Source organism: Miniopterus schreibersii (genome assembly GCF_964146895.1).
Source record: "Miniopterus schreibersii genome assembly, chromosome: 20".
NCBI lineage: Eukaryota > Metazoa > Chordata > Mammalia > Chiroptera > Miniopteridae > Miniopterus > Miniopterus schreibersii.
The window spans coordinates 7474973-7619151 of record NC_138122.1 but is presented as its reverse complement, the minus strand read 5'-3'; the positions used below and the strand labels follow the sequence as shown (position 1 = coordinate 7619151).

At 45.1% G+C, this 144179-nt stretch overlaps 1 protein-coding gene and 1 pseudogene across 9 annotated transcripts; both read right to left on the bottom strand.

Moving 5' to 3' along the window:
* Positions 1-65965: 65965 nt before the first annotated feature.
* On the bottom strand, positions 65966-125114 carry SNX19 (sorting nexin 19). 8 transcript variants are annotated; one of them, XR_013997844.1, is made up of 16 exons: positions 122938-125102; positions 120644-120782; positions 119492-119592; positions 119255-119374; positions 117398-117528; positions 116117-116213; positions 115465-115645; positions 112868-112997; positions 90259-90443; positions 89308-89395; positions 87976-88258; positions 78244-78354; positions 77450-77561; positions 76559-76723; positions 75925-76033; positions 65966-69070 (listed from the first exon to the last, which is right to left on the bottom strand). XR_013997844.1 is itself a non-coding variant. In XM_081123594.1 (11 exons), exons 1-11 carry the CDS (start codon positions 124639-124641, stop codon positions 88126-88128), a joined length of 3009 nt encoding a protein of 1002 aa, XP_080979720.1. In that variant the 5' UTR covers positions 124642-125114; the 3' UTR covers positions 78604-88125. The 8 variants fall into 8 exon arrangements, 2 of the variants coding, with proteins under 2 accessions (XP_080979720.1, XP_080979721.1); XR_013997845.1 differs by having other exon boundaries at positions 78244-78351; XR_013997846.1 differs by lacking the exon at positions 78244-78354.
* Positions 125115-130413: 5299 nt separating this feature from the next.
* On the bottom strand, positions 130414-131095 carry LOC308549716 (large ribosomal subunit protein uL30 pseudogene; annotated as a pseudogene). The gene has a single exon. The product of its transcript is annotated as a large ribosomal subunit protein uL30 pseudogene (transcript).
* Positions 131096-144179: the final 13084 nt, after the last annotated feature.

Here is a 144179-nt window from a genome sequence, read left to right as displayed (position 1 = left end):
GTCCGGGTCCTCTTATATTCCGAACCCCATCCTGTCCCCTGAGCTGTGCTTTTCCTTTGTACATAGCTGTTCTCGGTGTCCTCTTTTCCTCTCTGAGGAAGTCTCACCCACCCAGATGCCCCCACCCTGCGAGCCTTTCTCTGAGCCTGTGCCCCAGAGCCGCATGGAGCTGCTCCTGCTTCACTAAAATCAGCCCTGTGGCCAGCGGGCTCCATCGGGCAGGAACATTCTTTCCTTCGTCTCTGTGCCATGGTCCCTGGCCCTGGGTTTGGCTCGCAGTAGTGATTGCTGGATCAGTGTGAGTGTGTTAGAGTTGCCGGCTCATAAATAACATTCCCCTTTCCCTCTTCTCCACTGAACTTGGAGTGCCGGGGACCAGTGCTGAAATCAAACGAAGGACGAGACCGACATGTCAGCTTTAGTGCTGATGAAGTTAGAGAGGGCGGCACCGGTGAGGGGTCAAACCAGGTTTCCTAGAACTTTGCTCCCAGATCGCTCGTTGGAATGTGCCAGGTGGGGCCTGTTGGGGTCTATAGTGCAGACCTGTTAATCCAGCTTTACCTCCCTGTGCTCCTCAAGGGAGAGACAAACCCAGGCTTTCCCTGCAAAGCGAGCTGGGCCCTGACCACGTGTGCTCAGCCCATGGGAGCCAGAGCTGGGTGGGATACAGCTGCTCTGCGGGCAAGCAGTTCTCCAGGGAGATGCTCAGGGCCTGAGCCACTCATCGCAGCCCCTTACTCCCAGTTCACCCATCGGATACGTCCCTCCTCCACAGAGGGACACGAGAGAGAGAGAGAGGTCATTCTTCTCAATACTTTCAGAGGGTGAAGCTTCTATTTTGAGGCCAAGACAGTAGAACCAAGGGAGAGAGTGCATTAGTCAGGGTCTTATACATGAGACAAACATTCCTTGCGGGTCTGATCACAAATTGTTATCGAGATGTACTGAGCAATACTATTGTTTTTGGGTGGAAAAAATGGCATAATGATTATAGTTATGTTAAAAAATAGTCTTTATCAGTGAGAAATGTACACCCTGAGATATGTGGGTGAAACGATATGATATCTTGGATTTACTTGAAAATATTTCAGCCAAAACAAAAACAAAACAAGAGCTGAGGGAAAAGGCAGAAACAGGTGAAACAATTTGCAAAATACTGATAACTATTGACCTGGATGACAGGTACACAGGGGTTCATTGTGTTATTCCCTTCCGTTTTCTGTATGTTTGAAAATTTCCATAATACATTTTTATATAAAGAGCTTAGGGAATCTCTGAGTTGTCTACAAAACCTGGCTGGGGGACAAAGGCAGCCAGGAGTGACAGGCCAAGCCATCCACAGAACTGAAGGTACTACTGCTACTCAGGGCTCACCGCAGCCGGGGTGAAAGAGGAAGTACCATCTCTGTATCCCCAACATTGCTGTGCCCAGAAACCAGGTGTAGCAGCCAGGTCCATCCTTCTAGCGCAGGGGCACCTGACTGGCTGTGTCTGGGTCACTGGGCCCTAGCCTCCTGCCATCAGGCAGCTGTGCGTCCCTGGTGGGAGGAGGTCGGCTCTGCCTCATTCAGTGGGGTGGGGGATTCCTCCAATTCAGGAAGGGGATTCAGATCATATTTTAAAAGAAGGATTTTCTCCTTGCAGGGAGAAAATGGTTTTCCCAACACTTTGAAGAATGTTTACATTTTATTGGGTTTTCCCTGTAGCCTTTACAGCTCTTAGCACAAAGAACCTATGCAGGTCTTTGCATTTTGGAAATGTTTCCACATACATTCTCATACTATCCTAACAAAATCTCGTGTCTAGAGTTTGCAAGGTGCTCTCACACTATTTTCCACAACAGCTTTGACTCACAATCATAGCATATTATGATCAGAAAATTTTGGAAAAGGGAGATGAAGTGACTCACCCAACCAAGTTCCCAGACCTCCAACTTCAGACCCCAGACTCCTGCTCTGAGACCAGCCTGGCTCCTTTCACTGTGATGCCACCAGACCATGAGTAACGATTTGTAAAGAATATAGTCAGATTGAGCATTGCATTCTTTATCTTGATTTACTCAAGGACCCAAAATGCATAGATCGTTGCCTCCTTTGGTAACTTTTCTGGGGAGCTTTTCTCAATCTTTTGAGGACTGTCACAAGCACACACAAGAATACCAAAAACTTATGAGCGGTTAGAGTTTCAGACAGAGCTGTAAACATGATATCCCATTACTTTTAGGCAACACTGCATACCTGTCTCAAGTTAATTGTCAGTGTGGTGGCGGCTCCAACAGAAGGCAGCTGAGTTAATGGTCAGAGAATCTGAGGTGTGAGATAGGTTTAGAGGCGAGTAAGCCTGGAAAGCAGGCTGGTGATACTGCTGAGCCCCAAATATCAGAGCCAGCTGAGCTAATTGCCTGGGATTCGCTGCAGCCTCCCCAATAAGTGTTTATACAATGGCACCTGGAAAAGGGCTGGGGATCTGCAAAGTGTCAAGGAGGAGCCGCTGTTCTGAATGCAAATTACTGACCTCAGCACATTCCAGGGGAGAAAGTGGAAAAAAAAAAGATGACGCTATGTCAGAAGAAGGCACAGGCCCAGCAAGCTCTCCCCTGCTGCTTAATACAGGAAATAGCTCCCAAACATCTCAGCTAATCCTCCACCGATACAATGAGGAATGAGCTCCTCTGGCAGCCAAGCAGTTATTAAGCCAGGACAAAAAATATTCCCGCCCATGGCAACAGAGCCAAAGATAACAGCAGGGACTAGGGCAGCTGCGGAGGCCAGGCGGACACTGAGCGCTGGATCCGCAGCCCCCCAAAGCGGCTGACGTGGGAGAGAAATAACGGGCCTCGTTTTGCCCAAGAAGCTAAGCAACGTCTTGTAAACTCCAGGACTCAGCAGATAGCTGGGGTCAAACTGAACTCGGATTCGTAAACCAGAGTCCTAGGCCGCACAAATGACAGGCGGAGCTGAAATGGGGCCGCATCTCGGGGCTCGCAGGCCTGCTAACTGGCCTGTTGGTGGAGCAAACCTGGGTGGCGGGAAGATGCGGGCTGCACTCCCATTTGCAAGGATGGATTTATGAAAATGATTATGCACAGGTAAAGATTTCATGTGCAGGGAGATTTGCTTGCCAATAAATATTCCTCCAAAACGCCCCTTTCTTATTAAGGTGCTCATGGCCCAATGTTCTGATTCTCTGTTCACCCTGGGAGGGAACCCATCCTAGAGAGACCATCTCTCACCAACATCTTGTAGCTACCAATTGCCTCCACCCAAGGGAGCTGTTGCATTTGTCTTTAATAAAGAAGCTGGGGTCCTGCTTTGGGCTTTTGTAGGTGGCAGCAGCAAGGAGGAAGCCAGGGAGCCAGGGCACAGAGCCTAGGGCAAGATGAACTAGAAAAAAGTCATTTTCTATGAACTTTTACTAAAAAGTATTTATTTTATTTGTTCTTTGCAACAAACTTGTTAGAGAGCCTTAGAATTTTGCCGCTGAATGGACTTCAGAGATCATCCGGCATGTTTATCTTATAGAAGGGAAACCGAGGCTGTTTAAAACTACTCGTTCAAGACAAGTCTAGACCCACTTCCTGCCTTCTGGATAAGAGCTTCGTTTATTAATTATCCTACGTAGTCCCCTCCTTGAATTTGGAAATACATAAACTGGACGATAGTTATTTTAGGGTTCCCTTAGGAAGAAAATGAAAAATATTTCCTACCGTGACAGTCTGTCTCAATTTGTTGGCTTCCTTGGTCCATAGCAAAGTTATCCAAGTTCCTTGAACTCATCCTTGTTGTTGCTGTTTTTTTAACTAAGAAAATTAGAAGCCACTGTAATTCCACATGGAGGTGAAATGTCTACTGGCTACAATTCCAAAGTCACCCACTCTCTCCCCTAGGAGCACACTGCCTTCCCCACCCCTCTCCTTCTCAGAGAGGGATTGGCCATCCGATGGCCAAATGATAGGCACAAAAGTACAAGGTTGTCCCAATTGTTGGTTGTCTGCCATGTACCACAAATGACTGCCCTCGACAATTTGACTACACCCCTGCCGTCCAAGACTGCGCCGATCTACTTTGGCGCCTCCTGAAGATCACGCTTGGGTCTTCCACCCATATGGTCAAGAATGCAGGCTGGAGTCAGATAGCTCTCAACTATGAGCAAATTACATACCCTTTCTGGGCCTCAGTTTCCTTATTTGTAAAACGGGGGTCAAAAGAGTGCCTATCCCAAGGATGATGAATTGCAAATGAAGATTTACTGTGATAATCCCTTTATAAGGTTTTGGGAGAGCACTTGGCACAGAGTAAATGCTAACTATCATTGTTTCAGTGACTATTGAATTAAAAAACGGGGAAATCAGATATTAAATTTCTGCCAACAGCCTGATCTACTCTTATCTGTAATTACATTGGCTTATCTCCGGATTTCAAATTGCTAGGGACAATTCTGCAAACTTTCAATCAGTTGCCTTCTCTCAAACTCCAATTTAAAAAAATAAATATCTTTATTGATTTCAGAGAGAGGAAGGGAGAGGGAGAGACATGTGCCTTGACTGGGGCTCGAACTGTGATCTCCTGGATCCTAGGTCAATGCTCAACCGCTGAGCCATGCCAGCTGGGTTCAAACTCCAATTTTAATCTTGCATGGGAAGGGGATGGTTGGGCAGGCAAGCTGAGAATATTGCTCTCCCTACCTAAGTGCTATGAGCAGCCAGATTTCTCCTCTCATCCGTATCAACGTGTAGAATATCCTGACCCTTCTTAAATATGTTTAACCAAGACCTCCACTAACATTTTCAAAAGGAAAACACACACACACATAATAATTGAGCAAAAGCAGTTTAGATTTCTTATAGTCACAATTATTGGCTGCCAGAGCTTAAAAAGTGCCCCAGCCTTACCTTGTTGGACTTGATACAACCTGGATAAATGACGGTCAACAACTTCTAACCCACGGCAGGTCTGGGTTGTGGGTAAGAATTCAGCTCTTCCAGGAACCTTCTCCAAGGCCCCTCTCTCACCCAGGACTGGCATCCACCTCCTCTGGGTCCCGCCTCTCAGGCCTACCCTGAGAGGTCCCTTAGGTGACTGGGACACTGTGTCTGTCTCTGGGCTTTTGAGCCGCTTGCCCTATCTCTCTGCTGGAGTTTTCCATGGCTTCAGAGTCTACCTTTCCTTTGGTCCTGTCCTCTCTGCCTGTTCTGTTCCTGTGTGGCTTTTGTTTGGCCGATTCGCTTACACCAGCCAGAAATTAACGCTGGCGCTACCCTTCTCTAAAACTACAGTCTTCATTCGTCATCTTAACATGGCAGTTGGGTCTGGCTGCTATGACAGCCACCTCTTTCTCTAGGGTCAGCCTGCCTTACATCGCCCCCTTTCAAACCTTGAGCTCCCTCTAGGACCACCCATTGGGTTCCCTTTCTTGTGATCTAATTTGTTAAGAGCTAATGTGCCGGGACCCAGTTTGCTGAACAGAAATGATTGACAACTCCTTTGCTCAATGACCAATGAAATCCCTTCTGTTTTAGTTCTTCAGCACTACCCCCTTCCTCAGATTCCATTTGTTGACTCATTGCTCCAGGGGTTTTAAGAATCTTCCGGAATTCTAACATCGGTTTACAGATTCAAATATATTATGCACATACTACATTTCCCATACATAATAGATGGAAAAAACCATCAATTCCACCTAAAGAATATGAGGCTCATTCCTTGTCGCATGGTCAAACACTTGGTTAAACCAGGGAGGTGATTTATTGGCTCCTTCTATGGTGGCCGAGGTGATGGATGGGAAACGTGACTGACTTAGGTAATGCCAATCAATTACTTGCTGCTAGCTGCAACCAGTTTGCAGAAGGAGCAATAGGCAAGGCTCCCAATACTGTTCAGCTCATGGGGTTTAGAAAGTAATAATTGTACAATGGTCAAAGAGATCCAAATATGTTAGCCCCCGGGGCTTCTGCCTTCTCCAAGCCCCACACAGTCGCCCTGATAGCTGGGGGATTTATTATCATCTCAGCAACTCCTCAGCACCCCTGCTCAGGCCCAGGAGTGGGGAAGCACTGCCTGAAGTTTCCAGCAGGAGAATTAACTTGGTATCTACACCATTGTCCATTAGACCCTCTTTATTCAAGCTCCCTTCTCCAAGTCCGGAGACAGTCTTGGCAGATCCCTTTGCTTCCCCAAGGACTTTCATGAAGAGCCTCCTTTCCCATATAATTTAAATGAAAATGCAATCTCTTATCCCTTTCAAAGCCCTTTCCTTCCCCACAGCTGGCACAGAGACCGGCGGGCTGTTTCTTTCCTGGTTCCACCTTTCCCTCCCTTCATTCCTGCTGCTGAGGGCACCTCCTGAGTTTAGGTAAAGGGAAGGAGAAGAGGCAGTCATGAGGGCACACTTGGCTGGTGCTGTTGATACTTGGGGCTGGGGCCTTCTGTGTGGCAGGCACCCCCATGTGGACTCTCTCTCGGGGCAGCAGTGCACCCCACACACTTTCCACTGGGGTCGCCTGACCCTGGCAGGCAGCCTCCTTTAAGTTGAGCCTTGACACCTCAGTGTGTTCCCCTCAGCCGAAGGCAGAGCTTAGCCATGTTGCCCCACCGCTGGTGGAAATGCAACTTGCTCCCTCAACGTGTCTGTCCCTTTGTTTTTCCAGCACCGGCCCACCTCGCATCTTCTGACTTTTCTACATGAGAGAGAGACACCAGTCTTTGGATCTAAGGACAGAAGACACATTTTTCCAAAATCACTCTGGACTCCACTCCAGCCCCTGGGAGCGTGCGTGTGTGTTTCCCATTGTCAAAGCCCCTTGGCGACTGGTGGCTCATCTCATCCATGTGTCAGGATGGAGAGGACATGTGGAATATGAAGGCAGGGTGTTGGTAAGACTCAGTGCAAGATTATTATTACTTTTCATTTTAAGAATTAAACTGAACTTTTACTTTTTTTAACTATCAGCAATATTTATTGGTAGGCTGATTTGATGTCCAGCGAAGCCTATCATTGAAGAAACTGCATTGCTGCTTCTGACATCACAGCCCAATTCTGTTTCCAACCCAGTGAGCCTCTCCGTGTGTCTCTGCAGCACCAAAGTCCTCACACAGAACCTTTGCCAGAGTCCAGCCTCAGCTTTTTACTGCTATTTGTGCCCTGGATGCTGTAACCTGTCTTGCAACACATCATCAGGGTCCCTCAAGATTCTCAAATGATTACATTTCAAATGCGAGAATTTTAATGCCTTCCAGGAAAGTGTAGATGTTTTTCTTAGGCATACTCAGCAAATCCCATGCAGTATATTGAATGATCTGCACAAAAATGTCTGGGCGGTACATTTCCTCAGAGGGCAGGCTGCCACATTCCTTACCTATGAGCAAAGCTTTCTAGGTGGCACAGAGAGGTAATGCCCAGCTTCCATCTCCTGATGCCAAATTTTCTTCTACCGATGCTCCCCTCACAGCTGCTAGTAACATGTAGAATGGGCACCAACTATTCCAAGGCAGAACTGGGGCCGAATCCAGGGCTTTAGAAGACTGACACTTTCACACTCTCCTTGGAGCTCCTGCAGTGGAACTATTTCGAAAATATTACAGAACCAGCCACCTAATATATACAGAGATGGGGAAAATAGAAAGTAAAAAAATAAAAACAAGCAGAAATAACAAACAAAAAAAGAAAGAAAAATCACAAACAAACCAACCAACCCCCTCCATCACAATATCCAGAATCAGGGGTAAATCTTTTCACCAAATTTTGTACCGTTGGTGATGTCAGAGAGGAATGTCCTACCAGAGGCTGTTAAAAGCATTTAGAACATCACATAAATGGAATCAGACTGTATGTAACCTTTTGATATTGGCTTCTTTCACACAGCATAATGTCTTTAAGACTCATTTAACTTGTTGCCTGTATCAATAAACTTTATTCCTTCTTATTTCAGATAATAACCATGTAATTCACCATATTAACAAGCAGAAAAGCACACATCACATAACCCATATGATCATTTCTAAACAATTTACGGAAAATTATACGAAAAATACAATATCCATTCCTGATTTAAAAAAAAATCCCAGCTAGAAATAGAAATAAACTAGAAATCGAAGGGAACTTCCTCAGTCTGAAAAAGAATATCGACAAGAAGCTTATGGCCAACATAACTGTTATTGCTGAAAGACCCTATGCTTTTATCATAAGGTCAGCAATAAGGAAAGGATGTCTAATCTTACCATTCGATATTGTACTAGAGGTTCTAGCCAATGCAGTAATTCAAGGAAAAGAATTAACAGGCATTCAGATTGGAAATGAAGGAGGCATCAACTTGTCTTTAATCAGATATGACACAGTCATATACACAGAAGGTCCTAAAGAATTTACAGAATACTACTAGAACCAATAAGTGAGTTAAGCAAGATTGAACACAAAGTTAATAAATATATATATATGTAATCTCCACATGCTAGCAACACACAATCAGACATTGATGGAATGATGGCATTTACAATAGCATCAAAAATATAAAATACTTCAAAATAATAAAAGATATGCAAGACTTGTACTATGAAACTATGCAACATCGCTGTGGGAAATGAAAGAAAAACTAAAAAATGAAGAGATGTGCCATGTTCGTGGATCAAAAACTCAATCTTTTAAAGATGTCAGTTCTTCCTTGTTTGATCTATACATTCAATGTAATGCCATTGGAAATCCTAGCAGGCTTATTTAGAAATTGACAAGCTGATTCTAAAGTTTATGGAAATGCCAAAGACCTGGGCTAGCCACAATGTCTTTGAAAAGGAATTTATGCTATGTAAAATCAAGGCTTATTATAAAGTCACAGTAATAAAGATAGTGTAGTGTTGGCAGAAAGATAGAGACTAATGGAATGGAAAGGAGGGTTCAGAAATGATTTCATGCATATTGTCATTGGTATTTGACAAAGGGGCCTGGGTAATTCAATGGTGAAAAGTTAATCTTTTCAACAGATGGTGCTGGAACAAATGACCATCTGTGGTAGGCAAATTCTAAAGATGTCTCTTCCAGATTCTGCATTCTGATTATTCAAATAGTATTATGGATACAGCTACTGTTAGCTAGTTATTGAAAGGATGAGAGCAAGGGAAGTCAGAAATTCCTGGGCATGGTCAGCTGGGAAGCAAGGGCCCATTTGCTTCACCAGGAAGCTACAGCTTCACACTCCCCCCAGGGAACTCCCAGTCTACTCCCTGAAGATCACTGAGGGAAGGGATAGAACACAGGGGGAGGTAAACACAAGCGCAATAAAGTCAAAATGGCTCAGGGGGAGGTGCTGAACCATAGAGGGTTGTAGGTCTAACGTGGGATAAAGATTGTTGGCTAGGGGGTAGACCCCAATGCAAGACCACAAAATCTTGGGAAGTTAATTGGTTATTTTGAAAAAGTTCCTGGTTAAAACCCCAAGAGAACAAAGCTCTTTCTCTCTTTTGCTCATGACCCATGGTGGCCCCATGTGCTCACTTGTTCTCTCCATGGTAGCCATGCGGCCTTAGCGGCTGAGTGGCCACTGGCCACGTGAACTCCACACACAGTCTCCAGGTAGTAGGCTGGGTACAGCAGCAAAGCAATGGATTGCAGCCGGGAGCACAAGCTAAGCTCGTCAAATGTTGGCCTGGTATTAGCTTTAATAATGGCAGACAGTCTCTGGACATTGACTCTATTTCTGGCCCTGATTTTCCATGGCAGGACAGATGGAGATGGGAGATCAGAGGGACATCTTTTTTATTTTGCATCACAAATAAATCTTGCCACCATAACTCACCCTCTCTTGTGGGTCCCTGGAAATGCTTTTTCTTGAAACACAGCAAGAACCCCACATCCACCAGCAACAGTACTACTGCTAAAGAAACTTTGCAGATGTAATTAAGGTTACAGACTTTAAGTAGGGAGATTATATAGGATTATCCACATGGGGCCAATCTAATCACTTGAGCCCTTAAAAATACAGAAATTTTCTGGTTGGAATCAGAGAGATATGGTGGAAGAAGGCAGTAATGAGAGGTCAGAGAGATTCACAGTATAAATAGCACCAAAAATGTTGACCCGCTTTTGCTAGCTTTCAAGGCAGCGATGACCCAGGACATTCAAGTGGCCTCTGGAAAGTGAGGACAGCCCCCAAAGCCAACAAGGAAATAGAGACCCAGCCCTGCAACTACACAGAGCTAAAGTCTGATAGACTTCAGCCTTGAACTGCAACATCAGCTCTTCCCTGGTGTGATGGTTGATTTTATGTGTCAACTTGACTGAACTGTGGGGTGCCCAGATACTTGGTTAAACATTATTCTGGGTGTGTCGGTGAGGGTATTCCTGGATGAAATTAACATTTGAATTGATAAACCAAGTTAAGCAGATTGCCCTCCCCAGTATAAGTGGGTTTGGTTCAATCCATGGAAGGCGCAAATAGAACAAAAGACTAAATAAGAGATAATTCACTCTCTCTGTCTGATGGCCTTGAGCTGGGGCATTGGCCTTCTTCTGCCTTTGGACCTAGACTGGAACTTACACCATTGGCTCTCCTGGTTCTCAGGTCTTCAGACTGTGGATCCTGATACTTCTCACCCTCCATAATCATGTGAGTTAATTCCTTATAAAAAAAAAATCTTTTTCTATGTCTCAATACAGTCTCAGTTCTCTTTCTCAATGCATGTTGAATGTCTAGACTCTCAGGGAATCTGTTAAAAAGGAGGGAATTAATCGGGAGAGGATGGGACCCTGTGAGTTGGTATAGGGGCATGTGGGAAGACCTGATGAAGCTGAAGCTATTGAGCCCCTAAATTCTGACAAGTACAGGAAGTCTCTCTAACCTCAGTGGAAGTAGCTTACCACCTCTAGTGCTAGCAGCCTCCCCAACCCCACTGGGAGTAGCCTCTGTACCCCCTTCTGAAGGGATTAACCCTACATTGCCTAAGAAAAGCATAATGGTCTCCCTTGAGACAGTTACATGCAAGACACTGTTGATTCTCCTCAGGACCCACCCCACCACCCCTCTTTGCTTCTCGACCTATAACTAGACTCAAGACCCAGCAGGCCCCTAAAGATAAGGTACAAAGTGCGACCCACGAGGAGGTGCACTGCATTCCAAAAGAACTGTATGATTTTTCCAATGTATATAAAAAGAAATGTAGGCAATATGTGCGAGAATGAATATTAAGGATGTGGGGTAATGGTGGAAGTTGGATTAAATTAGTCCCATTGGATCAGGTTTACAAAGCCGAGATTCTGCATTTGGTGTTGCAGTTTAAGGAGTTGGGAAGAGCTCTAACAGTTTGTATGACTGGTTGACTGAAACATGGATCAAAAGGTGGCCCGCAATGAATGAGTTGGAAATGCTGGACTTGCCGTAGTTTAGTGTACAGGAAAGGATTCCATGGCTTATGGAGATAGGAATGTGAGAGTAGACTTGTCACTTAAAACCTAATCACCCGCATTGGGAGGGTACAGCAGACATACCCTTCACATCACTGCAAGGAATACATTTTTGGGGAGCCCCAGCATCTTTGATGAGCTTTGGTCACTCTTCTCTACAGGGCAGGCCTCAGAGTGGGAACTGCAGTCACTGAGGTGACATGAGTATTCTGTTATAAATGTGTGTGTGTGTCTCACACACAGGTAACAGATAAGTTGATTTTATATCATGGTATTTAAGTTCTGTAATGTTACATCCTAGTATTTAAGGTATGAAATGTCTTCTTCTGGGGAAGGGTCAGTGCATTTGTGGTTGTATGCAGGACAGTTGTATCATGTTAGATGGAAGTATGACCTTGCTATGTCTTCATTTGGACATTAATTATGGTTTAAAGAGATTTGTATGAGTGTTAAGTTGACAAGGGGTGAGTTGGTGGTGTTTAATATTATGTGTTAACTTGACTGGGCCATGGTGCCCAAATATTTGATCAAGCATTATGCTGGATATTTCTGTGAATGTGTTTTTGAATAAAATTTACCTTTAAATTGGTAGACTTTGAGTAAAATGTGGTTGGGCCTTATCCAATTAGTTGAAGGCCTATTTTACAGACTGAATGTGTCCCCCCCATCCCTCCCCAAAAAGACATATGTTGAAGCCCCACCCCCCCATATGATGACATTAAGATATGGGGGCTTTGGGGTCATTAAGTTTAGCTAATTCCATGATGGGATTAGTGCCCTTATAAAAAGACAGAGACACTAAAGCTTTCTCTCTCCCATAGTGAGGACATAGCAAAAAGACAGTCATCTGAAAGCCAGAAAGCAGGTCCTCATCAGAACCCTACCATGCTAGTCCCCTGATTTCAGATTTCCTAGCCTCCAAAACCATGAAAAATAAATGTTATTTTTAAAGCCACCTTATGTATGGTATTTTGTTATAGTAGCCCGAGTTGACTAAGATGCCTGACTGGGACAAAATGCTGACCTCCGGGAGCAGGAAGAAGTTCTGCCAGCAGATAGTCTCCAGACTTGAACCCCAATATTGGCTTTGCCTGCATCTCCCTCTTGCTGGCCCACCCAGAAGGTTTTGGACTTGCCATCCTCCATAACTCCTCAAAATAAATCTCCCTATATATACACATCCTACTGATTCTGTTTCTCTGGAGAACTCTGACTAATGCAGTCACTTTGGAAAACAGATCAGCGGTTTCTTCAAAAAGTTAAACATCCACCTTTCACATGACTTAGCCATCCCATTTACCTGAGAAAAATAATGTATATATCAACACAAGGACTTATACATGGATGCTTAGAGCACCTTTATTTATAGTAGCTCCGCAATGGAAGCACCCCCAAATGTTCGTAAATAGGTTAATTGATAAATTATGGTATATCCATCTAGTGGAGACATATTTGGCAATAAGAAGGAAGAATACTGAAACAATATGATGAATCTCAAATGATTATGCTGAGTGAAAGGAGCCAGTAAAAAGAGTATTTACTGCATTACTTCTTTTATGTAAAATTCTAGACAGTGCAAACTTATCTATAGGGTCAAAAGTAGCTCAGTGATTGCCTAGAGGTGGGAGTAGAAGTGGAGATTCCAAAACAGCATGAGGAAACTTTTGGATATGGTCATTATTTTCATAGTGGCAATTGTTTTAAATATCTCAAAAATCATCATATGTGCAGTTTATTGCATGTCAGTCAGCCCTCAGTAAAGCTGTGATGCTCCCCAAACAAAAACGACAACACAGGCACAGACCATACTTTACGATGCTCACTGTTTGGTGGGATACTAATCACTGATGCTTACAGAGTGCTTACTTTGTGCCACGTGGTGTCTTTAGACTCTATGTGGCATTTCTTTTAACAAATGGCTGATATTATCATCTACATTTTATAGAGGAGGAAATAAAAAGTACACTCTAACCAGAAATAGGACTCTAACAAGAAATATGAGTCCATAGTCATTCTCATATAGAGCTTAGCACAGGAGAGAGCAAAGCATGAGGGGAGGCAGGAACATGAATGAGCTTGGGGACAGGAGCAGAGCCTTGAGTGCCGAGCTCAGGAGGGGACCTTCCATCCTGAAAGCCCATGGGTTTGTCAAGGGTTGTCTTGACAGCAAACAAAAATGGATCAAAATGAAGGGAAAGATAAAAGAATGGAGATAAGAAAGAGATGGAAAGAAAGAAGAAAGGAAGAGAGGGAGGAGCAAACCAGGTTGTGCTGTCAAGGATTTTAAATGATAATTTAAACACAAAAATACATAATTCTGATAGGGCTGGGGAGACGTGGGCAGAGAGCAAACAATCTCAAGGTCTAAGGCCTTGATGGATGCGGCTGACTGGGGAAGGGTTGGCTGTGGGTCTTACACGCTCCTACTTAGTGATCCTACCTCTTCAGTGTCTGTGTCTGAAACTCACTCTAATTACACGCAGAATCGGGAATGGCCTTTAATACTATGAGATGATGACTGGAGTGGGAGGCTAGTAGGGGAATCCAGACAATGTTTCTTGGAATTTCCTTGGAAATGCTGAATGATATGCTAGAAAGGAAACTCTGCTATAATGGAGGTCATAACTTAATTATCACTCGGGTTACAGATGCTTCCCCACATGGGTAATTCCAAAAACCTAGCTGGAAATTACATTGGGACAACACTGAGAGGGTATCTCAATCATAGCATTTTGTGACTATTATCAATTACAAATGTATTTAGCTTATTGGAAAAGTGATAGTTGGCTCCCCCAAAAGTAATTATTTACTTTCAAAACCATGAATATGCTATTTTCTGAAGAGGCCAAGAGATGCAATCTGAGTTATAGACTTAATACAGGTTGTTATGGACTGAATGTTTATATCCCCTCAAATACACATGCTGAAGCCCTAACTTCCAATATGATGGTATCTGGAGGTGGGACCTTTAGGAGGTAATTAGGTCATGAGGGTAGGTCCCTCATGAAGGGATTAGTGCCCTTATAAGAAGGTCTCTCCACCATGCAAGGACACAGCGAGAAGGTGGCCATCCACAAGCCAGGGAGAGAGTGTGCACCAGGAACCAAATTGGCCCGCACCTTGCCCTGGAATTTCTAACCTCTGAACTGTGAGAAAACAAATTCTTGTTTAAGCCTCACAGTCTATGGTATCTCATAGGGAAGTCCAAGCAGTCTAGAACACAGGACTACTAGAATTAATTCTGGGAAGAATGCACATGCATTCACCTTCAGTCACAGCTGCACCAAGCTCAGAGGAGACAAAGTGACAATGAGGATATCAGTGTCCTAGTTTTGACTCTCCAACTCACATAATGTGTGACTTTAAATGAGGCTTCACATTGTGAATTTTTATAGTAAAATCAGGGGTTGAATGTAAATGCCTCGAACCCCTTCTGGTTCCTAAGGATTCAGTCAGACCTCTCTTCTTTTAATTGTTGGTTGAGTTGTTATAACTTATACCTATTCTCAGCCTAGAGGGGTGACAAAGAAATGGAACGATTTCTGTTCTCTATTTCTGGAGGGTTCTCATCTAACTGCAACTTCATTGCAATTTCTTAACTTTAAGAACTTTTCCTATAGTCGGGGTTGATTGGAATAGGTTCCTGGTGCTTTGCAGCAATGAGTAGTTAATGTGTTAAGTGCCTCAGGGCTAAGCTTAGTTGCCAGACAACTAAGTTCTTGAAGGACTAGAACACTGGGGGGCTAGTTCAGCAACACCTGTCATCTCTTCTGCGATTTAGAGCTGTTTGTGGTGAGCTTGGGCCAGCAACAGGTGTTGAGGCCTCAACTGTCAGTATAGGTAGGTGGGCAAGACCAATTAGGCAGTGCAAAATCATTAGTGTGTGTAATTATTCAGCTCCCCCCAGAACAGCTGTCCATGGAGGGATAGATGAACACTAGAGGGGTCTGGCTGTCTGGGTGGGTGGAGGAAGGTGGGGGTGTTTCACGGAATTTCACAGTCCCCTTGGCAGGCATAACCGGAGCCATTAAACTGACCTCATACGTCTTGATGTTATTTCTCTCAACAAGCAATAACCTCAGCTTTCCATGACTGTGGTTTCTGTAAGCTGGGAATGAATTCCTTGACTCTGAGTGAAGGTGTCCAATTGGAAACAGGAAAAAAAATTATTCCATGAAGGTATTTTGTCATCAGGGAGTGCCCCAAATTTGGAAGAGTCCAGTGGGTAAAGGTCACTCTGGAAATCAGCATGGAGCCACAGGAGTAATTAGTCACTCAGACGTACTTATAACCAACATTCATCAAGCGTCTGGTGGGTACTAGGCCCTGTGCTCGATGTTTCAGATGGTGGACATGAACAATTATGGCTCTTATTTTCAAGGAATTCACATATTAGCAAGAGCGATGAAAACCTAAACTATGAGATTTAATCAAATGAAACTGTAGACATTCAACCACTTTGGCCTATTTAAAAAAATGGCAATTTCATATGGTTCGACCAGGTGTTACTATATCTTAGGTACAACATGCTACCAGAACAGAGAGGAACGTGTGATTGATTTAAATGTTGGCTAGTTGTCAGAGGGCTTTGCAGAAGAGATAACATTTAAGTCTGGCTTTAAAGAGAGAATAAAATTTTGAAAATAATTTAAAAGGCGAAGTGAAAAGGAAGTAAATTGAATTTACATATAAATATTTATTGAGCATCTATTACATGTAGGATGACATAATATGCCTGAGATACAGTGTTCAGCTTGTATAGTTGAAAAATCTCTGCCTTCCTGGAATGTGTATTCCAAAGAGAGAGGGAAATCCTAAAGAACAGCTGCTCAATTATTATTTAACTACACTTCTGATAGGTGCTAGAAGGAAGCAAAATTTGCCACGAGGAAAGGTAATGGGGACCTCACTTGGTCTGTGAGGCCAGAATAAGCTTAGCTGAATTCTCCAACATGAGACAGAATTAACCAGTCAGATTTGGGTTGTGGGGGGCATTCCAGACAGAGGAATCAGCATGAGCAAAGGCCCTGCAGCCGGCCTAGGGAGCAGCATTTCGCCTTCTCAGAGTTTAATAGTCCTAAGAGCACGCTGCTCTCTGATTTGACCACATTTCCCAGGTCTCTGGCACTTGCTAATCACACGCTAGGAGACCTGGGTTCAAGGAGGAAGCCAAATCACTAAATAGAGCACGGTGGCACAGCCTCTCAGACCAATGAGCGAATCAGGCTATTCCTGGGAGAAAAAGTCTGACTTCACTGAGGACTCAAGTTTCCTTGCATCCGTGTGACAGTGGTCTCACTCCTGAATCCTGATTCCTACATGGGCATAAATAGCCTTTGCCTAGATGAAGGAAGGTGCCTCCACCTCCAATGTTTTCTAAGGACATTTCCTTACGGCCCTGTCAGGGCGCTCTCCTTTAGGAGAGACGTTTTCTAGAACTGTCTTTGTATGTGTTGCCCCGGAGATTTTCACACCTAGTAAGCAATGCGCCCTAGTAAGCTTTAGGACAGGTGAGAGGCATGAAATTTTCTTATAAAATGAGAGAAAAGTAGTTGGGAAAAAAAAGGGGGAGGGTGAGAAATGTGAACTACAGAAGGCAGGCATACACCTAGGCAGAAAGAATACAAATTTAAGTTGACGATCTAAAAATTAATTTCCTTAAAACTGTCAATGCCTGTCCAAGCTGGCATGGCTCAGTGGTTGAGTGTTGACCTCTGAACGAGGTGATCACGGTTCGATTCCCGGTCAGGGCACATGCCCGGGTTGTGGGCTTGATCCCCAGCAGGGGGCGTGCAGGAGGCAGCTGATCAATGACTCTCATTGAAGTTTCTCTCTCTCTCTCTCTCTCTCTCTCTCTCTCTCTCTCTCCCCCTTCTACTCTCTGAAATCAATTAAAAACAAACAAACAAACAAACAAACAAACAAACCCTGCCAAGGCCTGAATGGCCCCTGGAAAAATTTTCTTGCGCCCCTGTTTAAAGAATACTGATTTAAAAATAACTCTTGTTTGCAAACTTAGCCACTAAGCACAGATTCAGTCTCTAGAATGAGGTATTCACCTCTCTTCAAGCTACTGAAATCGAGTCTCTCCTTAAGAGGCGCTGCTACTTTCAGCACAAGGCTGTCCTGGGGGCAGCGCCCTGAGGCCCACAGGCCGCCCTCTCGTCTCCCACGCAGATTCTCCTACCTGAACATCTGCAGAAGGCAACTGGCCTCAGGAAGTCCTTTGAGGGAGCTGGTGAGGTTAATTGAACTTCAGGGTGTTTCCATGACAACAAAACAAATGGCGTTTCATACCCCTGAAAGGATTTCGACCTGTCCAACAGTGATTTTATAGGTAGGAAGCTGGAGCCAGAGGGGTGGGTGATTGATGTTCCCTAAATTTCACAGTCAGTAAGCAGCAGAACTGGGGCTGGAAGTCAAGGTTCTCTAGTCCCCAAACCAGGGCTGTCCCCGGATGAAGGAAGCACTGATCTGGCATCACAGACATAAAACAAATGGGGGGATTGACCATGGTTTTTTGCTTTTTACTTACCCGCCCGGTGTGTCTTTTAGACACAGTTGTGATTTCTTCATCTGGGAAGCCGGCTGGTCTTGTACCTCCTGGGATTTTCAGAGGATTCCCGGCTAGAGATGACTGGGAGGTTTTGACTATGACTTTCCCAGGAGTAAGATTTTCGGAATCTGGATCATCTGTCAAGGGGCCTTGGGGTTGTCAGGGTTCCTACTGCGCTTGGGCTGGGCAGGAGTCTGAAACTGAAATGCTTCTCATTATTCCAAATTGCAGGTGCTTCCAAATAAGTTTAAGACCTGGAGCAAAGTTGGCTTCATCTCTGGGGCTATTCTCACTTAATTCAGACTTCACTGCTCATTCCCTGCTGGGACTTGCAGAGGATTGGAGCAGGCCGGCCTTGACCAGCTCTCAGTTAAAGACCCCAGGCAGCTGCACTTGACTCAGAGGCGAGACAGCCTGCCACAGTTCTGGGAGATCCAACACAATACCCATTCTGCGTGGGACTCCAGAGATGGGGAGACGTACAGTCCCACAGCCTGGTGGGTGCACGTCACCACCGCCCTGCTCTTCTGTGTGAAATGACCCAAAGACGTGTCTCTAGAAATCAGCGTCATGACACATCTGCAACTTGGTCTCTGGGGGGTGCAGATGAATCAAGTCTGCAGAGCTAGAAAAGCAAGGAAATGAATTATGGGTGAATTTATTAAGAACAGAGAGCTCATCAGTGTAATTAGCAACTCATCTTCTGAATCCATTGGGTAGTTCTCTTCATTTTGGAAATGCCTTTAATAAACCCTTTAAAAATAAATTCCTTTAAAGGGAAGGGGTGGGAGATGGGTAAAAAAGGTGGAGGGAAATATAGTCAATAATACTGTGATAAGTTTACACAGTGACAGATGATTACTAGGTCTAGAGGGGCAATCACACTGTAAGGTATAAAAATGTCGCATCACTATGCTGTACACCTGAAACTAATATAACTAATATAATATTGTACACCAACTATATTTAAATTGATAAGAATTTTTTATGTCTTTATACTAGTTATTTTTTTTTCTTTGTTTTTCCCACTACTGTCCTAGATTTAGAGAACATTCATTTGGGAGGATTGGAGAGGGAAGCTGAAAGTGTCCTTGTCAACCATGCTTATCCAATTGTGGACATTGATTCTTCAGGACATCCCATCCTCCTGATAGGTAGATGATGATAGCTAGCTAGCTAGCTAGATACAAAGTCTATGTCTGTGTATACAAATCTGTAATCTATCAGCTTTTTAAAAACATAAATAAATTGAGTGTATTTATGATTTTGCATTCTGCTTTTTTGTCAGCCAAGGCCTCCTTGCTTCTCTTGAGATTGGGCAAAAATCTCCAGAAACTTCCAGCCCAGTTGTCTATGGATTTCCAAAGTTCTCTGTGAAATTTCTCTGAGTTTCTGGGGAGGGCAGAGTGGAGTTTCTGTTCTTACGTCTCCTTCTGCTTCCTGGGCCACGCCTTTACTGTTCACAACTTTGCCCCATTTACAACCCATAAAACTGTTCTGTGAACTAAACAGACCAAAAAACCCCACTTATAAAAAATAAAGGCAAGCAGGAAAGATGCTTCTGAAGATGTTGCGGGGGTAGAGAGAAGTGGCACTAATTAGATGCATGATACAGAAACACAGCCCAGGGTGGAAGAGGGAACCTCACCAGTCTTGTGTGTTAGCTCCACTGTCCCCAGAAAATGTCACTGGCCTTTCACCCTGGTACAAACCTTTTACATTCTTCTTGTCTTCTTGGCTCCCCTCTTTCCCTTCCTTTTAAGAACAAAAAATACAAATTCCTCTCCTTATTTGATACAGAGCATCTTTCGAGTTTCTCTGGTATGTTAGCACTTAACCCAAGCAGCCTTATAAAGGCTTTTGTCCTCAAAGACAATTCTCTACCCAGTGGGAATTCTGGTGCTGCCCCTGTGAAGGTAGCTTTGCTAAAACTAATACTATTTTTATATTTATATCATGTTTTATATTATATTTGTATCATGCTCGGCCCACATATTGGCTATTTTATGTAGCTTTATATAACTTTATATAAAAACTAAACACTGTCTCTATGCAGAATGGCAGAAGTTATTTGTACTGCGAGCTCACTGGGACTCATGGTTCTTCCTTGGATTATCTGGCAGGTATTCTTGAAGAACTGACAGCCTTCTCGCTCTGAATCCCCACAGGAAAACAGGGAAGGCACCTGGGAGTGTGTGGTAAGCAGGGAAGTGGCAGGATTCAGGCCCAGTGAATTAGAAGTGAGGATTTTCCTCAAGGGATCAAGAACAGAGCCAAATAGTGAGTCCAAGTCAATAGTTCTTACAGAGCTCCAAGGGTCATGCTGCGGAAACCAAGATTAGTTGAAAAATCCAAAGATTGGGGATAAAGTAAAAAACCAAGAAAGTGTGTGTTTGTGTGTGTGAGGTTGGGGGTGGGAGACAAAGCCAAGGATTAGGGGTCAGGCAGAGAGAGAATAGAGTGGGAGGATGCTGGATCATCAACAACTTGTCCTTTTTGATAACACATCTTGGCAAACAGAGCTTTGGTCCAGCCTCTGGGGACACACAGATACTCTTGGGCACCCCTTTGTCCATTGGAAGCCACCGCTTCTTTGCAGTTTAGTGTTATCAGGACTCACCGGCATCCGGTTCTTTTCTCAGCAACAGTCACAGCTTTGAGGCCACTGTCATTGTATTAAGTAGTTGGAGTCTCCCCAGGGATTTTTCCTGGGGAGCAAGTTGAATTTTGAATCCCATGGGGGGAAAAAGGACTCTGATTTGAAGGTTAACTGCCAAGGCAGTTTTATACCAGTAAGGAGTCTTGTTATGTAGAATTATTCACCACTGTAGAATGTGGAAAGCATGGAGCTCATTTATTAGCTTCCACCTGAACCCTTAAGTTAGGCATTTATTAACAGATTCTCTTGACCTTGTATTTTAGTTAAGGAGTTCTTACAGCTACATTGTCTTTAAAAATTATTTGTTCTTCTGACTATAAAGATGATATATGTTAATATATGCACAAGAATATAAGAAATAGATAATTTAAAGTTTAAAATTCCTCTATAATCCTATGCCTATAATCCTATAATCACTGTAAATAGTCATATATATACACACATATATATGCTTATGTTTATGTTTTTAAGTCAATCTGTTCTACAACATAAATTTTTTAATTGAGGTATAATTAACATAACACTATATTAGCTTCAATATATTATATATACTGAATATATATATACTATATATTTTGTAATAAATAATATATATTGCAAAATGATCACCACACTAAGTCTAGTAAACATCTATTACCATAAATAGCTACAAATTCCTTTTTCTTGTGATGGGAACCTTTAAGGTCTGCTCTCCTGGCTACTTTCAAATATGAAATGCAGTATCATTAACTACAGACACCTTGTACATCCCCCCCCCATGATTTATTCATTTTGACTGAAAATTCACCCACTTCATCCACATCTCACCCCCACCTCCAACCTGTTCTCTATTTCCATGAGCTCAGCTTTTTTGTTTTGTTGTGAGGTGTGCTTTTTTTGAGTCCACATATAAGTAAGATCACACAATATTCATCCTTTTCTGTCAGATTTATTTCACTTAGTATAACGACTTCCATGTTGTCCATTCATGTTGCAAATACTAAGATTTCATTGTCTTAATACTGAATAATATCTCATTATATATAGATTATATATATGTGTGTATGTGTGTGTATATATATCTATATCACATTTTCTTTATTCATTTATTGATGGACATTTAGGTTGTTTTCATGTCTTGGCTATTGTTAATACTGTGGCAATGAACAGGGGTGAGTATATTTTTTCAAATCAGTGTTTTCATTTCCAGATAAACACCCAGAAATGGAATTGCTGGATCGCATTTTTTATTTTTAAGGAACCTCCACACTGTTTTCCCTAATGGCTGCACCTGTTTACTGGAGGTAGAAGGGGAGGATCAGAATGTGGAAGAAGTTTCCTCGAGGCCACCAGATATTCACCACGGGGCCTATGTGCAAAGTGAGCAGTAAGGCGGAAGGTGGTTCCGAAAGCAGATGTTAGCGTCCACGATGGCGGAGGCGCAGCTCTGCCAAGGGCCAGGCTGGGACCGCCGTGTGTGGCTGGAGCAGACAGAGGACCATGAAGCACCAGGGAGGCCTGGGTGCTGGATCAGTGCGAACCACGGGGATGGTTCGATCCCAGAGTGTGGAGAACTGGGGAGGACGGTGAGCCGGGTGTAAGCACTGAGGGCAGGGACCAGGGCTTCCGTGGGTGAGAGCCCCGGGTGGGGGTGGCATTGCCAGATGGCACAAGCATCGAAGGAGCAGGTGTGGGCAAAGGAGGGCTTCCCCTTTGCCAGGAGGGTGCAGGTCTATTTTTTCCATGTTTGTTTTGCTTATTTTTGTATTTTGTTATAATTTTTAAAAATATGAACATTGTAAGGATGTAATGAGTGAGCCAGAGGTTACACATGTGAGGGGATATGGTACGTATGACCCTGCAGAAGATGGGGAGGCCTTGGGGGCCAGGTTTGGTTGTTTCAGTTGGATTCTACAGACAAAGGAGAGTTTATTGAAGATTTCCGAGCAGAGCGTAGCATCATAGTTACGAGTTATGAGTTCTAATCTGGCATGGGGTCTCAGGGGATGCAAACAGAAGCAAAACTCTAAATGGGAATTGGTAAAAAATAAAGGTGGTAATTTGGCTCACATTTCTTAATGCCTTGCTCTTCATAGTGCCAAGGGAGGAGGAGAGGCTTCTGCAAAGTACTGTGACAGTTTGGCCCCTGACTGGGTGACAAGAGCGACAATATGGAGAAAGAAACGGTGGAGACAAGCAACATCGTCAAACCTGCAGTTGCATCTGGAAAATAAAGGCTCAGATGTTCCCCAGATTTAATTACCAGAAAGCCAGAGGTGATCTGATGGAGCAATTTCAGAACATGGGTGGGGTCTGAATGCGAGGGCTGGGGGTGCTGGGGGGAGGGCAGGCCGCCGACTCTGTCAAGGAACTTAGTGATAATGGGAAGGCGGGACAGGCCACTAGAGGAGAAGGCGGTTTTAGAATATTTTTATTTTCTAAGAAAGGGGACTCCTTGAAAGGCCCTGTTCTGTTGAGCACTGAGTTAACCCACTCTCTTGGTTTTCTTATCTCAGTGGTCTTGCCTTAGTGTTCAGAAAAATAATCTGAGGTTAGAAGAGACAACTGGAATGGTAGAGTGACATTGTGCATTTTCCCAAATCTGACTCCCTGGTTTACAATGTGGCCTTCAGACAGTTTCTAGCCAGAATGAGACCAGAGGTGTGGAGCAGACACAGAAGACAGAGGAGTGGGTGGGCGACGTTCTGCACCCTCACACCTCCTGCACCATTTCCCCCAGGACTCCTGCTCTGAAAATTACCTTCAACGTGGCACACGGAGAGTCAGCTGTTTAAGAGAACAAAACGACTTCAGTGTTTGAAAACAAGACAAAGCAGAATAAAAGGGTTGGATTGAGAGTTAAGGGTGATGGAGTTAGGAACTAAGCTTTGTATCCCCGGGGAGATGACCATTATTACAACAAGAGTCGTTCAGTCTCTGAATGGTGGTTAGCAGTGCAGCGAGTTTGGAAACCACAACTGTTTCTTTATGGAGTAGCAAAACCACCCCTTTGATGCGAGTGGACTGGTGAGAACAAACTAGCTAATGCAATAGTAAAGGCAGGAAGATGTGAGCGACCCGGAGCCTGGGCGACGTTTATGAATAGTATGGGTGTTATCCATGGGACGTTTATGAATAGTATGGGTGTTATCCACACAAGGTCCAGCGGCATCAGCAGCATCATAGGAGGAAGCAGGTTCTTAAATCCTCTGGAGCAAGAAGCAGCAGCTCACCGTGGAGTTTGCCTTGAAACCGAAGCGACTCACATAGTCATGTGAGGAGCGGTGCGAGACTGATCCCACCAGGTCCAGATCTGGGGCCTTCAGGCACCTGCCCATATGGGGAGAGGGGAAAAGACCTCCAAAGAAAAGAGGCAAGTGAAAAACAACTGGACAGAGCTTCCTCTCCAACCAGTGTTTGGAAAGATGAGAGCAAAGAGGCCATTTGCTCTCCGGATGCCCCTCTATCCCTCCCTTTAGATTCGGGTCATAAAATCTTCGCGTTCCCTATAGAGTCTGTCTTTTTGTGTGTGGCGTCAACAATAAGAAATACTGACATACAGACTGTATAAGGCAGGGAAGAAAGGAGAGATATCTCACCTTTTCTTCTCCCCCTGCCCTCCTGTCTCCTGCCAGGTCCCCCATGGCCGAGCCCAGCTGCCACAGGACTCTGAGAAGTGCCGCCTGCAGGGGTCGCTGGCCCTGTGATTCAGAGCCCATGACGGATGAGAAGGAATGCATGAGCTGGCAGCAGGCCCAGGGATGCATGAGCTGAGAGCAGGCCCAGGGATGCATGAGCTGAGAGCAGGCCCAGGGATGCATGAGCTGGCAGCAGGCCCAGGGATGCATGAGCTGAGAGCAGGCCCAGGGATGCATGAGCTGAGAGCAGGTCCAGGGATGCATGAGCTGAGAGCAGGCCCAGGGATGCATGGGCTGAGAGCAGGTCCAGGGATGCATGGGCTGAGAGCAGGTCCAGGGATGCATGAGCTGAGAGCAGGCCCAGAGATGCATGAGCTGGCAGCAGGCCCAGGGATGCATGAGCTGAGAGCAGGCCCAGGGATGCATGGGCTGAGAGCAGGTCCAGGGATGCATGGGCTGAGAGCAGGTCCAGGGATGCATGGGCTGAGAGCAGGTCCAGGGATGCATGGGCTGAGAGCAGGTCCAGGGATGCATGGGCTGAGAGCAGGCCCAGGGATGCATGGGCTGAGAGCAGGCCCGGGGATGCATGAGCTGAGAGCGGGCCCGGGGATGCATGAGCTGAGAGCAGGCCCAGGGATGCATGGGCTGAGAGCAGGCCCGGGGATGCATGAGCTGACAGCGGGCCCGGGGATGCATGAGCTGAGAGCAGGCCCAGGGATGCATGGGCTGAGAGCAGGCCCGGGGATGCATGAGCTGAGAGCGGGCCCGGGGATGCATGAGCTGAGAGCAGGCCCAGGGATGCATGGGCTGACAGCGGGCCCGGGGATGCATGGGCTGACAGCGGGCCCGGGGATGCATGGGCTGAGAGCAGGCCCAGGGATGCATGAGCTGAGAGCAGGCCCAGGGATGCATGGGCTGACAGCGGGCCCGGGGATGCATGGGCTGACAGCGGGCCCGGGGATGCATGGGCTGACAGCGGGCCCGGGGATGCATGGGCTGAGAGCAGGCCCAGGGATGCATGAGCTGAGAGCAGGCCCAGGGATGCATGGGCTGACAGCAGGCCTGGCCCGGCACGGAGATGCAGTGTCAGGATTTAATCTCAATGAGCACAGTTTAACTGCTTCGAGTTTTCTGCAGACTCTTGCTGTGCCTTTCGTTTCCCCATCCTAAGGCTCATCCCTGCTCTGCCTGGTTTTCCTTCTGCTTCTGTTCCTTTCAAGCTTTTGTGGTTAATAAGAAGTAAAGCTGCGTCTTCTCCCACACAGGCTCATTTTTCAATTTCTGGGGAAAGCCGCTTTGTCTGAAAGGAAAGAATGGCCGGAGAAGGCAGGTGCGGAGGAAAGGGCGAGGGCAGCCCCGCCTGGAAGAGCCTATGCCCACCGTGAGAGGCGACACGGGCTCCGGCCGGGCTGGCGAGGGAGCTGAACCAGGAGAAGCCTCAGAGCAAAGAGGGTGAAGCAAGGAGACAATCAAAAGTGGGAAGAAATGAGCCTCGTCTTCCCACTGGCCTTTCCTGTCTAGGTGTCTTCTTACCCCGCCCCCTGAGCCCCTCTCCCAACAGAAATCCAAAGCTAAACCCAGGCAGCAGCAAACCCACCCAAGCGAGCAGGATCCCTGCTTTGCGGTAAGGCCCCAGCTGCTCATGCTTTCCCGTGACTTTCCTTTGGAATCCTCTCCCCGGGGTACTTGCATTTAAAGTCTCATTTCAAGTCATGAAAAGGAAATGTTTTACACTATCAGAGACGCTAGGTGCGAGGGGCTCATTTCACCCCTGAAAGCACAGCAGATGCTTGTTTACAGGAGGTCCTGGTGTGCGGGGAGGTCAGCTGAGAAGGGAAAGCAGGGTGTGCGGGAGGGAGATTCTGACATGGTGCGTGACTCCGCAGGGAGAGGCACGGAGTCACCGGAGACGCTGGTGAGCTAGGCGCCCACTCTCTCTGTGCTCTTGGGTTGCAAGTCGGAGGTCTAAGATCTGAAAACCCGGATGGAGCAGGATTTCTGCACCAGGTAAGTAAATAAGGTGAGTAAGCTTTTAGTGAGACCTAGACGAGCTTGGAGAGGAGCGTGCCTAGAAATTATGCCCAGTGAATGAAGTGGATGCTGCAGAACCAGAGCGCACTTGGGAGCCACGGAAGATGGAAGGGAAAGAAAGCAAGGAGCTACGTGATAGGTTAAATAGAGAAAAATAGAAGGGAAAACATTGCCTAATCCAAAAAGAACACACGTACATTTTGATGTCATGTAATACGCTTCCTGCTCCCCAGGGAGAATTCCTTTCCTCCCCCACGCTATGTGATACCAGGCGGGGCCAAATCCCGAGCCCTGGTCAGAGCAGCTCTCAGAAAAACATCTGTAAGGGTTTGCTGGCTCTCTTGCACAGAAGGGCCAGCCCAGCTCCTCCAGGACCTTGTGCAGAGAACTTGCTGACAGGCCCTGCAAGGAAACGCAAGAAGGCTCCCCTCTGTTAAAAATGGGCTCTAGCCTTCCAGAGCAGGCTGCAAAGTAACAGACGGGGTAACAACAGTTCAGGGGAGGAGGGAAGGGCTTGGGTGACGAAGCCCTCAAACTGGAGCCTTCCCTGGAGAGAAGTCCAGAAAGCCCAGGACCTGCCCCGCTCTTGGCTCCCCACAAAGGCAAGTGGCCCAGATTGTTCCATCTGCAGCAAGAGGCTATAGCTGGTGGGGAGTTGAGTGAAACCCTGAGCCTGGGCCACAGTAGGATCAAGGAACAAATTCTGCTCAATGATGAAATAAACGAATCAGATTTACTTTTGGGAAGTGAAAACGTGAGGTGCACTAGGAGAGGGCTGGTCTGTCAGGCCCAGACTCTGCCCCAAACATCAATGGGCCATGAGGTTTCTGGTGCAGCAAAGCTGACTACTAGAGTCTGCAGATGCTCAGAGGCTCTCCCGTGCTATATGCACACAAGAAACCTCCTTCGCGGAGGCAGTGTAGCATGGAGCATCATTGTCATTTAAAGTCCTTCAGCATGGTCTTTTCTGTTAATGCCACTGCGAGGTGGTATTCAGCCACTGTAGCTTCTCGAGGTCACCTTCTTCTGGGTATATATAAGCCTAACTTGTCGACAAACATGCATCGGCAGCTAAAATGCTTTCTTTGCTTTAACATTAAACATTTTATTAAATGTGACTATGAGGAGCGGGAGCAGAAACCCTGTGGAACCCTCTAGAGCAGCGATTTTCAACCTTTTTCATCTCATGGCACATAAACTAATTATTAAAATTCTGCAGCATACCAAGAAATATACTATTTTTTTAAATTATATTTTTTATTGTTTTCAGAGAGAGGAAGGGAGAGGGAGAGAGAGAAGTAGAAACATCAACGATGAGAGAGTCATTGATCAGCTGCCTCCTGCACGCCCCCTGCTGGGGATCGAGCCCGAAACCCGGGCATGTGCTCTGACCAGGAATCCAGCCTCGATCTCCTAGATTCTGGGTCAACGTTCAACCGCTGAGCCACACTGGCCAGGCAAAAAATAGATCTAATTTTAATTCATTCACACCAGATGGCTACTGTTGTGTTGGCTGTTGTCATTTTTAAATTTGACAATCTAAGGGAAAAGAGGTCAGTGCCCCTGACTAAATAGGTATAGCATGTTTTAAAAAATTTTGCTGTGCGGGGGTTGGAAATCGCTGCCTCGATCACCTTCTCCCATTGGTGGTACTGTTCAGAGACCCACCACCTCGCTGAGGGGGCCCTGAGACAGCAAAGGCTTCGCCCCGCCCACTCTGTCCTGAGTGACAGCCTGCTAAGCAAGTTTCTTCCCTGAGCCTTACATCATCCTTGCACATGGCAGTGAGCGAGTGGGTGTGCCATTCAGAGGGCTGACTTATTTGTAATCTTGACCTAAGTTTGCCTCGATATGACTTAGCCACTCGTGCTTTGGAAGGAAAATGGTCCCGGTGAGAAAGCCAGCGATGGAAACTGGAGGGATTTACTCTGAGAACTTGTGTGGTGCGGTCTGTGTTTCTGGCTTATATGCTGGTGGGGAGCTGAACTCCTCTCATGCTGCCTCCTGTTTCCATCAGTGAGAAAAACATGAAAGGGTTGGCTATATTTATACAGCATACAAGTCACACTTTAGGTAATAATTCTAGGACATATGACTAGAAGGCTAGTGAGAGCAAAAAATGTCAATTAAGCAGGAACAGTAAGTTATAGACCTGGCCATAGGTGGGCTCCTGATGGTCACTCCCTCCATTCCCCTCTTCCCACCTGTCCTGGGATTGAGAGAGAGAGATGAAAAGTAAACATATTCTTTTTAAATGAAGAATCTACTTTTCTTTAAGTCTGATTGGTTAGACCCTAAAGGAAGGATTTATGCTCACATGAATTGTGCAGGAAGGAATGTTAACAATACAGAGATGGTGTGAGACAACATAGACTGTGGTCATAACTCAGAAGAAAAGTCTTCGCGGAGGGATTAGCATGCACTGCCTACTCCCCAGTCACAAGAACGAACTTCTGTGTACTGGAGTTCTCCAGTGAGTACCCTTAGAGGCACTTAGTCACGCGCTTAATAAATAACCCCTTGCTTGCACTGCCGTTGGTAATCCCAGAGATCTGAACTGTTATGAGGCCCTACCTTGCTGGACTCCTCTTGACTGTGCAGAGCAGGATTTCTTCACCCCAGCACCAGTGACATTTTGAGTGTGGTCACTTATTGCTGGGGGTGAGGGAGGGTTGTCCTGCGCTTGTAAGATGTTTAGCAGCATCCCTGCCCCTACCCTTGAGATGCCACTAGCACCCTTCTCCCAGTTGTGATGACCGAAAGGTTTCCAGACATTGCCAAGTGATGATACCCCTCCTGTCTCCCATGTTGAGAACCACTGATGCAGAGAAACCTTTTTTCTCCAATGTTTCTCAACAATTAAGTGAGCTCTTTGGGGAGCTGCAGAGGAGCAGAAGATGTCATTTCTAATAATGCTCATCACAGCAGGCTACTGGGCGTGGAGATGCGCTGGCCACGCGGGTGCCCGAGCTAATGACCCGTCCGGAGGGGCCAGTGGTCACCCTGGCAGCGGCCGCTCCCACTCCTACCCCAGGCACCTGGGTTTCCCATGTACAACCCCGATCAAGTCCACGAATTCTGGATTCAAAACATGAAAACAAGTCTTTGGCAGCAAGCGGTGATGAAAGCAGAGATGAAAAATGACCCTGGCTTCCTAGAAGAACCCCTCTTATTTTTGTAGGAAAGAAACCTCTGTGCTGAGACAGAGGCAGGCGAGAAAATGCTGTCTACAAACACAACCCCCCCCGAACATGTGACATCCCAGTAACTCGGAAGAGAGGGATGTAACATCAGAAACAAACAAACAGAACAACCTTTGGCTATGTCGACGTAGCCGGTGCTGGCTCCGCATTTTCACAAAATGCTTCTGTGGTCAGTAACATCTGGGTGCTGTTGGGTGAGGTAACCCTGAGGTTGCCATAGAGACATGTTTTCCAGTGGCGCCTGCATCGTGAAATTTTACTGAGCTGCTTCCCTTCTGCTGAGAATATTGAGGGATGAGAGTCATGCGCACAAAACCAAGGCACACCCCAAGAGAGAACAAAGCCGAGGCCACAGGGAGCCTCCCCAAGCCCTTTCCGTCTGCAGACCTCAGTCCCCTTTGTGCATGAGGAGACCAAATTGGGGACAGAACTGGTTTCCGAGCGTCGTGCTGTGATGGCAAAGCCGAGCCAGGACAGAGTTGAATTTGCGTGAAAACTGGGCGTTTTCCACTGTTGCTGGAGTCCAAAGAGGCATCTGGTGTGAACACACTTCCTTTGAAGCGGGAGCTGGTCCCTGATGCCAGCGTCCTGAATTCCCCAAAGAGGAGGCATTTCTGTCCCACAAATAGACGAGAACCGCTCTTGAGGGGAATGTTTGGCTGCATCCGTGGGCTCTGAGCTCTCCTGCAGTAAGACTCATAAGCAGCCGGGTCACCAATGTCATGCCGGTTCCACGAGGACTCAGCACGTGTGTTTTTCCGAAGGAGCCTGTCTAAGGTGACCCAGGACAGGTGCCTACACACTTTTAGATTTCCCAATGGCTTTCTGTCTAAGGATGAACTCATGTCCTGGAGAGGCTGGAGCCGTGTCTGACAAGTGACGTCTCATGCTTGATGTATCTGTTTCCAATAAGCCCAGTTTTATAGTCTGTCAGTGGGCTGCCTGCAAAGTTATAAAAAATTGATCTCATAAAAGAGAAACATGAGTGGCGGACACATCACGCTGTATCTGTGTCATTCTGTCCTCTGGCAACAGGACTGGCCCTCACAGCAAAAGAGGTGACACAAAAGCGGACTAATTGAATTTTAATACAATGGGGATTTCTACCCCCACCCCTGACCATTGTGTGACTTCTGGTTTCCAGGGAAATATATTTTCCGGTGCCACTGCTGAGATGTCCTTGGTCAGTGTTTCCAAAAGGAATGATGCACAGTGGAACGGCTTCTGACTTCTTTAACAATGAGAGTGAGAACTGATGAAATATTTGAAAGAAGTAACTAAAGAAATAAATAGACTTCAAGCTGACGTTTCTTAAGTTTTTAAGACTTCACCTAATCACAGGATTTTTCTGAAAATGTGATGGCTTGTTTTCACTTTAGGGTATGTCTAGTTGCTAGGTAGGAGAGGTAGAGAAAGAATAGCTCATTTTAAGAAGAACTCCAATTCAGAATACCACCCCATTTGGGGTCCAACTCTGCTTTGCAAACTGACCAAGGTATACTTCCAACCCTGGTCAACCTGCCGCTTTTAAAAAATTTATTCTATTCCACATTTTAACCAGGGACTCCAATGTTCTAAACAGGGATGCAAGGGAGTGAATCACCCATCACCTGGTGCAGACAGAGATCTCCCATCGTCTGATGCAGGGACAGAACCGTTCAAAACCTGAAGAGAAAAAAAGTGCTTGTAGACCAACACATGGATGGGAAATCATAGGACCTGAGGCTGCTCCAGGGAATTAATTGTCATCTCCCTTTGTGTCTATTTCTCTCTTTTCGGGAGCTCCTTCCCTTTCTCTACCAGCTGGCTTCCTCACCCTCAGCTCCCACAAGGTCAATTTGAACATGGCTTTGGATGCCCCAGCTTTGACTTCAACTCAGTGCACCCTTCATTTCACCTCTGCCTATAATACCTGTCCCCCAGGTGTCCCGCCCCCACTTGCCACCATCCCAGGTAACCTTTTCAAAACAGGCCACTGTAGAACTTCAACAGCCCAGACCAGCTACTGTAGGTCCTTTGCCTGCCCTTCAGGCCTGGGTGGTGGAGACTCTCCAGGAACAAGAGACACGTGCTGCCAAGGCGACCAGGCATGTTGGTGGAGCAGGTTCTCTCAGCGGGGCTGTGCCCTACAAGCAGACATCAGCCTTTACGTAAGACATTGGGTACCATCCAAGATCTTAAAGACATCTCCCCATCCCCTCCATGAGTCAGTTCCAACTGATTTTTCCAACTTTCCTTCTAGCCCAAGTGAAGCACTTGTGGGTCCCGCGGACCCCTCAGCTCTCTCACCCCTGTTTTTTTCCTTCACATATGGGAAATCTGCCACATGCTTCCACCCCAGACATCTTTCAAAGCCCAGCCTTTTTATAAAGCTTTCTCTGATCCTGACTGGTTGGGGGGAAAAAAGACTAACATCCATCCCTCTAAGCACGTCTTGTTGCAATGTAATATTGCAGCTCCCCCATCAAAATGTGGAATCTATTTCTCCACCACTGGAATCCATGTGGCTTGTTCTGGTGAAAGAAACACTAGCAAATGTGACAGAGGAAAGGGCTAGAAAAGTGTGTGTGCATCAGGGTTTTCTCTCTCTCCTGTTGACAGGAGCCTTTTTTCCACCAGAAGAGTAAGGCTAGACTATAGCTCTGGTGGACAAGAGGTCATATGGGGTGAGCTTGCATCTGTCCCCGACATCCTAGACAGGTGAGTGAGGCCCTCCTAGATCATCAGCACTACCAAGCCCTCTCCCAACAGAAGAGCTGCCTGACCCACCACAGAATTGTGAGAAATAATAAATAGGTGTCCTCTGAACCACCAAATCATGGAGCAGTTTGTTACGCAGCAAAGACAAACTGACGTGCCATCCCTTTGCCTTGCCCTGTGCTGGAATCGCTCCTGCTTTGAATCCCCATCGCACTGTATCAGTATCTTTCATTAGGCCTTTGTCACTTTCTGCATTTTCTCATGATCACCTATGAAAATACTTCACATCTGTGGGAGGAGAAATTGTTCGAGGGCTGAATTCATGTTGATTCACTTTTGTATTTTGCCCCCCAGCATCCACCCCCCACAGCATCTAACTGAACCCTGACATGAGCAAGCCCCTCGAAGTGTTTGTGAAGTGAATTGGTGAAGGAGAAGCCCCATGGCGCGGGGAGTAAGAACACCGATTTTGGAATTCCTGGGCTAAATCCCCAGCTCTGCTACTTACTACTTAATAACTGAGTCAGTGATTAAACCATTTTATTTTGCCTCAGTTTCCTATCTATGAAAGAAAAGGGTAATGGCAGAACTGGTATCATGGAGTTCTTATTAAGGGTCAAGTGACCTGACATAATTATTTGTTAGACAAATAAGTGAGGGGCATCCAATGCTTCCTCTAGCCCATCCAGCCTGCCAAGACCACACTCCTTGTCATCTCTGTCCTCTACTTCGATCAATTGTCATCTTGGGCCTCACCTACTGAGTAACAGACTCTAAGCAATCAGCTGATCTAATAATCCAGCATGGACAGAGATGGCTGGGCTTTCCCTCAGCTTTGGAGCAGAGGCGGATCTAAAAGGGGCCTTTGGAGCCATTTGAATCAAGGTGTGAGTTGTACACTATCACTTACTCTGCGGGTGATCCTGGAAGGACTACTGTTTCCTCTCTGAGTCTCCATTTCTTCATCTGCAAAATAAGAGTGACAACCGCTGCCTCGCAGGATTGGTGTGGGCATAACTGCACGTGGCTTCAGAAAGAACAGCCATCGCCTTCCTCCCCCACTTATACTCTACTTCAGTCTCTACTACAATGGTCCTGGCTATGCGGTCTTGCCTACAGGAGACACTCATGCCAGGGATACCTCCCAAAGGCTCCATTATAAATTCAACTAAATGAACGACTGCCTGGAAACGGTCTGCATCTCCTGTAACCTTAGTTTTGCAACGGCTTTTGCATTCTACCTCCGTGTATGGGGGCCGTTTGCTCAGCCGTAAACAGATTTGCAGGACATCAGGGCACCTCCTCCACCCCGGACCCACCCAGCTGTGAGCCTGGACTGGCCGCACCGAATGTCAAAGGGAATATAAAAGAGACTGGTGACGAAGAACATGGTTGCATCAGACTCCTGGTGTAACCTGCCAAATATCTTTTAACTCTCCCCATTCCTACAGCTGCCACCCTAGTCCAAGCTCCTACCATTTCTTACCGAGCCAAATGCAGTTGCCTCTATCTAAACTGGGATCCACCCAGAAAGTAGCACCTACAGGGACTTCTGTGATGGTTGTTTATTGAGGAGGTAATCCCCGGATCAGAAGTGGGGGACAGGCAGAGTGGGAGAACAAGGAAAGTCAAGATAAGACCATATAAGTGTATCCTGTGGATTGCCCAGGAGGAGCATGTACCCCTCGGCTCATGTTCTCCCTGCCTGAGGACTGCTTCTGGAAGCATGAGGCCCTCTGCCCTCCAGAATCACTCCTGCACATGCATCCCCAGCTTCCCCTGGCATTGGTGTCATCAGACAAGCCTTGTACTTGAAGTTGGGGCTGTTGGTGTGAGGTAAGGTGAAGCCCGCATGGGAATGTCCACATGGCCATGGCTGCACTCAAAGGAGAGACGGAACAGGTGTTGGGCAGAAGACCCAAGGTTTTCCATATAATCTCCTAACTGCTCTGTCCTCATCAATGTCACATATATGCTCCCGACTGTCAGGACTTAAATCAGTTCTACAGATAAAGATCTCAATCCTAATGTAGCCTTTGCCCAGCTCTGCCCACTGTCCTGCCTCTTCTGGTTCTACCCCCACCTCACTTCCTGCAAATGGGCCACCCTACCTGCTTGCCATGTCATCAAAAGTGCTGTGCCTTCACCGACCCCAGGGCCTTAGCACATGCAATTCCTTCTTTCACTAGCAAACTCCTATTTGTCCTTCACCTCTCAGCTCAAGCATCGCTTCCACAGAGGCGCCTTTCTAACCCCATCTCTAGATGGGCCAGCGTCCCTTGTCAAGCCTCTCGGAGAACCATACCACCTGCCTTTAGACCTGGAGAATGTGTCAGCATTTGCCTGTGGGAAGGGGGGGAGATGGTGGTTGAAAGACAAGCCTGGGGGAATGACTGACTTCCCACTCAATGCCCTTTGGGACCTTTGGAAATTTATACCATGTTCTTGTGTTACCGACTAAAAATATCAGGTAATTAAAAATAAGTCAAAGTAATAAGTCAACTGCAAAACTCTTCATTGGTTCACTGATCCTTCTGGTTGCCCCGAGTCTGGAAGACTGCTCCCACAGACCTTCCTGTTCTCCCGGCTCCTTCTGTGCCAGCTGCGTCTGCTTTCCTCGACGTGTCGTGTCCCCTCCTGAGATGAGCCGGGTTGGGAGAACTCCTTTCCCTCCTGCTTTGAGCGTACGTGTTGTCCTCTTTCAAGCCTGGACAGGGCCTGGCTGGCCGAGGGCCTGGCCTCCAGGGCAGGGGAGACGTCTGAGGGCAGGACGGGCAATTTCTCTAGAAGCAGCAAGTGCAGATGCTCAGTCACCTGATTCGAACAGATCACAAAACTTAGGCAATAAATCTGACCGTAAACTCTCTGGCAACTAAGACCCAAAAAAGGGAGGCGGTGTCCCTGATTTGGAAAAATGACATCCAGGAACGTGTCTGAGTTTCAAAGGTTCAGGAAAACCTTTCTCTCAAAAGACCCGCCTGCCTTTTGGTTGTGCCTACTCGCAGCCCCTCTCCCCTCCCTCCTTTTAAAAACAACTTTATCGAGGGAAACTGCCATACAATAAACTGAGCATATTTAACATACGCAGTCTGGTGAGCTCGGGCCTCTGCGCAGCGCTGACACCATGGCCGCAATATCAGTCACCTCGAAGTTTCCTGTGTCCCTTGGTCGTCCGATGTTCCGTGTGTGCAGTAAGACCCGCTCCGCTAACACACTGTGAAGTGCGCAGAGCTGCTAACACACTGTGAAGTGCGCAGAGCAGCGCTGTCGCCTGACCCTGTGCCGCACAGCAGGGCTCTGGGGCGGGTTCATCTCTGTAGCTGAGACTCCTGCCACCTGCACAGTGACTCCCGATCCCCCCCCTGGCTCTGGGAGCCTCTGTTCCCCCCCTGCTTCCGCGAGTTTGGCTGCATTAGAGGCCTCACCTAAGAGGAATCATCAATATTTTTCCTTCTGTGAAGGGCAGATGTCACTCAGCATAATGTCCTCCAGGCTCATCCATGTTGTGGCAAATGGCACCTGGTGTCCATCAGCAGATGAAAGGAAAGGTGGTCTGTACACACAGGGAGGGATTCGGCCCTCAGAAAGGGACATGGGTCTTTTTCCCTTGTACTCATTGTTGTTTTAAGCTCTGTCCCCTCAAAATAGTCTTTATTTTATGTCCCCCACTCTCCTCCCCCACCCTCTCGCTCCCCGTTTTTCTCAGCCTTGCCCCCTCTGCGCTCTTGTTTCTCCTCACCCTCCTCAGCTCTCCCCGTCTCCCCACCCCCTCCCCACCCCCTCCATGGGCTTCCTACTCCCTTAAGGTTTCCTTAACCCAAGTGCTTCCAGCAATTTGAAAAACTGGAGGGGACAGAAAAGAGCTCAGCTGTCAGTGGACAGTCCTCCCCTTCCAGCCCCTTAGGAAGATTCAGCCCCTCAGCGCCCTCCCTCCCTGGGGACCTGCCTCTGCATCCCTAGCATGAGCAGGAGGCAACTGCCCCTGGGGGGGGGGCATGATCCACTGCTTCCCCCACCCCACCGTGCTGGGCACACCAGAGGCTCAAAGCCAACCCCAAGTTCCCAGGCGGATGAGGGTCTCCCTCCTGCTCCTGCACCCCAGCTTCAGACTGCTGCTCCCTACTGGGAACACTGGCTGATGGACCCTCTCAGGAGAAGCCTACCTTGGCCCTCTCTGTAGGCAGAGGATCAGTGATAATGGCAGCAACGGGGCACGAAGGACTTTGGAAGAAAGTCACCCCTTATCTATCAGGACAGCAGAGCCGGTTGTTCATACTTCATTCAGTTATTTCTGCATGTGGGAGACTCAGCCCGGAGGCTTGCGGACTCTATACATCACTGGCCGCCAGAGCTCCTTTTTATTTTTACTCCAGAGAGAGAAAATAAAACGTGACACTTCCCACCTACAGATCAAATGCCTCTTGTGCTGTTTAGGAACATATCTCGCCCTGGCCGGATGGCCCAGTTGGTTGGAGCGTAGTCCTGTGCACCAAAAGGTTGCAGGTTCGATTCGTGGTCAGGGCACATACCTGGGCTGTGAATTTGATCCCCGGTTGGGGCGGGCATGGGAGGCGGCCCATCAGAGTTTCTCTCTCACATCAGTGTTCTCTCTCTCTCTCTCTCTCTCTCTCTCTCAAAGTATCAATATAAAAACATATCCTCAGGTAAGGATGAAAAAACACAAAACAAAACATATCTCCTAGGAGGCCTTTGAGCCAGGCCTCACTGCTAGAGGTCTCTCTCTGTGCAGATGGACACAACCCAGGTAGGGATTTCTGTCCATGTAGCCACTTGCTTGGGGTCCTTCCCAAGTCAGCCCAGGGCCAAGGATATGAGCTGGTGTCCCCAAAGCAATACAAAGTCTCTCCCAGTTTTCCGCCTTCTTGCTTGGCTGTCTGTGGAATCCGGGTCCTAGAGGAACGTCCTGGGACTTCTATGGATGGGGCTGTGGACTGTGACCTTGGGGAGAGACGGGGAGAGCAGGAAGAGGAAATGGGAAGGGGTTGGTGTGGGTGTGAGGAGGAGGTGATGGAAATTTAATGGAGTGATGAAGGATCGAAGAGGGCTGGGGTGCACAGCTGCGGGCAGAACTTGGCCTCCGAGCTGGATGCTGGATATGGGGGGACTGGGGTGGGTGGGAGCAGGGAGGTCAGGATGTTTGAGGCGAAGACTTTCAATCTAGGGAGTGCTTCTCTATCTCTACGCCCGACCCCACTTGTTTTCCTTCATTCCTTCAGGCACTCGTGTATCAGAAAATACGAGCACTTGCCATGTGCCAGCTACTGGGGTCGTAGCAAGACATAGGACAGGGGAGTTCCTTCTCCTGGCAGGGCTCTGGGGCCTCCTCTCCTCTCTGAGGCAAGTCATCCTACCCCTGGAATCTAGCCCTGCCCGGGGTCTAATGGAGGCTGACCCCGAGTTGCAGGTGGAGAGGGTGCTTGCCCATAAACACAGCTACCGTGGGGCACAGTGGACGGCCTGAGTGGGTGCTGCTGGAGAAGGCAGAGCCACAGCAGCTATGACCCTTATGTGGAAAAGACCCAGGCACCTAATGGCTTGTTAAGTTAGGTGGTTTGATAAAATCAATGAATTCAGACTAAAGAAGAGAAGGCATGAGTGGGCATGGCAGGCTACAGCTATCTTCAAAAATCTGAAGGATATATTGCGGGGAAGGGGTGGAGATGTTTATAGTGATTCCAGAAAACACAGTTTACAATGCTGGCTGGAAACTATAGGAAAACTCATCTTGACTTAATGTAAGGAAAATTTACCTAAAACATAGAGCTGTCCAGAAATGCATGAGCTGCCCCTTGAGGGAATGAGTTCCCTGTCCCTGGAGGTAGACAAACAGCATCTGTGCCATCCCGCTGGCCATGCTGCAGAACTGATGGCTGCACTAGGTGGAAGGGGTGCCTACACGATTTCCAAATGTCCCTTCTAATTTTAACACATTGAGATTCTGTGAAACAGGGGCAACTTTATTTTAAAAATCACAGTCACTTATTTTTAATTTGGGGGCTCCTTTCACATGTGATTTTCTGTATAGTGGGAGAAAATGTTTCGGAGAACTTTCTCTTCTTTGCTGCCTCTGAAAAACCGCCACAGGGCACCTTTTCACTGGAGTGTTTCATCTTAGTCACCCTGGGCAAGCAGGGCCCAGATGCTTCCCAGAGTGAAACTGTACATGTTCCTGAGGTCTGGAGAGCTCCTATTGCCCTTTACCTGGCTTGTTCAGTTTTAGAAGGTACTCTAAGGTCTCGATTAATTCTTATTTCCCTTCCTCAGTTTGAAGAGGCAGGAATTAGATGCCAATGGAATCGTATAACCTACCTCTGGGAAAGGCGCATGGCTCAGAGGGAAGCTGACATTACTCAGGTGATTTGGGACTGCCTTTTGGGTCTCTCTGCCACGCCAGGGATGGCAGTGCTGACAGCACTGGGCTGGCTCTGGAACCAGCATCCTGCCTACTGGTCTGGAAGGGGGCCGACTTTGTCCATGGCCACTCCAGACGGAGCCTCGGAGCCACCAGAAGGAGGCGTCCTCTGTCTCCCTGGGTTCACCCGGGCCCATGACCTGACCTTCCACCCTCCCAGGCAGCCTTTCGCTGAGGTCCCTGTCTCAGGCCTATATGCTTGGCCAAATGCTACACACAGTCATCACCTCCTGGAACTTGCCGGAACCCAAGCGGCTCCCCAGAATCAAGGCCTCTTCCTGCGAGGGCAGGATGGGCACTGCCAAGCAGGGTGGGAGGGAGGGACTGGGTGTTAGTGCCCTTTACTCTGGAGCTGACACTGCAGGTTCTGGGTGGTGCAGGGTTCACGCCAGCACAGCCTTGCCTTATGCAGTTGACTCCCTCCTGGCAGAGCTGTGAACCCCTGGGAGGTTTCCAAAACCGAGCCAGAGTGCAGAAAAGAAAGGGTGCCCTTACCGTCACCTTTACTATCACGCCTCTATCAGGCATATTATTTCCCAAGATGCTAAAACCACTGCATTTTTTCCAAGCGGTATTTCCTCGGTTCAGAGCCCACGTGCTCTTACAAGCTGCTCATAGGGCCCTGTCGTCACCCTGGGCCCCGGTTTCCCTGTGCCGGGGGCCCTCCATGGAAGAGGAGAGACGCTGGTCACAGTGAGACTGACAGAACATCTCCTGCATCTCCCTATCTCCAAAATGCAGCTGTTTTTTAATGCAACCCCCCACCCACCCAAGAAGGAGATTCGGCTCTTGGTCACATCCTGGGTTGGCTTCTAATAGCCCTTCCCAGTGGGTTTAATGCCCCAGAAGGAATCCTGCACCTGCAGGCCCTCTCTGCGCATCCCCATCACCCTGGCATCAGGCTCCTTCTAGCCCTGTTTGAGGCAACCTTGACTGGACCCTAATTAATGCTCAAGCCCTTGATGAAATCATCTCTTTGGCTTTTGCTAACTTATAAGAGACCATCCTAGATGGGCCAAAGGCCAAGCATCACCCCCAAACCCACAGGTGAGTGCAGTCAGGGAGTCTCTAAAATACCAAGTGACCGGCCTGCGAGCTGGGCTGGGCGGCCTCTGGCGGTGCGGCACGTCCCGTCCTGTTACTCCGCTGTGTGACCTGGTCCACACTTGGCTGGGCCGGAGCATGGGCGGCAGGCCCGGCTCAGCTGTGTCCTCTGGCCTCCACACCACGTCTTTGTCATGCAGCTTGGCAAGGGGCCGCTTAATTCTTTCTGCCACTTCAGAGTAGTGGTCGGGGAGGAAGGAGCTGAGGCCGGCTCATCTGGAGGACTAGGTGGAGGCTTATGGGGCAGGATTTCAGCATTGTGGGGATTTGACGGGCAGGGAGAGGAGAGGGGCTGATGATGTCCCAGCTGCAACGCTGGTGGTCAGAGGCTCAGAGACGAATCCAGACTGAAGCCGCAGCTTTGCCCAGGCCGCCTGGAGACTGCTTATGTCTTGGTGCTGGTGAATCCCCCGAGGGCAGGGACTACATCATGTCTCTATTTGAATTCCCTCATGTAACCCCGCACGGAACTTTGCCCATGGGATACAGACTAGCTCGATGGTGCCAGGCTGCCTGGGTTTGAATCCCCACTCTGCCATTTACCCTTACAATCTGGGCAGGTCAAATGCCCCTCTGTGTGCCCCAGAGTGTGTCATCTGTTAAGTGGAGATAACAGTAGTGGCTGCTTCATTTCAAGGATTAAATGAGATGAGTGGTTAGAACAGCAGGACATTTGCTGCCGCTCTCAGGGACACAGCAGGACTTGGTGCAGAGAATGACTGAAGCTCAGATGGAAGTCTGCTATAGGCGGGCTAAGTTCTCATTTGAGACGTCTCATCTTTACCCTGGCATTTATCAACTATTCCAGGAGTTTTAAAATTATTTAAGTCATGTAACCCAGATAGCTCAAAAGAAACTAGCACGTGTATTGAGAACACTCCCACCTGGAGGCGGTTAGCAGGGCCAGCACTGTTCTTTCCAGAGCTCACATCTGGGGGCTCAGCTCCTCTTGGGACCAGGGCCAGGCATTGGTCAGATGGTCTGTTAGAGTCCTAGTGGCCACCTTGGGCCACAGACCAGAATGCAGCTCAGGGAACTATAAGTTCCCCTCAGGAATTTGGGGTTTGCCTTGGCCCTGCTGGCCCAAGACTCTAGCCACCTGACCAAGGTGGCCAAGGTGACAAGAAATCATAGGTTCTGTCACATGCCAGGTGTCCAGGGAAGGGTCTGAGGTGACCATCCTGGACATCATGTGGAGGGGAGGATGCTCTGACAGGAGCCCATGCTCAGCCTGGGCCCTACCAGCCCCTTCCTCCTCAAAGCACCCAGCCCCCCGCCCCCTCTCCGAGCTCATGTGCGCAGCCACTGGCCTTGCAGCTCCCCTGCCAAGCCCTTGGCTTCCCTCAGCCCCGAGCGCCCATGGAACACAAGCAAGATGATCACTGGCCCAGCTGCTAGGAATCATTTTGAGGGTGAAAACAATTAAACTGGGCAATAAGCCCACCACCAAATCCTGTCCCTTCCCTTGCACCCTCAGCCCACCATCTCCTTTATCATGTTCCTAGCCCCCTTTCTACCCATCCACAGGCCTATTGAGAACATCGGCCAACAAGGCACTAGGTGCAAAGGCCCCCACTCGTTCTTGTGGGTCTGGAGACTCTGGGGTGCTGGGGAAAAGGGTAAGTGGATTCCGGAAGCATCTCTCCCCTGGGAGACTGGGCCAGAGTCAGCCAGAGTCCCGGCCATCTGCGCAGGGAATCACGTTGCCAAACAGCCTGCTTGCCTGAAGCTGTTCCCCTTGCTCTGTGAAGAAGACTCCTGGAAACTGAGGCATGGCTGAGGAAGGCTGTGAGCAGTCTGGCCACCCACCCCAGGCAGCCCCACTGGCTGTGCAGCTCAGGGAGCTCAGCTGCATCTGGAGAAATTCCTTGGACAGCTTTGGGCCCTTCCTGCAAAGGCGGGATCAGCTGAAGAGGCATCTGGAGCAAAGGGGTCCTGGGGCTCTGTGCTCCAGCTGTGGGGGAGGGGTGGCAGGGACATCTGTCTCTTCTGATTCTCATGCTCCATGCCACTCCTGAGTGCCTCTGGACAGATTTTGTCTCCCTGAAGCCCCGTTTTTCCCCTGTGTGCCCCAGTGTCTAGAGCCGTGCCTGGCACACAGTGGCCTCTCAGCAAATCTGCCCTGATTGGGACTGCTGATGCCCATCTCTGCTGGCATCTTGGGGAGGAGTAGTGGGGACCATTAGGGCTCCAGAGCCTTTCTGTTTTAGTTCCAGAATGGTCCAGGGCAAAAATGGGGAGTAAATGCTGTCACCTATCTCCAAGGTCCTCAGCCTCCCACCTACCATCCCCACCTGCCTTCGCCCCACTGCCCTGCCACCTTGTCACCACGACCCCTCTTTCCTCCTTGAGCCTTTCCTCATGCTCAGAATCTCAAATTTGGTCTCACCTCAGTTATTTGCCTTAAGTATCAAAGTCTTCAGCTAAAGAAATAAATCTCTAGGATGGCTGATCTCAGGCATGGGTGGACAAGGGTTGAAAAGGCTTGTGCTGGGAAGGGAGTGACAGTGGGGACTTCCAGGGCTATAGCAGATGCCCATTAGATCCAGCTGCCCAAGCAGCCCCACCCAGAGCTCCCCCAGTTATCTCTTTGGCACTGGGGGGAGTGACTCCGAGCCAGGGCCATGGTTTCCAGAGAGGCCCACGCTGAGTGTGAAAGCTGACGACAGGGGGCCGGGGCAGCTGAACAAAAGCAGCCCAGAGTGAGTTTCTTCTCAGCATATCACCTTACTGCAGCCATTCCACCCTGTGAGGGAGCGAGGCAGGGCCACCCGCCCACCCTCACAGCTGCCTGGGTGTGGCCTGGGGACCGGGAGGCTGGGCTGTGAGAACAGATGATTTCAATTTAAGGCAGCATTTGGGGAGAATACTGTTCCACTTGCTCAGTTTTCTTAGCCCCCCCTCCCCAGACTTTGATTCAATGGGAGGTGGGTGAGAAAGGCTGGTTTCCACAGCAACACCACTGTGAGAAAGGGGAAAATCAGCAGCTCAGAGCAGGCTGGGTTTCCGTCTGGAAGACAGCACTTGGGTGGGTAAAGAAATGGAAGCCCGGCAAACCCCGAGGGGGCTCTGAGCCCCAGTTCCCTGGTGGCTGGCCTTTCATCCCATGTGGGACCCCCAAAAAGGCACGGAACACAGGAAGCCCCAAAGACGATTACGCCCAGAGAAACACACCTGCTCGTGGCCTGGTTTCCATTAAACCAGCCTGATCTCTCTGGGCTCTTGGCCTGTTGGCCTGTGTTTATTTTCATGGCTGATGTAACCCAACCAGACTGATGAGTCTGGATCTTTCTCCTTTTCTTATGTTGTTTCCTGTTTAGTTGAACGTGTTCAATATTTCTCTGCATATTCATTTCCCATCTGATGCTGCCAAAGAGAATCATGGTCATTATTTTACCTTCCAAGGCATAGCCTGGACACTTTTCCTAGCCAAAGGGTTCCATCCAAAGAGAGAGAATCTTCTGGAAAGGTGCAAGTTTTCAGTTCAACCTCTGCACCCTTCTGGGGGTTGTCGAAGTTGCGTTTCTAAGGAGAAATTGCTGGCTGGACTTGATGTCCCAGCCCTCGGCCAGAATGAGATGTTCAGGAAAGGTGTCCCGGAGGCACGCTGCTCCGGACATCTCCAAGTCTGGGCTCGAGGGTGTGGGATAAAGTGACCCTCACACTCTTCTGAGGTTCTTGTCCTGCTGGCTCCCTTGGAGAGCCATCCCAGCCTAGCCCTGGACCTGGCCAGCACTAATGGCCCTGGGTTTGGATACAGCCCCAAGTATAATCTCCTCCAAGGGTTTTGCCCTTCACTCAGAACTCCACTGGGCCTTTTAAAGTCAATTGAATCCATATGTTTCTGATTCATTTACACTTAACTCATCATCAGAATGTTCCCTTTTTTATGAGTGATTTGTTGTCTTAAGATGCCTTTGCAGTCTTGTTTATAAGCATTTCTTTTCCCCTTAGGAACAAGATACCATGTCCTGTCAAGGCATGGGGACAGGGAGCAGTGGCGATGGACACACAACTTTAGGTCTGAGTTTTGTTTTGGTTCCCAAGAGGAGATGCAAAGTTTCAGCAGAGCTGTTCAGTGTAAGTGTCAAAAGATTTCCTTTTGCTCTGAGCATGGGATTGGGAGCAAATATCCATGCCCTTCTCCTAGGCTGGAAAGTTAGGAGCGCAGCCTCTGAGTGGTAGTGGAACCCTGGGCGAATCACTCAGTTTCTTTTCTCCTCAAACCCTCATCTGTAGAATGGGCATGATCACTCTCCCTGCCTCACAGGCTATTATGGGAATAATGCATTTGAAGCTGTTATAAAAATGAGTCATACGGAATTAGCTAACATTCCTTTAAACAGTGCCAAGCCCATGCACTGTTCCATCCTTTCCTTCAAATGCCATCCCTCTGGTCCACTTAACTCCCTCTAATCCTTCAAGATTCCATTTAAGCATTTCCTATTCTAAAAACCTGCCCTATACACCAGCCCTGACCCCTCAAGAGCGGCCCATCTGTTCCTCCTCTGTGTCCCTACAACATCTCATACCCGTCTCTACGGTCAGACTCATTGCTTGTTAACTTACATCTCCTTGAGGGCACTAAGCTGATTTTCATCTTGGTGTTTCCAAAGCCCCGGACAGAGTCTGACCCATAGAGGTGCTCAGCGATGGTTTGAAATTGAGGAGATAAAGACAGAAAAAAGGAACATTTAAAAAAAAATCTTTCTTGTAAGCAAGATGCATCCAGTTAATCCTATCTGGCTTTGTAAGAAAGTGAAGCTGGGCTGAAAGTAATTGGTAGGATTTCTCTTTTTGCTCTGAGTACTATCCAGCTAATGCAAATCAGAGGGCAACTTCCAAAACCCATGAGCAGCAACACCCCTCACTCACTATAGCAGCTCCTTTGGCCATGAGCAATCTTCTGAGACAAAAGCAGCGTTTCCCAGCACACAGGGCCGATGCAGTGATAAATCCTGACGTCCCACAAAGCTATTCCTCTCCTTAAGGTTTGTCAGGTACAACAGAAAAGGGGAAAGTCCTGTCCCATTTTATAGAAGATTTCTTGTCAACACTGAGCCCCTGTCCTCTCTCTCAGTCCACATCCTGTGAATACAGGCTTGGGGGAGATAAAAAGTAAGTCCATATAGATTCAGCATCCAGAGTCGCTGAATGTTGGATGCAAGAGTCATTGAACGTGGAAAGTAAGGTGCGGCTACGCTAGACACATGGGTCTTGGAGCCTAGAAACAGAAATCGGGAAAGATCGCTGCCTTTAAGGACTGGTTGCAGGCACCAGGTTAGAATACACAGCACACTGCATGGGAAAGAAAACTGTGGTCATTTCTCTAACAAAGGAACGAAGTATAGGTACAGAGGAGGGAAAGATTAACTATGACCCGTGTAATCTGGGAGGGGACAGTTCATTTGACCTGAACTTTGAAATACAGCTGAGGCTTGACAGATAGTGATGGAAAATGGTTATAGACACAGAGACCAACCTGAACATAGCCTGGGAGGCGGACAAGTGCAGAACATATTTTATGAACATCAAACAGACCAGTGTGGCCGGAGCAATCGTGTCTCTTGGGAACATGGTGAGAAATAAGGCCAGAAAGGTTGGCTTGAGCTTAAGGTTAAAGAATCAAGACTTTATTCTATAAGCAATGGGAAACCTCTATGTTTTATCATAAAATGACTTCATCAGCATTACAGAATAGAAAGATAGCTTTGTTGAATTCAAGCTTTGCCGAATACTTTCTATATTCATTTTGATTTATAGGAATTAATTCATCTCATCCTCATTTCAGTCCATTTCAGTATAATTATAGGGACAATTATAGCCCATTTTACAGATGACTAAATTGAGGCACAGTTAAGATAGGTGACCTGCCCAAGTTCAAACATCCATCAATCAGTATAATCAGGATTCAGATCTTGATTTTCAGCTCTGGAAGTTATGCTCTTAATACTTAATTCTTTCACAAGAAAGAAGCACGAAGCAGGTGACGCAGTCAGAAACTGTTTCAGTATCCATATGGAAAGGTCTGAGGGCCAGAATGGGAACAGAGATTTCAAAATAGAAAGAACAGATGGGGATGATGCAAGAGAGCCGCTGCCCCCAATTTGATGTGGGGTGGGGGGTGTCAAGGGAGAGAAAGGAATCAGAGAAGATATTCTGCTTTGGAAGTTGACCCACAAGAAGCAAAGCAACTTTTGTGGAGAAGGTGAAGAGTTCAGTTTTGGACATGTGGAACAAGACACTCATGTGGAAATATCCCGCAAATGCTGGAAGTGTGGGCTGGAGACAGTTTGGAGCAACAGATGTTGAAACACTGAGGGGATCCTTGGAACCAGAGAGGGTCATGTCATCAAGGTCTCTGAGGCACTGAAACATAAACTGCCAGCCATTATTATTTTTCTTTTCCTACATGCTTAGGTTGTTGATTTCAGATCTTCTTTTCAAATGTAAGCATTTGCAGCTATAAGTTTCCCTCTTGACACTGCTTTCACTGCATCCCCTAAGTTTTGGTATGTTGTTTTCACATTTTCATTTGCCTCAAGGTATTTTCCACTTTCCCTTGTGATTTATTCTTTGACCCATTGGTTGTTTAAGAGTGTGTTGTTTAATTTCCACATATTTGTGGATTTCCCAATTTTCCTTCTGCTATTGATTTTTAGTTTCATTCCATCCTGGTTGGCAAAGATACTTGGCATGATCTCAGTCTTTTAAAATTTGTTAAGACTTGTGTTGTGGCCTAACACATGGTCTATCTTGGAGAATGTTCCATATGCAGTTGAAAAAAATGTGTGTTGTGCTGTTGTTGGGTGGAGTGTTCTGTATACGTCTCTTAGATCTAATTGGTTGCTAGACTTGTTCCTTTCTGATGCTCTGTTTCCTTATTCACATTCTGGTTGTCTTATCAATTATTGAAAAATCGGTATTGAATTCTTCTACTATTATTGTAGAATTCTCTGTATTTCCCTTCAATTCGGTCAATATTTGTTTCATATGTTTTGGAGCTCTGATTCCTGATCTATATATGTTTATATTTGTTGTATCCTGTTGATATCAATTGATCCTTTAATCAATAAATAATGTCCTTCTTTGTCTCTTATAACAGTTTGACTTAAAGTATATTTTGTCTGGTATTAGTATAGCCACCTCAGCTCTCTTTTGGTTACTATTTACATGGAATATCTTTTCCCATCCTTTAATTTTCAACCTACGTGTGCCCTCAGCTCTAAAATGAGCTACTTATAGGCCTCATAGAGTTGGATTATGCTTTTTTATCCATCCTGCAATCTATGCCTTTTGAGTGGAAAATTTAAGTCATTTACAGTTAAAGTAATTAGTAATAGGGAAGGACTTACTAATGCCATTTTGTTATTTTTTTTGTATGTTTTATAGCTTTTCTGTTTTACATTTCTTCTATTACTGTCTTCCTTTGTGTTTGGTTGATTATTTCTAGCAACATATTTTGTTTCCCTTCTCTTCTCCTTTCGTGTATATTCTTTTCCTTGTGTTACTATGGGGATTACATATAACCATTCTAAATTTATAACTATTTTGAATTGATGCAAACTGATTTCAAGTACATGGGAAAACTATTATACTCCTTTAGAACTCCATCCCCTCAAATTTATTATTGAGGTCAGAAATTACATCTTTATATATACAGATTTATAATTATTTTTATGCATTGTCTTTTAAATCCTGTCAAAAATTAAAAGTGGGAATATAAAACAAAATTAGAATAGTACTAGCTTTTATATTTGTCCATGTATTTACCTTTACCAGAGATTATATCTTCATAGGGCTTTGAGTTACTTTATAACATCCTTGTATTTCAACATGGAGGACTCCTGTTAGCATTTCTCATAGGCCACAACTAGTGGTAATAAATTCCCTCAGTTTTGCTTATCTGAGACTGTCTTTATTTCTTCTTCATTTTGAAGGACAGTGTTCCTGGACATAGAATTCTCACTTGACTATATTTTTTCTTTCAGCACTGTAGCTATATTATCCCAATGCCTTCCAGCCTCCAAGTTTTCTAAAGAGAAATTGGCTGGTAATCTTATTGATCCCTTGTATGATAAATCAATTTTCTCTTCCTGCTTTCAAGATTATTTCTTTCTCTTTGCCTCTCAACAGTTTGATTATAATGTATCTCTGTTTGGGTCTTTTTGGTTTTATCCTATTTGGAATTCATTGAGTTTCTTGAATTTGTAAATCCATGTCTTTCTTTAAATTTGAGAAGTTTTCAGCCATTATCTTTTCAAATAATCTCTCTGACCCATTCTCTGTTATGCTTCTGGGACTTCTATAGTACATGTATTGACCTACTTTATGGTATTCCATAAGTCCCTTCGTCTCTGTTCACTTTTCTTTATTCTATTTTGTTCTGCTCCTCAGACTCAGTAATTACAAATGCCCTGTCTTCAGGTTCATTGATTTTTTAATTCTTCCTGTTCAAGTCTGTTGTTGAACTCCTCTAGGTAAATTTTCAATTCAATTATTGTATTTTTTAATCTCCAGAATTTGTTTTGTTCCTATCTTTATGTTCACATTTTCATTTTGTTCATATATTGTTTTTTTATTTCTTTTAGTTCTTTGTTCATGTTTTCCTTTAGCTCTTTGAAAATACTTAAGACAATTGTTTTCTCATAGATACAAAGAACATATTGGTGGTTGCCAGAGGCAGAGGGTGAGGTGTAGGTGAAATGGGTGAATGTGCTCAAAGGTACAAACTTCCAGGTATAAAATAAATAAGTCCTGGGGATTTCATGTACAGCATGGTCACTATATTTAATAATATTGTATTGTATATTTGAAAGTTGCTAAAGGAGTAGATATTAAAAGCTCTCATCACAAGAAAAATATGTAACTATGTGTAGGGAGGAATTTTAACTAGAGTTATCATGGTGATCAGTTTGCAGTGTATACATATGTCAAATCATTATGCTATTTGCCTGAAACTGATAGGGGCACTTATAATGTCCAAAGATTGAGCCCCTGAATTAATCTGAAATATAATTCTATCACTTATAAATTATAGAACACAAATACTCATGTGAACAGGGGTTAAAATTTCTTTTTCCTAGGCTTTATGCCCATATACTCCCTTTGATTCTGGACAAGCAATTAAGGAGGTGACACAGCCTTGGACAATATGGCCAAAAGCCATGGTCAGGCCTACCCAACCAGAAGTCAAGATATCATCTTATTGAGACATCGCCAGATGACCAAGAACAACAGCTGATGCCTGCAGACCTCCAGGGCTGCACAAATAGCTGCATTATTTTCCCAGCCTCAGTTTACTCCATTTCCCTATATAACCCTATCCCTCAGGCCACTCCTTAAGACAGGTTTTGGATGCTCGTGTGTTCCCTGTCTTCTTGGTTGGCCGGCCTTCTCAATAAACGCCTTATGTGATTCAACCCTGCCTCTGTTGAATTGGACACAGCGACAGGCAGCCCTGAGCCTCACTGGGGTTTCCTGGTAACAAAACTATTATAATGTTATATGTCAATTATATCTCAATATCCAAGTCAAGTTTTTGGTACACACTTTGGATAACCTTACTAAAATTTAAGAAATTATAAATTCCAAAACACAATTGGTCCCAAAAATCAGATAAGGGGTGCGGACCTGTTTTAAAAGCAGTTATCTCTGAGTACTGGAATCATATACTTTGTTTCTTAGTACTTTACTGTGTTTTCAATACTTTCTATATAGTACATATATTATTTTTAAAATTATAAAAGTATAAAAGTATCTCAATAAAATTCTAATTCATCACAGATTTTGCAGGACATCAATCTATTTATATTTTTTAATGGTTAATACATTACATACACTTGAAAGGAATAAAATGCAATTCTCTAGAAATTATGCTATAAATCAAGGATTTCCCTAATAGAAACTTTCTCTTACTTTAATTATTCTGAGTAAAGATGGAGAATTGCTTCTGAAATTTTCTCCCAAGCCATATATTTCCTTTAAGGAATAACTTGGAGGGAATTCATGTATCAGGTGGCAATGCCAAACTCTTCTGTCAAAGCAAAACAGGATGAGCAGGTACTCCAGGGGCCTGAGGGCATAAACTGTCTGCTCCGTTCTCCCTTGTGCCAGACTCAGAACCTGGCAGTAAATAAATGAATGAAAAAATGAATAAGTTAATATTAACTTTCTTTATAGAGCACTGTCTAAAAACAATCCTGTTTTCAATACTTTAAGGATCAAAGAAACTCCTCATACACACAAACATACACACACACACACACACATACCCTTTATTTACATGTCGCTCTTTAGAAGTTAATCATCGCTCCGAGAACCACTGGTCAATCTGGGGGGGGAAAAAAACCAGTGATGGTTTTAGTGTTTGTCTTGTGTTCAATGCTTGTGTTTCTTCAAAGCTGTTTTCGGCCGTTTTATTTTTTTCTTTGGGTGGGCCATGTTTTAGTCTTTCTTTGTATGCTTATAATTTTCCTTTGTTGAAGATTGAGCACATGAAAAAAACCCGACTACCTCTTCCAGTCTTTGCAGGCTGGCTCTGTGCTGGGGACGTCCTTAAGGGATTTTTGCAGGGCTCTTCTGAGCCTTCAGATCAGCCCAAGGGGAAATCTGAAGGTCTTCTCAGGTCTTTTCTGAGTATGTGTCTACCTGGCCTCTGTATGTGGCGTTTCAATTACCCCATGTGCACAGTAGCTTATAAATGTTTTAATTGTACGAAGAGTCTCCCCTCAGTTTCTCCTTGGGGTCTTGCATGTCTTCACCTATAATCCCTGTCCCAGACATCTGCAGGCCTGCAGTTTCCCTGGAGCTTTCCTGAGCAGTGCTTCGGGCGAAATAGAAATCAGTCCTTCAGGAAGCCCCCATGGTACCGAACTCCAGGGGTTTGGCACTCGGGGTGCTCTGTTCAAGAACGAGAAGTGATTGTTGTAAAGTAGTTTTATTTCCTTGCAGCAAGTAGAGGAGACAGGGGATTCATATCAAGAACTGTCTCCTCCAAGGGAGGCTTAGCCTTTGCTTATATGCGCTACTTGGTCAGTTACATGCTGGTTTATCTTTTGCAGTTGGCTAGATTTTTCCAGTTGGATTCCTGTCAAACTCATCCTATTTTGAGCTGGTCTACAAAACACTGTGCCACATTCTAGCATTTAGCAAGAAGAGCATTTAGTAAGAACGGCCCGGACCTTGAAACCGTTGTCCTGTCTAACACCCAGCCGGGTTAGAGCATTGCAAAGAAGGTGGGCTCTGCGGCCTGCAGCTTGAGGGAGAGGACTGGCGACTGCTGCCTCCTCCAGGCGGACACCAGGCACGGCAGGGACCAAGGGGGAAGGGCGAGCAAAAACATCACGCAACTGGCTTCCTGCTTGTTGTTCTGAATGTGGCTTTTTTGTGATTGGGTGTTTGCTTGGTTGCTGGAGACCCTTGGCTGTTTCTCCACAGCTCCTACAAGGTTACTTTAATCAACTTTTGGTTGCTTTTTTTATGTCTCCATGAGGAAGTAAGGGCTGCAGCCTCCTGGTGGGTCATTTTGGTGATGTCACTCTCCATTGTCATTTTTATGACTCCTTTTAGCAACTCCTGGCTGCTGGACATCCGAGAAAGACCACAAGGAAGGTGTCTGAGAGGGCCATACATGTTAGATAGATAGGTTCCTCATGTGTGTTATACAGATGGGTTCTCCCATGAGCAGTATCTGTGCTGCTCAGGAGCAACAAGCTATGAAGGCTGAGCGCGTACAGAGGCCTCGGGAAGGCCGCCGCTCCCAGCCCCGACTGCTGTTCCCAAACGCCAAACAGCCTAGCCCGGTGTGGCTGGACCAGGCGGCGACTTTGCCGTGGAGACGGGCAACTGCAAGAAGACTCGGTTTCTGTGAAAGCAAAGCCTTGCACAGGACACTTGATAGGCAGTTTATTCGGGAGGCCGCAGAAGCGGTGAATGAGGCTGAGAAACAGAAGAAGGAAAAGCCAACATAAGAATATTGCGTCAATGCTGCCGCCGTCGACTTGGGAGCTTAATTCTGTTGGACTTTCCAAAAATCATGCGGAGTCATTCACTCGGGGGAAGCTGGGAGGCCAGAGTATTCCTCCACTGTAAGGAGTTGCCCCCCCTGGATACAAACTCATTTTCTGACTCCCCAGAGCTGCACATCCTGGGTCCAGTGGGCCCCCGCCTGTCCCTGAGGGGTCACACAGCAGGTAGGGCGGTGGAGGGCTGGCACGGGTCAAGGGTGCGAGTGCTTGGTTAAAGCCATGCTCCCTGGCGCCTGGGAACGCTGATGTGCGTGGGGCAAGGTCAAAGGTGTGGATAGCAGGGCGGCCCCGCTACAGCCTCATAAGTATGTAAGGATGTTGTTCTACCAAACAGAACTCAGCAGTCTAAATGCGGGCTCTCACCTCTTCTCTTCCCCTCTCTCTCTTTCCCTTCTCTCCTTTTTTGTCACATTTCATCCATTTAAAAAGAGTCTTAGGACTGTAACAATACAGAAGTAACCCCATGCTTTTCCAAGCCACTGCTGTTACAGAAGTTGTCCCCTGTTTTCCTAGTGGCTGGTAATCAGAGGTGTGTATCTCAGTCCCAGGGGAAAGTCCTTAGTATATTCTTGGGCTTCTCAGGGTGACTTTCTGCATGTTGAGGAAGCAGGGGATTGGGGATCCCCCAACAGATATGGGTCTGATTGGCGACTCTGCCCTGGCTTGCTTTAGCTTCTCTATGGGAAATGCAATACAAAGGAGGTGCCCAGGAACCCTGCACGTAATGTGCAGCCATTCATTCTGCCTCTTTTCCCTCAGGATTTCTTTTGGCTGAACAGCAAGCTCTCTGGGCTCTGCAGCTAGAGAACATCACTAACATAACATAACCCCCGGGCAGCTGCTGGAAGCTGGAGATAGCGCGTGGGGAACAGCTGTGTGAGGTGTGACCTTCAGGGGAGAGCAGCACCACCATAAGCTGGTTTCCATTTGGAGTTAGCGCAAATGAGGCATAATAACAATTAAACAGATGTATTTGGAAGGGAATTACAAAGGCATTCCATTTGGAGTAAGGAGAGGAGGTAAAGGGGAAAGGAAACTTTATGAATGACAGCAGAGAGAACTTTCCCTAGAACTGAGAGGGGTAGAAACTAGTGAGTCACTAGCTTTACGAGAGCAGAAGATTTCACTGTGCTGTATGTGATTCTGTGCTGCGTAAGGAGCTCACCCCACTAGAGCATGAAAAAGCCCTGCAGTCACGTAAGCGTGGCTGTGGGAAAGGAGAGGGTTGAGAGGAGAGGTTCTGTTCCGAAGACAACTGCAGATGTTGGGTTGGACAGTTGTGGGATGGTTGCTTGTGTTGGATATTTAGCGGTAAACATCTTGGTTAAGATGTTCTGGGAAAAGCTGTCAGGACTTGGGGCTTTAAATCTTGGGAGAAGAGCTTTTTTGAAAGATCACTTGAAATTCCCTAGAAACTGCTTATATCAGTATAATAAAGAGAACAAAAATAATCCACGCAGAAGCATTAATCATCGGAAGTTGAGAAGGTCAACACATTTGTGGCTGCAGATAGATTTTGGTTGCCTTCCTTAAGCAATGCCAGCTGTAGGTCTCAAACTTGCTTTCATGAACCGAGATGGACTCTAAGAGAAGAAAGGGGAGGAAAGATATCGCCTCTTCCCCAAAGACTTAAGTGTTTCTGGGGTAAGGCAACTGTACTTCACTCATTTCGTCCTTAAGTCACTATTGTAATTTGGGGCTCACGGTAGTGGCGTAAGAGATGTTTGTTCAACTCATTATCTCAATAGCCCAAATTCTACTTGGATTAAGCAAATTAAATTATGTTCAATCTTACTACTGAAGTTGAATTTTGTGACTTTATTAAGCTAGAAATAGTTTCTAAGAGAAGTTGACCAAAAAGCCTGCAACAGTGGACGTGAATGCCTTATCGCAGTTTAGTGACAGAAAGGATGAGCTTTGTTGTCAGGTCTGAGTTTCTGGCTCCACTGTTCACTAGCTTTTTGATTGTGAAAAAAACTGTTTAGCTTTTTAAAAACTCAGTCTCTTTAATTATAAAATGGATATAATAATTGTATGTAACCTATGGAATTATGGAGATAAAATAATGCTCATAGAATACTTAGTCCAGTATTTTGTACAGAGAAAGCAATCAGTGTTAGTTGTAGCTGGTCATCAGTAGCCCCCCCTCCTCTTCAGCATCATCATCTAGAACAAGGGTAAGTTAACTATGGGCCACCACCAGTTTTTATAAATAAAGTTTTATTGGAACACACCATGTCCATTTGTTTACATATTGTCTACTGCATCTTTCATGCTATAAGGGCAGAGTTGAGTAATTGTGATAGAGACCACATGACCGGCAAAGCCTAAAATATTTGCTATCGGGCCCTTTGCAGGAAAAGTTTGCTACCCCTGATTTAGAAGCAAGAAAATCCAGAAAAGTGTTTATACTTTTCTTGAGCAGGGAGTCGTAGCTTTGATTGGCAGAAACTAGATGAATGAACCTGTGAAGCAACAGAATATTATGTTTTCCTCATAGGTTTCCAAAATATATTAAGAGGCAGAGATGAACAAATGCTAAGAGAGAAAGGTAGAATCTTTTTACCTGAACACTTTACCTAAAGAGAAAACAGAGGTAGAATCTCTGTTAAAAAAAACAACAAAAAACTACAGAAGCAAGCAGAGAACTCCTACTGAGTTAGGAAACAATGATTTCCATGGCCTTTGAGTGTGTCTTGTTATTTTATTAAAATAGAAATTTTTGTTTCTGAGTCCAGAGATGTAGTAAGGTGAAGGTCATATCGTAGCAGAAAAGTATTTGCACACATCAACAATCTAGTGTTTGTTCTCAGGAACCTCCCCCCCCTTAACTCTGAGAGTTAACACAGGCAAATGCAGAGAACAGGGAAATTCCTGGTCTTCTCCAAATTGCCTTTTTAGACTCATGGGAGAGAAAACAATCTTCAAGCTCACTTGGAAGGAAGGAGCGACTAAAGTTGGAAACTTAGCAACAGATTGGCAAGATAATTAAGAAGGACCAAAACCCAGCACCTCAAAGTTACATCAAAGCTGCTCTGGTAAGATCTTGCCCAGGGAGGGGGGTCAGTATGACTCAAAATGAGAGGCGAGGCCAGGCCAGGCCAGAGGCAGGGCTAAGGTTAGCACCAAGGACCTGGCCGGCCTCTGCCTGCTGGGACCACTCTCTGCTGGCACTGGGCTGAGTCAGGTTCCCCACCCTGGCATGAGAGTGTGCATCTCTTGGCCTGAGAAGCTGTGTTCGATGAACCTTCTTGTTTCCCGTTGATCATCGGAAGGAATGTTGGATCAGCATTGCTGCCCTGATATTTTGTTTATCGTTTCAAACTACCCCATGCCATGCCCACTTTTAAGAGTTAAAGTTGTGCATAAACAGAGAGTGAGGCCTTCTGCCACTCATAAAGGCGTAATGGGGTTAGTTTAGGCTTGGAAGTGGAGTAGAAAGAAAAGTTCCCAGTGTCTGTACCGGGCTGAGAGGTGATCCAGTGCAGGCATCGGTTCTAGATCTCCCCCAAAACTAAGACGGAGGGGGAACATCCCCTGTGGGCACGTGCTAATTGTTAGGAAGCCATTAAGAAATTGCCACCCCAAAGTTCCGAGCATTTCTCTTCTGTCTCTTAGCTTGTTCGCAAGTGCAGAACAGTGGTCACGTGAAGCTGAGAACACGCGCATACTCATGTGTTCAGTGTGTGGTAGCTATTATTATTTTCATTGTTGAGAGCAAACTAAAAATGTTGGGTTTTGCTGTTCAATAAAGGCATTCTAATTGTTTCCTCACAACAAACAAGCAAAAGCAACTAGTCTGAAAAGTCAGTGTAGCTTCAGATTCCCACCCCTATTAAGTCGTATGCCATCTGCACCTTTCCCTTCTTCTGTGAACTGCTCTGTGGCCCTTGCAGGAGCCACTGCCTGGGGCCATCCATGAGCTAGAGGTGTGAGCCCCAGTAGGCTTTTGTTCCTGGCTCCTGAATGAGCTAAAACTCCCCACTGAGGACTTCCTCCACCAGCTTTCTTCCCTAGACATACTGTGCTTGTTCATTTGTACGTTTGCAAGATAAAAGAAATGTAAACATCTAAGGAATAATGTATTTTTAAAGGCATAATGGGGTTAGTTTAAGTAAAACAACTCAGTTCACATCATCTGCAGAAGAAGTCTAGATGTGTTTTGAAGTTCATTGGGGAACCAGAGAATATTCAATTTCATAAAAGTATTAAGTTTTTATTGAATTACGTCTTTATTCAAGGCACTTTGGTTCCTCTACTGAAACTGGAAGTTGAACTCGGTGATCTTTGGGCTAGTAAAAGTTAAACCGTAATGGGAATCTTTGGATGAATCGGTTCTTTTGACAAAGGCTCTGTTGGGCCTTTAAGGTTGCCAGATATTGGGTGTTCCCCAGAGACCGGTAGTTGGTGGTTATTGGTTTCTACAAATAACCAGAGTAAGCTTGCCCAGGGTCCTTCAGGGGCCCAAGTGCAGTGGAATGGATATTGGAAGGAGGGCTCAGAACACCAGGTTCTGGTTCTGGTTTCGCTGTTAATAGCTAACTCTCCCAAACTGCTCTGGAATTGTTTTATCATCTGCTAAAATAAGGGAATAAAACAATTGGTGGTTCCAAAATGCTGATCTGACATCAAACTAGTTACTTAAAACTCTCCGGGGGAGACTGTTAAAAATACACATTTCTTAGCATAAGTCTGGAAACAGCTAAACTGTCCATCTGTAGGGGATGGTTAAATAAGTTATGGCACATCCAACCATAAGTGCCTTTTAAAAAGCATGTGCTGATACAGAAAGATCCTTAAGTCATATTATTATGTGGGGAAAAAGCAAAGTACAGAGCAAACTTCCTCTTGTGTAAGTAAAAACACATCTATGGGGCATAGTCTTATTTTTATTTTTTGTTTACTAAAGAATATACAAGGAACTCCTCTTAACAGTATTTATCTTTGTAAACTCTAACAGCTCTACATGTTAAGATATTACTAATCACAGTTAAGGGCTGAATCACCTGGTCCCCTCCGATGCTTTGTTTCCTTTGTGCCCTTCAACATTTATCTGTTAATGAACTATAACAAGTAGGTAACTTGGTGTTGTGGGAAGAGCCCTGAGTAGTAAGTGGATCTGAGTTTAAATCATATACTGGTTGAGTAATTCTGTGAAAGTAACTTCACTTCTCTGGATCTTATTCTCATTTTTTACATGGGTTCGTAGAATGAGCAATGCAATGTGGTGGCCTTATTTTAATTTGCACTAGCATTTCTAATCTACCTAGGGAGACACAGACCCACAGAGATACACTCAAACCAAAACAGGAATGCAGAACATGCACTAACCCAGTAAACACTTTCAAGTACTTTCTTTGCTACCACTTTTCTATGGGGAATTGAGAAGAAATAACCTGTCCCTGAGAAGTGTCAGGATCTCTTATGAGAAATGAACCGTGCTCGCATGAAACAACTAGAGACTGATAGGAGTCCACATGTGAAAACCCAGGGTTTCTCTCCTGGTGGAGCTCACTTTAAAATGTTCATTCTCCTGAAACTCAAGAAAACCAGACTCAGCAATAAAAATAAAACCTAAGTCCCTTGGCCACATTAGCACTGATCTGTAAAATAAAGAATCAGACAGATGATCACTACGACGACCCTTGGCAGTGACAAAATTCTGTGATTCTACAATCTCTGAAAGTAGGTCAAAACTGAAGAGGTTTTTCCCCCTCACACCAGATTCCTCCCTGTTCAGCAGAGTCTCCATTTCCAGTTCATGACTTTGCAACCCCATATAACTCCCGCGCACAAAAATCCCCCCAGGATAAAGCCAGAGAGAAGGTCCTACATGAAGCCATCCCGCTGTCTCCCCGGCTCCGCCCTGTCTGGGCCAGGCCCTGGGAGAGGGAACATAGCTGGGGGCGACCAGGTGGTTGGCTGGCCTGCCCGGTCACAAAGGCCCCAGTGAGTGTGAAGAGCAGCACATGACGGGGATTCTGGGCAGGTCACATTTGACGCCTAACTTGACCCCACTGGCAGCCAGAGTCTGATAAAGACTTGATTGAGCTCAGGGTTTCTCCTGACAGCTTAACGGATGGCTATAATTAGGGGGCCTGGGCCGAGGGTGTGGGGATACATAGATCCCATTGTGGGGAGGCTAAGTGCTAGAAAGGTCAAGGCTGAAATAGGGTATGAAAGAAGCTCCACGTTTTCCAATTTGTAGGAGGGGTGAGTCTGTAGGGAGATGGGTTCACTGAGCATGACTGAGGATTCCTGTTTCCTGTGGGTTCCTGGGCCCAAGAATTGTCATGACTGGTGGGTCTTTGTAGTGGAGCTTGGAGCCCTCAAGCTGTGGCTTCAAAGGTGGAGCAGAGAAAGTGAACTGCCCAGCCCGAGAGGTTATATGTGGAAAGTCTCAGAAAGCAGCTGGCTTTTTTTCCCCTTCCCCTAGAACCATCTCCCCGATGAATAATAATAATAACAATGATAACAATAACCAAAACATGTGCATAAACTTTTCATGTTAAATTTAATCAATATTTGTCAGGTCTGTTTATGCTTCATTGTCAGAGTGATGATTAATGAAAGTGGCTTTAAGCCCAAGATGCTTTCTGAGACTTTTTAAGGCCTTTTTCTTAGAAGCAAGAAGTCACCGTGTGCCAGCCATAATAAGATCCAACTTAGAATGATCAAAAATACAGTGAGTAATGGCAACAATGTTCTCATAAAGAAAAACAGCAGCTCACGACTTGGAAGGGAAGCCAGGGAGTCAGTGAAACTCCCAGCCACGTGGGGGTTATGGGCTGGGCTTGGAAACGCTCTCACCTGGTCTCAGCTCTCATGAGCTCACTTCCTGGGGAAGCTGGTAAAGTAGACATCCTGAGGAAGTTTCATTAATTCTTCTTCAAGAATTAGATCATCTCAGGGTTGGAAGGGATGTGGAGGCCATGGAGCCCAAAGATTGAATTGTGTCTCCGCTATTTCTGCCAAGTAGCTGACCTGGGCTGTGAGAATGCCGGTGCCCAGAAGTTCTACCTGTTCATATTGCCTTTCTCATTCGGGCATCCGTGAGTTAAAACAAAAAGAGAAACAAAAACAAACTCTCCCTGATATTGAGCAAAATCTGTTTCTCTCTACCTCCCCCAGCTGGTCCCCCCGCGGCACCCCTTGGGGTCATGTAGCACATGACTCAGTCCCTACCTGCGTAACGGGGGCTGGCTGCATGATTTGCAGGGCCCAGTGCAAAAGGAAAATGTAGGGCCCCTGGTTAAAGATTATTAAGAACTTCAAGATGGTGACAACAGAACATCAAGCCAAGCGTGTAGTCTTCTAGGTGCCCGGCCCCACGTGGCCACACAGGTGAGCCCACCTGTATGTAGCGGTTCTGTTTTGTTTCTGAATGACTGCACTTGGTAGAGTACAAAAAGAAAGGGACTTAATTTTTCTCCAGTGTTAAATTCTTTTTTAAATCCTGCTTTCCTGCAGATCCCATAAAATATTCTGATCATTTCAGATCTTAAGAAGCCCAGTGCGGCCTTTTATTAAATTCCAAGCTCTCTTTGGTCCCCCTCCCGCCAGGGCCTGGCTGAGGCTGGGAAGCCTGTAGAGATGGCTTCTCCTTGTCTTCCTTGCTGGTCCATCCCCCCACCCCATCCCCACTCTTCACGCTGCCCTGGCTCCTTTGAGGAGAAAGGCGGTGGGAGAAGGGGCCTTTCTTCCCAGTGCTGTCCCTTTGTTTCCTGGGCACTTTCCCAGGTTCCTTTGAGCCCCTCCCACTGGGGACTTCCACTGTGGCTTTCTGGTGGAGGTGCAGTTCTCCCCTAGTTGGCTTTTGTGACCCTCTCCCAGCCCAGGGATGATGGTTCACCTCAGTCTTCCTCTGCTGGGGTCACCCATCCTGCACCCCACTTCGGGGTCCCATTGGCTTCATGGTGGGCCTCTCCCTTGGTGCCCATATGTGGACCTTGGGAAACATGTATTTTGGTTCTGCCTTTGGCACAGCTCACTTTAGTGCAGCTTCCTCATTCTGCCAACACAGCTCCCCGACACCCCACCCCAAGCCACAGTCTCTTTCCTTCAGACTTTCTTCCAGACTTTCTTCCAAACCTGATTCCGATACCAGTCCTGCGATCTTCCCTAATTCCAAGGGACACATGTCAAACCCGCCGGGAGGATCTTCAAAGCTCATCGCCATCGGCCTAAGCACAGGCCTCCTTCCTAATGGACTCTCAACCTTTCCTATCGTCTGGAGTGGGTGACAGGCCAATGCAAGCAGAGCAAATTCCTGGCCTAGCATCTTTGTTTAAATTTGGGGTGTTGACACCTATTATCCATAGTGGGGATTCCAGAGAAATAGGCAATAAAATAAGAGATGTCCCACTTTCTGTTACACAAGTCATGCACTGTGAAGCATTCCACGGTAACTATTGCTGTTGACTGTTTGTGCCCAACCCCCAGTTCCTATGTTGAAGTTTCAGCCTCCAATGTGACTATAGTAGGAGACTGAACTTTTATAGAGGCAACCAATGTCAAGTGCAGTCATATGAGCAGGGACCCGATCCAACAAGAAAATACTGGAGAGCTCTCCTTCTCTCTCTCTCTCTCTCTCTGCCATGTCAGGACACAGACAGAAGGTGGACATCTGCAAACCGTGAAGAGAGCCCTCAGCAGGAACCAAATCAGCCGCACCATGATCTTAGACTTCCAGCCTCAGGAACTGTGAGAAAATAAATGTCTGTTGCTGAAGCCACCCCATCTATGGTATTCACTATGGCAGCCCAGGTCGACTAAGGCAACCACTGTGCACTCTCCTAAATGTTGCCTTTCTGATGTGGGTGTTTTCCATTACTTTAGCCTTTCCCAGCAGACCAGAATTTGTTTGCTCACCTCCTTGAATAGACTCTTGTTTGTTTACACAGTGGAGTCACATCTTTCACAGGAATTGTTGTTCTACCATAAGGGGAAAATCTGATGCATGGCCTTACCCTGGAAAACCTCTTTAATTACTCTTTAAATATAAATATGTGATATGAGATAAAGAAGAGGTGATAAAGTTGGGCTGGGCCTGCTTTCTCCTCAACTTTATTTGGATGGTGGCTTTAGATTCACTCATGGATTGTCTTATTTTCGCTGTTTTATCCTCTATGCTGCTTTAAAAAAAAAAATGTCTTTATTGATTTCAAAGAGAGGAAGGGAGAGAGATAGAAACATCAATGATGAGAGAGTCATTGATTGGCTGCCTCCTGCAGGCCCCTGCTGGGGATGGAGCCCACAACCTGGGCATGTGCCCTGACCAGGAATCGAACCTCGACCTCCTGGATCCCAGGTCGATGCTCAACCGCTGAGCCACACTGGCCGGGCTATGCTGCATTTTTTTTTTAATGCAGGTACAGGACTTATATTTACAACTCTTTTGTCTTCAGATTCAGTTCTTTGTTCCAAATTTTATTGATTTATTCAAAATGATTTATCAATCTTAACGTATCCCCTCACACACTTAGGAATTGCAAAGGGAAAGACAGTAACTTCACAGGAGAGAAATGAGTCAGACACCACCTTAATCAAGTGATCACTGTTGGCATCACCATAATGAGTCACATGAACATCATGTACCTCCTGATAGGATGAACTGAGGACAAGACAGCATGCTGTGGTATTCTTGCAAAAATACCCAACCTCCACCTAAGTTCAAGAAAACACCAGGCAGACCCAAACTCAGGAACGTTTTATAAAATACTGACCAGAACTCTTCAAAAATGTCAAAATCATGAAAGACATAGGAAGACTGAGGAACTCCCTCACAGATGGGAGAGATAGTTCCTGGGTGAGATTCTGGACAAGAAAAAGGATTAGAGGGTCTGATTCTGACCCCAATTTCTATGTGTCCACACCACCAAGCAAGTAAGTCAATTCTAACACTATCTACCTGGAGATACAGCCAGGTCCCACAGGTTAAGGGCTGGGTCCTGCAAGACTGTTCCCTTCCCCCATTCAGATGCCAAGTGCAAGTCCAAGTTGATACCTGTGCTTCTGACCCATGGGTCGTTCCCAGGACCCATCCTCAGGTTCCATTAATTTGTTAGAGCATCTCCCAGAATTCAGAGGAATATTTACCTGCTCTTACCAGTTTATCAAAGGATCTAACTCAGGACCAGCCGGATGGAAGAGATGCAGAGGGCAAGGCCCGAGGAAGTGGTGTGGCGCTTCCATGCCCTCTTCAGATGCTCTGCCGTCCACCAGCCTGGAGCTCTCCCAACCCAACCCTTCAGGTTTTCTTCTTTACGTAGACACGGTTGATTAAATCATTGGCCACTGGTGACTGAACTCAATCTCCAGCCCCTCTCCCTTCCTGGAGATGGGGGATGGGACTAAAAGTGCAAACTCTCAAATCACAAGATTGGTTGCCGTGGCAACCAACCCCATCCTTCGGGGACCTAGGGGCATTCCAAAAGTCATCTCCCTAACTAACAAAAGACACCTTTTTGCTTTGGTCAAAGTAAATCCCAAGGGTTTTGCAGCTCTGTGCTAAGAATGGGGACAAGATCAGAAACACATTTCCTATTGTAAGTCATAATATCACAGTGGGAAAACAGGTGAACTTCAAATAATGCCTGTAGATTAGCTAAGAGTGTTGGATCAATGATAATATCCTGGTTTCAGTACTTTTACTCTGACTTTATAAAATGTTAACATAAGTTGAAGCTGGGTGAAGAATATATGGGAAATTTGTAGTATTTGTGAAACTTTTAAAAAGTCTATCAGTATTTCAAACAAAAAGGTTTAAAAATACATTTACTGAGTCCCTGCTCTGTGCCAGTCCCGCCTGGGGAGACAGTGGTGAGACACAGAGCCTGCTCCCAGGCTTGGAGCTTGGTCTGCAGAAGAGCAAGTGCAGATGCGTCTTCAGTAGAGACATTAAGGAAGACAGTTGCATGTACACGGTACTATGAAGGGAAGGAATATAAGAGGGTCAGGGAGAGCTAGGAGTAACAGCTAAGCCGAGCCCTGGAGATGAGGGAGGCGTCATCCAAATAGAAGAAGGGCCTGTGGAAGACAGAGGCAAGGATTTGTTCAGGAGGACGGGACAGACTGTGCCAAGGCATTTCCTCTGGGGAAACGTAAGTCCTGAGTGTACTGGAGGGTGTAAAGGTAATAATCGAGAATTCTTATGAGTTTATTTGAGCCAAACTGACAATTGCCGGGAAGCAAAATCTCAATGGAGTGAGAAAATGCTCCGGAGAATGGCAGTTTTACAGCTTATTTATACATTAGAACCCAAGGAGCAGGAGTAAGGAGGCTTACAGGGAGCCCTTCGGGGTAGATTAGGGAGGCAGGAGAAAGCAAAGCAGGGACACCTCTGGAATTGGAGAAAGAGCACAACAGAGAAACACACGGACTTCTTTCACCCTGGTGGGTGCAGGTCAGTTAATGAGGCACATTTACAGCAGGCAGAGATGGCCCAGGGGGAATGGTAGCCGTGAGGGGTTTTGTAGCCTCCTGGGCTCTGGTGTGGTGGTTGTGCCCTGAGGGGTCTGGAAAAGAAGCTCACCCTGACATGTCAAAGGCCTGTTATCTTAGATGTTCAAAGACAATAGACTCACTTAAGGTAAAGTTTGACCTTTTGTCAAGGAAGCTACAGGCCTAGGACCTGACTACCTGCCATGATTCGCTTTTCGTTAGGAATTTTTATGTTCAGACCATCTTATGTGGTTACTTTAGGTCTCTAAGTTTGTAAGGCCACCATGCTGGCTCCCCTGAGCTTGTCAGGTTTAGTATGTGGCCCCTCTTCCGCCCACAGGGGGAAGAAAGGTGGGTGTGTGCGTGGCCTTGGAGAGAAGGGAGCAGGCCATGGCAGTGGGTGCTGAGGGCGGAGCAGCATGCAGGTCATGAAGGGCCTTCTGAAGCCCTGCTGAGGGGTTGGGAATGGGAGCCACTGACGGGTTTCAAACAGGGCTTTTAAATGAGATATAAGATTTAATAAAAGAGTTCTGGCTGCTGTGTGGCTGACTACAGGGACAGGATGAGAGTCAGAGGAACCAGACGAGGCTGAGAGGTGACCTGGGCAAGATGAGTGGGTACAGAAACCAGCCAGTGACTCAGTCTTTGCAAACTCCACGCTCTCCTCGAGCAGGGAAGGATTCGTGGAGGGCCTACTGTGAGTTGCGTTCTCTCATTCACTTGTGTGCCCTGCAAAATGTAGGTGAGCTAATTGGTTACCCTCATTTTATCCAGAGGCAACTGAGGCTCTATGAAGTTCAGTGTTGACCCCGTCAGAGTAAACAACACAACTGCTCTTCAAGCCCAGGTTTGCATGGCCCGAGCTCACCCTTTCCAGTCAAACCTCACAGGATCTGATAGACTGTCACTGCCTGTCAGCCGCATGTCACTGGCACAGCGTCACGAGTAAGATCGACAACCCAGAGAAAATGAATCTCTACAAGCACCCACCTTGGGTCGGCCCCGCCAGTAACAGGAAGAGCAGAAATCTGTGCTCCTCTGGTTGTCCCCGTCTACCTGGCCCAGTGCTGGGCACTCGTGAGCAGAAAGTCTGTTCCTCCCCTTCACACACTGTTCCATTCAGAGATTACCAAATGATTTTAAATCATTCCTCATCCGATTTGAGCACATTCGTCTTCGTACTCAGCTGCTTTTCACGCTCAACTTAAATGTGGTTCAACATAGTTCGCAAAATGGTCTTGGATCATAAACTAAAGACCAAAATGTGGGACATTCAAAGCAATTTAGGCCTCAAATTACACAATTTCATGTCATTGTCGAGTCTACAAATACATTCTTGTGTTGTCTCCTCTCTGCTCAGGGTCCTCGTAACGTCTCCTTGGTTTTTTAAGTGAGGTTCTGGATACTTATTTTCAAGACCTCGCTCTTTGAGTTCTGATGACACCTCCCCTACCCACAAGGAAGCCCCTTTCTCCTCTGATTATTAAAATCTCCCTCCCAGGATCGGTCTCCAGATCTTTTCATTACTCTTACTTCCACAGGTCTGTAACTGCCTCTCCATAAAGGTGCCCACCATGGCCCCCATCCCTCCACCCTCCACCGTCCACCCTCCACCGACTCTCAGAAAGGAGCACACTTCCCACAGAACAATTTAAGACCAAGCTTAGGAAATCCACTTAGTTCCCAGAGCCCGAGATAGGTGCAGTTGCAGGTAATTTGGGTTCTGTCCAGCAGAGCAACAATTCTTGTCAACTTAGTTTTCATGGGAAGATGAGACCCTGGGACCCAGGCCTTCCAATGGCAAGCAAGTAACAGCAAACTTTCTACTCGAGTTCTCCTGGGACCAAACCGCTTATAAAGAAGGTGCTTTGAAGGACATTTTAATCCTCACAACTGAGGTATTTATCATCTAGAAGCACAGCCATTCCCATGTGGCCACGTTCACATAATGAGCTGAGATCTGCTGAGTTATCAGGCTTCTCATTTATAAAATAAGACTCCACACAACAATCTGGGCAGGTCCTAAGCCAGAGGAGGAATCTGTTTTAACCCAAAGGATAGATTTTTAATGGGGGAAACTCTAGGTATCATGTTAGCCGTGGGTGAGAAATTCTGTGCAGGAGGCCCCTGCCTTCCAAGCACTCTTGCTTTGCCCTTGTTTTGACCTTAAGAGCTTTTTTTCTTCTTCTTTTTTATCACCTCCATGTAGTTGGGTACAGGTGGAGATGACTCAAGGAACTTTCCATGCTTGATAGTGAATGAAATACAGTTTTCTCAAAATTCCTTTGTTGCTTTGTTCAGTCTTTCGTCTAATCAGCACACGTTTGTTTACTTGGGCACCAGATCCTCATACATAAGGGACAGTCCTGCCTTAAGTAGTTTAGACTCTATCAGAGAAGCACATTTTCGGGGTAAACAAGTCATTTCAGTACACGTAGCTAATGCTATTGCCGAATTATGTAAAAGGAGCCCTGGCAACACAGAGACAAGGGCGTGCTCTGCCCAAGGGATTATGGGTGGTTTCCTGGACATTGCTTTGAAGGAGCAGTTTGACACTGTCCCCAAGAAGTGAGGTGAGAGGTGCGGCGTGGGAGGAGGGCGGTTTAGGCAGAGGTAGGGCGACCAGCCACCCTGGTTTGCCCGGACCCGAGGGGTTTCCTGGATGCGGGACTTCATTGCTAAACCCAGACGGTCCCAGGTGAGCCCCGATGCTCCGTCCCCCGGGGAGGGAATGAGTGCCAGTCATGAGAATGGTTAGGTTTCACCACGTTTACAGGAATGACCTGTTCTGTGCAGCCAATGGTCTTTTGCTTTTTAGGGTGCTTTATTTCTGGACCAGCAAGAATTGCACTTGTTATACGTTATTTATAGTGAGAACTTCAACTCCACTTTCTCAAACAAAATATACCTCATTTGCTCTTCTAAACAGCGAAGTCCTTAAGGGGAAATAGAGAACTGCGATCTGTTATCACCTTTGTCATCTCCCCCTTCCCTCTTCCTCTCCCCTCTCCCCTTCTGCTGACTCCCCCCCCCCCCAGTCTCTGCGCCCTTCTTTAGCACCAAGCGCCCCCTAACTCTTGTTGCAGGTGCAGTGGAGCCACCTGATCCAGAGAGTCACTCCTGGGTTCTGGAAGCGCCGATGCAAGAACCAACCTCTCAAAGGGGACTGAACAAGTCCACTTAGAACCTCAAAAAGAAGGTATCTGGCAGCACAACAGTAACAGTGGTGGCAGCAGCGAGCTGGTTTTCAGAAGCACTCCAGGCCTTCGCCGTATCAGCTCATCTCGCGTGCTGAGGACCCGCAGCTACATCCAGCCGGCAGTTTATTTTCAAAAGCCACCAGTTTGGTCACAGTATTTACAGTGGCTCTTTCTCAGTGTCCAGTTCTCTTAATGAGTCACATAGTTGGTGGGAAAGCACTTACACCCTCCCTCCTTTAGATGCTGAAACCGAGGGTGGAAAAGGCCTCTTCAGTCACCAGTCACCGATCCCTCTGATGTGTGTTCGAGCGCATTTCCCCGTGTCCCAGCCATTAAACAACATAAATAAGTAGAGCTCCGGGCAGACAAGGGACAGAACCACACAGAGACATCTAATGTGCCGAGTGGCATAAAGCGCACAGGGGACCTTGAGATTTGCCCTTCGATAGCTCTGAGAGCAACAGCTGACCGGTTACCCTGGGCAGGGGTGACCTGCAGGAGGAGCAGAGAGTGGGGCCCGCCGGGCAGCCTGCGGCCGGGCAGCTGGGGCGTGTCTGTTGACTTGCTGATAGTCTGCAGGGGGGGGAGACTGAAGCTAAGGACCAAGGAGCCTCACTGTCCAACAAGCAGCGATATGAGCAGGGAGAATATTGTCAATAGAGTTTCCCGTTTTACCACCTGTTTTTATAACCGTTTTCCCACGACCCGGGTGCCCTCTTGACTCCCCGGAGCTGTGGTGCCCTTACTAAGCTTGCGTTTGCCAGGAAACAGCTGGTATCACCATTTTCCTGTTTCTTATGTATTCAGTGAAGATGTGGGAGAAGTAGGTATAAGTTATGGGTTTTGGCATCATACACACATGGGTTCCCCTCCTAGCTGTCACTTGCTGGCTGTGTAATCTTGCGAAACTTGTTTAATAACTGGGAGACTGTTTTTTCTCTGTAAAACAGTGACAGTGCAGACTACCTCAAATGACTGCTGTGCAGAGATGGGGGACATCGGGTCCTCAGTTCATCACAGCCACTCAGGAACTAGGGCTGGCCGAGCAGCCACCACCTCCAAGGTGGCCAGTTGGCTGGGCCAGAAGGAAAGAGCACTCAGAAGGGTGTCTCATTAGCACTTTAAATGGGTAACAGGCCCAGGTACGTCTGATTGGCTAGAACCAGCCACATGGTGCCACCCACCACAGAGGCCTGGGAAGCACAGTTCCCACGGGCACCGGGAAGGCAGAGAGCAGGAAATCCTTGGCAATTAGTGCGACGTGTAAAGTACCTAGCGCTATGCCCAGCACGCTCCGTGCCCCAGCCACGAGCTCTATTTCAGTTTGAATCTGTTCTAGAGAAAATGTTGTGTGTGTTATTTTAGCATATTCAGAAGTGTTAATGGCTGATAATTAATTGATGTATTATGTTCTCGCGCTCAGAAGTGCCTAGGGTTCCATGGGTGATTCTTGGACACACGATTGTAAAAGGCAAGGACTGAATCTTGCCAGTAACTCAGCCTGTGGAGACTCGGGTTTCCCGGAGGAGGCAGGATCTGGCCTGGGTCTGACGTGTGGGTAACGGCGCAGTAACAGGCAGCCAAGGACGACTCTGGGCGAGTGGCACAGAGCACCGAGTCTGTGCTTCGGGCCTGGGCGTTTGTCTGCCACTTGCTCACTTGCTCACCAGATGCTTACTCAATGCGTGCATGTGCCAGGCACTGGGAGTATGACATGGGAGAAAGCAAAGGTGCTGCCCTCATGGGGCTTGGTTTTAGTAGCAGAAGGCGCTCAACACCAAGGAGCACGTACGTAGCAGCGGGTGTTGATAGCCGTGTCTATGAACAAACAAAGTACAGGTTGTTGGGCTGGCCAGGGCTGCAGAGGGCAGGGGGTGCTGCCGTTTTATTGGGGGTGGTCAGGAAAGGAATGGGGGGAGCAGGCTCTGCGCAGATCGAGAAGAGCATCCCAGGCAGAAGGGCCAGCAAGGGCCAAGGCTCTGAGGGGAACCTCCTGGGCCCATTTGAGGAAAGAGCAGAATGGTGGAAGGACTAGGGACTAGGAGCAGGACTAGGGGCTTTAGTCCTGGTCCTGCTACTCACTTGCACTGGCTCGTGCAGCTGGCAAAACAGCCACAGGGTTGTGAGGGTGGCTTGGGAGGCGACTGCCTGGGTTTGATCCCAACTCTGCCCTGAGGAACTGGGGGAGCTGGGCGAGTTCCTTGCCCTGGCTGTGCTTCGATTTCCAGGTGGGGGCTCCTCCTCCCTGGCCTCTGGGAGGCTGGCACGAGTGAATCCACACAGAAGTGAAACCAGGGCCTGACATGCAAACTGCTTCCCCTCTGGGGGTTCGGCACCATCACCCACATACCGTGAGCGTCAGAGATGGCTTCCTTAGGCTCTCCACTCGAAGTCTTTGTAAATCTGATGCTGATTTGCATGCTGTTCTGGGGACCATTTCCCATCAGTCGTGCCATTCTCAGGAGCTGTTTGTTTCTGTACGTTTGTTTTTTTAGTCTGACCTCATCACTGTCGTCTTGCTGGATGTGGCTTCTCTCCAGCGACACTGAGAGGTCCTTCATTTGTCTTTGCTGGCCTCCCACTCCCTCAGAGTCACCGGTGGGCCTTACTCCTTCTGGAAACTTTACACCACCTCAGTCCACTTAGCTGATTACAAACATTCTCTCCATAAACTTCAATGCACTGATAAGGGGTCTCTGTAGCAGAAACTAAAAAAAAAGAAAAAAGAAATTTCAGGCTGTTTTCTGAAGGAAGACCAAGTGCCTGGGAAAGATCCCATTTGCACTAAGGGGACACCGAGTCTCAGGCGCTCAAGGACGGCCCTCCCTGCGCTACTGTCCAGGATGGCAACAGCACTGTTCGGCCGCCTAATCACTGTGCTGGCCACAGTGAGCGCACAGTAGGTGCACTTTACCATTCCTCCAGTGTCTAGATCTCCTGGCACACTGCTTGTTCCATGAGTGCTGGCGACTAGCAGGTGCTCAGTTTGGAAGGACAGGTGTTTTAGAATGAAAACAGGAACCGGCAATTGCTGTCTCTTTCTGTGAATGACTTACTCAGAGTGAGACATCAACTCCTACGTCAGGCACCCCCAGATTGCCCAGTGAGCGAATGTTCTAGGTGCCAGGGATACTGGACCTGCCCCCCCCCCCCCCCCCCCCCGAGCTGGGTGCTCAGTTACATCCGGATCCAGAGCAAAGCGGCTGGGGAGGAGGGAGGGCAGAGCGGGCGGGATGCCCGCGCCACCGTGTATGACCCCTGTGACCCGAGCCTTATGTTTCTCATCTGTAGATCCTGGGCCTGTACCTTTGTTTTAATGAATAAATGGCAATACGTGCCTTTATAAATTTGTCACTTATTATCTTGCATAAGTAGTGTGCGTATTTATCTTGCTAAATAATTACGTGATTGTTCAATTGTCGATCTTAGCAAGTGCACAGCCCACTGAGTTTACTGTATCTCTTGGTCAGGGAAGAGAGAGCAGCAGTGCCAGGAGGGGGCTCCGGGGGCTCCCCCAGTCTCCCTCACCCTCGGGGTTACTTGTTTTTCTCCATGTGAGCGCCTATAACGAAACACACACACACATCTGTGACACCAGCGCTCCTGGCAATCCTCCCGTTTCAGAGCATGCTGACCACGAAGCCTGGAGAGGGCCATCTGGGCACGGTCCCCAACCCCATCACAGCCTGGTCCTGCGAGCTCCCTTTCTCACCACCACTCCCTCAGGTGAGAGCCTGTCGCACACCCGCTCTTCCCGGCCTGGCTGCCGTTGCTCTGGCTGACCCTCTGCCCTCACTGCGCGTCTCAACCTTCTCAGCAACGCGACTCCCGCCCGGCTAAGACCGGTCCAGGGTCACGAGGAAGTCTTCCCCCGTCGGGGCTGGGACGTCTCCCTCGACTATGCTTCATGCACCCCCGTGCTGGGGATTCCTCCGAGTGCGGGGATCCATGCTGGGGATCCATCCCTGTGCCTGCAGCCCTCGCCTCCTCCTCACTGCGACTTTCTGACCCTGTGCCGCCCACACCCCTCCCCATCCAGCGGACGATGACTTTGTCTTTTTAAATTACCGAACCCTAAGCCCCCAGGCCCTGCAGAACGCGCTCTGTCTATGCTGGTTGGACACATGGGAGGCGGGGGAAGCTGTTGGGGAGCGAGAACAGGGATCTCCTTCGAGGACTCCCAGCAGAGTGGCCCTGCAGCCCCCTGGAGCCCAGGGGTTCCAGGTCCTAGAGCTTTTCCCTGAATGGGGCTCGCTGGCCCTCGGGTCTGCCTCGGGCCAGGGAGGTGCGATGTTTGCTGGGACAGCCCAGCACGTCCTGCAGAGATCACCCCGCGCGCCCAGAGGCACTGCCTGCCCCTGCGCCGAGGTTCACAGCCGGCCCCAGCCAGCGCCGCTCTCCTCCCGCAGGCTAAGGCAACACCGCCACCTCCTGGCCTCCTGTCACCTCTTGTGGCCTGACTTGGGAGGTCTTGGGCGCCCTCTTGTGGTTATTTCCAGGTCACAGCTAACGGCGCTGCCCCTGGGGCCCTTCCCTCCTTTTGATGCTCCAGTCACTCTGTTGCCTTGTGCCCTGACACCAAGTCCAGGAGGAAGGCCTCCCACGACGCAGGATGCGGCCGCCCAGAGGCACACGATGGAATATGTGGCCGGGCACAGGCCACAAGGCAGCTCCCTGGTGACAACGTGCTGCCCCGCCCCTCTAAGCGGCACACAGGCAGTGAAAACAGTGCCAAGTGGCGAGCAGAGGACTGTAGGGGAGGGTGGAAAGGAGCTGGGTAGAGAGAAGTGGAGGGGAAGGGAGGGGGCTGCTGCTCTGACCCACACGGCCCTCCCCGGGACTTTCAGGCCCGAGTGTGGAAACCCTTCCCCAGAAGGGGTCCTGCGGCCTTTGCGCTTCGCCCCGTGGGAACCCTCGGTAACATACTTGGCCCCCAGTCCTCGCTCAGTCCCGCCGCACTATTGAGGATCCCTCAGGCCCTGGCGGGCTCCACCGGGCTCCGCCATCAACCCGTGAGAACCGCAGTGCCAGCCCAGCTTGCAACGCACGTCCCTGAAAGGTGTATTTTGATTTGGGACAAATCTTATGCCAGTGTGTCCTGCCAAGAAACCACTGCTGTTGAACCGTTGGTTTTCACTGCTGTCAAAGGTAATCTTACAGGGAGAGCAGGAAGGGGTCACCGGAGAGGGCCTCCTGAGACGGGCTCTGACTGGCTGGGTGGGACTTTCTTAGAACCCTCTGGAGAGTTTGTTTTGTTTTTAAAAGAACACCTAGAATGGCTGTTTTCTGATGAACACCGACACGCACAGTGCAGCTAACCGCTGACCAGTGGCACTGACTGGGCGCAGGCCATCCTCACTGGCCCGCAGTCAGCATTGCTGGGGGGCGCAGGGAGGGGCCCCATGAACACCTGGAGCCCCAGCTGCAGCTTAGCTTGGGGCACATGCATGCCCCAATGTGGGCAGTCCTGGAGGGTCTGCCAAACCCACAGAGGTGGGGAAGAATGAAGAAATAATTTGCCAAAATTTGAGGTCTAGGCTACTGAAGGGACTCCGGAAAAACCAGTATAGATGCTTCCTTTTCAGTAATGCTTCCCCCCAAAATACTTGGAGGCACAGAAGGGTGACATTTTATGCTACTGGCTTTGTTCTCTTGTTTTGTTTTTGATTCTAATAGAAATTATTTCCAATGAAAAACCAGTAGAGAACTGAGAGCTCAGAATCTATGTGGACGAACTGTCACATCAGACCTTGTTCTAGGAAGAGTTAACTATCAGAAGTCAAAGATAGGAACTTTCCAAGTGCTCATTCCATTCATTTCCCTCTCTGGGACTCAGGGTCCTTCTTTGTACAGTTGGGGTTGACCTTTCAAGGACCTTTGTAGTTCTAATGCCCTTTGGTTCTTTGAAAGGAAGCCTTATATTATCCCAAGGGTGACCGCACGTCACATTGTCACACATAATGGCTTTTACTGTAGGGAGATGTTCATTTGCTCACTCATTTTTCCATCCATTCAATCGACACACAGTGAGTGCCTTCGAAATGCCTGACACGGCTGCAGACACCAAGGACACGCTGTAAGTAAAGCAAGGTCTTGGCCCTCATGGAGCTTGCAGTCTGACGGGGTCAAACACAACAAAAAATTGGGGAGGAAAGGGACATCTGTAATATTTTAAACAAAAATAAAATTTAAAAATTTAAAAAAAACGTAAAGATGTGCAGTGTAATGGAATACAGTGTGGTAAGACAACGCAAGGGCAGCTGGCAACAGTGCTCTGGAGAGAAAGCTGGCAGCCGGGGTGACGGGCGAGGAATGCTGCTGAGACAGGGTGGTCGGGAATCTCTTCTCTGAGAGGGTGCCATTCGGGCAGAGACAAGGGAGGGAGGGAGGGACGGACGGAGGGAGGGAGCCACCAGAAGTGCAGGCAGAGGGAAGAGCAGGTGGGAAGGCCCGTCCGAGCTTGCTTGGTGTGGTGGAGAAGACAAGGAGCCTAGGAGTTGGGGGATTCGGATGAATCCCTGATTCCAGCTTACATTTTTGGTTTTTAAAAAATTTGACAATGGCTGAAATTGCACATGTTAAATGTCTTTATTTATTTATTTATTAAGATATGTTTTTATTGATTTTGAGAGAGAAAAAGTGAAAGGGAAAGAGAAAGAGAGAAACATCGATCTGCTGTGCGTCCCCCACTGGGGATGGAGCCTGAAACCTGAGCGTGTGTCCTGACCGGGGATCTAAGCGGGGGTCTCTTGGTGCATGGGACAGCCACACGGGCCAGAGCCCATCTTACATTCTGATGCTGAGTGCGATGGGCCGTTCATCAGAGAGCTAGCATGTTCAGAAGGAAGGGTCACTGTTGGGGGCACGTTGCTAGGCAGTGCGAGTACCAAGAGGTAAAATGTAGTCTTCTTGCTGAAGGACCCTTGGGATGAATGTACACAGATCTCTACGAGTGACAGTAAAGGACAGTGTGGTGGTGGTGGTGGGGGGGGGGGAGTATGTGCCGGGATGCAGAGACCGTGCAGACACTAGTTCCCAGGGAGCTTCAGAAACTGGAGGGGCCTCCCCAGCAGGAGGAATCCCATCAGGACCGTGGAAAAAGGCAAACAGAGGGAGTGTCTCAGGCAAGGGGGGACTGCGCAGTGGGCGGAGTAGCGGTGGGCAGGGCCTGTGTGGAAACCCGCTTGCCTGCAATGGGAAAAAGTGGTGTAGACAGGCCAACCGAGGAGGGAAGGAGCGTGGCCCCTTTCTAAGGCTGGAGGGGAAGGTGCCTCCCCTCATCCCAGTGCTCTGCTAGAAGAACATGGGCAGGACTCTGAGGCCCTTTACTCCTCGATGAGAGTTAATGGTTTCCCTCGGGGGCCTCAGTTACCACATGGGCCACGGGCCCCACCTGCCCTGTGGGTAGAGAATTCCTGCCCCAGGGGCACAGCTGAGGGAGGAGGGCAGATAGCGCTCACCGCCCGCCTGCCCGTCTCTTGCCATGTGAATCACTGTGCTCTACGCTCTGACCAAGCCTTCCAGATGCTCAGGGGCCTCTCCACCAGGGATCACCTTTCTGCAAGCCATTGGGACCTGTCCAACAATGAGCCTGTCTCTGCCTTGGTCTGCGTTTGCCTGTGTCTCCTGCTGGTGTGAAGACCCCAGTTCACTAGGCACAGATGGAGTTGGGGGCCTCAGACCGCCTGTCCACTGAGAGCTGGATGTGGAAGCCTCCCAGGCAGACTCTGAGCTGTGCCTGCCAGCAGCACACTGCTGTCACCCGCTGCCACCATCTATGAGATAATGTCTCTCCATTTGGGGACTGTGACATAGTTATATCAGACCTCAACGGCCAGTGCTCACATTCTGGGCCAAGACCAGTGTGACAGCAGGGAAACCTGAGCTGCGAGGGACATTCTCAGGCTCAAAAATCACAAACCCGACAGGGAAAGGCATTTGATCAGAAAATGACACCATTTGGGTTATTTTCATGCTCTGGATTTAAGCTGCCCTTTACGTGGAGCCCCCCCGTCACAGGATGTTGGTGCCAAGTGATCCTGGTGGATGGATGACTCTCACTTGTTTTTCACTGTAGAACAAAGTCACGTCTGTTTGGGGTACACGATGAGGTTGTATAGGAGAGAGGGCCAGCCCCAGGTCGGGTCTGTGTTTTCTGCACCCAGGACCTGCAGGCAGCGGCAAGGCCAGGTTCTGAGGCTCCGTGGCAGCCAGCTGGCCTGGGTGTGAGTGCAGGGAGAACTTTCTCCCCTCCCCAACCCCTGCTCCTGCCCCTAACACACAACTCCTGAAACTTCTATCCCTGTTCAGGGTACAATGCTGTGGTGTCTAATGCCATCTAATCAAGCTCTTTGATCATCCTGAACTTGCAACTAAGAGGGAAGGACAACTGTCAACCACTTGGAGACCCCAGCATCAAACAATCAGTTCATGAATTCAGACGATGCATGTGTCTGCTATTTACTGAGCACTTTGCTGTGTGCCCTGGAGAAGACAGACCCACAGGCAGCATAGTCTGTACTCTCAGAGTACATCATGAAGGCGCGAAGGACAAGGGTTGCACTCAGGGAGCCGTGAATAAATGGTCAAACATTGACTGGTCTGGCACTGATGAGAACTGAGATAGGAAGGAAAAGAGAGACTATTCCAGGGGGCAAGAGCAGGAGAGGCCTGTGCCCACACCAGTGAGTCACCTAAGCCCTTTTCTCTCTTAAGGCTGAAGGTAGAAGCCCCTTTCTCCAGAGCAGCGGGAGAGTCTGCCTTCAAGCTGTCAATAATTTTGAATGAGAGTTCTGGGTTTACCAATTTTAAAACTCGAAAGGGTTGAAACCCTCTCCAGAGCGATGAAGGGCAGCATGGTCTACTGGTGAACGGACTAGAGTTCCAGGAGACCTTAGTTCTAGACCTAGTGAACAGAAAGGCTTTGCATCAGCTTTTCATTTGCACATTGAAGGCTTTAGGTTCTCCCCTGCGTATGAAGGGTGATATTGGTACAGGGCAGCAGAGACATCAGGGAACTAGAAGCGGAAGGCCTGGGTTCTAGTCTCAGCTCTGCCAGTAATAGTAACAAACACTACGCATTGTGTGCTAGAAGTTGTTCTACGAATCCTGAAAGTATTAGCGCCGTCCCCCGCAGTCTCTGTGAGGAGAGCAGCATTACTGTTTCCATTCAGGACGGAGGAGGAGACTAAGGCACAGATGGTGTCAATCACTTACCCAAGGACACAGAGCTCATCTGCGGCAGAGCTGAGATCCCCCCCTCCGTTGGCTGTTGGCAAAGCGAGTTTCTTAACCCCTGGGCTATTGCCTCTTGAAAAAAATGGGCGAATGATCTTGGGCAAGAGACAAACTCTCTGCATTTAATTCAGGACTCTAGTAAATTCCCAATTTCCTTTAAAAAGTGGTTCTCAAGCTCTAGATAAGACATTGGACCTGAAATACTTTGTAATTTAGAAAGTCCTATACATGTGTAAAGTATTCCATGTCTCAGAGGAATGATGAAATGATGAAATTAGAGGGCTGATGAAACATACCCTGGAATGTGGAAAACAAAAGTACGTACCCTGATTTCCACACTACCGCCGTCGGAGAAAGGCCAGCTGGGACGAACAGGTCCTTGGACTCCATGCGGATTCCGGGGTGTGGCTTAGTCTTCAAATCTGCATGGTATCCTTAATTAGGGGAAAATGCAATTTAGAAATGTCTTATCCTAGGAGACAGAGTCCAGACCTTCGTCTCGGGAAGCGCGTCTCAGCTCGTTTCCTTCCTCCACTGTCACTGTGCTTCCCTCCCTCCTCCAGGCTGAGGCCCGAGCGGGCTGGGGAGGATCCTGGGATCCACGTCAGGACGAAAGCGAATCATCCGCTCATTTCCATGGCAAACGTGTAGAGCATCAGCCCTGTTCTAGAAACTGGCCCGGGTGGGAGGACAGCCTGTCTGACGTGGAGCTGGACGGGGCCTTATCTATGATCCAACCCAGCCTCTGTTGGAAGGGAAGAAACCCAAGGGCAGGGAAGTGCAGAGATCGCCCAAGGTCACTGTGGCCTGAGAGGAGAAGCTGGCTCTGCAGATGCCCAGGCCAAGGTGTTCCGCCCAGTTCCTTGCTTCCCTGCTGGGTGAGTAGGAATTTGTTCAATTGGACCATCCTGTCCCTGTGACAATTCCAAACAATGTCAGGAGATTTTTTAAAAACTCACCTTTGAATTGGTTCCTTCTCGGCCTTTATGTGCCTGAGGAGTTAAGTTGGCACAATCTATTCGGGGCTCATGGATACTCCTAATCACCTGATTTCCTGTGGCAAGGACTGTTTCCCTTTGGGACTGAAATCTGCATCCATTCAGGGTGTTGTGTGTTCCTGTGAGCTGAAACAACCAGTCACAGCCATTAAATACCACAACAAATGCCCAGGAAGTGGACTTTCCACCCCCCACCCCCTCAGCCCCGCCTTCCCTCTTCACAGAGACCCTCCCCACTGGCAGGAGGGTAATTCAAATCTTTTGATGTTATTGGTCCCTCTCAATTTAGTGGAACCAAAAGCGGAATGGTAGGGGGGCCTTTTACCAGGTTTGGGTTGGAGGTTGGAGAGTGTGTCTCTTAGGGAGAAATCAACACCATGTTGAGCCCAGAATTCATCAGATTCTCCCTTCCGTGATGAAGAGGCCCTTTCCCTCCAGCTCCCAAGCGGCTCCAGCTGGATGTGCTTAGAAATGGGTCATGGCAAAGACTGTCTCTGGGGACAGTTCCACCTCAGCCAATCTCAAAAGGCGTTAGAGTCAGGAGCTAGCTGGTTACTGCGGCCAGGGTCCCTCAGAGCTCCCCCAGCCTCAAAGGCTGCTATACACCTATGAACACTCTTGGTGTGCAAGTGAGAAGCTGGTGTATTTCCACAACTGAGGGGCCGCGTGGAGGAGACAGAGCCCGAGGCTCCCCTCGCTCACGTGGAACCTGGTGTTCTTCCTGTCATCTGGTTTAGTGAAGGGGATTTTGCGGGGTGTGGGCTCTCTTGTGTGTGTAGGAAGATGGAAAGAAAATTGCCAGATGACAACAAGGATTCCAAGCCTATCGGAGGAAGGAAAAACATTACTCACTGACACAAGAAGGCTGCCAACTCCATTTATGGATCGGGCAACTGTACGCAGGGAAAGTCTGTTAGGAGCCTAGATGGTGAGCACAGAGGAACTGGCCAAGGCTTCCGAGAAACTGTGAGATGACAGAAAATAATAAAGGGCCGGGGTGTAGCACTGGGTGCTGCAGAAACCACAGTAAACTAGGCAGCCTGCCTTCAAGGGGTTAAAGACAGGCATTTTCATGAGGGGCCGGTCACGGTAGATGCCTGACTGCCCTAGGGCTTCTTGATGAAGTCAGCCAGATGTTTCAGGCAAGTTGTGCTCACTCTGGCTCATTTAAGATAACCTCTGTTTAATTAAATGTTATTATTTTTTTAAAGGGACTTGTTTATTACATACTGCTTATCAGTGCAGGGGTGAAAGGCTTAAGGAACTATGAGCAGATGCAATTAGCAACAGTGCTTTGCTTTCACATCATCTTTCCCACTTGAGCATTAATTATTCAGCATTTTCTCACCAGTTTCCAGAAAGTTCCTCTAGGAGGCTGAACTCCCAGAGGTGATTCGAGGGAGAGGAAAGCTTCTGCAATATCTCCAGAGGCCATTTTGTATCTTTCAACGTCCGAACTGTTTTTACAACAGGTTTTCCATGGCAACTTGACAAGTCACTAAAATCTCTGCATCTCAGAATCGGGACTTCAAGTCAGGGGAAGGGATGGACATGGCTAAGATTTCTAGTCGGGTGTCAGTCAGCTCAGGCTGCTGTAACAAAGAGTATATACAGGGTGGTTCAGACAACAGAAATTCATTTCTCACAGTTCTGGGGGCTGAGAAGTCCAAACTCAGGGTGCTGGCAAGGTAGGTTTTGTTCTCAGGCACCTTGGTGTGTCGGTAGCTACCTTCTCGTCATTGCTCCCATGACCTCTTCTTCAGGCCAATGTGGAACGAGAAAGCTGTGGTCTGTCCTTTGCATACAAGGGCACTAATCCCTTCATGGGGGCCCCACCCTCATGACCTCATCTACGTCTCATTTCCTCCCAAAGGCCGGCCTCCTAATGCTATCACGTGAGGGACTAGGACTTCAGTTAAGTGTGTGTGTGTGGTGGTGACGGTGTGTGTGTGTGGGGGGGGGGCACAAACAGTCCATAGCAGTGTGAGAGTTTGGAACACAGAAAGAATTGACCAGAATGTTTAATCTTGGGTCAGTGGTTATTCTGATTTCATAGAAGGGAATGCCAGGGCCATCTTCCCCGTAGGATAGAAAATGTAGAAGCGAGGGCAAGGAATATCATTATATTTAAGATGGACATGTAACCATAAGTTGGCTTCTGTATTAATTTATCCAAAAGACAATATGACTAGTTAGGCAGCCTAGTTGACCCATGGCAACTGGTCTCCTGACATACAACGGTCTCAGGACAGAGGATGTAATTTTGGAGCCGTGCAGGAAAAGGTGAATGACAGGACAGGATGTTTCTTCTAAAGGTTCTTTTTATCCCCTGCTGTTGCCTAGTTTTGTTTTTAAGGGAAGGGCTTTGGAAATAAACATAGAGAAGGAATTGGGTGAGGAAAACTCCTGGTCCAAGGCTGCCTGCTCTAAAAGAGACCAGATGAGGAACATTCCTATCACTTGGGAAAACCCACAGAAACCCTAATGTTATGAAGAACTCAGGTCATTGCACCCCAGCGGTGGGTATCCGTCCACATCCAAGACCTCAGCACATGGAGCTTGCAGAAACCTAAGCCCTTGCCCCAACTCCCCCACTCGGCTAAAAGGGGGTGCCCAACCCTCCCTGCTCCTCAAGCATTAAGGCCACAGATATTACTGCTATATCCACACATGCACACTCATCCGTCCAGACAAGTTTTTGCCCTGTAAATGCCATAGGATCCTCGCAAGTCCACATCTGAGCCAGGTACACACCTGTACAAGGAGCTACTTCTGTTTCAAACATCAGGGCACCAGCTTTCTCTATCTCATCCAAACAGATCATGGAAAAGCAAACTTTTTGGGTCCTCACTCATATGCAGGACATACAAAGCTGTCTGGAGCAGATCTGTTGTTAATTTCTCAGTGCTTCGAGCTGGAGTAAGTGGTTAATCCCAAGGAGGTTTACACTGGAGACTGCAGACCGAGTCTTGGCTCCAGAGATTGTTCCACATCATGTGTTGTGCAAATGTGCCCTGGCAGAAGGAAGGGACTCCGTTCCACAGCAGATGGGCTTCTTGTGCAGGCCGGCTCCAAGGTAATATATGACTCAAGCACGAAGTTATCTAGATTCCCTCTTCTCTTGAAATGCATGTCTTCCTCTCTGACTGAACTTCCCCCTTTGCTCCTTTCCCTGCTCTTGCCCTTTCAGATCATGGCCCAGAAACTTGTTCTGGGGCCCACAAACAGCAGGTGATTTCATCCCCACGGGGCCAACACGTTGGCCTACACTAACCCAGATGTCTTGGAGTCATTCGTTTTTATTCTTATGGCAGCTGCCTAGTTTTTTCCCTTTTAAATGTATTTTTTATTGATTTCAGAGAGAGGAAGGGAGAGGGAAAGAGAAAGATAGAAACATCGATGATGAGAGAGTCGTCATTGAGTGGCTGCCTCCTGCACTCCCCCTACTGGGGATCGAACCTGCAACCCAGCCATGTGCCCTGGACAGGGAATCAAACCGTGATCTCCTGGATCCTAGGTCGATGCTGAGCCATTACGTCCGGGTGTCAGCTGCCTAGTTTTACTCTGTTGTGTTCAGGCGGATGGACACTGCAGCAAATGTGGTGGGAAAGACAGCAAACTACCTGTAAGAGGGAGGAGTTTACCCTACTTTCTTCAAGGTTATTACTTTGTCTCTGAAGAGTTTTCCTTGTAGGATCCTAGACATGGTTTAGATGAGCTGTTAGAGGTGTGAAGGAAAGAGTTTTAAATCTGAAACCAAAGGATTTCCAAGATGACTCAGAGCAAGTGGAAGAGAAATTTCTCTTCATGGTAAATGCATCCCTTACAAATTTGTGTCTGAGGAAGGGAAAGAGTTGAGAATATTTCCTGCAGGCAGATTTTCCCTTTCTCTCTCTCTCCTCTCCCTCCATCCTTTTTTTTTCTTTTTCTGTTTTCTGATCCCAGTGAGATAGAGTAGGTAAAGGTCAAAGACTGGGGAGTAGACAGTGTATGTTGGGTATTTTTGTGATTGAATAATTTTAAAAACTATTTTCAAATCAGGACCAGTTTTCTTCAAAAGTGCACAGCTTTAGAACCTGATGGCCCACATGCTTAGGCTGCAAACTGTTACAAACCATGTGAATTTTGGCATAGAAAATATAAAAACAAACTTCTTCCAGTTGACATTTGATGTTGAATAAAGGTATAAGGTCCTAAAAAGAAAATTTGTCTCCCTCCTTCCCTCTCTAAATCTTCTTTCAGCAAATCCTTTTTACTGAATTTGTTCACATATTTTACCTCCTAAAAGTTAATAATGATGAGCTTCAGTATTTATTTCATACCTACTATTCACTGGGTACAGACAGGGTGGGGAAAAGTAGGTTTACAATTGTGAATATGAGAAACCAAGTTTATTCTTGTATTATTAATTATTGTATTATTTCCCATATGAACTGTAATCTTACTTTGCCTTACCCTATATATGGGAAAGTTGAGGAGGCATAGGGGTATAATGAGAACCAAAGAGACACAAGGTATGTTCCCTGCCCTTGAAGAAGTATACTTTTACTGTGTGTCTACCCCTCCCTCCCTCCCTCCCTCCCTCCCTCCCTCCCTCCCTCCCTCCCTCCCTCCCCCCACGCATGCATGCATGCATGCATGCATGCATCTACCTGCCTACACACACATTGATCTGAGAGCCAGTGCAAATAACTGTGAGGAAAGAGCGTTTGGCACAATCAGATAAAGCTTCTTGGAAAAGGTGGAACTTGAATTGGCCCTGACCAGTAGGGGGAAGGCCATCTACCTGCTGGAGAGAGGAGCATGGGCTAAAGAACAGAAGCAGGAAAGAGCAGGTAGATCGAGCCCCTGGATTTCTGTGGAACCATCTCCATAATACATCCACCCCCAAGTAAAAGTCCTACTGCGACCAGGCCCACGTGACGCTCCTAGAAACACATGGAGCCTTGACAGGTGCCCTCACTACTCTTGAAGGAACGCTTTGTGCCTATAGACATTAGAGGGAACTTGTGACAGCCGAGTGAAGCTGGGAAGGAGCGGGCTTGCCATCACTTTGCTGAATTGGACTCCATGCGAGTATTTGCAAAGGAAGCAAACACCAAAAGGGTTTTTGTTAATAAGGTCCACCCTCCCTAATGGCAAGATATGAAATGCAGACATTTTGCTAATTCACGGTTAATCTTTTCAGTAGGTACAGGGGCAGAATGGTTCTTTAACAAGGGCACAGGCAAAAGGGCTGTCTTCCTGGGTTCACCGATCACTGGATCCAATTCAACCCAGTACAGAGAAGCCACAGCTCCTGCAGACGTTGGGGCCTCTGTCTGCAGTCGCTGACTGTTGTGTTCTTCTAGCTTGGTCTTTACCCTCATGGATTAATCCAAGGGTCTGGAAGTAATTATAGCCAAATCTCCACTGCTCATAAGAACAGGGTACAACAGTGACATGGAACATACAGGGGAGAAAACAAGCGAAAGGGTGGACTTATAGATAAGGCCCAGACTCTATCATCATCACACTCTAATATTAGAATTTGTTTGCCACGCCCTGGCCCGTGCTGCTCAGTGGTGTTGCCCGAGCACTGAAGGGTTGCAGGTTTGATTCTGGCCAAGGCCACGTACCTGGGTTGCGGGTTCGATCCTGGCCCTGGTTGGGGCGTGTGGGGGAGGCAACCAACTGATGACTCTCTCTCACATTGGTGTTTCTCTCTCTTCCTCTCTCCCCCTCCTTCCATCACTCCCCTCCACTCTTTCTAAAAATTGATGGAAAAAATATCCTCCAGTGAGGATTAACAAAAAATAAATTACTTTGCCATTTCCCAAACACTGACTCAAGAGGCAAAGAGGTCTATTTCAGGTTAAAATGAGTAGATAATGTCACCTCGAGAAATGCTAAATTTGGATCTTGATACTATTACTTTTTTCCTGTCATTTTTCCCTCCTGACTTTCCACCTCCCAGAAATAGTGTGCCAGTGGCTTACACAGCAGCATCTGTGGGCAAGGTTTGAGGAATCAAGAGGCATGGAGAAACCAGATTTTGTCATGTCAGTGGAGAAACATCAAGCCAGGAATTCTCTATTACATCGCATGCTTGTTTTCACTCCCAAGAAAGCACAGTTCAAATGTACGTTCAGACCAGGGACAGGTGAGCAGTGCCCCGATTTCCTCCCCCACTTCAGAGCCACCTGGGTCCAAACCCTGCTGCTGCTGGGCACAGTGGGAAGAAAGTGCTGATATTTTCTCGTTTCTTGCTTGACACACCCTTCTGGCTTTATGTTCTGCTTTGTTTTCAAACCAGCCAGGGTTGTCTTTGCGTAGTAAGGACCATCGCACAAGTCCCAGGCTGCTGTAGTGTTTGGGGCGGTCTCCCTCGCTGGCTGTCTCCTGAGAATTACTGTTTTGTGTGTAGCAGCATCTCTCATCCTTTGTACCACCAGGAGTGATGGAGGTTTGCTGGCTGAAATGTATCCTCCAGTGGTTTCAGTCTCTTGTCCATAAATGCAGCTCCAGCATCTGTTGCCTGGGGTTTCTTGCGCTCCCAATGGAAAGGAAGCAGAGGGCCTTCAACTGCAAATGCATCGTGGTTTTCCTTCCTCTCTAGTACACTCCCTCCCTGGTTCCCATTTCCTCCTGTACCCAGCAGGGTTGGCTCACTGTCCCTTCCTTCCTGGGAAAGCACCTCTGCTCCAGTGCAAAGGGAGACTAGAATCAGCAGCAGCCTGAGGGGCTCCGGAGCCCGAGGCCAGCCAGGGGACAGCTGGCTGAACAGGTGCCCGAAGTGAGGCATCGCCAGCCTCTCCCTCAGACAGCAGAGGCCTGCAGGAATGATGCTATTGACATTTCAGAGAACAGCACCTGTGCTGCATAGAGCTTGTTCTTATATATTATCTCATTCACTTCTCAAAAAGGTTGCAATTTATTTGTCCCCTTTTCTTTCCAAGGAGAAATTCAAGTCATAGTGAAGCTCGCTGACCATGTCCTCACAGCCGATTAAGTGGCAGAGCTAGGATTTCAGTCAGCCTTTTCCAGCTCATTTTATTTTATAGACCCCTGAGGCCACCTCACATACAGGAATAGGAACAGACTTGAAAAAATTAAGGGGGGTCAGAATGTGACTAAGACAACAGGGAAGGGACTAAGCTGTTTACATGTGAGAGCAAACCCCTTGTATCCCATAAACTCCTAGGAATTGTCAACCATGATGAAAATACTCCTCAGGTAGACAGTCTTCCAATATTCTCAGGCGTAAAGGGTGACGACCCCAAGTTCCTCAGCACACCAGGCCAGACCCCGTCTGACCCGTCCTTTCCAGCCTCTGGCCGCTCTGTTCCTGTGTGCTCTGCTCCTACTGCGTGGCACCGCTTGCAGCTCTCCATGCCTTTTCCTTAGACACTTCTTGATTGTAGTGAAGTATGCATAACCCGAAACTTACCATCTGAACCACTTCCCGTGCACAGTTCAGAAGGGCTATGTATACTTATACTGTTGTAAAGATCTCCAGAACCTTTTCATCCCACAAAATTGAAACTGCACCCATTGCCCAACAATTGCTTCTTCCCCTCCCTCGAACCTCCCACCACTCTACCTGGTCCCGAGTTTGACTGCTCTAGTACCTCGGTGAAGTCGTATGCTTGTCTTTCTGTGACTACTCCGCCTTTGCACTGTTCCATCTGGATACCCTCCCCACACTTTCACTGGCTAACTCTTGTTAATCCTTCAGGGGTCCATTTAGATATTATCAGTTCAGGCTTTCCATGGCGCCCCAATCTCAATTAAGTGCCCTTCTATAATCACACCCAATCTGAGTTGCCTGTTCTAACCCCTTGATACTGAAAGTGTGGTGGAAGAGCGGCATGCTCCTTGGCACACGTCTGGGAGCTTGTTAAACATGCAGCGCACTAGGCCACTAATGAGATCCCGGGTAAATCACACACACACTCAAGCTTGATGTGCTGTTCTAACTCACCAGGGGTCTGCGCAGCTCTCATGAGCCAAACCTGGCCAGCTGCCTGTTCTAGTGGAGCAGAGCCACAGTCATTTGTATACGTATTGTCTATGCTTTTATATGACAATGGAAGAGCTGAGTAGTTGCAACAGAGGCTTCCACAGGGCCTAAAATATTTTTTCTCTGGCCCTTCACCAAAAAGGCGTGCTGGCTCCTCTACTAGACTGCAGGATTCTTAAAAGTGAGAACCGCTCTTATTTTGCTTTGAAAGAAGGCAGGCAGATCAGTGTAAGGTAAGTTATGATGTAGGCTTGAAGGTAGGCCGACAAGATTTACAACTCGTCCTGCCATTTCCTTGCAAGTGACTATGGGCAAGTCACAAATTCTCTGTGCCTGTTCCTCATCTATACACAGGGACGTGTCATAAAACCTACTGTACAGGGTCAAAGTGTGGGTCAAATAAATTACTGTATGTTAAGTGCTTCAAGTGGCACCTTCAGCAGATGTTCCCTCTTAGCCAGTACCAGGTATTTTTAGAGTATCAGGGGGTTTATTGATGTTGGCAGAATGACCCATGTAACACACTGTCTCCACTCATTCTCTGCTTCTTTGCTAACATCTAGTGATTTTTCTTAGGTATCTAACCTTCCTGGAGGGTGACTTCCTCTCTGAGGGGTAAGTACTATTGCTAGTCAATCATGATAATGCCATTCTCAATGTCAGTGGACAACCTTATCAGCGGGCAACCTTATCAGCAGGCAGTTCTGGCCAGAGTCACGAGCAGATTCTTGACAGGCTTCTGGGAAATGGCTTCCTCACTTTTTAAAATAAAAATTGGAAGAGAAGCCCCTATTCTTTCACAGATATTGTTTCTGTATGAATGTGATGCCCCAAACTGCGACAACCATGAAGGTAGATGGTCTGAGAACAGACTTGCGTGTTTACAATGGCAGAAAGGAGGAAAGAATCCAGCCCTTTCTGAGGTCAGAGCTGCTGAATCCATTAATGCTTGGGGCTTACCTACTCAGGTAGTAATTTTATGGAAGAAAATACCTTTTCTTAGTGGTTTCAGTACAAAGCATCCCAACTCCTTCGCCAGGGACCATGTTTACACATATTTTTACTCCACCCAGGACCTAACAACTGTTGTTGGGTGCGATGAGGAAAGGAAGTGTGGTAGTTGGAAAATGAATGGGCTGGGCAGGGCAAAAACAAAGAATGAAAAATGTTCTGGGTTAGTGCAGGCCCAATTCTTCACTGCCTTTTATCACTCTCAGCCGGGAGCATCTTCTCCTGAAACCTGTGGCTCTCTCCCAAATGCCGAGCTTCCTTGTTGTCTGAACTTGTTACCCAACTAACAAGTTGGCAGGTTATTTCAAAATCAGATGGGTTTTGATTATTTCCTTGGTGATATCCATAATTTCCCCTCTGGGCAGAAGGAGGGTATGAGGAACTTATCTTTTTTGGGCAGAGAGTACAGGTGGGGTCTCTTATATAACATGAAATATATAGAAGTTTTCTTTGGGTCGGAAGTGCCAAAAGATTCCTCAGAATTTATAGCCACAGGGATTTTCTGGTGTGTCAACTTATGTACTGGTTTTGTACCACTAGTAAAAGAGAATCAAAGCAATATAGAATCAAAACTAAGTACATATGAGGGTAAAGTATGAGGACAGAAGGTGACAGAAGACAGGGCTCCACCTGTCCTGAGGAACACCTTGGCCCTAGAAGGAGGTGAAGATCAGCTCCAGTAAGTCAGCTGAGCTCCCTGCAGTTCCAGGCCCTGCAAATGCTCACCAAGGACAGATGTGCTGAGCTCCTTCCACCTGTGAGGGTCTCAGGTGAGAGATGCTTGTGGAACTTTGGCGCCACAGAAATCACTGTAACAATCGATTCACTTTTAAGGCTAGAAGGCTCCAGGAGACACTATCTCATTTATCTCCGTCTTTAGGCAATAACATACCTAAAGCCTCTCAATTACAGTAGCACCAATTTTATGGTTAAAAGCCTGGGGGTGGAGGGAGTAGAAAGGTTTCACAACTTTCTCCTATGAACCACTTTGTGTGTACATCATCTACCTGAGAGTTGAATAGAATCTTGACCCTTGTTCTAGACCCACCCATTCTCATCACTCTAACCCCAAGACCCTCCCCAAAATGGGGGAACCCATAATTCAGTGAAAGCAGGGCTCTAAGGACTAAAGGACGCAGGGTGAGCAAAGGTCTCACAGTGACTCCCTCCACATTCCCTTGCCAGCTCCTCATAGGCATCTAACGCATACCACTTCCCTTGTGACCTCCCTCTGCCGTCTTCTCCACCAACCCTTCCTCCTAACTACTCCATTTTTATTTTTATTGAATTTAGAGGGGGGGGGAAAGGAGGGGGAGAGAGAGGGAGGGAGAGGGGGGAGAGAGATTTGTTGATCCACTTATTCATGCATTCATTGGTTGATTCTTATATGTATGTGCCCTGACTAGGGATCGAACCTGCCACCTTGGCGTATTGGGATGCTGCTGCAACCAACTGAGCTACCCGGCCAGGGCCCAATGGTTTCATTTTTCTAGTCACTGCAGCCTGACACAGCCCCTTTGCCCTCATCGCTGTTTCTCTTAAAGACTAACTAGAGCCTTAAGAATAGGAAGTTAAATTCTTTTTATGGGCAATCAATTACTTATAAGTTTGCTAATATTACTGGTTCTGATGAAAAGTTCCCTGTCAGACTTGTGAGGAGAGAACCCCAATTCCGGGGGTTCCTACTCTTTGGGGATTCTCAGCTGTGGAGCACGTTTCCCTTCCCTTTGGAAGCACTGAGCTGAATATGCAAACTGCCATGTGATTTTGTTGAAGACAGAGAGGTCACAAAGGCCCAAACTCAATTGCTCCTAGAGAGGAGACTAGGAGAAAATATCAATTAGTGAAATGTGTGATGCAACTTTTTTTCAGGAAAGGGTGTGGAGGGTGAGTGGATCTACCAGAAGCTCTGGCAGTCTGCTTTGCGGTCTTCTGATAGGAACAGTGTAGCCACCCAGGGAAGCGCCTTCAATGACATCCTCCAGAGGGCTGAAGTGTTGGAAAACAGCCAATGAGCAAGGAGTCCCTTGAGAAATGCTTTCCCTCCCTCTTCTGGAATTGTTGGTCCCTAATGAACTTTCAGATTCCTGGTGGGAACAGAGAGCTCAGAAGATTGTCTTCTCCTCCAAGGAAATGTGGCTTTATTTTTCCTTGGTTTACCTAGATTCTCTATGTTGGTGTATTAGGTATACGTATACACAAGACCAGATTATCGGCAAACAATCTTATGGAGGGGGGCAAAAGGGGCTCAGAGATTCCTTTTTCAAAGGAAACAGAATCTACCCACCAACAATACCCCAAACACCACACCAAAAGGTATGACAACTGGGCATGAATAGAATTGGTACATATATCCCTCCATTACCTGCTACAAATGGAGTAGAACTGAGGGAAAACTGTGACACTGAGACCCATGCCTTCTGAGCCACGGCCCAATTCTAGCCTCCTCACTGGTCTCTGGTGGCAGAGTAACTCTCCTTTCCCACGTTTAGAAGACTGGGTAAATGACCGATGGCTAGGGGGAGACACCCATCCTCTTGGGGTTGTCTGGGGTATCTGAGGCAGAGGTGGTTATGGCAGACTCCTCAACCGAGGCACTGAGATCCAAGAATTCCAGGATGATGTCCCAGAGGCAATAAATCAAATGCCTGAAACAAATGGACAAGACAACTTAGAGGAAGGTCTGGCTCAGTCAAGAGACACTGGATCTTGTCTATGATATTTGCTTTCCCTCCTCTCACCCCCATTACTGATATCCTTAGTAGACTCTAAAACTTCAGTAGCTGGACAAAGCCTCTGCAATGGAACAAGTTTGTTGAACTAAAAATGGCTATGACTCCATTAAAGGTAGAAATAGAACTTGAGACTAGATTTTAGGAAATTTCATATTTATTTTCATAGCTATGCTAGCACACCAGCACTGTTCCTCCGAGGGAGGGAGGGATAGCAACTTTCTAAGAATTTCAGAGCTACTGACTACTGCCATGTCCCATAATTAATCACTACAGATTTACTGGCCACCTTACAGGCAAGGAGGCAAAGGCTAGGGCCCTTGAGGATGGGAGTTAATAAATGCTGTCTGCTTCAGGACAAGGTTTGAGAGAGGAGTGGAAGTGCTCAATACTTTCAGAAGCATCTAGCCCCAGGTGCCAGCCAGGGAAACACCTCCCTCTTCTGAATCACTCTAGGAGTAATCACCAGGTATCTCTGGTTACCTTACCCAAGCCCAACCTCGTTAGCTTATCTACCTCATGTTACACGCAGACAATTCCTGATCCTACTACTAATCATAGCTTTGCTGTGAAGCCAAGAACCCATGGCTGACAATCATTATATGGCCTACGATGTGCAGACCCGGGGATGCTCTCAGTGTTCACAGAGGCTGGTGGATGGTGGAAAGAACTGTTAAGCACACTAAACAGGCTAGAGGGTCACCAGGGTTTTCAGCAGCTCACATGGGGGCCTGCATTGCGTCCTTCCGGATGCAAACACAGATGCTGGCCCAACACTAGCTCACTACCACAGGACAACCTTCCAGAGCCAGCAGCGTGGGCTCTACTTAGTGTGTATGGACATCAGTCTGTAATCGGGGCCTAGGGCAAGGACAGACTGCGGTCCCATTCTCCTCAGTGTGGGTGCCTCTGAGACAGAGATGGCTTCAGTTATGCTGATGTTGGGTGCATATTTTTCAGCCTACCTGTTGATGAGGGGTTGCTGTAGTGACTCCAAGACTAGACTCCAGCTCAGCTGGCATTTGTTCACCCCAAGGATTTCTACTACGATACCTAAAGAGGAAAACACAGAGTGTTGTTAGTGTTATAATAACATCTCCTCATCATATCTGCTATCTTTATTCCAATGGCTATTTTTGGAATACCTCTGAACTACACAGCCAAAGTAAAAATTCTCAGAAAACAGAAAGCTAAGAAAAAATATTTCTTAGGTTAGGTACCTATTTAAGAATGGGCCTCAAGAAATAATTTTGTAACCTGCCATTAAAGGCGGTGACCCTGATGTAACAGTTCAGGCTGGAGAACAGAGGTTAGTAACAGTAAACAGTGCTGTCCAGAGCTAAGAGTGCACTACTGTGTGCACTCTGGTTAACACAGCACAGCCACAGACTGCCTCCCCTGAGCCCTCAAAATACAATGTACAAAGCAAAGAAAAAAACCCCTTTAGAGTTTGTTTTACCTATTGCTAAGGACCATGCACCTTACTCAATGTCCTCAATTTATCAGGGATGAGCTTATGCATGACATACATTTTCTTCCCTGGTCCAAAATGCTATGAGTTGTTAGAGAACCCGAATCATCAGCTGGTGGGAATGGTTCTGAGACCTGTCCCTGTGGTGCAGGCAGAGCTTCCCCAGACCTGCCCACTTATTATCCCAATAGCTTCAGGATTCGCACCTACGACTTCTGGTGTGGTCACAGCAATCCTTTCCATTCCCTCAGCATCAGGGTGAGGAGTAAGAGAATCGCAGCCCTAGTCATTTTCCCGTTAGCCTGAGAAGTGGTGGGCCAACAGGTTTTGAGTCTGTCCATATTTAAGACCCTTTTAAAAATGGGAAAGGGTGTGTGGAAATGGTGGCAAAGCTTGAGTGGAAGGGAACAGTTATTTAGGATAATAAATCTCATTGTCCAATTACCTGGCAGAATTCCCATCAGGGTCTGCAAAGCCTGTTTCTTAGCTGCCACCTTCTGCTCCTGGGTCCTTCTAGGCCGTGGGTGCTTAGGCAAAACCCCACCAGGCCAGATGGACTCCTGAAGAAGTTGGAGGTACTGCACCCAGCACTGTGGACATGTTAGATTAGCTACTTGCACCTCCAGCCACCTGTGGGGGGGGGGGGGGAGAAAAGAAAGGTCAGATAAACCCGAAGGAAAGGGCACAGGAGGTGTAAGTTATGTGAGCAATCAGAATAGGGCAAAGCTAAGTTAGCACCAACTCTCACAGATGAAACCAAGCCAATTCGACAACCTGGGCTCAAAGAATTCCAAGGTGAGCAATAATAATGATATTGTTATTTACTAAGTGTTCCGATCTGAGCCACACCTTGTACTCGGGGGTTTACAAAACACAACAATAAAAGGGCCTCTGTCTCTGGGCCAGGTTGCACCTTTCCAACTCTCCTTCAGTAACTTTTCAGTAACATGGACACATAGCCTTTATAGTTAAGGCTTTGACGACTTTACACAAATCCCTCACCCTTGTCACCTTGTGCACATTCAGTTGGTCTTCAAGTCCCATGACCTGTCTTGAGCATTTCCTACATCTGCCCTTTGCTCATAATAGTTCGCTCGCTGACAAGGAATCTCCTTCCCAGTGGCAGAGTCATCCCTCCGGCAAGACCTATTTAAACGCCACCCATCCACGAAATCCTTGAGCACTCCAGACAAAGTGCTTTCTCTCTCCTAGGCCTCCATAGTCTTAGTTCTGCAGCACAAGTTGAAACTAATATTTTACTTTGGAATAGAAATTACTTTCTCATGTGTTTGCACCTTTACTTTCCCAATATAATTATAAGCACCACAAGAGTTCTGTTTTATGCTTCTAAAAAATTTTCCAGAGTGCCTTGGTGCTCAAGAAATGTTTGTTGATTGACTGGTAATTGTTCTTATTATAATAAAAATTTCTCCCTTTGTCTAAATTTTGGAAATGAGTTAGTAACTCTGAGGGGGCAGATATACCAAGTCTGCAGTTCTTGCAAGGCGTTTCCATCTTATGCTTTCTTTGTCCCTGCATTTTTTCAGAGCCAGTGGTCACTAGCTGAAGTTCAAGACCCCTGAGGCCTCCTCAGTATGTACCATGGTTGAGACTGGCATGGCTTATGACTGTAATGGATGGACCATCAACCACTTCTACTCATGCACGTAAGACTATTTGGTACAGCACATGGCCACTCATGCCACTGCTCCTATACCCGAGTTACCTGTCACCCATCCAAGAGCAGGGGAGGCTGCCAAGGCAAACTTTATTTAACTTCCACTCTACCAGACAGTCTGCATTCCACTCAAGCTAGGCATTCCAGACTTGGGGGCTGCAACCCCCCCAAGTCCAGGGCTCACAAATAATTCTAAGAATAGGAAGTCTGAAAGGTAATGGCAGGGCAAGAATGGCACACATCAATGGAGATCAAGAGCGGTACAAAGCTGCTCTTGCCCAAAATAGCCATCACGATCGTATTTGTTATTATTAGGGCTGCATCTCCTTTTTATAGGGCTTTTCATTCAGCGAGCCTAAGACACCCGATGAAAGGGATCTAGTAGCAAGAATTTCTGTTCCTGTTTATAGAAGGGGCCACCAAGGGGTGGATACAGTGACTAGATCGGGTTCTCTGCAGGGAAGCAAGTTACCCAACTCTCACCCCAGGTTCTCTTCTTCACCTCAAGCCACGTGTACTTATGTGACTTCTGCTAAGGTGCACGATGGCACTTGGGTCTCACCTAATTGATCTGAGGGAGAAGGGCTAGCACTGAAAACCCATAACGTTTAAGTCCTTCCAAGGGCCAGAATGCCACAAACCATACACACTTGTACCACAGGCTTAAACACTCACTCTGCAGGATTCTCCTCTTGCCCAGATTCTTCCCCCCACCCCCTCCAGGAAAACAGAGGCTTTCTCCTGAACAGGAGCCTGGAATTAGCCTGGTTTCATTTCCTAGCCCCAGGCAGCCCATGGAGAAGACTAGGGCAATAAATCTTTCTTGTTCACAGAACTTCTGAGATATGGTATCTTGTCAAGAATGATGAATATCCCAATCTGGAAGGAAAAAAATGATAAAACCCAAACCAAGAAAATCACCACCACCACCACCACTGTCAATACTGCCCTGTCCTTCAGATGATACAAAACTGGGCGAGCTGCAGACCGGGTTCTAAGGTGTGCTTTACTACACACAGTGCCTTTCTTAATCTGTAAACAGCCACATTCAGGGGTTCCGGCTCATCTGCTGTGCCTATCGCTGAGCACAGAACCACTTAGTAACAGTGATGAAGGCAGGGATTCTTTAGCCATCTCTTCTCCCTTCCACCCCATGTCCCTTCCTTTTACTCTACACCCTCCTCCAGAGTGAAGAGCCATACGCCACCCGAGAGGGATCGGACTTGACTGATCCCCTTTGCCCTGCTCAGCTTATTCCAAAACTGAGCGAGGGCAGAGAAAATGAAGAGACTGGGCGCTGGAATATTGGAAAACAGACTGATGTCTTAACTCCTTTTTGTCAATCCTCACCCAAGGATGTGTTTCTGATTTTGGAAGAAGAGGAGGGGGAGTGAGCAAGAGAGAGAAACATCGATCGGTTGCCTGCTGTACTCGCCCCAACCAGGGATCAAACCTGAAACCTAGGTGTGTGCCCTGACCGGGAATTGAACCTGCAGCATTTTGGTGCACAGGACGACGCTCCCACCAGCTGAGCCACTGGCCAGGGCCTAGCTCCTCTTAATAAAGTTCTTTTCATCTCTCTATTCCACATGTTGTCTTTCTATACTTAACCTAGGAGAGAGAAGGTTAAAAAGAAATGTGTCCCTTCAGTTATCTTGAAGAAAAAGGAATAAAATTTATGTGTTGAAATTTCTGGAACCTATAGGTACCACTTACTATCATGCTAACAGAGATCTAAAGTTTCAAGGTGGACACACATACACATATATGCCTCTGACAATGAATTATGAATTACTTACAAGAAATCATTTACTAAATACAAACGGTCTTGTTTATGTAACACAAAACGCACGAGGTAAATATGGTAGAGAATAGCCTCAAATAGAATTGGTTTTACTGTCTACTACCATTCCAGTTCTGATATTTGACTTAGAGATATCTCCTTCTATTATCCTACTTTTTCCAAACAAAAGAAGAAGAAAACAAGCCAAACCAGGTCTGTTCTGTCAGGCATCTCTGAATGATTGAGAGCAAATAGAAGCCTTACTAGTGGGCCCAGAAATAGCCAATAAAACAAGAAAAGAGCAACAACAGATTGACAGAGACATTCAAGAGCTTCTTTGATGCCAGCTGTGGAGGGACAAAGGATGTAGAGATTAGGGAGTGTACCCGTTGTCCATGTTCCAAGGAACCTGGAATCTGTTTAAAATATACAGATAGAGCAATGAAGCAGTGGCTAAAAACCCCAACAGTTTAATATTAGGGCTATTAAGATGGCCACTTCAAGATTAGCCGAAGTTCATTTCCCAACAAAACAGCAGAATCAAATGTCATGAGTAGGGGAGAAAGCTTTAGGGATCATGTCTAATCTCATTAACCAAACTCCCCTCCCTTCCTTTTTCGAGCTGCTATGGCTGAGTGAGGCAGGGTCCTAAGTAAGGATGGCTTAATGGGGTAGACGGAGGGAGGGGAAGAAGGGGACAGTGAAATCAAAACACAGAAAATACTCCTAAGAGCAATAACACTATTCTAACAAAAGTGCCTGATGTAATGTCAATAAAAGAAAGTAGACTCATTCCTTGTACCCTTTTTATCCACTGGGTTGTACCTCTGTAGACAACCCAAGGGCAATTATGCTCCAACCTCATCTTAATGTACCACATACCCTTCGTTCGAAGAAAAAGAGAGAAAAGAAAGATCAGGTCAAAGCTTCTATCATTTTAAATAGATGTACAGTCAATTACAGGTGTCAACTCATCTTACTGCCCTTAGGCTTTTCCAACCTTGCTCTCCTGATGTTCTGAACCGATTAATCCTTTATGTGGAGGACTGTCCTGTGCACTGTGCAAGGTTTAGCAGCATTCCCCTCCCCTGTACAAGTTGTGTGACAATCAATGCTGTCTCCAGACACTGTCACCTGTCATCTGAGGGACAACATGCTCTCGGGTGAGAATCACTGCCTTAGACTTAGGGTCTTTTGGATACAATACATCAGGCCATTTTTATAGTCATTTTAAAACTGGTGGTTGTAGCAGGATATTTTTCAAATTGTGGGGCAAAGAGCAGCAGAGGCTATGTAATCAGCTTTGTGGTTTGTGACATTTAAATACATCTAAATAGAAATAGATTAGAATAGAAATCATAAAAGTGCATCTCATGTTTTGGGACCCTTCTGTTTCATATATGTGTGTGTGTATATATATTATATGGATGTATCAGACGTATTTGTGTGTATGTGCGCATGTGTACATGTGTGCACGTGTGTGTGTTCATAGTGAGTCATGGAAGCACTCCCTACCTACCCCACCCCAGCACCCTGTAGAATGTGTATAATAGCACAGTCCATGAACACTGTGTTGTGTCCACAGTCCTAGCACAGTACTATGAACATTTGCTCGTTAAAGCAGTAGCACCATTCCACAGGGTAGAAAGAAAGGAGATCTTGAGGGTGATGGTGTGGATCCACAGCATTTCCCATTAAGTTGTTTTAGTCGACTGCACACCTGATAAAAGTACCGCTTCTCCTCCCTCTGATTCCTTTTCCAGGCCTCTTGCCTTCCAACCACAGCCCCTTCTTGTGTTTATTCAGTCTCCCCCTGGCAGCTCTCAGCTCGGAGCTTCTCAGCACTGGAACTACCCAGACCCAGGTTCCTCAGCTGCATCTGAGAGCTCAGCACTGCGGCCCTCTGGCTGTGTATCGAGGTCACCACCCTTTCCAGCTGGGAGAAGAAGGAGGAAATGAACCTTAAGGGCAAGAAACTTCTATTTCTTTCTCTCAATGACTGTTGTAAAATCTGACATGGCTCATGGAGTCTATATAATTTCTTCTTTGATTTTTGCTTTTATGTTTTAAATCACAGATCCACATCTTTAAAACATGTGCTTCAAGAGTAGACTAAATACTGCCTAAACACTACAATTTAAGAATCTGAGTTCCATACTTTTATATCTAGCCACAAAGTTTTTTGTTTTTGATCAGTAATGTACAAGTTATGGGTATAAAATATGCATTAGGAATTGAAGCATTAATCAAGGAAGGAAGTAAAAGAAATCATCTGTTGAATCTTAGAGGTTATCCATTCCAGTCTCATCAATTCACATAAAAACACTGAGAAGAAGCATTTCATAGCAATAGGCTGCTTTAGAGCTAGAAGAAAATGAAGAGGTTACCCCCATCTACCCTCCTTGCAAAGTGCAAATTCCCCATGTAATCTCATGGCATAGCCAAGGGTTCTAGCCTGTGAATCCAGAAAGTCAGGCTTTTATTTTAGCTTCACCACCCATAGGAATGTGACTTTGGGGAAGTTGCTTAATTCCTGAAAAAGACACTTTCAGTTCATTAGAGATGCTTCTTAAATAATGGCAACCAAAATCTGTCTCCTTGTAACTTCTAGTCATTGCTCCTACTTGTACCCTCTGAAGTTAACAGGAGGTATTGAAGTTACCACGTCATATCTTTCGTAACACATAGTACAACTGCATTTTTAAATACATCTATTATTGCTCCCTAATTCTTTTCTACCAGTTATACACCCCTGATCCCACCAACCTCAAAGTTGAGCACACAGAGGACAATAAATGTCTGATGAATGAAGGAGATGAACCATTCGTAATCCCGAGTGTATGCTGCCATGTTACTCTCTCTTTGAATGGAGTGCCCAGAACCAAACACCACATCCAGATGCACCCCGGCCAGTGGAGAATGCAGAGGGTTAGTCTTTCCTTAATCCAGACACTATACTTCTATTAATACAGCTCAAGACTCTGTTGGCTTTTGGGGCACACACATCAAAGCCCTGACTCTACAGATGCACTTTAACAAAACAATCACATCTCCCTCTGTAAGCCTAGTCTTGCCTTCTGTACTTGTGCAATTTAAAAAAAAATCTAAATTCTAATTTATAACATTTATTTCTATTAAATTCCATCTTATTGGTTTTAGACTATCATTCTAGCCTTTCTAAAGCTTTTTAAACCTTAATTTTTATCATCCAGAGTATTAATTATACCTCTAAGGATGGAGTTACTTGCAAATTTACTGAAGAAAGAATTAATAGGGTAACAAGAGCAATGCTCTATCACTAGAAATTTCCCTCCAGGTTGACATCAATTTATTACATATTTTTGGACTAAAGATACTTGCAACAAATCACTTAAAAGTACTACATATGGATATTCTTCATATGGATATTATGAAAATATGGCAAAAACTTGTTGAAATTCATATACAATATAACCACCAATACACTCCTTTCATTTAATGGTCTAATAATTCTGCTAAGGAAATAAAAACTATGTTTACAAGCAGGACATGTTCCCACTGAATGCACACTAATTTTAAGAGCTTGCCATTTCCTTTCCCAAGTGTTCACAAAACATTTATTTAACAAACTGCTTCAGAAATTTCCAGAAATAAATGTCAAGTTCAATAACCTGCATCCATTTTTAAAAGGTATGATATTTGTCCATCTCCAACCCAATGCATCTCTATATAGCAATTTCCTTAATGATCTTAGGTTTTCATGATAAATATTAATTTTTTCAGTTCCATGGAATACAATTCATCTGGATCAGGTACATGAGCTTTACAACAAATTAAATGCTCTTATTTTCATTCTTATTTTAGTCTTCAATTCTAGTTTAATCATGTTTCTTCAGTTCTTCTTGTTAGACCATTTTCCTTGACGAAGAAAGAATGGCACAGCCTAGCAAGCAGCAGACCAAGTCACTGCTGAGGAAGTGAAAAATGCTTTCAGTGTAACAGGTTACACTGCAGCAGCTGTTCCAAACAATTTACCTGACAGGGTAGGGCCAACGTGGGGTTACAGTTGTCCATATGGAAAATGACACAAGAATGCATGAGAGAACACACCCTGTGTTCTGCGCATTCACAGCTGCAAAGCTACTTTTGGCCCGCCCTGCATTTTCTTTGTTCTTGTTTTTAACATGTTGTTTTGTGTTTTTTCAAGCGTTTTTCCCCCGTAACATTTATCCCCAACTTCAGCTCCTTCTGCGTGTAAGCTTACTGGACACCATTCTTATTTTTCTATTGATATTATTTACTCAGTATGTGTCCCTTCTATTTGTTAATATATGTTGACCTACAATCTGATTTAACTGCCCTGGCTTCATTTGATGCTGGCTCTTTTCCTTCCTCATTAGAATCATGTGTTTAATTTGTTTATTCCATTTATTCAAAACACTGGTTGTGGCCCTGGCTGGGCAGCTCAGTTGGTCAGAGGGTCACCCTGATACGCCTAGGTTGCAGGTTCAATCCCCAGGCAGGGCAGATACAAGAATCAAGCAATGAGTGCACAAATAAGTGGAACAACAAATTGATATTTCTCTCTCTCTCAAAATAAAAATAAAGATCATACTGGTTGAGCTTCTTGTAAGTGCCAAAATTAGAAGATTGTAAAATTTTTACGAAGACTGTAAGGTTTTGGGAGCAGGGATCTTATGTAATTCATTTTGATACCTTCCTCAACGTTTCCCATAATAGTGCCATTCCCACAACAAGCAAGTATACACTGGATGAACCAAATCTTACTCCAGAACTCTCAGCGATAACTTCTGGTGTTAAATTTTAAGTTCACTTGTGATTATAGTGTATAAGATACTATTAGTATTTACCTCATACTCTGTTACATTATCTTGTGAATTCCAGTACTTCTTATCCACCTGCACTTTCCTTTTTCTCTGAGCTGTTTTCCATAACGTTCAGTTTGAGCTTTATCTCAATTTTTTCCTCAGCTCCTTCCTCCTCACTGAGTTGGTGGGTTTCCGCCAAGTATATTCTTCCTACTATCCTTGAGTTATGCTCTATCTGTAGTCAGCAGTCTACCATGTGAGCATCATGTGCCAAGGTACAGAAAATTTAAAAACCTTCCCTTTATACCAGCTACATTTCCCCTTTCCTTCCCAAGACAGAACTGACAGGTAGAAGGAAAGGTGAAAATACAATCTGGGCCCTCAGGTTCTTAAGTTTCTATCAAACAGCTCAAAATCATTAGATGCAATCCATGTGTCATTATTCATTTTTAAACAAAAGTAGCTAATAACCTATTGATTTAATAAGCAACAGAAGACTTTTAACCACAACTGACACATTGTTCAGTAAGATACTGTATGTTCTGTTAGTTATGCTCCCTAACCAGGCAGATAAGCGAGCCATTCTTGAATTTTCCTTTCCCTGTTCCTATCCACGTGGCCCTCCAGCAACACCACTAGTTTTTATGCAACTACTAAATCTGGTTGATCCCACTTCCTCCGTGTATCATGAACTCATCCCCCCCTTTATCATCTCTGTAGCAATGGTCTTGGTTTAGGCCCTCATTGCTTTTCATTTCTATTAGTTAAACTCTTTCCTAATTTGTTTCCCTGGCCCTAACTTTGCTTCCTTCAATTAATCCTCCACAGCACTATTTAAGTGCTTTTTCTAAGTTACAAAGTTGATCATGCCATCACCTGTTTAAATTTTGTAAATGGTTTACCACCAAATGGGGAACAAACCCCACATTCTCTGATTTGCTCACAGAGCTCTGCATGAGTCAGTGCCTATTAACCACTTCAGTGAAACCTACGGCCACTCATGCTGCACATCATATATTCCTTGTCACATCTGGCTTCTTTGGGCAACACAATTACGCCACACTGTTCACTGCTCTGCCATTAATGCTCTTCTTCAGCGTTTGTTCCCAACTTCCCTTCATCCCTTAAACTCTATCTCAGTGTCCTCGCCTCTGCAAGCCTTCCCTGGCCTCTCACAGCTGATTACTTAGTCCTTTCTCTGAATCACATAGAGAGTTCTTTTTAAAGTCCTAACTTTATACTATATGTCTTTATTTATAAGACTGCACCTCCAAGAGGATATCAAACTTCCTAGGGTAGGAATTTGGGGTCAATTTTTTATTTTGATCACATAGTGTCCGGCACAGAGTAGGGAATCAATCAATACTAGTTACTAAGTGCATACATACTGAATGTGGGACAAACCCTGGTCTTAAAGCACAGTACATGGCTCAAAATAAGCTTCGCAGAGGGCAAGCATCACAATACTTAAAGCAGCGGCAGAATAGTGAGCTTCTAATTATTCGTGTTTATGAAGGATATGACAGACTAAAGAAAGAGTGGACTATCTAGAAATTCTTTGAATCTAACATTTTGCAGGTTTATTTTCCTAATAATTTTTTGTTTAGGCTAATATTAAAGGTAAGCTGTGTGCCAAAACACCAGCTGTAGGGTGGATGCTGTAAGAAGCATACTGGACAGTAAGTCAGCTGAGCTAGAATCAGAATTCATCATGGATAATCCATGCAATTCCACCTGTTATGCATCCCCCTGGAAGGGAAAAAAGGTGGAAGGCACGGGAGTGGGTCAGCCATGCTTCATATCTGGCACACTATAAGTCCTCGAGAAGACAAACAGCTGCCAGCTGCTATGCTTTTGTCAGTTTTCCTGGCAAATAGGCCCACAGGTTAGAAGAGACTGAAAATCAAACAAAAGCAAAGGGGTCATGAGGACCACAAGTCACACTTATATTCTAGGAACTGCCCCTGATGAACGGAGCAGCATCAAACTGACTCCAACCCATTCCTTATAACTACTGAGAAGAAAAGGAGGTATGCAGAATGTTGGGGCAAAAAAATGGCCAAAAGCAAAGGTCAGGATACCTTTCCATCCAATACAGAACAAGAGGGCCACACCTGGGGATTCTGTGTTCACGGGACAAATGAGACTGACTGCAAAGGGAGATCGCTAGAAATGTGTTCTAGATCTGAGTAGTGCGACACCCTTAGGGTTCTAATTTGAAAGTTTATTATGCAAATATAGTGTACCTCAAAAGACCTTCCGATGAACTTTTCTCAGTTCCATACTATGTTGCTATCCAGTTCTGAAAAATCAGGGTTGGTAGGCTTTAAAGCTAGGCAAAATCAAAGTCATGCTTTTTGGATGACTGCCTGCTATTCATCTGATCCAAGTAAAAGCAGCAGCTGGACATCTTTCTCACAACCAACAAATCCCTGAGAGTCTCTGGAACAGCCAATGTCTCTGGCTCCAAGTCCAGGCAATTTCTGTTAGGAAGAGGCCAGCACAGTTTTCACCCCAATAGGGAGCACAAAACAGGTTCATACCTGTCCGGGGAAAATACAAACTTGGTAGCTCAAAGAGCTACAAAGAATTCACACCGGCAGTGTGGCCAGTGTGTTGTAATGAATGAAAATAACATTGAAAAGATGCAGTTTTGGGCCTGGCTTGGCCACTTAAAAGTTGAATGAATTCTCTGAGTTCTGGCTTCATTCTTACTGAAAAGTATAACTTGTCTTCACAAGTTTTCAAGATCAAATGAGAAAACGAAGGCAATTTTCAGAGTGCTTGTGTGTTTGTACATGTGTCAGAGAAACATTCCTTTGGATCCTCTTAAAAAATTCTACCAGATCCAAGGAAGTAAATGATGGCAGGATCCAGAGCAAGCTTTGCATTTCGGGCCCCACTTTCCCCTTCTGTAAAGCTTATTTCCTAGCAGGCTCAGGGTGGTAAATATTAGCAGAGTGAACCATTCTTGTAATGAGTGTTTAAGAAGATTGGAGAGGATAGACCCTGTGGAGTTATGGGTAGAAGACTGTATTTCAAAATCCTGCCTAAAAGTAGATCTCTATATACTAAACAATGAAATTTTCACCACAGGGGCTGCAGAATCCTAAATGAATCTTTCTTCTTTCCTTGGTCCTAAGTGAATAGCAAGCCTGGCTGATTCTCAGTCACCTGGTAGTTATTCCAAACCTTTGCTTTCTCAGTGCCTAGGGCAGGGAGGGGGGTGAAGAAGGGGAAGGCTAATTAGAATGGCCACACAGGCCTGGTTGGCATGGCTCAGCAGTTGAGCATCGACCCAGGATCCTGGAGATCACGGTAAGGGCACATGCCTGGGTTGTGGGCTCGATCCCCGGTGGGGGGGTGCAGGAGGCAACCAATCAGTGACTCTCTCATCATTGATGTTTCTATCTCTCTCTCCCCCTCTCCCTTCCTTTCTTTGAAATCAATAAAGACATATTTAAAAAGAAAAAACAGCCACACAGCCCTGGCCGGTGTGGCTCTGCTGCTTGGAGCATTGTCCCATGCACTAGGTCACGGGTTCATACCTAGGGCACATACCTAGACTGTGGATTCGATCCTGTCGGGGCACGTGACAGAGGCAACCAATTGATGTGTCTCTCTTACACTGATGTTTTTCTCTCTCTCCCTCTCTAAAAATCTAATTTTAAAAAGGCCACCCATTCAGAAGAAATACTGAGCCTAGTGGAGAAAGGGCAAGGAAAGGAAGAGAACTACTTAAAGCTGAAGCACTGGGAAGAAAGGCAAGACGCAGACATTTAGTGGTTGTCTTGACAACTAGACCCCGTGCTGTTCCTAGTGACCTTACCTCACAGGGAGATCTTCAGGCTGCTCTGGGCAAAAGGTACCACTACAGGGGAGGAGGCAGGATTAGAGGTGGGACAGGTGATAAGTATGCGCTCCACTGGATGGGCTTCTTAAACACTTCTACAAATATTACTGGTCACAGATTTAGAGAATGCTCAGCCATAATTTGAAAGAGAAGAATTAGGGATTGTATTTAACTAAGCAGACATGGCACAGTTCCAAATTATGCTGTGAAAATGGCTAGAGTAAGATGGAAAAGACGAGCCTGGAAGGGAACAAAGGATAAACATGGGAAGCCACGGGGAAGAAGGAAACATGACTAAAATGAACAGAATCACTGTAGGGTAGAAGGACTACCCAAATATATTTGTTTCCAGTTTCCTGTCTACATGCTAAACTTTAAAACCTTTCCAAATTCAAGGCTCTCTCTCCTGATACTAAGGATATAGAACTAGCAGCCACATCACAGGGACTCTAGGGTACTACTTGTGATTAGAAAGGGGGGAGAGGGGAGGTGGCTGAGGGGCTTATCCTTGTGGAGGGAAAAGGGCCACATACTAACCCTGAGAAACTCAGGGGAGGCCTGCACAGTGGGCCATGTAAACCCAGAGGCAAAAGTGACCATAAATGATGGTCTAAATGAAAAAATTCCTAACTAAAAGTGGGTCATGGTGGAGAGTTATGTTCTAGGCCTATAGCTTCCTTGATAAAGGTCAAGTTTCACCTTTGAAATTGTCTACTGTCTTTGTGCACCTAAGATAAAATACCTTTGAAATGTTAATTTTCTTTTCCAGACACAACCTTTGGCACCAGAGCACGAGACCACTCTCTTACCTTGTTGCCCACATACCATCTCTACCTGCTGTGTTATTAACTATCTTAAAGTACATGTCTCTTCGTTTTACTTCTCATTCAATATTAGAGATTTCCCCGCTTTGCTTTCTCCAGCCTCCCTAATCTACCACCAACATATTTCATGTAACCCTCCTTATGTCTCCTCCTCTGATTCTAATGTATAAAATACGCTGCAAAACAAGAGATTTCATGTAATCCTCCTTATGTCTCTTCCTCTGATTCTAATGTATAAAATAAGCTGCAAAACTGCCATTCTCTGGGGCATTTTCTCAACCCGTTGAGATTTTGCCTCCTGGCAATTGTAATCAGTTTGACTCAAATAAATTCATTTAAGACTTTTTCTTAGGCTGGATGTTCTTTTGTTGACATCCTGAAGCTGAATTTACACAGTAATCATACTGTGTTAATATAGATTATACATTTATTGGGGGAGAGCTAAATTCCCGCCAAGTCAACAGGAAAAAGCCAAATGATTTCCATTCATGGCAAACAGCAACAGGAAATGCCCTCGATTATGTAACAGGTCGATAAGATTCCCACTAGCAGTGTAATCTAGCCCTCACCACCTCTACCTCAGTGAAATGTGTATCTAAGACTTTGGTGTCCACAAGGACCTAGAGTACAGGAAAAGCTAGCGTGCAGAGTACTGACAAAATTTTTCAACTTCAGATGTCCAGCAGGTTTTATCACTGTAGACTCTCTGATTCACTCTGGGTTCCTGAGACAAAACTGTTCTCAATGAATCAACTCCAGCACTGAATCCTTGACGAATGTAATGCACTCTAAGGGATGACTTCTGGGAGTACACCCTGCTCAGAGAAGCAAGTGTGTGTTGAAGACTGATCAGGCCAGAGGGAGAAGGGTGAAAGGTGAAAAAAAACCCACACTGGCTCTTCTAAAAGTCAGTGGTACCAAGGAGAGGACAGATAAGTAGCAAGACAGGAATGATTTTGATTACTATCATCCCCAAGGCAAGGACCTATAATTGCAAAACCTGGTTCCCTCCAAGGTGAATGGGTATTATTTAACCTGCAGCGCCTCCTGGTGCCCAGAGGGAGAATTCCTGTCTTAATTCTCCTAAGTAGCAATAGCCTGGTAGGCTTTCCATAATGTAGTTAACAAAACAAAAAGATCTCTCTGCCTTGCGTGTAAGCGCACACATATTCAGAAAGGGGATGGCTAAAAATATTCAAAATATATTTAAAGCTTTCTTTTTATTTAAAAGTAGAAAATGCCCCATCCCCCTCTTGAAAAATGTTTCAGTGCCTGGAATATTCTTTATCCTAAACCCTTCTAAATGATACCTATCTTATAAGGTCTAGCTTTAAACACTTACTTTCCTCTGTGAAACCTACCTAACATTTACCCCATGCTGCATGGGACAAGCAGTGTGTCATCTGACCTCATATTGTTCACTATTTCTGTTTCTATGGGTTATCACTTCTAAGAGGCTGAAAGAACCTTAAAGTAGAAACAGTGCCACACTAGCCTGAAGAGCTAGCACACAACAAGTACTTAGTACACACAGCAAATCTTACATACAGCAAATCTTACACTTTTCAAAAATTGTTTGTAAAGAGGCCACCATAACAAGAACTAAATAAAGTTAGTTTCCTAGAAAGCAAAGGCAGTTCTCTGGTTCTGAAGAAACTCAGTTTCTGCTCTGGATGTGACTGGGGAACACTGTAAGTACACCTGTAAGATAGGACGGAGTGCACAGACCGATAATATGAAGGAAAAGAACCTGATTTGAAGGATGCAGAAAAGACCTGCTGTCTCACAGGGTCTCTACTATTATCAGATCACAAAGCAAGCTCACTATAAAGGCCTCTCCAAAATCCCATTAAAATGTAAACATAATCTACTCTACATCAGATTTATTATCGCCACAGCAAGTAAGAGCCCAAAGGAAATGAAACATGGAGCTTGTAAAGATGGACGAGAGCTCACACTTATTGAGTGCTACCATGTGCCAGATGTACATCAAGAGACTTTCATTATGTCTTATCTTCCAACCACCTTCATAAGCTGCGCACATTGAGGAGGAACCTGAGGCAAAGATAGGTTAAGAGACTTGTTTTAAGTTACACAGAGAGTAGCCTCAAAGCAGATTTTTAAAACAGATCTATATGACTTCAAAGCCCATATTCTTATCTCCCCACCTTGGAGAGGTTAAGAAGGCCCAACAGCAGGAGATGCTTCCAGAGGGCAAGTTTAGGCGGGCTCTCCCAGTGGGGGCCATGATGGAAGTGGGCACTGTGTTCTTCGGGAAAGGAGAGTGTCTCTAGAATGGGACACGGCCGACGGGCTCAAAGGAAATACCTTTGCTCAGGTTCACCCATGGCTCTGGAAATGGAGATGCCCCATTGAAGAGCTGTGGGGGAGGGGTGTAAGAGATATTCAGTTTACACTTGAGTTTCTTGTTCCCCAGGACTCTTGAGATTCTCATTAGTGATAAGCAGACGACTGATGCCATTGGAATGGCATGTGATGTTCATTCATTTAACACAAATTTATTAAGTGCCTTCCATGTATTGGGCTAGGTGCTTACCACAAAATTGTGGATAGGACACATTCCCTGCCTTCAAGGTATGTGCAGTCTGAAACTGTCCTCAAAAACTGTCCTGGGTCCCTATTTGTAGTTACAGATGGGCAAGAGCATTGATGACTTGGAATAAAGGTTCTGAGGTTTAAATGTCACATGATATTTCGTGTTTTTCTTATCTGCTCCAATGACTAGTTCTATATCTCTGTGTGAGGTATAAAAATTTAAGAACATGCACCACACACAGAAGTGCAAAAACACACAAGCACATGAACACAGCCAGTCAGCTGAAACCAGTTGTCAGAACCTTAACCATGTACTCAAGTAAAAATCGTCAGTACATGATAGGAAAGGTATGATGCCTTTATCACAAAATGGATGTAGAATGAGCGACACTTAAGAAATATGACAGAGAAGTCACTCCTATAATAAGAGAGTCTGTTGTGACCCATTCTGGCCCAATCTATAGAAGTCAAGAGCTTCCCTTTGTGAAGGTCTAGTGAAGTAGGCATGGAACAAGCAGCGTTCCTTTTAAGCAAGGAAACATAATTCTATAACCTGAGCAAAGCTGTAACTGTAAAACATTACTTTCAGCACCTATAAAAATAGACTGACTCAGTAATCAGAGGGCTAGGAAATAATTTGACAGGGACATTTCAAGACTTAGTTTGAGATAATTTTGTATCTGGGGCTCTTGCAAAAGTATGCAATTTTCTACAGAAGCTGTGCATAGAAAGAGATTCGGTATAAGTTACCACAAGGCACCAGAGCTGAACTGAAAGTAAGTTTATGTAGCAAAGGAAAAGGCTGTAATCAGCGTTTCCCAAGAAACTATTAATTTTAACTCTGATAAACTCTGAATGTGAAAGGATGTAGAATAAGAGATACCCAAAGGGAGACCATACAGTCTCTAGTTCGGGAGTGCTTTAAGAATAAAATCAGAATATGCATATGGAAATGAATTTATATGCTACCATCATATGTATGTGTCCCTGAGGTCAATGAGATGGAAAGTAAAAGGTTACATAGAAATAAGGCACAGGGACATTCAAGTGAGGCTGGTTCCAGTGGCCACCGCTTTGTCAGTAAAGTAGGGAGGCAGTACGTAGTAGTAGAAAGTGCATGGGTTTTGAGGCCAGGATGACTTAAGTGGGATCTTGGGTGTCGCACTTACTAGTTTTATGATTCTGGGACGGTTATTTAACCTGGATATCATTTTCCTCACCTGTAAAATGTGGAAACATATGTCTCTCTCATAGACATGCACTGCACATTAGTACATAAAAAACACAGCAGCTTACATGGTATAATTAGTATTTAATGAATGTCAGTTCCTAACTTGTTGCAATTGCTTGTGTTCTTTTGGTAGCAGAGCTGGAGTTTCCCTTAAGATATAACCACTGTTAGAGAGACCCTTTATCCATCTGCTACACAGATATGTCCACAGAGAAAAGGTCCCTGAATGGACTATGCTCAGAGAAAACGTAAGATTCTGGAGTAACCGAAGAGAATAGTGTAGGCAAAAGAGTTTATGGTCATCTCCTCAAAACTGTCCTTAAGAAAGATGATCATTCCCACCGGCTAGCACAGTACTCTCTGATGCATACTCTCTATCAACAAACCTTCTCCTGACCTTTCCCAGAAGATGGTTTGTAAGAGACCTCTTTCGTAAGAAAATGATTCCATGGCCTAGCATAAGGTCTAGAGCTTGTTAATTTTATCCTGGGTCCACTGCTTGTTGGACCTTTAAACCTAATGCAATCTTTCTTTTCTTTTTCCTCTCTAAAAACTTCCTGACATACTTTTCTACTCTCCTTTGCCCACAGATCACAGAAAGTTCTCCCCTACTCTTTTTTGCCACACTATTCCATTCCCATGTGCCCCTAACATCCCCCCCAGTCTCTCTCTTTCTTCCCCCCCCCTCAGAAATCTTGATGCAGATGCCAGGAATGTGTCTGCTGCCCTTTTGACACAGAGTTTGATGCCATCCTGGGGCCATGCGGAGGGCAGAGCCACGGGACGTGGCGTTCGAGTACTCTACTGCTAGCCTGGCTCGTATTTTTATCACGGCACTACTCTGGGCATCCAGGCAGGGACCTGGTCCAGCTGCTTCTCATTCCTTCACTCTACATCAGTACTCCATAATAATCTCACTCCTTACCTTGGCTGTGTCTTCCTGCCCAAACCTTCTACCATCAATGGAGCACAATGCAGCTCCTTTCCCTCCAACCTAGTCTATGTCTATGTACTTGTCCAATTTCCTGAACCTGATTCTGATGCATGCAGAAATATTGTCAACTTCCTTCTGTTTTCGGACGTGAGCAGTCGGCACAAGCTGGATTTACTCCTTGGCACAGACTGCTACCCCCACTCCTCTTCACTTTGTCTCTAATTCCAAATAAGGAGTGCTGCTTCTTACATAATTGGATGTTCCCGGCACAGAAGCTGACATACGAGGTCAGGCGCGCATGTGTGCAAGACTCCCCTTTGACTTAACAATGCCTTTTTTGGGCATCTAACTTCTCTTCAGCTCCCCTCCCCCACTTTCTCCACACCATCAACAATCACGGGAGATTTATGAAACTTGGCTCAGATCAGAACTCTTTCAACCTTGGCTTAGAAGGAGGGGTCATGAGGTTGAAGTTACTCTTTTTTATTTTTCTTCCTTGCAGGGGAGGGAAGAAGGGAGACAGGGAGAGAGAGGGACAGAGGAAAGATGGAGGGAGAGAGGAGAGAAGAGGGAGAGAGGGAGAGGAGGACAGGGGGAGAGGGGGAGAGGGAGAGAGAATGAAAATGAACACTTAAGATCTGGCAGAAGTCCCTGGCATCCAAGGGAGTTATATATTTAAGGAAGCAAGGAAAGTAAACAAAGCTAGAGGCAGAAGACATTAACTCATCTTCTTGGAGATGGTAATGCTGAAGGTTAGAAACTGGTAATATTTTAAGGAGGAGATGCATCTAAATCTCGATGGCTGTACCATCCCTGATAACTGCAGTGTGTTCAATATAACTAGAGAAGGGGCAGGAGCTGCCTATGGCATTAATACCGACTATTCTTCTTTTAAATGCAGAGCTCAAAGTAAAAGAACCTGAGTACTCTGCAAAAGGACCTGATTCAGAAAGAGAAGGAACATGCTGTCTCCTGGGCAGCAGTCATGGGGACCATCTCAGGAAGGTCAACACTGAACTGCTGGGGCCATACCACACCTCTTCTGGTAGTAGTGGTAGGTTGGGGGGTGATGGTGCTACAGCTTTGAGGAGATACCAAATTCCACTTCATTTGCTTACCAAGGCAAAGCCAAAGAATGTAGCACCGCATGAACCTCTAATAAAAAAGGCAAGCTGTCGGGAACAAGTAACACAGGCTAACTTCAGGACAGTGCAGTGCCCTTTGTGTTGTAAGTGTGCACACACGGAAACACAGTTTGGCTTTTACAAACAGAATGTAATATCCTCTTGGGGAATGTATACTACTCTGAATCAAAAACTTTTGGATTGGCTTTTATCCTTTCAAATCCTGGGGCAAAAGTCTGATCCTGAGAGTCATTATAGATGAAAAATCAGACAAGCCTGGGTTCAAATTTGGCCTGTGGTATACTTATAAGCTCTGTGATCTTGATGAAATAAGCACAGTTCTTTGTAAGCCTTAGTTTCCTCATCTTTGAATTGGGGATCTTCATAGCTCTTTCACAGGGCTTTTGAGGGGACTAAATAATGTAATATGCTTATAGTGTCCAGCACAATGTCTGCACAAAGTAAACTCTCAACAAATGTTTGCCACATGGATGTTTATCCAGAAGCTGTAAGATTATCAATGTCTACACACAAATCCTGAAATAAGCCCTATCTTTCCCATGTACATAGGAGCTTGCTGGTATGAGAAAATGGGCCACAGGCATCAGATCCTTTGAGCCTCTAGAGGAGAGCTGGGATTCTTCCCCCAGGCATCCATGACTTCTTGACTCCTATCTTAAGGAAGCTTCAAGAACACTGTGAACTCAACAGAAGACATTTGAGAAGGCGGCCAAGTATATTCCATATAATTCAGAGGGACAGGTACAGTAGGGACAGTGGTAGCTGAAGGAGGAGGCTGGCATGGGGAGGGCATCCTGAAAACATAAAAAGTGGAACAAATTTGGGGCACCTAGCTGGAGGAATTAGGAACAGAAAATACTTTTTACCCTTCTTTCCTTTTCTGAAGGGCAAATATTGAAACCTAACATTTATGGGCCATGTTCCATGTACCTAAGACATCAATGCCATTATTCCTGCTTTCCAGGTGAGGAAAGCAAAGCTCAGGGAGGGTAATAGAGCAGAGTGGTGGTATGCGGCAGTGGACAAGAACATGGGCTGTGGAATACCTGGGTTTCATTTCTGGCTCCACCACGCATTAGCTTTGTGATCATGGATAAGGCCCTCAGTATCACCCCCACTAACCTGCACCATATATGAAGAGTAGGGACTCCATCTGTTTTGATCACCACTGATGAATCCTTACTATTTTTCAAGGAATAAGACCAAAATAGTGCCCCAGCAGGACAGAGTTAAGAGCACTTTAAGGTGAAGTGGGGTGAATGCTACAAACAGCCTGGACAAGGTGATGTCAGTGAGATCAAGAAACAGCTTAGAGTAGACTGGATACGCAAACACACGTACTTCCTTACATGCCCCCACTCCACTTTATTCCTGTCTCTTCCCTATCACTAGAAAATCTATAATCATCGCCCAGAGGTAATGCAGCCTGGCCTGGAATTCTCACAGCCTACAATTCTCTAGTATTTAAGTGTCCTGTTTTAGGTCTCCAGGAGTGCTAGCTACATACTGTATCACTTCTTACTGCTCTGCCTGTAATTCCCAAATATATGTTTCTCTCTATTTGGTACTGGCCCAAACCCTTTAATATTCTGAGTTATTTAAACTTCAGGTAAGTTTCTTTCTACTTTTTCTATACATGAATCTCCATCTTTTTGAATTTTTTTTGACTCATCTATATTTTTCTACTCCTACTAAATAAATTATTGTTACGAAACCAATTTACCATATAAATTACTTCAAGGGGAAGGGGGGTAATCAATTATCACATACTAGCTAGTTTTAGAAGCTTCCCATTTGTTGAAAACATTTGGAAGATCAGCAAAGGGGAGCCTAAGAGAAGGAGAAGAGAAATGAAGGCTTAATTAGCAATGTTCACAAGTGACTGAATAAAACATAAAGAGACTCTACTTTTTAGTATAAAGGTATTAAGAAGAGAAATGCTTATTCTTTTATCCAATAGTGAACATTTACTATGTCCCAGGCCCTGTGTAAGTAGCTGGAGAAATAATGCTAGTTCTGGCCCTTAAAGAACTGATAGTCCAGGGCAAGCTTTCTCAACCTCTGCACTACTGATATTTTGTGTAGAATAATTCCTTGTTTTGGGGGGTGGGGAAGGCACTGTCCTGTGTAGTGTAGGAAGTTTAGCTGCATCCCTGGACCCTACCCACTGGATGAAATAGCTTCCTGCCTCTCTTCCCAGCTGTGAAAACCAAAAATGTCTCCTCATGTTGCCAAATATCCCTGGGGAAAAAATGCTCCCCAGCTGAGAACCGCTAGTTAAGGGAAAGTAGATCACTTCTTTAATACACTGTGTTAAGCATTATTATCAAAACTGAGAGTAGAGAAAGGGCTCCTTAGTGCAGAGGGAAAGTGGGAGGTATGCCAATTAAAGTCACAGAACAAATTACACTTAATGCTCAGTTTCTGAAAACTCTTTAGCAGCAGGCCAAGCACACAAGAACAAAGTCTGGGACATTTGGAATGGATAGAGAAAGACCACTCAGGTAGAGACAAGAGGATGAGCAATGGCCTAAAGAAGAGAGACCACAGAATGCTCAGCCAGCAGTAGATGGTTACATGGGGTAGAACTGGAAATGAGGCTGGAGCCAGATCATGCTAAGGAAGAAAAGAGGTGGAATAAAAAAATAAATAAATAAATAAATAAATAAATAAATAAATAAATAAGTATTTTAAACACAGTGGAGCTTTTTTCAAACAAAACCTCACCTGGATCCCCAGTTTCCTAATCAAAATGAAACTACTCTGATTGGATCACGGTCCACTTAGTTTTCCCCTTAGCTGCTAAGGTGGCTTCTGAAGCACCTTTGTGGAATCCTAGAATTCTAGGAAACACTGGAGAAATCACTTTTGTATGCAAAGGAGTACCACTGAAGGATATTCAGTGCAGAATATACATCCATATTTACCTTTTAAAAAAGCACTCTAGAGGCAGAACTGAGTGTGAAGCAGGAACAAGGGGGAAGTGGCATAGAAACTATTCAGCATTTTATCTGTGGGTTTCACATAGAGCCAGACTCCAGGCTATAATAGGTAGGAAAAAGCACATTGGCTTTGCAGTTGTATACATCCAGCTTCAAATTCCAGGTGGGTCATTAACCATGACCTTTGGCAGGTTAGTTGACCATGCCAAGCTCTATTTTCTTATTCTGTAAAATGGGGTTATCTACTCCACTTGGTTGCTGAAAGAAACTATATGCAAATAGAAGTCAGATGCTGGCATATGAGACACACTCAGCAAATACATTCTTTCACTTAGTCTCTTTATGATTAAAGCTTATTAAGCCTCCCTGATTCTAGGTAACTTTGAGTGTGAAAGGAGAGATTTAACTGCTTATTGGTCAACAGGATTTTCTACATGTTATAGAATGGATACAGGATTCTGCTTTTAAAAGAAGTTTTTATTTTTGGAGTGCCTATTAGCATGAGCCACATGCTAACAGAAGAGGTCAAGATTGGACTTCTTACTCTGTGATGTGCCAGGATGTCTCATGAGACAGAAATCAAAACAAGCGTGGCCAAATCTTGAGTACTAGGTGTGTCTGTCTGGTTCAGAGACAGTGTTCCTGGCCTTCTCCTATTTAACAAAGCTTGTATCAGTTTCATGGTTAGGAAGTCAGCAGCAGGAACCCTCATCTGTGTACAAATCTTTTGGGAGTTTCAAGTGGTATTAGGATTATAAAGCCTAAATGATAAATCCAAGTATCCTTCTATTCTTTATCATCCTATGTCAGTAACTGCTTCTTAATTGTGAATATTTACACTCCTTTCAGAGAAAGCAATCTTTGAGAGCACCGATCTATTTTCTCTCATCTTTATTTTTATTGTCATTGGCTATATATTGTCAACTAAAAGAAGTGTCCACTGAAAAATGGTGAAAGGTATAGGGCTTTGGGGTTTAACTGGGTGGAGAATTGATCCCGGAGTGGAAAGAGTTCAGCACAAGTATTTTAAAATCACAGGCAGTGTCTGTAACTCAGTGGATTAGGTCAAAGTCTTACAGAAGCAGAGCCAATTCAAACTTTAGACAACCAGGTGACTGATCAAAGCTTCTGCCACTCTCTGGGCAGCCTTCATTTCTATGCCTCTAGAACAGAGGCTCTATCTTCTACTTTGACCACAAGTGTCCTGGATGCTACCCTTTCCCTTTCTAGCGGAGATTCAGGATCACGGCCAACCCCTGTCCAATCTGAGAATCCGATATGAGGAACTCACCAGTCTTACCTCTGAATTAGGGTCCCAAAGACAAGATGAAGAACCTTCTGCATGCTTTCTGTACACAGCCATGTCCACTGTTCCATCAGCAACAAGAGGAGCAGGTCTAGGGCTGTGTCAGCTAACTCCGTCTCTGCTCCTGGAGAACAAATGGCATCAAAGGCAACTCAGGAGAGACCTGCATCTGAGGAAGCCCTTTCAGTGACTTTATCTTACTTTATATGTTTGTAACCCACCAGTTCTTAAATCATGTCAAGACAGGCTTATTTCATATCCAAAAAGTTCCGTGATAGGTTCTGTTTCTTTACAATTCTTTTATGTTTCTTAGTCACTTAGTAAAAAATATTTTATCTTAAAGAGATTTTGTATATAATTATTTTGCCTAGTTCTATTTGTTTTGTATTTTCCCCAGGGAGTTGAATATATTTTGTTTCAACGAAGTGCTCACAACTAGTGACTTACTGGACCTGACAAGGCCTAGTCTCTTCCACACTTATATTCCACTTGCATCCACAAAGCATCATAGAAATCTGTGGGCAGATCTGGGAAAAGATTTGGGATTCATTCTCCTGTTAAAAAGTACTGTGAAAGCATCTCCATTACACAGAGCTATTGGGTTGGGATCCCAAAGGCTTCAGTTTGATTTTGAGGTTACCTGTGGTTCTAGGAAAAGCACTACACCTTTGGGAAAATGCCAGGACAATTACTGATTTCTTTCTTGTTTCAAAGATTGGCCACAAATGAGCTCACACCCATGCTAAACTGAAGTCTCCTGAACAGATGTGATGTATGGATGGAAGTATCTGTTCTCTAATCCTGTTCAGGGAGTCCCATGCCACCTGATTTGGCTCCTGGCAGACTTCCTCAGGATACATAATATTCTAGAATGAATCTTAGCTATCTGGTGCTATTTCCGTCATTAATATTATAATTAATCATCAACCATAATTTTGTTAGTCTAGAACCAATGGGTATTCTCCTAGTTTGCCCAAGCTCTCTTCCCTTACGGGTTATTTAGAACATACATAACTTCAGATTTGGATTAATCTACTAGAAGTAAAATCTACCTTCTTTTTAATCCCATCCAGTATATATTTTCTCTCTTTTGCACTGTATTTTAAGGGGCATAGGAGCTGAAGTGTTTGGTTTCTAGTCATTTACTCAAAGATGGGATATTGAGTTCCTTGAGAAAGCATCATTCTGAGCCTTAGTCACCCTCCTGAATTCAATTATTTTCTCAGGTTTAGTATTTACATAAAGCTGCCACCATGTGGTGACAATTAGTCATAACAGTAAAAAAGAGAAAGAGAACAAGACACCAGGTGCTCTTGAAGAAAATGGTTAACTTTCCTATCAATGAGCATTTAGTCTTTAGGGCTAGAAGAAGGGCTCGGGCATAAGCTACTACTTTAGACTTGATCTTAGCCAAAAGGCCAAGAAATGACAAACTATTCCTTTAGAGATATGGCGCTCAAAATTTACAGGCTTGATTTGGGCTGGATTATATTGTTTTACCCATTCCTTCTTACTTATAAGTTCTTACAGTTTTCTGATGTTTTTGGTGTCAAAATAGTTCATTTATTTAACAAGTGAGATATGTGTGAAAAGATTGGGTTGTAAACTCCATGTGTCACATAGTTAAGTTGAGGGCCATTGAGCAGAGGTCAGGTGTCTGTTCATAGGCACCTGAGAAGCAATGATGAAATAAAACTTTTTATTCTCCTTCTGAACCTAAGATTTTGTGATCTTTATGTTTAGTGGGAGCCTTTATCTTGGTGGAACTGAAAACTTTTCTTCTTATAAGTTCTAGTTTAGGAAACATACTAACATCCAGGACTCCCAATTTTTCCTCTTCATTCCTCTGGGAAGCCAATCTGCCCTGCCTCAAATGCTTGTAAGGAAAGAGCAGTATCCTCGCCTCTTCTCCCTCCCTGCTCTTCCTTGGGTAACTAGGGATATTGTTTGCCATGGCAATAAATAAAAGGAATAGATCCAGGGAAAAAGATGAATTTCATTTTGCACAAGTTGTACTTCAGTCCGATGGTATGTCTCAGTGCAGATTTCCAGTAGGCAACTGGAAATACAGCATCTGATATTAGGCATCATGGCACATGTATTAGAGTTAAAGCCAACAGTACAAATGAGATCATCCAGGTGGAGTGTGCAGAGTAAAAATAGAAAGCCAACAAAAAAACTCTGGAAGGCTTAACAAAGGAGCTAACAAACGGGACTGAGAAGGGGCCACCCAGGAAAGTGGTACCACAGGCACTAAAGGAACAGGTAAAGGGAGCAGTTCAAATGTAGGCCAAAGCATGCTAAAAAGAACTTCAACAAGGTAATGATACTATAAACACAGGTCTTATTTGCTAGATTGGAACTCCCTGTCTTTGTGCCCTGTTCCTCTGCTCAGCTTGGCTCTGGGGACTGTATCGTATTCTTTTTTGCACCCCAGCACTCAGCACAGTACCTCAAACCCTGGTGTTTAACACATGGCTTACTTAGCTGAATGGAAGAGAAATTAAAGTGATGAATCCCAACTATTGTGAGTCCCAAGTGAACTGTGCTCTGGCTCTCTTCTCTGCAGAAGCAGAGATCTTGTCACTCACCTGGATCGCTGTTGCTGAGGTCTTGGGCAGGCTCAGCTGCATCTGACAAGCAACCATCCACACATCCTTTGTGGGTATGTTCAGGATCTTTTTCTGGGACTTCTCCTGGCTGCATTTCTAATAATTTTGTTTGTTTTTCAAGAAAGGATTCCATCCCAGACATGGATAGGATCTCTGACTCCTGAAGAAAGAGCCAGAAGCACACCACATAAAGAATGCAGAAAGTAGAGGAACAACCAAAGCACTTTAGTTTTCCCCTGTTCCTTCCCTGCAGACGTATCACGAGCATACAACTCAAGTGACTCTGTGACCACCTTAGGAAAGTTGCAAGTAAACAAATGCCTCTGTATTCCCACTTGCCACAAACACTTTTGGGCTATCTGTTTCTTCTAGGAACTGGTTTTCTTTCTCATCCTGTCATACATTATCCCATATCCATGACCCTTGAGAAGCCAACCTACCAACCCAGAACTAGCAGGAATTCCAAACGACTTATAGAAAATACTTTTATACTAAAAATTAGAGATCCAAATGTTGCTAAGTCCTTTAGGCACCTAAGTCCTTTCTGACTTTGGAGAATGTCTCAAGTGCCTATAACTGCAGGGTCAACATCTCAGCTACTAATCTCAGGAGTTCTCTAGGAGCTTCTCACCACATTGCCTTCCTGGAGACAATAGAGAATCTTCTCTTGTGCTTCAGTCATATTCAGTGCTGGAGCAATCTTACTGGATGAAAACCTTAGTCTGGACCTAGTACAGAAACAAAGAGCAGAAACAGAATGTATTTCATGATACTGATTCTTCTATAAAGGGCTGACAAGTATTAATACCTCAAAACAAATAAACCTACACTTATTCTGGGAGCTTACAGTGCTCAGAGTTGCCAGAAAGCTGGCCCTGAAATCTCCCAAATATATATTTTGGAAATTCTTAATATGAAGTGCAACTCTTGCACTAAGCTGTCTACAGTGCATCTATGAATGGGCTTTTGCTAATGTAAAACAGGGACCACTCTGTCACAGTCACGTTCCCAGAGGCTAGAGGGGTGGCTAGCACACACTACACCCTCATTAAATACCTGCTGAAGATCAGACAAGCGGCATAGGTTTTTGCTGCTGTCAGTACCTTTTTTGCACTCCACTTATCTCATTCCCATTGTGTTCCAAATTAAACCAAGGGAGGGACTGCAAGTGCTAAACCTCAGTGTTTCAAGGAACAGGATTCTCTTAGGCACAGGTCTGAGGTCACCCTTCAAAGTATGGGCCCAGTCAAAAAAGGCTAAGAATTGTGTTACTGCTGGCCCAAGAAACATGAAGAGACAAAGCTAGACAGCCAGCCAGCCAAACAGATACATGCACTCTCCACCCACCACGTTCTCACTCTCCATAACGGCCCAGATACAGATATGAAGTTTTCAGCAAGGGTAAATGTGGTGCCCTGCCCTTCCCTTCCACATGCTGGCTCTGAGCAGTGCCAGGAAACATCTGAGGCCCTGGTGCAGATGTCCATTCTAGCCCTTTCCTGTTTATTGCTGGTATATGCAACTTCTGAGCCAAGATTTCCAAAAATGATGGCAAACAGAAGTCAGTTATAAGCCTTAGCTCTTAATAGGAAAGAACATCTCAATTTTCCAAGAAAACAGAAACAGAGAATACCATATTCTAGAGTTTTCCTTCTAGTCATAAATCCCAGATGAGTTTGGGCCCTGGGTTCCCACAGCAAGACAAACATCCCACAGGGCTGCCTATGCAGGATCTCAGGCTCCTTTCAGTTGAGTACCGAGGAGTCTGAGGTCTGGTTTTGCATAAAAACTAGTATGTATGACTCATCTCCTCTCTTCTAGAGCTTGAGAGCTGGGGATGGGCTTTGGTTGAGAATTGAGGATCAACCTGAGAATTGGGGAAGGGTCCCTGGGCGACTGAAGGGCCTCTCACTTGCTAGCCTTCTTGTTTTCTGACTGGGGCCTGCTTTCTGTCTCGGCCTCACTCAGCTCCTCTGTGGGGCTCTGGGGTTCAGAGCGAGGAAATGCTGTCTTCAAGGTGTCCACGATAGCATTCACCACCATCTGCAGGGGTGAGAGGTGCAAGGTCAGACAGAAACCACTGAATGAGCAGTTTTCTCATGGCACTTTATGCAATCAAGATGGGGAGTTAGCTAGGCTATCTAGTGGTGCCCCTTATCAGCATAGTCAGATATCTGCTAATAACTTAGTGGCAACTACTCTCCCTTTTCTCTATGGCCATAAAAAGCTTCCTTCTCATAGTTAAGACAAACAATATCATGGGGAAAGAAGCTGAAACAAACAATGGGATAAATAAAAACCTGGGAGTTCTGAAGGCTGGTGAAATACTTCTCATTTTCAATTTCTTTCTTTGTATATAAAAGAATGATTTTCAGTTTCCACATTGATATTTTCACCAAGATGTGAATAAGCAGAAATAATAAAGGTGGGGATATATGAAGAACAGAAAGAGTGAAGATTATCAAAATAAGAAATATGTCTAGAGGCATATAAAATATAAACATGTTCAGAGTAATTCACACAGAGTAAAGAGCTGGCTTAGTAAAACAATCCTCAATGAAAAGAATTATCTGTTTTTCAGAATGAGAAAATGACATATAGATATTTGCTAAAAAAATGTACAAATGAAACCCTAAAATACTGAAGAAACATTTCTTTTTCCTTTGGTGCCTCTCACTAATACTGCTGGCTCAGAGCAGCACCATGACTGCTTTAACTCACCCTTGTGTTAACTCTCCACAAGGAGTTAGCACAGCCAGGACATTCCAAGGCTAGAATGGTCAGGTAAGAGTACGGTAAAGCCCAGTGCACAGCAAACCAGGGAAAGAACACAGAGGGTAGCATGAATGTGCTTAATGTAGCTTAGAAAATATAACTTGCTCTCTAGGCTCACAAAATGGTAGTATGTGGGGAAGGTCCTTATCTCTTTTGTTCACTGTTGTATCATGAACAAACTATATGCTACAGTTTTGAACAGGCAAGCAGTAAGTGGGTGCTTAAAGAATCAATAAACACATGTGCAGCCCTCTCTAGTCTGCACTTCTTTCCTCACAGCAGTGAACGTCTCCTAACTTCTGCCACACGAAGTTCCAATTTATCACGTTACCCCCTAAAGTCTAGATGAGAAGAGAGAGGCCCCTCTTATGCCAATGACTCAGTGTTTTCTGACTTTTTTTAAAAAACATAAGACATCTTTTGATAAACATAAAACTCAGTCTTCTGCCTTGGGGACTATAAAATCAGTTAGTAATCACTGCTTGCAGACTCCAATGTGTTACACAAATGTCCTTCTCCTACCAGCTCCAAAGGTCCTGAGATACCCTCTTGAAGGAGGTACAAGTCTCCCCACATTCTGTTCCCTACAGAGAATTACTACACCAATCTAAATCCAGCTTAGTGTCCTACCTTAAGAGTTTCTTTCCTGAGTGACCAGCATTGGGAATGACTTTCATCTCCAGAAGACTTTCCTGCCCCACCTATCTATGGAGGTATAGTTCTATTCATACATGCCCCCACTAGAATAACTATGTCCCTAGGAGATATGTGTACATTATAGTGTCTAAGATATTGTACCCTCCAAATTGCTCACTGTAATTTTCAGCAAGTTGATGATCCAACCAATATCTGGGAAAAGGTCTTGAAAATTCTAGTCCATGTTCTACTGACTCCTCTGTGCTGCCTCTTGCCACCCTCCACCTCCCTTATTTTTAAAGCACTGCCTCTACTCTGATGAGAAATTTAAGGCTGAGCACAGTGGCCCTGCTGGTACCTTGTCTATTCTGGAGACCACGAACGGTTTCTTGACAAAGGCAATACGCGCATCTGTGTTCAGGGCAAGGAATTCCTGCACCTCCTCACTATTAGCGATTTCAGGAATGGCACAGAGTTGCTGCAAAAGACACAAGGAGGACTTCAAAGAGCAACTCCAGTTTCCTGGATCTCTCCACCATGACTTGGGTTTCTGGTGGGTAAAATGAGCACAGAGCAAAAACAGAAGGATGCTGACCTTTAGGAATGATTCCAGGAGGCTCTTACGGGCTTCTACTCTGTCACTATCCATGTTTCCAAATGGGAGATCTGGAAAGAGCTTTTTAGGACCCTTCACATCTTTAAAAAAAAAAAAAAAAAGTGCATTCACTTAATAGTACTTAACTAAAAAAAGACAAAACAACAACAAATAACCAAAAAACCCCACCCAGGACAGTTAAATATATTTCCCTGGGATTTTTTATTTCAGGAGTTCCAAATATGCTCCAGGGATATAATACATACAACCTACTCCCATTATTGATGTTAATATTAAGGTATAGGAGGCCATACACTACAATGGTTACAAATGAGGGCCCTAAAATCCAATTGCCCAAGTATAATTTAGGCTCCAATTCCTCCTATAATAATGACCTTAGGCAAGTTGCTTAATCTTTCTTTGACTTTGTTTCTTTTTGTAAAGCGGAGATAATGATAGTATTTATCTCATAAGCTGTTACGAGAACTCAATGAGCTAAATATGTGTAAAGTGTTTAGAACAGAACGTGGTGTATATTTTCAAGTTTGGCTCAGTAGTAGCTATTGTTATTAAGAAAGAAAATACATAACTGAAATCCACAATTTATGCCTAAGCATGTTAAAATGTTTATTTGGGTGATCATTAGCTTTTTAAAATAAACATACTTTTTATTTAAAAAATAAATTTGCTGCTTAATAGCTTAATTTTAGAGTTAAATTTTATTACATTTTCTTATTGTCCCTGTGCCTCTAGAAGAGCCTGGTTGTTAAAGTAAAGTTGGCAAGGATTTCTGGATAATATTTTAATATTTAAGACCAATTGCTCTATGAATCTGGAAAAGTTAACTTAATTCCTCATGCTACCTCAAAGACATAAGTGAAAATGTGAAAGTTTCTTTCTTAAGCTTAAACTAAATGAGAACCCAGAACATTCAGTGGCAAAGGAGTACATCAGAAACAATGCGACCATTGCTGTCCAGAACTAAAAGTCAAGTCACCTGCATGCAAACGGGGCGAGGGGAAGTAAAGGACCCTTGATGATGCATTCTCTCCCTCATCCCTCCCCACAAACCAACAGGCCCCTAGCCTCTCAGATCAAGGTGGCTACATGTGAAAAGCAAGTAGGCAGTCCAGGGCTGGGGAAACTCCTGACTTTTGATGAACTTTCGTAGATCTGATTTCTCCTCCAGACGCGTCTGTAGATTCAGGAACTCGCGGTAGCGGCGATTAACAGTGTGGTATGCCAACTGCTGCAGGTTGCTGCTATTCTCGCTGTCAAGGGCTGTCTCATACTGTTGAATGAATAAATGTATTTACTGCATCAACTCAATAGTCACACAGTAAGAGAGTAGGGGTAAGAAAGGGATCTGTTCTTCTCTTCCCACACCTACCAGATCTAATTGCTGCTCTAAGTTGTAATGAACTCAAATTCCAAGGGTGGTTGAATTAAGGAATGAGATGCATTTCCCAACATAACATGGCACAGAAAGTAAAAAATGAGTTTTATTGCTCTCTACTCCTTCCATCTCAAAGCTTTCTCCTGCAAACAATTTCACTTCTAAAAATGGGTACAAAATTATTTTTCAAATCCGAAAGAGCATAAAACAGAAGGTACAACACTGATAAAAATCATACTACCTCTTTCACCCCCTCAATTATGGGGTTGGACGTTATAAGGAGATAGCCATTTTGCCAATAAATTCAACCCATGATTATGTATATTAGTTGGGGGAAAAAACAATTCTTAACAGCTGATGAACAAAAATAATTTGTCTGGATGCATTAAAGGGATATGTGGTTTTGTTTTGCTCAGGGCAGATGAATTATTATTCTTGGACCTAAACTTATTTTTTTCCTAAGTACATATCATCTGTATGATTAGGAGTCATATGAAGATTGACGTTGTACGGGGTTCAAGTTTGCTCTCTTCATATGCTCGGAGGGTCAGTGTGTGGGAAAAGAGAACTTGTACTACATGATCCCCCAGAGCCAACACCCTGAATAGCATGAAAGGTGCAACTTAGTACAGGGGAAGACTTTCTGACTGAGTAGTTAAAATACAATGAAATGCTGTGGAAGGACTAAGTATGTGCTTGCTCACAAGAGAAGTAGGTTACTGTTTTTTGGTTGAGGTTTTATACAATGGGCAAGTGATGGAAGAAACGATATCCTTGTTGGTAGGATTTGAGGCTGGTGTTTTAAAAATTCCTAGAGCCCGGCTGGGTGTGGCTCAGCGGCTGAGCATCGCCCTAGGATCCAGGCGATCAGGGTTCGATTCCCGGTCAGGGCACATGCCCGGGTTGCAGGCTAGCTGATCAGTGACTCTATCATCATTGATGTTTCTATCTCTCTCTCCCTCTCCTTTCCTCTCTCTGAGATCAATAAAGATATATTTTTAAAAAAATAAATAAGTAAAAATTCCTAGAGCCAGAGAGAGAGAGATATTATTCATTATGAGCTGACATGAACAAAGCAGTCCATCAGACCAGCAAAAGGCCTAGGTAAGAAACAGTTGGAATTCTGGGTGGGGCTCTCAAACTTGGAGAACCTTGGATTATAATGCTTTCTTTGGAATATTTTACTCCTTGAGGGACACTATCAATACTTACATTCCCAAACCTGGCTGTACCTCAAAATCACTTGGGCTGCTTTTTAAATGTATATATTCTGATAGGCTCTGATATATTCTGAATGAAAATTTCCAAAACTGAGATTTAGGATTTAAAAAAAATAATACAACTCTCCAGGAGACTTGGAGGCAGCCTATCCTAAAGCCTGTTTCAGGGACCTGCTGCTCTAATTGAACCAGCCATCTGATACATAAACCCCTTTCATGTAATTTCTGCAAAGTAGTTCCTACTTCTGTACTTAAATATCTCCAGGAATGAGGAATTTACTGTCTTCTGAGATATATATAGGTAAATAACCGTCCTTCTAGAACAAAAAGATACTACTATTTAAAAAAATAAATTGCCCTGGCCAGTGTGGCTCCATTGATTGGAGTGTCGTCACGTACACCAAAAGGTAGTGGGTTAAACTCCTGGTCAGGGCACATACCCAGGTTGCAGGTTTCATCCCCATTTGGGGTGTGTGAGGGAGGCAACCGATTAATATTTCTCTCTCTCCCAAACCAATTTTTTAAAAAAGTTTATAATTATTTAAAAAAAAATTTAAAAATTAGCAGGGGAAAAGTATGTAGAGAGAATTTCTAGACAAGGCTCTATACATTGGGAACCACTGAAAAATATGACCCTCAGCATCCTAGCAACCCTGAGATTCTAGGATTGTTTGTGTGGGTATTGGATAGAAGCCTACTCTGCTTTACAAACGAATTTCAGACTCACAGAAAACAAAGCAGCCTCTCTCCCTTAGAACCCTAGTTTCACTGACTGCTTTTCAAACCCATTCCAAGTCTAGAGCGGGTGACCACAGTTCCAATCCTGTTACCTTCACCGTGTAGAGTGTGTATGGGTGGAATCCGGTGCCACTGTGCTCTCGAGCAGTAATGGTGCCAGTGATACGCAGGTTCTGGATGACAACTGGGCCATCTGGACTGCTCAGGGGCTCAAAGCTGAAGGTAGCTGAGCTGAGAGGACCAGGTGGAGAGGAGGAAAGTAGATCCTGCGGCAGACTAGGATCAAGGGAGCTCACACCATTGGTAAGATCTTTCTCTAAGCATGAGGGTCGTGGTGGGCAGGTCCTTTCTGGACTCGCCAGCAAAGTTGTAGGAGAGGTGACATCTTGCTCTACCTCCTTGTCTGCTGTGTCAATCTGGATCTCTGGGCAGGAATTCAGCATGGAGTCCAGCAGGCCTGTCTCTGTTTCTGTTCCTGGACATTCCTCAGCCTCTGCTCCTTCAATTCCTTCAGATCCCTCCTCATCCTTAGGCTGCAGAGACTGGGAACCCCCTAGGGCACACAGGGCATCCTGGATTCTGTCAGACAGGTAGTTGCCTGGGGTCATGAGCATGATGGTTTCTTTGCCTAGTTCAGACAATGGAGACTCCAGCTCTGAGTCTTCACATAAGAACAGAGGGCCTCGGATGTCTGGCTGTAGGAAATGAGATGAATTGTTTCCTACTTTTCTTTCTTCTGGCACTCCACCAAAATCTCCCTCTACAGCTTCATGGCCTTCCTCAATTTCTGGGGAGGAGCGTAACAGTCCCTCCGGCTCCTCACAGTTTAGGAGCACTGGGGCTGCAGCTGGAGAAGGGGCTCTCACTTCTGGCAGACTCTGTACCTCAACAATCAGTGGCAGAGATGTGGGCACTGAGGGCTGTTCCAGGGCTCTGGCTGGGCAGAGCGATTTAACCATTCCTGCTGGAGTATCTCTGGCCTTGGAAAAAATGCTCACAAGTACAAGGTGGATCCAGTCGGGATCTGACAGCTTGCTGATCAGTGGTAAGATCACATTACAAGTAATGAGTTCGACCACGACATGGCGTCCTGTCCGAGTCTCCAAGTGGGGCTTTGGCACTAGTCCTTGAAGCAACACATGCACGATGCTGCGTGCGTAGGCAACCTGAGCACTGGCGCTCTGGACAGCGGGATGTGGGGCGGTCGCCCTGCAGTAAGCCTCCCAGAGTTGGGCAGGCTCGACTTCACCACTGCGCTTCCCTGCCGCAGCCTCCTTTGCCTGAATATAGCTCTGCAGGTGACAACCGCAGAGAGTCAGGACCCTGTGGGCAAGAGCATGAGTGTCCACCATGCCCATCCTCCTCCGCAGCTCCTGGGCCAACCCTCTCATGGCCGCCTCCATCTCCTCCTCGAAGGCCGGCTCGTGGCTCACTGAGCGATACCAGGACGACACGAAGTCCCGGACGATCATCTGGATGGTGCGGTTGATCTCCTGTTCCAGCTGCCCCTCGGCCTCGGGGCTGGGCGAGCAGGCGGCCATCTGCACGAAGCGCTCCAGGTGCAGGCGACCCGACGCCCCCACGACCGCGTTGGAGCCCAGCCAGCCTCCCAGCAGCAGGAGCAGCGCGGACAGAAGGCAGAGGAGCCACACGTTGACCAGCAAGTGGACGACCAGGAGCCAGCCGAGCAGGGCGCCCGCGGCCACCAGCTTCCGGCTGCTCAGCAGGCCACCGCGGCCACCGCCCGACGCGCCGGCGGGGGTCTCGGGCACGGCGGCCTCCGTTTCCGCCTCCATGTTGAAAGGACAGGGGGCGCCCGACGGCCGCGCTCTCTCGGTTTCACTTCGCGGTTAGCGGAGGGAGCATAACTGTCCCGGACACTGCGGAGCCCGGTGCCACTCGGCCCGGCCGCGGCTCTGGGCCCTCGGCGTCCTACGGGCGCCGCGGGGCGACGGCGGCCCCGCTTCCCGCCCTCGCTCCGGCCCCGCCCGGCAGACTCGCCGCTCTCCCGGGAAGCTCCGCGGCCCTCATAGCGCCGGGTCCCGGCGCCTCTTCGCCGCTTCGGGAGGGCGCGCAGGGCCGCGGGGCTCCCTCCCCGACACTTACAGACGCCGCGGGCCGGGTCACAAGGCGCGGGCCGGGCTCAAGGCCGTCTCCTAGGCCGGCTCCGCAGAGGCCTGGGCCGGGCGACCGCGATCCGCAGCCCGGATCCTGTCGGGGAGGCCGGCCGGCCGCCGCCGCCGCCGCCGCCGGCGACAGCTTCCGGGTCGCCGTGGGCGGGAGCGAGGCATGCTGGGAGAGCCGCCGCGCGCCCCGAGGCGCGGCGCTGCTCGGCGCCCCCTGGCGTTGAGGAGCCGCCACGACAGCACAGTCGCGACCGGGCCTGGGAACCTGCAGGAGCGCGGAGCGCGCCGAACCCCCACCGCGGGAAGGCACCCTCCAAGCCAGACCTCCAGCTCTCGTCATTAAATGACGTCAGCGGACGCCTTCTACTGCTTAGGGGAGACTTTCAGGCCAGTTTGTTTTAATCCCATGCATGCATTTTTTCACTGAACTGACACATTTTAAAACTCACCTGCTTCCTCCAACTTCGCCCCCCCCCCCCCCCCTCCCGCCATCCGAACTTGTTCTCAGGCTTTGCAGAATGCAAGGCATAAAAACTAATACGGAGATAGAATGATTTCTTAAATTTCACATACTGTATTGCAGAATCACACTTGTGAGTTGGAATTATTTGCTGGTGGCATTACCCAAGCAACCAAATAGTTCAAGCGTCTGCTATATTCAATCACTGTGTTGGGTCGTGTGGAGGGACAGAAGCAGTCCTTGTGCTCAGGGACCTTGCAGCTAATTGGGGAGAGGGGTTCTTGGGTCATGAGTGGATATCTAGTAATGCAAGTCAGTACGGGGTACAGTAAAATGCAAGATTTTATAGGTATCAGGGGAAGGAAAGATCACGGTAGGTTGCAGTGGTTAAGGGGGCCTCATGGAGAAGGCATCTGCCATGCTGAATCTTGAGGGTTTGGGTTCCTTTCTGTTGCTCTCCGTTTCTCCTTCCCCAGTCCTCCCCAGATAGTGTAGGAAAGGAAGGCAGAAGTAGAGATGTGTTTTCAGAGAGTGCTCTATGTTTGATTGTTTTGTTTAGTAAAGTTTCCTTCAGTGTCTACACAGGCAAAATTACTTATAGAAATATTCAATATCTGACAACAGCCCTGTCACATGTGACAATGTTTGTGCCAGTTTCAGTTTCATGTGAAGCCACTTCTTTCCCATCTTGGTCCCTAGGACCTCTGTCTGCAATGTGGCTGTCTTTTATTTTGGCTCCGGTTGTACGTCATTTGTATAGAGCTTCTTGTGATTGCCCATTTTCAGCATCTCTCATGCTGGTAGTAGCCTTTCGTCATTACATTAGTCCCCAGATATTTAGAGGAATCTTCAGGCAAACTCCCACCAAAAGTTATGCCAATGAGAAGCATATTTTGGCTTCTTTTTTCGTCTCCATTTCTACTGTTGGGGTAAAGATTTTTTTGAACGCAGAAAGAACCATCATTTTAGATGTGGGGCATAATTTATGACTAGCGCTTCTAAAGCAAAAAGTTTGATTTAGGATCAAAGTGTCCACAAAGCAGACTGGGCACATCCCTGAGATCCCAGAGCTGGTCCCTCCACTGCTAGTCTCCTTCCCACAGAAAAGGGGACTGCCCCTATTTGTCCTCCCAGACCATCCCATTGCCCCCAGGGGAAGTTAGAAGATCACAACGATGCTCTGGAGAAATATCCCTGCCACCTAACTGAGAACTAAAATAAAGAAGTGGGTAAGGGAGGGACTGATGAAGATTCCAAAGTCTTCCCTATGACAGTTCAGAGAGAAAGTTTACTTTGCAGCATAATCTGGGATGTTCAGGATAGTAAGAAACTGACCTTGAAAGTGGGTGCTGTGCCACCTAACCAGCTGGTCTGGAGCAGCAAGGTAGCCAAGAATACCTTCCTGATTCTGAAGTGGATTTGATGAGGCAGGGCTTTCAGATGAACATGTGCATTCGTCATTTTGACTGGTGTGAACTTCTACCCAGGGGTCTGGGGCAAACCCCAGTCTCCAAATAGACCAATCACTGGGAGTAGGTGAGAGGCAGGCCTGATGTTTGGTGTGAATGCGGTGGGGGAGGCTGGCTGTTAGGTCACAGCTATACAGATGTAGATGTGGATTTATTATCAGGAATCAGTTCATGCCAGTGAGGCTAAGAGGTGCCATGATCTGCCATGGCAAGCTGGACACCCAGGAAAGCTGATGGTGTAATTTAGTCTGAGTCTGAAGGCCTGAGAGCCAGGGGAGCCCATGGTGTAAATCCCAGTCCAAGAGCCGGAGAACTTGAGATGAGATGTCCCAGCTCAGTCAGTGAGGCGAGGAACAAAAGGGCGAATTCCCCCTTCCTCCCTCCGCCTCTTGTTCTGTCCTGGCCCTCAACGAATTGGGTGATGCCCACCCACATCTGGGAGGGCAATCTGCTGTACTCAGTGTATTGACTCAGATGTTAATCTCTGTGAGAAACACCCTCCCAGACACATCCAGAAATAATGTTTACTCTAGGCACCCTGTAGCCAACCAAAGTGATACATAAACTTACCCATCCTAAGGCCCTGTTTCTAAATGCAGTCACATTCTGAGGTGTGCGAGGGGTTAGAACCTCAACATAGGGATCGGGGGGGGGGGGCACAATTCAGTCCATAACAGGTCCTTTCTGTCTGTGGGTTATCTGAAAGGTCACATTTTGATAACCAGGATGTTGAAAAAGAGGATGACAGTTTTAATAGTTCTCAAGATTTGTTTTCATGGCATATAAAAATGGAAACAACACTGAACTACGAGTTAAAGAGATTGAGACTTAAATTCCACATCTGGCCATACAGAATACTAAGTGCTTTAATGGATCCTCCTAATGAAGAACAGCTAGATCCTGAATAGGAAACACTTTTTTGATGAGCTAATGGGCTCATAAGAGGTTAAGAATTAAATGATGAGTTCAGGGCACACTATCCTGCCCCACTCTCAAAACAAAACAGAAACCAGAGATTAGGGTAGGACTGGTAGTAGTGGGCAGTGGGCAGATAAAAGGGCATGGTGGGCCCAAGGACAGATGTCCTCAGCATGACTGTAATCCAGGTTCTAAACCTTGTTCCAGCAGAAGGAGGTGGAACTAAGGCCCTAAATCCCACATTGGTCACTCCTTGACTGGGGTGGGGAGAGAGGTGGGGGTTGAAGTGATTCCAGGTCAGTGGCTTTCCCTAGCTCCTGAAAGACACAGATGCACATCCTTTGTGGAAGAAAATATTCTCATTTTAATCAATATTCTCATTTTAAGCCCTCAAATTACTACAAATTTAATATAGAACAAATATGAACTCTAAATCCAAAAACATAAAGTATGTGGGAAGGCAAGGCAACCCGAGTGAGAAGCAGAAGAAATAACAACATATTTAGACTACCAAGACTGCGGATATGGAAATTGTCAGAGGCTTAATATAGAAGATCTACGTCTGAACTCTCAAAGAAGTGAAACGCAGATATAACCTAGCAATCACAGATTATCACATATGGCCATATGGCTTCAAAAAAGAGCCAAATAAAATTTCTATAAATGAAAAATATAACTACTGGAGGGATTCAGAACATGCCACCACAGTAATGATAACTAACAGATCCATCATCTTCAAAAGTTTCCTCCTGCCCTCTCAGCATTGTCCTGCGCCTCCCCCAGAAACCACTGATTTGCTTTCTTTCACTTTAGATTAGTTTATAGTTTCCAGAATTTTATACAAATGAAACCATATGCAATGTACTTCTTTATGCCTGGCTTCTCTTACTAAGCATAATTATTTTGAGGTTAATCTGTATTGTTGCATGGATCAATTGTTCATTCTTTTTAAAAGCTGACTAGTATTCTGTTGTATGGATGTGTGATAGTGTGTTTGTTCATTCACCTGTTGGTGGACAGTGGGTTGTTTTATGTTCTGGACTGTTCCAAACAGAGCTGGTGTAAACTATTTTGTGTAAGTCTTTGTATGTAGATATCTTTTCATTATTCTTAGGAAAGTATCTACAGAGGCCTGCCAGAGGCTGCCAACAGCATCCCTACCTGCCACTGATATGTCAAGCATTGATCTGATGGATCATGTGGCCCATGTGGCCCATGTGGCCCATGTGGCCCATGTGGCAGAGCAACCCCAGCCTGAACTTGTGGCAGAGACTGCTTTTGTTCTGGGCCCATTCAAAACTAATAGCTTTTTGGGTTACTTTGTAAATGGGCCATAATAATACACCCAAATAAGAAATATGTTACCTCTATTATCCAGAGGTCCACTAGACATTATGCCTAATATATAAAGGATATCTTGACACATGCCATACCACTGAACCTCTAGAAACGTCCTTGAGGTGGAAAGCATCTGAAATTTTGTTGTATTTGTTCCCCACCCTCTGACATGCAAATGTATTACCAATAAGTTTAGAATAGTTGCCAGTTCTAGTTTACTGGCTCATCAGTGTCATCAACATAATGGAACAGTGTGATATCTTGTGAAAGGGAAAGCCAATCCAGTTTCTGTGGACTAAATTATGACATAAGGCTGGAGCGTGGATATACTTCTAAATTAGGACAGGCAAGGAATATTGACAGCTAGAAGTAAACTGCTTCTGGTGGTCTTTGTTAACCTATCAAGGAAAAAAGCATTTTCTGGATCAATAGCTGCATGCAAGGTAGGAGAGATGTGTTAATTTGTTCCAGCAATGAAATTACATCTGGAACAGCAGGTGTAATTAGAGTCACCACCTGATTAAGTTTACAGTAATCCACTGCCAGTCTCCAGCATCCATCTGTTATCCGCACAGGCCAAATAGGGGAGTTGGATGGGCTTGTGGTGGGAATCACTACCCCTGCGTCCTTCAACTTTTTGATGATGGTACCAATTTCTGAAATCCATCCAGGAATGTGGTATTGCTTTTGGTTTACTATTTTTCTAGGTAGAGGCAGTTTGAGTGCCTTGCACTTGGTCTTTCCTAGAACAGTAGTCCTCACTCTACAGGTTAGGGAAGCAATGTGGGGATTCTGCCAGTTACTCAGTTTGTCTGTTCCAACTATGCATCTAGAATTGTGGAAATTACCACAAATGAGTTTGGTGACTCACCGTACCTACTGTGAGACGGACTTGATCTAAAACCTTTTTGATCATCTGACCTTCATAAGGCCCTAGGATGACTGGTGGGACACAGTGACATTTTGGGTCTTTTGGAAGTAATGACAGAGCCATTGCTAAATAATTCCCCCAAATCTGATTATTTCCCTTACCCTTAGTGTATAGTCACCCTGGTAGAACTTGTTCAAGTCTGAGAATTGATTGAAGGGGTATGATTTTCTGTTTTGGTGATTCAACTTAGACTTATGATTGCTCTACTTAGAGCTTGTTCACTTAATTTAGTAGATTGCCCTTCTGTTTCTTTCTTTCTTTTTCAATTTTAAAGCAGTCATTGTTTATTAACTGACCAGATTACAAAAATAACCATGGTAGATTCCTTAGTTCATCCTTCTAGTCAACCTGTTGGTCTAATCTTCCCTGTTACCAGCATCTCCACTTTCCACAAAATGAGTGGACTTTTTCTTCATTCCAACTAGTGGAGAAGATCATTTGAAGGTGTTTGCTTCTATGATGTGTTTTCCAACTGAACAGATCTCATGAATCAGATCCTCCATGCAGACGATGCCTTATTTACCAAGAGATTAAGCAATCAATGTGTTATCTGTTAGGGCAACCTGCTTTTTGTTGATTTTGCCATAACTACACTTGTAGATCAGTGCACTTACTGACTTCAGGCTTGGGTAGCCCCATGCAACATATGGTTCCACAATCTTCCCCATGCTAATTGAAGCCTTGTTGAGCTAACAAAGGAGCCATTGAAGGTCTGGTGAGGACAAAGAAGACGCAGCACCTTTAGGATCTTTGGGCTCACACCATTCATACTTCCGACCGTGATAACTAATGTCAGTTTGGGTTCTGCAGGTATATAGAGGTTGCCAGCTCTTCTTGCCATCCTGACCATTTGAATCTCAGTTTTGTACATCTGCCTAGATTCCTTGTGGTAGTGCTTAGCTTTTTCATAGATAAGCTTTCTCCTTGCTTTACAAAGCATCTCTTGGGCAACGTCTTTCTCAGGTGCTTGATCTTCAGCTCTGCGAAATTCTTTCACTTTTCCTTAAGGGTTTCTTCTCTTCTGCACTCTCCATGGTTCCAGCCAGAAAAGAGCCATCCATTTCTCTTTATAGGGACAGTAATCATAGGTCTCTGTGAGTCAGATTGTTCTGATTACTGCTGTCCATTATGGTGACCATATTCACCTTGTCTTTGATGATAAAGTGCCACCACTTGACCCCCTGCTCCCTTGGGATCTGATGACCTCCACTGCATTTAAGTATTCTAGTTCAGAGGCAGCAAAGCTGCTGTTCTGGCTTGAAGAGCAGAATGACCACAGACAAGGATGCTAGGGCTCCCCTCACAATTTATTTCCCTTAGTTGTGGTGAAAGACATGTCACTGAAACCCTCCCACAGAGGTTGATCGGGCCCTTACATGATAAATTAACTAGACCATTCTACTCTTCCTAAACCTTTGGACACTTTCCTCTATAGTATACTGAGGCAGTTCTGGCACTTCATTCATTTAGTGTTTGCCAACTTTTGGTCCCTGTTTCAGCCAACCAAACAAACAAACTTTCAGAGCCCTTTCTAACGGCTGGTGCTATACATTGAATTCAAAATATCTGCTTAATGGGCCCATACCAATTTTATGTTCCTTCCACCATTCCCCCACACCCTTAATATCTATTCTCCCCAGATTTCTGTCTGTATAAATTAGAAAAATCATGCCATTCTTTTAGAGTGTAGTTTGCCTCTTAATAAATATGCCATCCTTTGTATCTCCCCCTTCAGGGACTGCAGCACCTGAGTCTTGCTATTTATGTCTAAGAGCAAAGAGGGGTCATGCGGGCATAGACCTTGAGGAGAATCAGCAGTCCTGCAGGGCAACTACCTCAGGAAAGGCCATTACAGTTGCCTCAGGTAAAGCAGGTTAATCTTTTCAGACAGGTGTGGGAGGGATGCTTCTACTGGCAAAGAAGACTCAGCACAGTTTAAGGGTTCAATATCCCCCGCCTCATCGAGATCTGCCCCTATGTCCCCACCCTATGTTCAGGATCCGTTCCTTTCCAGACAGTGTCCTCAGTTTAACAGAATATATCATATGATGCTGAGAATTCAATTTGCTTTATAACTCAGCTACTTGTAAGATGAGGCATTGAGTTTGGTTTTCAGAGATACGGTTTTCTTTCCAAAAAGAAAATAGATGTTTTCAGTTATTTTATGCTGGGCTTGAGCTGTGAACCTCTGCCCTGAACTTCGCCTTTTCTTTGCCTACTTTCTCCAGTGCTCTTAGGAGCCACCAGTCAATCTCACCAAACTTGTTGTTAGTGTAACTAAAACAGGTATCAAATACATGGTCACCCAGAACTTACCTTGCATTTGATGGGAGAATTCAATAATAATATTTTGTATATCTCTATTGCCACAGCATGCCACACACTGTCAGTGCTTTCTTTAGTGGAAATAGAGTCATTAATGCCCTTAAATACAGTCAGATTAGAGACCCAATTTCAGAAGCCCCCTGACCAATTAGGAAAACATATCCTTAAGACCCTGCTCCTCTCTCTCTTTATATATGTCCTACATATATAAATATATTTAAAATAAATACATTTATTATAATTTAAATAATACATATATAGTCATTTATATTTATAAATATATTTATTATAAATAATATATGTGAATATATGTTAATTAGATAATAAATATATTTGTATGTATAAATTATCCATCTATCATCATTTTCTAAGAGCTTTATTTAAGGAATGTCCTCATGCAATTGTAGGGACTGGCAGGTCCAAAAATATGTGGGGCGAGTGTCAGGCAGGAATTGATGCTGTGGTCTTGAGGCAGAATTTCTTATTTGGAAAATCTCAGGTTTTGCTCCAAAGGCCTTTCAATTGATTGGATGAGGTCCACCCACATTACCAAGGGCAATCTCCTTTATTTAAAGCCCATTGATTTTAGATGTTAACAACAGCTATCAAATACCTTCACAGGAACACCTAGATTGGTGTCTGATTAAATAATGGGGTGTTATAGCTTAGCTAAGTTGATGCATAAGACGGACATTCAGATCATCAAATGCCTTCTTACATCTGTTGAGATAATCATATGAGCTTTATTGACCAATGCTAATCCAACCTTGAATTCTTGGGACAAGCCCCATTTGATTGCAAACTATTATTCTTTTTTTATAGTATTAGATTTGATGGAATAAAATTATGTTAAGAAGTTTTGCACCTATATTTATGAGGGCTATATGTATACATGTAGTCATAGTTCTGTCTTTTTGTGTGATGTCTTAGGTTCAGGTATCAGAGAAATGTTGGCCTTATAGAATGAATGGAGAAGGCCTTTATTTTCCAGTTTCTGCCATTATTTCTTTTTAATGCTCTACCGCAAATTTGGGTAACAAGATCCATCTCAAGCTGTGTTCCAGCTTTCTTTTGATTCATGTTAGAATGGTGTGTCGTTTTCATGCATGGACTTCTGACACATTTGCGTTATATTTAAAGTGAGTTTCTTGTAGGTAGCTTATAGTCAGTTCTTGCTTTTTTATCTATGTGGATGTTTCATCCATGTTTAATGTGACTATTTATATGGTTGGGCTTTAATTTTGGTATTTGTTTTTCATTTGCCCCACCTACTTTTTTGTTTCCCTTTTCCTGTTTTTTTCTTCTTTCCTTTGCATTAATTAAACACATTAACGGTACCATACTTTCTTCTTTGTTGTCCAATTTGCTATAATTTTGTGTGTGTTTCATTTAAGGCTTATAGTATACATTTTTAAAATGTAAAACAGTCTACTTTGGGTAATCTTATATCACTTTACATATAGTTTAAGAATTTGACAACATATACTTCCACTGTTCTACTTCTGACCATTGTGGCATTATGGTCATACATTTAATGTCAACATATTTTATAAGCTCAAAAAATACATTTTATTATTTTTGCTTTAAAGAGTGAACTGCCTTTTTAAAATACTTTATGAACTTTATTTTTATTGAATTTATTGGGGTGACATTGGTTAATAAAATTATATAGGTTTCAGGGGTACAATTCTATTATTTTATGAACTTTTATACTAGTAAATGTGAAACAAAGCTATTTAAAATTCAAGAAGAACACAAAAAGATGGAAATAATTGTTTTTGAGAAAACAACTTCTCTCACACAGTCATTTACATATAAAGCGTCCATCCTGAGGAACATCGCAGCAATAGAATACTTTTATTTTCTTTATTGTTGAAAATATTACAGATGTCCCCCCTTCCCCCCCATTGAATCCCTCCACCAGGCATCCCCCCTGCCCCCCCCCCCCCCCGGTCTTCTCCACACTATTGTCTGTGTCCATAGGTCATGCATCTATGCATTTAGGTTCTTTGATTACTCTCTCTCCCCCCAACTCCCCACCCCCACCTTCCCTCTGAGATTCCTCAGTCTGTTCCATGCTTCTATGTCTCTGTATCTATTTTGTTCATCAGTTTATTTTGTTCATTAGATTCCACATATGAGTGAGATCATGTCTGTCTCTGACTGGCTTATTTCACTTAGCATAATCCTCTGCCTTTTAAAGAGTTTTAAAAGTAATAGAAATATATTCTATATTTAGTGATCAAAATAGAGTCTCTCTGATTGGTCAGACCTGTGCGGCTCCTAGTGGATGGGGAAAGCCCCAGTCCTGTTGGTTGAAACAGGATTCCAGGAACTGCTTTATAAGGGCGGCTCAGATGGCAGATGCACAGGGCAGGCAGTTCAGTGCAGAGTCTTCTCCAAGACATGCAGTTTGTATGAGAGGCCCCTGTGCAGAAATGGCTGCTAAGCTCTGCTTATTTTTTTAATGTAAGCCTAGTTAGCCACTAGGAACCCTTCTTAGTAGGTGTCCTATTTTCTCAAGGTTCACATTACTAATCAGTACTTCTTAATTCCTTCACTTTTTCCACCCATTTCCCAACCCCCAATCCTCCCCTCTATTAACCACCAGTCTGCTTTCTGTGTCTATGAGTTTGTTTCAATTTTTATTTTTTAATTGAGAGTACCTTTATTAAAGTGAGGGACAGTGAAACAAAGGAAGGACTTAAGATAGAAGAGGCAAGAGCACAGCAACAGGAGTGAGCCTAGATGGAGCTGCTTTTGGCTCACTGAAAAGTTAGGCAAAAGGAGGACCCTTGCAGACAGGTTCAAGGGGATTAGCTCAGGATGAGCTGCTGCTGCCTGCTGCTTCCCTGGTTGAAAGTCTCCTCAGGACCCTTAGAGCTTAGGAGAAAGAGAGCAAAGATACACGCCTGAGGAAGGAAGGGTGGGAAAGATGTGGGCATGTTCCAGGGAGAATATGCCAATTTTGTTTGTTTTTTATTTTGCTCTTTAGATTCCACATATAAGTGAAATCCTATCGTATTTGCCTTTCTCTGACTGACTTACTTCACTTAGCATAATGCCCTCTAGCTCCATTCATGATTTCACAAATGACAAGATTCCATTCTTTTTTATGGCTGAGTAATATTCCATTGTATATACATATATGTACCACTTCTTTATCCATTTGTTTATTGATGGGCACTGAGGTTGCTTCCGTGTCTTAGTCACTGCAAGCAATGCTGCAATGAACATGGGGGGTGCACATATTCCTTCAAATTAGGGTTTTGGGTTTCTTCAGATATATACCCAGAAGTGGAATTGCTGGATCATAAAGCAGTTCCATTTTTAATTTTTTGAGGAAGCTTCGTAGGGTTTTCCATAGTGGCTGCACCAATCTGCATTTCCACCAGTAGTGCATGAGGGTTCCCTTTATCCACACCCTTGTCATCACTTGTTGTTTGTTTATTGATGATAGCCGGTCTGACAGGTGTGAGGTGATATGTCATTGTGGTTTTAATTTGCATTTCTCTGATGATTAGTGACTTTGAGCATCTTTTCATGTGTCTTTTGGTCACCTGTATGTCCTCTCTGGAGAAGTGTCTGTTCATTTCCTCTGTCCATTCTTTAATTGGACTGTTTGTTTTCTTGGTGTTGAATTGTATGTGTTCTTTATAAATTTTGGATATTACCCCCTTATCAGATGTATCATTGGCAAATATTTTCATCCATTCAGTAGGTTGTCTTTTCATTTTGTTGATGGTTCCCTTTGCTGTGAAAAAACTTTTGAGTTCAATGTATTTGCATTTGTCTATTTATCTTATTTCCCTTGCCCAAGGGGATATATCAGAAAAAAATATTGCTAAGAGAAATGCCTGAGATTTTACTGCCTATGTTTTCTTCTAGGAGTTTTATGGTTTCAAGTCTTACATTTTAATCTTTATTCCATTTTGAGTTTATTGTTGTGTATGGTGTACTTAAGTGGTCTAGTGACATTATTGTATGCACCTGTCCAATATTCCCAGCACCATTTATTGAATTAACTGTCTCTATCCCATTTGGTGTTCTTGCCTCCTTTGTCACATATTAATTGATCATATAGGCATGGGTTTATTTCTGGGCTCTCTACTCTGTTTCATTGATCTATATGTCTGCTTTTATGCCAGTACTATGGTGTTTTGATTACAATGGCCTTGTAGTATAGTTTGATATTAGGTAGTGTGATACCTCCAACTTTGTTCTTCTTTCTCAAGATTGCTGTGGCAATTCAGGGTCTTTTGTGGTTCCATATAAATTTTTGGATTATTTGTTCTAGTTCTGTGAAATAAGCCATTGATATTTTGATAAGAATTGCATTGAATCTATTGATTGCTTTGTGTAGTATGGACATTTTAATGATATGAATTCTTCCTGACTATGAGCACAGTATATGCTTCCATTTATTTGTATCTTTTAAAATTTCTTTATCAGTGTCTTAAAATTTTTCAAGTGCAGGTATTTTACCTCCTTAGTTAAATTTATTCCTAGGTATTTTATTTTTTTGATGTAGTTGTAAATGGGATTGTTTCCCTAGTTTCCCTTTTTGATAGTTCATTATTGGTGTATGAAAATGGAACCTTTTTTTTTTTTTTTTTTTAATCCTACTGTGTTACTGAATTCATTTATCAGTTCTAGCAGTTTTTTAAGTGGAATCTTTAGGATTCTCTATACACAGTATCGTGTAATCTGCAAATAATGACAGTTTTACTTCTTTCCAATTTGGATGCTTTTTATTTCTTCTTGTCCGATTGCTTTGGCTAGCACTTCTAGTACTATGTTCAATAAGAGTGGTGAAGGTGGACATCCCTGTCTTGTTCCTGATTTTAAGGAAATGCTTTTAGTTTTTCCCTGCTGAATTTTATGTTAGCTGTGGGGTTTTCATATATGGCCTTTGTTATGTTGAGGTATGTTCCTTCTTTTCTCACTTTGCTGAGAGTTATCATAAATACCTATATGGTGGATTTTGTCAGATGCTTTTTCTGAATCTTGATATGATCATACGATTTTATCCTTCATTTTGTCTGTGTGGTGTATCAATTTAATTGACTTGCAGATATGGTACCAATGTTGCATCCTAGGGATAAATCCCTCTTGATCGTGGTTTATGATCTTTTAATGTACTGCTGAATGTGGCTTGCTAATATTTTGTTGAGGATTTTTGGATCTATGTTCACCAGGGATATTGGCATATAATTTTCTTTTTTTGTAGTGTCTTTATCTTGTTTTGGAATTAGGATAATGCTGGCCTCATAAAATGAGCTTGGGGGTCTTCCCTTCTCTTGAAGTTTTTGGAATAGTTTGAGAAGGATAGATATTAGTTCTTCTTTGTGTGTTTGGTAAACTTCACCTGTGAAGCCATCTGGTCCAGGACTTTTGTTTGTTGGGATTTATTTTATTACTGCTTCGATTTCATTAGTTGTAATTGGTCTGTTGAAAATTTTTGTTTCTTCTTGATTCAGTTTTGGAAGGTTGTATGTTTCCATATTTTTATTCATTTCTTCCAGATTATCCAATTTGTTGGCATGTAGTTGTTTATAATATTTTCTTGCAATCCTTTGTATTTCTGTGGTGTCAGTTGTTACTTCTCTTTCATTTTTAAATTTTATTTATTTGGGTCCTCTCTCTTTTTTTCTTGATGAGTCTGTTTAAAGGTTTATCATCCATTGTATTTTCTATCTCAGCTATTATAGTTATCATCTCTTGAAGTTCAATTTAAGAATGAAAATATGTTTTTCCCACCTCTGATGTTAAATACTTTCTCTAGTTTCTGGAACATACTGAATATATTCATAATGCCCTTACTCACTAATCCGGTCATGTGTATTATTTCTGGATTGGTTTTTATTGAGATTTAGTTTTCTTTATTATATTTACCATATTTCCCTGCTTCTTAGCATGCCTGGTAACTTTTTTTTTAATTGTCACCCAAGGATATGTTTTTTTAAAAAAAATTGATTTGAGAGAAAGAGAGAGAGAGGGACATCAATGTGATAGAGAAACATCGATCAGTTGCCTCCCGCACGTGCCCCAACTGGGGATCGAACCCTCCACCCCTTGGTGTATGGGACGACGCTCTAACCAACTAAGCCACACTGGCCAGGGTGCCTGGTGACTTTTCACTGGATGGCATCAATTGTAAATTTTATCGTGTTGTATGCTAGCTTTTGCTGTTTGATAGGTTTTTTCCCCCATACATATTTTCGAGCTTTGTTCTAGGACACAGTTAAGTAAGCTACTTGAAGACAATTGACCCTTTTGGGTATTGATGCTTCAACATTGTTAGGTGGAACCAGAGCAATGTTTAGTTTAGGGCTAATTTTTCACTACTGTTTAGGCAAGACCCTTCTGGGTATTCTACCTGATATCTTCTGATTTATTAGGGTTTCTAATCTGGCTAGTGGCAACAGGTACTATTGTCATCCTGTGTCAGTGATGGATACTATTTCCTCTAATCCTTTCAAGTGTGTTTTCCCCCCTTGTGTTGGGTTCTATTCTCCCTTGCATGTGCTGATCAGTGTTTAGTTTGAAGATTTTAGAGGAATCCTCTGCAGATATTCAGAGTTCTCTCTGTCCAGCTCTCTCCTCTCCAGTACTCTTTCCTGCAAGCTTTAGCCAACTTGACCTTCAGACTTCCAGTTATATCTTCTAAACTCAGGGAGACCACGTGGTTTTGCCTGAAGTTTGTCTTAGAAACTCTCTTCAGGCCATTGAAAGGGCAGTTGTAGAATTCACCCTGTTTCTCAGGAATCACTTTGTTTTGCTGTCTAATGTCCAATATCTTGGAAAGCATTGTTTCAATTTTTTTTTTTCTGGTTCTATAGTTGTTTTAGGAGGGAAGGTAGTATGATCCCTCATACTTCATCTTTTTCAGTAGTGGAAGTCCTACTTGCTTGCCATGCCTCTTTCATACATCACTCGTTTTGTTTTTTCTTTTCAAACCTGAAATTCAGCTGGTGGCTAATCATTCTTTGAAGTCATGGCAGGTGACATTGATATACATAGGACCTTATTTTATTTTAATTTGCCACATTTTTCTTTTGACCCCTGCTCTCATTTCTTTCTTCCATCATTGGCAATTTTTAAAATGAGTTAATCTGTATATATTTTTGGAGTTTGTGCAAATATATATTGTTGGATTTTTAAAATATATTTCATATTTATATTTATATTATTATTAAGGCATAAATCACTTTTGTTTTAACTTAACACTATGTCTTTAAGGTCTATCCATATTACCACATGTATACCTAGTTTACTACTGCTCTCTGATACATTATCAACATTGTATGTGTCTGCTACATTTATGTATTTTATCTCCCAGAGATGAACACTGAGATTTTCTTCCACACCCTATCATCAAATAATGCTATGATGAATATCCTTGTACATTTTCTCTGATAGCCTTGGGTGAGAAAACTGCGACAGTTTCCCCCGTATGGCATCTAACTATTCATGTTTTCTTATCACGCATAGAGGAAAACTCTTCTCTGATAACCCAAGTCCCATTCAGCTAATGCATCTGATTCAGAATTCAGGTGATCTGGATGATGTTTATTCCTCTTTATCAGGTCTTATTTTAGCTTTTGTGGTTTACTTATGAAAAGATAAAAGGCAAAGTACCGTCATTCCAATATAAAATAAAATATATAAAATAATGGATTAATGTGCCTCTAGGAGTTCATTCTCCATTTACTCTACTTAGTAGTAGAGTTTTAGATGGACACATGACTGCTCAGCTACAGACCACATTTTTAAAACTCCCCTGCAGCTAGGCACGGACAAGAAGCCAAATTTGGGTCAATGCAATGTATATAAAAATGATGTGTGTACCTTCTGTGTCACCTGCTTAAAGACAGAATGCTCACTCTGGACTTCTAGCTAGCAAGAAATTGACAACAACTCAGACCCAGAAAAAGAGACCACAGTCATGTATTAAGGATAACAGCTCTACCCTGTTAGCCTAAGGCCTTGGGTTGCCTTTTAGAGTCCAATTTCTTTGGAATATTAGCTCAGAACAAAATAAACTTCAATTTTGGTATTATTTTTCCTATAGCACCGTAGCCTATATCTTTACTAATACAGATAAGAAAGAAATAATTAAATGAAAACTCCCACTTAAAAAGCAGAGAATGAGAAATACCAAAGGTCATCGCATCTTGCTGAGGAGTCCCTACCTTTTCTCAGCACAGCTGGCTGCCCTTGGTTCTGCTCTCTGGAAGTAAGTCCATTGTCTGTTGTTCCTTGCCTTTGCCCTATGGGCCTTTCCTCTTTTCCACTGCCCTCCATAGCTGTTTCTAGAATTTGTATTGAAAAATATGCCTCGTTTTGGAACTGAACAATCTTCACACCCCAGTTCCTGTTAGTGCAGATTTGGCCCAACTGTGGCTTCAAGGATTGAACAGTCTTACACTTCTAAGGGCAAGGATTTTGTTTTTTGCATTAATATAATGCTTAACAAATTAAATAGCTTTCACTCTTGGGGTTTCTAATTAGTTCCATGTGTAAGTAAACACATCCAGTGACCTGTTCAGATTGTAGTTTCCACATCTGTCAAATCTCTTAGCTACCAGATTTGTTCTCAGCTTGTAACTCTCTCAGTCAGCTTAACCCTTTGCAGTCGTTTGTCTGCTCTCAGCCACCACAGCAAGGAACCGTAGGAATCCTAACTCTATTCACTCATGTATCAGTTCATAATTTCTCTGAAAGCTCTTAATTCCGACCAGTACGACACTATGTCCAGATTTAATATGACCACAAAGGGTTAATAGTAGCTCTGTTGAGGCCTTTTGCATAGATAGTCTGGTGTGGGAAGGCACCATCCTTCATCTGATCTTTGCCATTGTATTATCTCCCATTCTCTAGTTGGTAAGAACAGTTAATGGGCAGATTCTTGAGAAAGACTCTGAATATTAATCTCATTGCCTGTTGTTTGGAAATGCAGAATCAGTTTACTCTTAAATACGGCCACACCCTAAATGCTGGTCTCAGGCAATTGGATTGCACTCAGTCTTTTCGGTTATGATGTGGAAGTTTCATGTATCATTTCTGCTCACAACTTAGTGCCCTGACGTTGGTCATTTGGTCACACCTAGCTGCAAGGTAGCAATGATTCCAGCTAAAATTCAGTGCTCTATTACTAAAAATATTAGTTCTATTACCAATAATAGCTAGCAGTCTCTGCCAAACGTGTGGATTAGAATTAGAAAACAAAACTGTTATATTTTTCAGATTCAATGACTTGTCTATATAGAAGCTTCACATAATTTATTGACTAATTATAAGAAAGAATGAGAGGATTTATCTAAGTGACTGGCAAAAGAACAACATATGGAAATTATTTACATTTTTATATGTTATCAACAAAAACATTAGAAAACAATCATAAAATATAACATTTACAATAGCAAACATTTGAAAAATACTTAGGTATACATCTAACCAGACATGTGTAAGGACTTTTGGAGAAGATTACAAAACCTGATTGAAAGACATTCGTGTTCATCGTTCATGGAAAGAAATCCTCAGTGCTACAAAGGTATCCGTTCTCCTCAAATTGTTTTATAGTGCAATGCCAATAAAAATCCCAACAGTGTTTGGAGTGAAATATGACAGATAGATTTTATAATTTATATGAAAATTTAAAGGTCAAGGGTAGCCAGAATACCAAGGAAAAGAAGGTGAAAGGACTCATCCTTCCACATGTCAAGTTTTATTATAAAGTTTTGGTGATTAAGACTCTGCCATTGGTGCCAGGACAGACTGATTGTCCAATGAAACAAGACAGAGAGTCCTGATACCAACTGAGGAATACATATGACCCAAGAAGCTTTCAGATTACCTGGAGGAAAGGAGGGATGATTCAATAATGGTTCTGGGACCATTGATTTTCCACACCAAGGAAATAACATAACATCTCTACTGTACAAAGAGCACAAAAATCAATTCCAGATGGATTAAGGACTTAAATAGAAAAGCAAAACTCTAAAACTGTTAGAAGAAAATGTGGGCGAATATATTTCAGACCTCAGGGTAGAGGAATATCTCTTAAAATAGACAGAAACCACTAATCATGCTAGAAGAATTGATGAATTTATTACAGTAGAACTTAGGATTTCTTTACATCATAAGTTTTGATGAAGAGAGTTGAGAATAGAAAAATATATCCCAGCAGAAGTTATTTGCGATACATGTAACTAAAAACACATTCATGTCTATAAATATTTTTTAAAACTACAAAATAAGAAAACACCCAAATAACTCAATAAACACACTGGCAAAATAAATAAATAGACATTCCACAGAAGAGAAAATATGGTGAGAAAGCATTTAAAATTGTGTATTTTTAAACATATTAGTAAATCAGAAAAACCTATATCAAGAGAATTACTCATACACACTCTGGTGGGTATGTGAAATTCAAAATACTTTAGAAAATAATTCGGCAGTGTGAAACTGAACTTTTATGTAGTTTATTTCCCATCAATCCCATTCTTAGGTATGTGTCCTACAAAAATCCTTCACTTGTGCACGAGAAGATGTATAAAATTGTTCATTGAAGTATTTTTTCATAATATAAAACAACCTGGAAACATCCTAAGAACTCATTCACAGAACCACCCCTACACATAACAACTTGGATCCATTTCAGTGACAAAACAAGTCTTCAGAACAGTGCTTATGAAATGTGAGCATGTGGGCATCTTGTTAAGATGAAGACTCTCGTTTAGTGAATCTGGGCTAGTGTCCCAGATAGTGTGTTTCTAACAAGCTTTTGGGTGATGCTACTGCTGCTGGTCCAAAGATTACATTTTGATTAGCAAGGTCCTAAGACTACATATGGTAAATATCTTTTTTGTGGAGCTCAAAACCAAGCTATACCAGTGTGTTATTTAGGTAAACTGTATATACCTATGGCATGAACTAACAAAAAAGGCAATCATAAAATTTAGTGATTATTATTTGAGGGAACAGGACTTGGAGGACTGCACAGATAGATATAAGGTATCGGCAATGTTGTAATTCTTAAGCTGTATGCTGGATCATGGATTTTGTTATATCGACTAGCTCTGTAATCTTGACCTCAACCTTGTGACACTGAATGGTGATCAATAAAAAGACAAGATTAGGTCCGTAGGCATTTTCAATCCTCACTATTCACCAGAATCACTTGGGAGAGATTTAAAAACCACCTATACCAACTTCCAATTGCCAGATAGTCTTTTTTTTTTTTAAAGTCTGATGGAAAAGTTGTCAGTTTTTTTGTTTTGTTTTTTAAATATATCTTTATTGATTTCAGAGAGAGGAAGGGAGAGAGAGAGAGAGAAACATCAATGCTGAGAGTCACTGATCGGCTGCCTCCTGCAGGCCCCCGACTGGGGATCAAGCCCGCAACCTGGGCATGTGCCCTGACCAGGAATCGAACCGCGATCTCCTGGATCCTAGGCTGATGCTCAACTGCTGAGCCACGCCTGGCCAGGCAATTGCCAGATATTCTGATTTCACTGGTCTGGTTGAAACCTGGGTGTCAGTGTTTACTAAAAGATTGCCATGTGGTGCTAATTTTTACCTAGGTTTGAGAACCACTGTAACCGAGCACTGTTAATGTTCTTAATGTTAATAGTCTGTGATTTAAACATAGAATATTTTTTCTTATTAATGGGACTTATTGGAAGGGGTTTCCTGGTTCAGCTTAAATATCATGTTCTTCAGTAATTAAAATAGGAGCTTTTAAACTATAATCTTCCTG

Bases quoted from the DNA above. Each gene is read 5' to 3' on its own strand.
- SNX19 (XM_081123594.1), bottom strand. From the start codon at position 124,641: ATGGAGGCGGAAACGGAGGCCGCCGTGCCCGAGACCCCCGCCGGCGCG. The intron at 90,444-112,867 runs GTAAGACTGGTG...CCCCCCCCACAG, and splicing joins TTTGGGACCCTAATTCAGAG to GTGGCTGGAGGTGCAAGTAG. The intron at 89,396-90,258 runs GTAATTGGACAA...TTTCCTCTTTAG, and splicing joins CCTGATGGGAATTCTGCCAG to GTATCGTAGTAGAAATCCTT.